The following is a 121,896-nucleotide window of genomic DNA, read 5'->3' as shown; positions in this document are numbered from 1 at the left end:
TGGAATAAATAAATTCAGTAATAATGCCAACATCATCTTTTGTAGTCCTCAGGTATACAACCAAAGATGAAAGGATGAAGACAGAAAATTAGTCCGACTTTTTGGTAAAAAAATATTCCAATATAATGTTATACGCGGCCTCTCTTTTTCGCACATGCTTAGAATAGGACATTTTCAAAAATTCTTTTGATATTCGAAGGTTAATAACTTAATCCGATAACCTACAATCATTATGCAACTTTCAACAAAGTTGTTCTTAATTAAAACTGTTACACGGTCTTAAGTTTTCAGGTATGCAGAGTAACTGTGGGAGTTTTCATTGAATTTAGATTTTTTCTAATTTTCCATATATAAAAACTTCTAAACCTTGTAAGTGAACTAGATATATAAGCAAAAACTCATATTTGGCAAATAGTTTGTGGAGCTAAAATTAGCATTTGATTTAGCTAATTTTACCATTTTATTTACCAGTGTTCCGCCATAAAAGTCTGAGCAATAGAAACCTAAGGGGTAATGGGGGAGGGCTTTGCCGCACAAGATTAGGATTGTCGCTGGTGCACCATGGTGTTCCCATTGTTTTCGCCTCGGAACATGTTTGTTTTTCATCCGGTATATATCTGTCAGTATCTCTACTAGATACTAGAGATTCTCTAGTAAAAAGTCTTTGGTCCGCACTTTTGGTACACGCAGAAAAATATGGCCTGCTTGTAACCTCAAATCGTTAAGTTGAACTTCAAATCAGTAAAATGCAAAGTTTGCCTATTTTTCATTTCAGTCTCGTTTATTCTGCTGTGATTTTTATGCATTCAAGACCGTAAACGTCCAATGCATAAAATTTGCAGCAAAATAAACGAGGGGCAAACAGAGAAATGATGTGATATCTGCTATGAAACAAATTTCTATGTCGCAGACTTTTATAATTTCATTAATTTTCACATGATATCTATACGTGACAGGTAATTTTTGTGTGCTACTACAAATTGCAAAATATTATGTGTGAAATCAATATATTCAATATAACGAATTTTCTTGGTGTAAATTTTCGACTGTTATTGTTATGAAATGAAAGAGTTTGTATATACCGCACAAGGAAATGAAATTTTATCAAAATTCAGTACAGGTTTAGACAATTTGTGCATACTAATTAGTAAAAATACATTAGCCAAGAATGGCCATTGTTTTACTGGCCAAAAAAAACAAAAATGATTAGTCGCTGTGAAACGACGATAGAGGATTATTTTTTTACTTTTTTTATTTGGACCATTTGACAGGTATATCCCGGAATCAAAACAATGATGTTCCTACCACTGATGCCCGGTCAAACCATTCGGAATTTGATTCGGAATCCTGAATGGAGTCAGTATGGATTCCAAATCAAATGCAACAACCGATTTTGAGTCGGAATCGGTTGTTGCATTTAATTTGGAATCCATAATGGCTCCATTTAGAAATCCGAACCGGTTCCGGAATGAGTTTAACTGGGTGCCAGTGACAATCCTAATCTAGTGTTCTGTAACTACTGCTAGTACGCAGCAGCTTTACATAACGATGGTCTTGTGCGGCGAATGACACATTCGGAATATATCCTCGACGTCATGATGGCAAACATACCTTCTCAATTCCTAGTCGGCATTACTCTGTCCTGGATGGCTCTCATGTCAGACTCGATCACTAAAGAGTGTTTACCTCGCTTGAGCCACAGGTTCGATGCAGCCTTGTCGACATACGGCTGCTCCAACTGGTGGGGGTGGGCACTAGACTGCCCAGTTTCAAATTCTTGAAAACTCAGTCGGCCCATCCTGAGTCGATTTCTAGTCCTATCAAGAGTCTCTGGTCCTACTAGACTAACGTATTCGAAGTTTGTATGGAATTTTTCAACAGTTAGCATGGAAACAGCGTACAAAGTTGCATTTTCACCGCTATGTGGCGCTGTAAAAATCATTTTATCACTGCTAGTAAAAATTAGAAAGATAATTTTTTTACCTACAACTTTGCCGAAGACTGCAAATCAATTTAAATTCCTTAGGAGAAATTATAAAACTTTTAATTAAATGTTGTCGGAGTCAGTTTTGAATGGGGCCTAAGAGCACATGGTGGTGAATCATTAGTTGATTCCCACGCATTTTCTTTGGGAAATAATAGTTGGTACACAACTTATCAATAAATAGATGTAGACAAGTTTTTTACATAAAAGCACTGCCGGTCAGTGGGAAATGGATTGTAAAACACACACACACATGATAATAGTCATCATTTGACTACACAATTTCTGTTGCATATTTCACCGCATAGAGGGCGCCAACACTAAATTTTAAAAGAAGAGAAATATAATATGGACATGTTAACAAGAATTACTGGAAAAGATTTGTTCTACAACTTTAAAGAAGACACCTAATTTCTATCTCTTTCCGCTTAGTAGTTAGCGTTGGCGCCCTTTAGGTGGTGAAATGTGGAACTAACATTTGCTAGTTAAAAGATGACGCATAATATGTTCTCAAATTCTTTCAAATTTACTGTTTAGCTAAACCCAACCATTATTTCGCAATAAAAAGTTCGTGAAAATCGACTACTGATACCATGTGCTGTTAAGTCTCATGCAAAACTGACTCAGACATAAATTCATTAAAAATTTAATAACTTCTGCTAATAAAGTTGGATTGATTTGCAGTTTTCGATAAAGTTGTAAACAATAAAGTTATCTTTCATATTATCATTTTCAATGATAAACTGATTCCTACAGTGCCACCTAGCGATGGAAACGCAAGTTGGTGGGCTTCCTCCGATTTGGCTCAAATTTGGAGCAGACGCTCCCAGTGGGACTAGGAATCGACTCAGAGGTGGCCCGAAGGGGGTTATTTTTTTCTTGTCACTCTAATGGGGATCGTGCTTCTGCTTCTCCTCCGCAGTCTCCAGATTGCAGTTAAGGTTGTGGTTCGCTTACGCTAGCTGAAGTGCGCTGTAGTTGCGGTCCGTTGCGTTGTGACGATGATTTTGGCGGATTGCACACTGAACTCATCATGTTTGGCTGCTGATTATCTAATAAGAGTTGCTTAGGAAATGGTAAGTAGGAATTCATACCAATCCGACCCATATTAAAACCTCAACAGCATGATAGCCATCATTGCCGACCACCCCCATCTCCATCGTTCAAGGGGAAGGATAAAGGATAAGGTAGACAGGAAGTGTTGATGCTCCACCTACTTAACGGAAGAACGACGATTCATCAGACTCTTTTATAGGTGTCGCGGAGTTGGTAGTTAGGAAGGGTATCAGGTCTAGGATTCGCTCCAAGCAAGCGATGCGACCTGTAAAGCATATTTTATTAGGTAGTTGTTTAATTAGTCTTCGAGTGCACGATCACTCGAAAAAGAGATCTTGTTTAGTTTTTGGTTCTTTTTAAACTCACGGCAGCCGGCTACCGAGAGTATACTATGTTCCCTAAACAAACGCAATTTGAACTCCACACGGCCGACCGTGGGAGTATTGCCTAGAAACGCTAATCTTATCTGCGCAATGGGCCGGATCACTATTTATTGCAACAGTATTTTGACATAATTCGCTACTTTTTCTCTACGATATATTTATTGGCTTGAAAACTACCGTGTGATAACACATTATACAGGCAAAAATAGCGCGAGATGTTATAAATCAAGGAAAGTATTTCTTATTTTCCATATCGGATTGTTTGTGGAATACAAGTATACAAGCGATAATAACGAACACTGAAGGGAAATATAAAGGACTGTTAACCTGATGCACGGGCTTGTTAGCAATAACGGAGCTTGAAATTAGGTTCATAAAAACAGACGCGGCGAATTTTCAATACGTATTGACTCGTGATCATAGATACTAGTCAGATTAGTCGTATTGGGGCTAATTTCCGATCAACTATTCATTTTTACGGCAATGTTTTCTCGGCTAGATCTGTTGGCACCCTCTCATTCTGCTACAAGTATACAAGCGATAATAACGAACACTGAAGGGAAATATAAAGGACTGTTAACCTGATGCACGGGCTTGTTAGCAATAACGGAGCTTGAAATTAGGTTCATAAAAACAGACGCGGCGAATTTTCAATACGTATTGACTCGTGATCATAGATACTAGTCAGATTAGTCGTATTGGGGCTAATTTCCGATCAACTATTCATTTTTACGGCAATGTTTTCTCGGCTAGATCTGTTGGCACCCTCTCATTCTGCTACTATCAGCAGAAGGCTGATAGCACCCAGTCGTCGCCGGTCTACGGACCAAATATCATCAATAGACTTAGACTCGCGTGGAGGCATGAGATAGGAAACTTGTGAGAATTTTGTTACCCACCGTTTGACGACCATGTGCGCTGTAGTTGCGGTCCGCAGCACAAACTGCTTGATATAGTCCATGTCGGTTTGCATTTTCCGCAAAGTATTCTCGCAATCGTAGCACCTGCGCTACGCATAGTGCCTGGATGTCGACTATTCCTTGTCCCTTGGCAATGTGAATCTCTCCAGCCCCCAATACGGATGACGCATTCCCGCTTGTCTAAACGTTTTCCTTAATTTTCTCTCAAGATATTACAGGTCCGTCCGGCTCCATTTGATGATACCGAAACTGTAGGTCAACATGGGACAGTAAACGCGTTGATCGCTCTGATCTTATTTCCCGCGTTCAGAAAAGAACCATGTTCCGAGTCATCACGCCTTCGTCGATCTCGCAGCCTCCAGTGTCGACTAATTGCCCTAACAGTAGCTGATCAGATCGAAATTTCTCTAGGCCAAACGCCATGCCGATGTCGTCACTAATCCTTCCGACTAGTTTGATGCCTACACAGATACAGTGATTTGAAGCAAAAAACTGACAACTTTGTAGAGATTTTTCAGACAAGTAATGTGGCATATCTAACTCAGTTAACCCCAAAATGGCGTTTGTCATAAGATATCACAACAGCGACGATTTGTAAAAACCTTGGAAAAGTCGATAGAAATCGGGGATAATTTCAATTGAACTAGAAGACATAGTGCATGGACATAGCATTTTAAACCGGCAAAAATGCCAACACGATGAGGAGAAAAAACAGTAATAAACTTGTCATAAAACTTGCTAGAAATTTCACCTCGTTAAGCGTAAAAAGGTAGCTCCGAATAAGATTATGCAGCGGAATTCGTTTCCAAGTTGAAGATTTGGCAAGACATCTGCAGTTGTAGAAAGAAAAGAAAGATGCTTATCACTACAAAGAAAAAATGTTCCCTAAATTATGATTAAAGTGCAATGAATTCTGGAACAATAACGTTTTTACATTACAAAAACAGAACCATGAACAAAAGTCATGTGTGTTATAATTATATTTAATTTCCCCTCCGTAACGCTTGCGTTAGGCTTTTATTAGTAGAGGTATTTGATTTTATGAACTTCAGTCACAGTTTCCGCCATGTCATTACCAAATCGATTTTCTGTACTTGAACTAGGTCACAACTTTATGAACATTATTCATTAAACCAAAGGTTGATTCGTGATTTAATTCATAGTTCTAGGAACATTATTCTGAGTTCGCTTATACAACGTAAACTGATTCACGATTTATTACATCTTGAGCATGACACGAAAATCAAAACATATTTTCTCGGTAAATATTTCACGAAACTCGTAATATTTTTTATGATTTTTTTTAACCATCGTGAACTAGTTCATTATTTCTAATACATTAGTCACGAGTCAATATCCGTGCTCGTTAAATAGTTCACAAAATTGGAAATATTCATGTATACATGAACTGATTCATGATTTCTAGCGAATAATAAAATATTCATGTATTTATGAAATGGTTCATGATCTATATTGGTCACAACTCACAATTCGTGCTCATAAAATCTTATTCATGAAAACGTGGACAGGTTCATGATTCCTAGTATAATATTCATGATTGACTATTCGTGTACGAGAAAAATTTCATAAAATCATAAAATATTATTCATGGGTTCGTGAACTGGTCCATGATCCCTAGTACATGATTCACGATCTATCTTGAGTACTGGTGATATTTAGAAGATATCCCTAATTATTTTCAATTTCATGCAAATCTGCACATGGTTATGAAATTTTCAAGTGAACTATTTTAGGTTTTGTCATAAAATATATAATAGTTATGTTCCGCTACTAGCAACTAATAATAGGTGCGAGCAGCAGACATAAAAAACCAACCGGACAGGAAACAACAACTTCGCTGAGCCCCAAAAATAATTATAGAAATAAAATCGTGTTCGTGATATAGTTCACCAAATAAGATACACTTTTATGATCCAGTTCACATCGTCACATTAATACGAACAAAAAATCCGATAATAATCAAAAAATAGCATATCACGATAAGACGAAGAGAAGTATCGAATAAGTTGATAAAACTGCAGTTATCATGAACATGAGTTAATTTACTCCACGTGTCAAATTTGAAAGTGAGCTCAAGAATAAAATATCATTATAACGTGCATATAAATTATGAAAATCATCGCTTAGCATCCTGAAAATATGAACATAAATCACACTACTCGTGACTAAAATATCAAAAATCGTGACTTAGATCCTGGGGATTATTTTAAAGAAGGTAAAAATAAATATATCCAATAACAAATGCCTTACGACAATAACGTAGCTTTACAATAACCCTCCTCGAAGTTTTGTATGATAAGAGTTATTTACGAGAATTTGTAAAATGAAAAAAAATTTTAACATAGGGTTTCCAAATTGGCTCAAGGACATCTTGAATCTCGACCGAGACAAGTTGGAATGATGCAATATCAATGCTGAATAAAAATAACGTGCAATGGTTTAAACTTCATATTGAGTTATTTAACAAATACTAAAGCCTGTTGCACTTAGAATCCGAACACTTTGTTAATTCTGTAGCAGTACCTTTAGTGGTTGCATTTGGAAAATTGTGAGAGTTCTTTATTTGGAAAATATACACGTTTCAGTGAAAAAAATGTTGTTTGCATACATCGTATACGATCAGTAAAAATTGCACTAGATGGAGGAAAACAAAAAATTGATGCCAAATCTGGCAAGGTATTTGCAGCTGCGGGCACACAACCAAGCTTTTCTCCCTAAAAAAAACGATGATCTCGAGGCTGTATAAGCACGAGTGCCTGGAGAAAGTATACTACATATCTTTCATCAAGACTCACAAAGGCTCCATAAAGTTCGAACATGATTTGGCATGTTTTCACTAAAGCCGGGAGGTGTTACAGTAGTACTGTGGCAATAAAGTGGATTTCGTCCAAGAGTATATTAATCCATCCAACTGTGTGTAGTTCCGTATAATCTTAACGTACAGGGCAATTATCAAGCAAAAGTTAAAGAAAACTGGAAGGACGACTGGACTAGCTGGACGGCTTCTCTGAAGAATCAGTTAACGTTTCGACAAGCTTCGATATTAGCAAAAGTAGTGAGTAGACAGCAGATGTCGGTCAGTGGGCTAACAACGACAAGGAGGAATAACACGAAGTTGGAGAAAATCGGGATATCGTTGTCTAGAGAAATTTTACCGCCGATGATTATTCCGTTAGAGTGGCAGCGAAGTGGATCGCGAAAATGGGCATCGGTATAGGGTGAAATACTGCCGCCAAGAAGTTCTCAGCACCAGCTAGCAGATAAATAGGAACGACTAGCACCAAGAAGGATAAGAGACCCGGCGAAGGTGGTTGTAAACAGATCTAAATCCTTATGGTCGACACCCCCGGATCGGTTCATGTACCAACAGGGTACGATATTTGCAGCAGACCTGATCAGGTGAGATATATCGCGAAGGTTTGACAGCAAGTAAAGAAATGTAGCTATGGATAAAAACAACTAGTTCAACAAAATTCTTTATTACGAGCATTTCTAAAACTTTGTCGAAGACACTGACTTTCTACCTCGTCAGCATAAAAAGTTTTTTTTTTTAATTTGATCGTAGTAAGCCATACCTAATTTTAATTTTTATCAAGTTCTGGGGAATATTCTTACGAACAGTTCGTCCAAAGATATCCTGTGAATATATTCGATGGCTTGGCCTCTAGTGAATTAAGTTCACGTTTTTGGGGTTTCCGACCACTATGCAGCGGGCGTCTTTTGATGACTCCTTCTCGATAACAAACATTTACCCAATTTGTTGAGCAGAGTCGTTTGGTTCACAAGACTAGGTCCAGGCCTCTGAAAAAATCTTCAAAGTTTGAGGATTTCTGTACGTTTCTTTTAAAAGAAACTTCAAGGTTTGAGGGTTTCTGTACGTTTCATTTAAAATAAACGTTAAAAAATCAATCCCCCCCCTCCCCCGTAGAGAATTTTCTGCGCACGGGCCTGATTCTGTACTTAGAAGTGTAGTTCTGCGTTAAAAGTTGGTACAACCAAAGTGCACTTTCTCCTCCCCTGGTTGTGAATAGCAGAAAGAATATATTATCGCTTGGGAATTTTCACTGTTCATCCTTCTCATCATCAAATCACCTTCAAAGAAGGAATGTAAACATTAAACATGTTGACATCTCAGAGGACATTTCTGGAGAAAATTTAGAATAGGACGTAAGTAACATTGTGAGCCTCTGTTTGTATACTTTCTCTTTCGATTATTGCGGCGTCACTATAACACCTTGCACTAATTTTCCAGTACATATCGAAAGCCTATAGTTTTTACTAGAATATTATGTAAAGAATTAAGTACTAAATGTCTAAATGACCGAGTAATGAACAGAAGAGAAAGAGATCAAAGAAAATCTCTCATTGTTACTGACGTCTTGTTCTATTTTTTCTCCAGATTTATACATTAAACCATAGGAAAAAAATAAATGAAAAAGATGGGTGGGTAATGTTTAGGACATAACCGGAGTGTCGTGACTACTCGTTTGACTTGTAATTCAAATCGAATGATACTCAACGAAATATGTGGGAATGTTTTAAGTTATTCTTTATAATAATTATGGTGGTTCTGAAAAGAATGCGCTGGATTCTAAACTAATTGAGACATTCATTCATGAATTGAACAATTTTCTTGCTTTGAAATATCAATGTTAAAATCTCTCGAAACAACCATCGGAATCTTTTCCGTACAGAAATGAACACGCTTAGCGAAAAACTAGGGGCGGGTAATGTCCGGGACATAACCGCGATGCTCATATTCTTAAAATTCTGCTTGTATCTCTTTCAAATGGCTAAATTTTACGCATTAAGTTCGATTCACCGGGCTCAGCGAAATTTTCCTGGGGATCCCGTTCGTCAGTATATTCAGCAAAACAATTTTATTACCGAGTTCTCCGCGTTGAATACAGGTCAATAATTTCATATAATGATTTCAACATGCAGACAATGTACATGTATGACAGTGCTCTGAAGTGGTTTTAGTGGAGGTAACAACATAAAATCATGTATTGGACATTTTACAATGATTCTCCTTAACCCTGCAAAACCACGTGGTTGGCAGCAGAGGGTTAAGTTATTTGGAAGAGATGACAGTTAATATATGATAACTAAAAATATAAAATTGTTCTATAAATTGCAAAGTTATTGCCGCGTTGACCTGAAAATTTGTCATTTCATTCATAAAGGAACAATCATTGAAATTATGTCAATTTATGCTTTGCAAGATTTGAAATAACTTCGAAGTGTGGTCACGACACCCCTGTTATGTCATATACATTACCAACCCATCTTTTTCCATTTTGCATTCGTCCTAATAAGGACGGTTTGTAGATAACTATGTTGACACAAGACGGGAACCTTTTGAAACAATTCAAACCTTGCCGACGATTGTTTTTACTGCGTACATCCATACGATCTTTCCCCTTTCGCAGCTCACACCGAATGAGCACACTTTTCATCAAACTGTTCCTATTTATTGACTTTACAATGCAGATGGAAGGCCGTCCTTTTGTTCGATAAATGAAAATATTTTCATCATTCGTTTTGGTGTAGCTTGCCACTAAGCGGCAGAGTTACTGATTTTCTTGGAAGGATTTGCAAAAACCTTCGGGTTTGTAGATTAGAAATACATTTTCTTATGATTCACTGGTAAAAGTACAGAATTACCAAGCGCAACTTAATACTAGTTAATAAAAGAAACTTTCTAATTAAATTCTTTTTTCATTTTGCATTCGTCCTAATAAGGACGGTTTGTAGATAACTATGTTGACACAAGACGGGAATCTTTTGAAACAATTCAAATCTTGCCGACGATTGTTTTTACTGCGTACATCCATACGATCTTTCCCCTTTCGCAGCTCACACCGAATGAGTACGCTTTGCAGCCTTCGATGTTTTGGTGGCATTTTTAGTGGCAGTTACTACCGCCTTTTCAGTGACTGCATTTCTTAGCCTTTGGCTTTTTGGCCTTCTCACCACCACCACCTCCACCAACGTTTTTCTTCTCTACGGTGGTAGCCGATTTGATTGGTCGTCCGATGCAGCTTCTCACGACCACGCACGTCTCTTATGCGCTACGTCTTACACACGTCTGGCTTTGAGAAAAGCTGCGACACCCCTATTTATAGGTTTTATCATTAATGTTGATTCTCATTTAAAGTAGTTTTTGAACTATTTAAACAAATTCTATATAGCAAACAACGTATCGGTAGCAAGCGTTGAACATTTTCCTTCCGATTTATGAAACAAGATTGGCAATCCGTTTAGTAGAAGAAAAGTTATTAAGGTTCAAAATGTACGTAACGCTTTCGCTAATATTCACTACTATCGCTTTCTCGCTCGTTCTCGTGGCGTGCATGAGCCTTTCCTTTCCGTCCGGCTTCTAATGGCATAACAAAAACTAATATGCTGGCTTTCCCCCACCAACTGCTCTCGTCAAGCAAACCAATACGAATAATCAAAGGAACAAACATGTAGTGGACCTATATATAAACTTTTCATTATTTTATTGTTCATTTGCTGCACCATTTTGACGGCTCTGTGCGGGATGGGCTGAAAATTTTCACTTTTCCGAGTCGTTTTCGAAAGATTTGTGAAAACACTATTTTTCCGTTGATAATGAATGTCCTACATATTCCAAAATTTAATACAACATTGGTACAAATATTTTCGACGAAATGCCGAAGAAATTAATAAAATCCATTCAGTACAACAAAAGATATAAGCGTTCAAAATCTTACATCATTTTTCTTCCGAAATTTTGAAAAGGGGCCCCTATATTGAAAGGTAAGTCGTTAGTCACGAGTCACGACAAAAAATCCAGAAATCCAATCCAAAAAAATTTTCCAGGTACGACAATTTTGAGCATTCATTAGTCAATCCAATTTTGACCAATTTTTTTCAAACCATGTTCCTTGGTACCAGCGTGTAACGTAATCAAAACAAATGCGAATTTATGCTAATCTCTCGATTAGCATATTTTACTCGAAAAAATCACTACAGCGCTTCAGGTGCGGGGGTTAAATAAGCGTGTATGCACATATTTGCAAACTCCTGATATACGATCTAAACCTGGTCCATTCGCACTTTGCCGTCGGAATTCAGGAATGGGGGAATGATGAGGGGATATGAGCTCAAACAACTTTGCAGAAAGTATTAATAAAACTAAAAGGACAGACGTGAAAACAACTTCAACATGTTCATGCGGCTTGTGCGGTTTACAGTTCCTGAAGATGGAAAACTCATTTTCTGCCAATGCAATGCTACAAAAGTGCACACATGAGGTGCCAGCCAGCATGGAAACCATGTTATTCATGATGTATGCAGGGCGCGTGCAAATCAGCCCGTTTCTGCCTGCCTCTCCCATACTGCTGAGAGAAGGTTACAACTCCCGGACCATCAGAACCGTGTAACGGGAGGATGGTTACGAAATGACAGAATGACTCATCGAAACGTACGGCCACAAGAAAAGTTTATTATGAGTAACAGTGTGAGACCATCATATTGACGCTATGCGCCTGGAAAACGAATCCAGACCGAGGGAGCTACTGCATGGATCCTAAGCCTACACATTACAGTCGTGTCCGTCTTCAGTATCGAGGCGAGTGAATGAATAAAGTGAATGAAACGCTTATGTTCAGGATAATTTAGCATCAATGAGCACAAGTATGCGTCATCAAATTGAGCTGAGTGGAATTTCAGTAAATTGATGATGCCGGACTGATGATGGTTGTTGCAGTGGTGGAGTCCATCCATCGTCGATAAGGCCTTTATTAAGGCAGAAATTTTATTTTTAAGTCCTAGCATAATATTATTGGTTCGGCAATACTTAAAACTATAATTTTAAGTATTGCCGAACCAGGTAGTGAATAATACTATCTTTCTTTCTTACATAATAAATGTATGATACACATATAAATCCTGATCAATGTAAGGTTGATAATACATAGCAACATAGCTCACCACTGATCGACCAACTACGCTACGCCCGTCCCGTAAAATATAGTGTTTTATGCATTTGTTAAAGTATATGTATTATTTCAAAACTCGAATCTTTTTCCAAAGTGCTTTGAAAATTGTAAAACGTGAAATGCTTTGAGCATGTGATGTTATGTATTTTTTACATTTCTCACAAAAGAAATGTATAGCATTCGCTCAAACTTTTAAAACTTTTTCCAAGACTCAGAGGGCCGAGTCCAATATACCAATCGTCTCAGCTCGACAAATTGAGATAGTTCAGGTGTTTGCCCCTAGCATAAGCCATTGCGATCAATCCACAATATGATGTTTGATAGTATATGAATACACAGATCTTCATATAAGCCTCCTAGTAGTGACATAAAACCTTTTTCATATAGTTCACATTCATATGACGCTCGTGGCATCACCGAGAGTCTTTTTGAACCCATGACTTCTAATTAAAAACTGAAACACACATAATACTCCTTAGGGTAATGATCCTATTTTCTCTCTGTTTCTAACAATACCATATTTACACGATGGCATTGTTTGGAGCAGCATCTGCCATCTTCGTTTAACGCATTGGCTCAAATAGTAGTGTGATAATTGGGGCATTCGATTCGAATTACACGCAAAGAGAAGAATTTCACCATTCTCAGACCGTTTTATATTTCTTGCAATTGATTTTTGCCTTTCTCAATAGAAAGGTATTGCAATTACTCTGAAAACCGACTTTTTAACGGAGACCCGAAGGGCCGAGTGACATATCCCATTCGATTCAGTTCGTCGAGTTCGGCAAATCTCTGTGTGTGTTTATGTATGTGTGTATGTGCATCTGTGTGTGTATGTGACCAAAAATGTCACTCATTTTTCTCAGAGATGGCGTAACCGATTTTGACAAACTTAGTCTCAATTGAAAGGTACAACGTTCCCATAGGCTGCTATTGAATTTCTAATGGATCCGACTCCCGGTTCCGGAATTACAGTACGATCACGTAGAAAATGTCGATTTTAATTAATTCTGCAATGAATGTATAAAGGTGAAAATTTTTCCAAAATGTAACCACAACTACTTAGATTTGTAGTATTAGGTAATTAACAGCCATTCAAAGTCTCTTTGGCCACCATAATCGGTTCCGGAAGTCCCGGCGGAAGTATCTAAATTCAGAATAACAGTCACATCGGTTTCTCGGAGATGGCTAGACCGATTCAACTAAACTTAGCCTCAAATGAAATGTGTTGCGCCCCCGTAAATGGCTATCAAATTTCATCCCGATCCGACTTCCGGTTCTGGAGTTACGGGTTGTGGCGTGCGATCACATAGCAAATTGCGATTCAAACCGATACTCTGATGAAAGCAAAAAAGGTAAAAATTTAGCTAAAATGTCTCTCAAACAACTTAAATTTCCAGTTCTAGGTCACCGACGGCCAACCGTCGTTCGTTGACTACATTGAGATTAAATATTTCTAGCCACCTAGGGTAGACGAGCCCTTATTCATCTCATTAGTCAGTATGTCACACTATTTCGTTGATAACTCGACTTAGAGTGACTGGATTGCGGTTAAATAGGTGTCATCATCTTTGCTACGTTCCTAAGAAGCAGAACAGTTAAAAATTTTGCCTGGAAAATGTGAAATGCTCGTGTTTGAGCGAAGTGAAAAGTCGAGTACAACGTACCCTTATTCATCCTACCATTTGAGCTAATGCGTTGAATAGAGATAGCAGATACTGTTCTAACTAATGTGTTCAAATGGGTGAGATGAATAGAGGAGCTAAGATGAATTAGGGAGCAGTTACCCTATTTGTATTAAGCCTTCCCATAGCGCGTTGGCCCTTTAAAGCATTTTTTCAGAAATCTGTGACCAAAATAACATCTTTGACTTCCAAAACAAGTTGAACGTTCCAGAATCCTGATAACTGATTGCGGTCCATCAGTAAAGTAGCAACACCAGATAATATTAAAGGCCGAAGAACGATAACGAAAAGGTGAAAACAGCAATAGAGACACTAGAAATAAGCGCTTCGTGTATTAAAGGGTGCTCCTCATAAAATTACATCACGGAAAAAACGCTATCGAAAATTATCTAGTGGACCCATCCTTTTCAAACTTTCAGACAATAAAATATAACCCATACAACCCTTCCTCAAAACTCCACTTATTAACGACAGTCAAAACATCGTAGGGCCCTCGTGTTGCTTCAACGGAGGAAGCAGACGCTTCTGTAGACTCCTTGAGGTAGATCTCCACGTTTACAGTTCCGGAACTCCGCTTGCCGTATGAGCAGATCGCTTACCAAATCATGTATTTATTGACACACTTTGAAAGTTTCTGCTTCTTTTCTTCCTCTGAAAACATCAAACTTGAGCTGAGCGGTGAAGAACAGTATCGGAATCCCGATCAGAAAGAAATAACAAAATTATTACAGACTGTGTTACTTTGTTATGACAACAAGTTGTGTTATAACTGGTCTCGTTAGTTGGTAAAATAACAGAAAACATAACAGAAACTCTTCTAGTATATATCAAAAATGTGACAACCTGTGATAGGCTTCTATTAGAATTATAACAAATTTTGTTAGATTCTCCCACGGCAAATACAGCTTGTATTCGTTTAGAAGCAAAAAGCTTCAAGCAGCAAAAGCGTTTTATAGTTTTGTCATGTGATTGCATACATGCTGGATGATTGTTATTGTGAATAGATGATATAATATGTAGGTTCTGATCACTAATAGAGCATCCATTCTGACTGTATTTCTTTTTCCGTTCGATGCTCAGAGTTCAGTAGTAACGTTTGATCACATGACTTACCGTTGACTGCACGATTGCGAGTTGTTTCATTTATTTATTTATTTATTTTCCTCAAGCATATGTAGACTACATAGAATGGTATTACAATATTCACTTCAGATTATTTCTACGGTTAAGTTCAAATTTAATTTGTTTTCTAGACATAAAATATAAATTATTTTACAATTTTCATTATAATGACGCATCATTCTGTTGACGAGGCTATTTTTAGCAGTTTACTCTAATGGCGATTTCGCTTGAACCTGAAACTGAGTCAGGTTCTAACCCCAACCGCTGTCAGTTCATACATTTGGACAGCAGTTGGGGTTAGGAACTGACTCAGTTTCGCCTCAAACAAAAATCACATAAAAGATTGTTCTTGAAATAAGTTACACAAAATTTTATTTGCGAAAATAATGATGCGGATTGTACACGTTAAGAAATAATGTCAGTGATAAAGCAAAGCAGGGCAAATTCGCAGCGTTCACTGAGTGTTTGTATACTAATAAGCGTGCAACGTGCTTTATACGATGGAAGAGGAAATGTGCAGTTTGGTGCATACAAAAGAAATTGTTTTTGGACTGATTCGATGCGTTCTTCGTACAGGACAGTGTACGTACGGTTCCATTTGACCTGACGTATGTATTGTATAATGATTTTATTGTGTAAGGATCTTCAAAATTATAGCTGAAACGTTTAATAAAACCCAGCATACTATTGCTTTATTTATTATTGTATTGTAATGTTCCACAAATGTGATTTTGGAGTCTTAGATTACGCCTAGATCTCGAACAAATTTTGCGTTTTTCTTAAAGTTGGTTGCCTAAGTGTATGTCTATGGGAATATTTGAAGTTTTTCTGCTGAAGGTTATTGCGAGGGTCTGCCCCAAAGGGAAGAAGAGCGTGTCCGGATAAGAATAAGAAGAGTGGCAGATTTGACAAGCGCAAAACAGATTCAAGATAATCTGCATAAGGTACATGCAAGTGCGTACAATAATATTATTGGTGGCAAACGCCTTGAGAACCTCAAAAAGACTGAAAGCACTAGTTTCTATATTCAAAACATTGTTTTAATTAATTTCGATTTGAACAACTTTTTTTTCTGGACGTAAAGCAGTATTTACGCAATATAGATGTTGCCGATTGTAAAACCAAAACTCTCGCTTTACGTATGCCTATACCTTATCTGATACCATCTTGGGTTTTCACGTCATTTGCAGTTTGACAAGACCAAAATTTGACAAGACCATAATTTGATGCTGGAACGGTCTATCTCTGAGAATCATCATAGGAAGGGCAATCCCTCGGGTTATTGAGTTACATTTCTTTACGTTAAGTTGGAGTAGACGCTTGTGTGGAATAGACTGAATTCGTTTTGGAATGCTTCAGCGTCTTTGAAATTTCTTATTTCCATCACCAGTTTCATGTCGTCTGCATATACATGCACTTTAATATGTTTGAATATACAGCTAATGTCATTTACGTACAAAATAAAAAGAAGAGGGCCTAAGTGGGAACCCTGGGATATGCCAGAGGCAACACGAATTGGATCAGAGAGTATATTCTGAAAGCGAATTGTTTGTTCGCGTTTCGTTAAATATGATTCGAACCATTTCAATATTTTCTATGAAACATGTTTGCAGTTTGAAGAGTATTAAAGGTATGTCAATACGGTCGAATGCCTTACTAATGTCTGTGTAGAAAGTATCCACATGGTTCAAGATGAGAGAGTTGAGGTTTTCACAGGTGCTTGGGCTAAATCAATTCTCTACTTTTTAATGTCTTTAAAATGTAAAAAAGAAAATGTGACTAACATAGTCAAAATAAAAAAGGAAAAAAGAAAAAGGAACTCATGGGAATCCATCAGCAGCGGTGGGTAGCCGCTCTAGACACAGCCACCACCTTACACAATGTAGCAAACCCGCTACGACTGTAAGCACCGTGACAATAGTCTAATAAAAATCTATCCCGGAATTCGAAAGGCAAACAGAGATGAATAGCAGCAATCATCATTGATTGATGCTAATCGTAGACAGGTTTTCAGTGGTGATCTTGCGTGGCTTTTCTTTTGTCGGTTCCCACGGTAAAAGTGGACAAGTCTGTCTATGCCAAGGGACATGCTGATGAGCTCGAGTGATTCGTAGTTATTCTGCCTAAGCTCGACCCTCATCAGCAGAAGACAAAAGTTAAGCCCGTAAGATATTAAACCTGTTCTAATGACCCTGCCACTTCTAGTTTTCCGATCTCTATACTTCACATCCTTGCTCTCACTTGAGTACTATGGCTCTAATTTTCATAACTTTCCAAACCCAGTAATGCCTAGCTAATTGAATGTCGTTAAAATGTAAAAAAAATAATTCTCTACTTTTCGAGTGACACCATTTTTTCCGATTTTCGAAAACCTGACAGCGATAAAAAATAATTCGTAGTAATACTACCCAAGCTCGACCCCTACTTGCAGGAGACAAAATATTGGTCCGTAAGATTTGCAGTCTGTTTCTAATGACCCTGCCACTTCTAGTTTACTGATCTGTATATTTCACATCCTTGATCTCACTATTCATTTCGTTTCCGTCATTCTATTTATTTTATTGATTTTATTAATTTTATCCATATTATTCAATTCATTTCAATTATTTTATCCATTTTATTATTTAAACAAATTTTATAATTTTAATGTTTTTATTAATTTTATTCATGTTATTCATTTTTTATTTTTTTATTGAATGGGCTGGACCAGTTTGATTTATTTATTTTATTAATTAGATGTATATTAATCATTCTGCACATTTTACTGCTAGGTGGATTTATTTTTCGAAAATGCACAGATTTCTGGTTTCTACCAAAAATAGTTTATTTTTTTCATTTTTCACATCTTTGACCACATAAGCAGAAAAGCTCCAAAAATTAGGCTAGCAATAAATTACCCTGCGAAGACTAACAACTGATAATATGCCTGGAACGGGACTCGCGGATAGATGCTTTCTTTTCCATTTTTCGTTTTTCATTCCCTATACTACTCACATACACTCTCATTCTGGTTCACATATCGCTCACATACCATCTCATTCTGTCCCACGCTGATTCAATCATTCCAGAATAGCACTATTCGCAAGTAGCAATATTTTTTATTAACTATACATTGTTAAGCATTGGATCCTTAGCAACAAAATTCAAGCAAAACAGTAAAATTTAGAATCATTTATATTTTTTGACATTTTGTCCCGAAAACACATTTTTTGTGATTAGTCATACCACAACCCACGGAACCATACCAGTTCTCAGAATAAGCTAAGATAATTTCTATACCAATTCTACGTATCGAAGGCCATTGTAAATATTTCCGCTCGATCTACAATCGGATTTCCGGAGATCCAACCTGTTTTCAAATAAAAAAAGCGAAACATGATGTTTCAGTCCCAACTATCGCTTAGCCAAAAGCGGTAAAGAATGGATATTTACGAACTGATAACATACCCTGAAAAATAAACGACACATTACCGGACACAAAACTGAAAACAAACACAGGGCCCAAAAGAACGATACTGTGAAAGGAAATGATACAAAAAGGTAGACCCAAAAATGCATCCCGAACATGTTCCTTTACTTTATCAACCACTCTAAGGTGAGGTACGTGCCATTAACGAGATCCAATTACACACTGCACACACCTCCAATAGACACAATTAGACAGTGTCGCCGGAATAACATCGTAAAATAACAAGAATTTCGGATAAGTTACTGGAAACACTTAGTTGCGAAATCATGATTATTTGCTTATTTTTATACATTTTTGTGGTGAGTAAATAGGTACGTTATATATTATACGAATGCCGCACAGTTCTACTGCATCTATGTATTTTTGTTCACGTTATTGTGACTTTCCATCTCGCCACCATATTGGTATTCAATCGCTTTTTACTATAATAATCTAAACTAGAGCAAGCCATAAGCAATAATAGGGTAGTCTTATCCTTTTTATGTTTGGATCAACTATTTGTTCAGTTTATTATTTACCAAATAAAAATTCAATTGAATACAAATCCAGTGAATAGATTTAAAATCTGTTTTGAAAATGAAATAATATTGTTTGTTAAACGACCCAAAATAATAGTTATAAGCGATTAAATATCAATGAAAATAACAATAATATAATATGTAAGGAAATACCGTGCGCGTCACCGATTTTGGAGCGGATCACATTCTGCCCATATTCGATAAAAATTATAAAAACGTACACGGAAAAAATTGGAATTCGTGCCAATTATTAGTTTGCAAGTATTAGGGCATTTTCTTCATGCTTCATTGAATCATCACGTTTGCCAGCGCTGTGTTCTGTATGCAACCCTATATGTTGGGAAAGTATCTATCTCACACGATTCTAAAAACATATTTTTTTGTGTTGAGCTATCATACTTTTACGATGCCTAAATGATATTAGTTTATTGCACGATTATTTTGATATGGCGCGAGCTGGAGAGGAAAACTTTCCAAATGTACCGAATATGGGTCTCGCACGGTACCGTGAGATTCAAATTTCAAACACTCGTGGGTTTGCTGGAAAAATATGGATATGATAATTTATGGCCGGAATTCCCCGGCTCTGTTTTCGTATTTCTACAGCGAAACATACGAGTGTCAGTAATTTTAACCATTCCGGTTTAGGTTTAGTCAACAAATTTAAACGCGATCACAAGGCTGAAATTTGGCGAAGGTATAACTGGGACTGGTCTGGTTTTTTATAGGAAGAAATCAAATATTCTTTTTGTTTGACAGTTCGACATACAACCCAATCACACCCGATGTACTATTGAATTAATAAAAATTTTCAAAGGATAGGCTCTCACGAGCGAATGTGGGAAATGTTTGATGGTCCGCATAGAATATTTCAGCAACGACAGCAGCAATGCGGGCTCTCCGCAATGCACAAGGTACTGTTTGGGTGCTGGCTGACATCGTAAACAAGTTTTCAAATAAAATAATTTAACTAAAAAAATCGGTCTTATTTTCTGTTCAATAAATAAAAGATTACGATAATTAAATAAAATGACTCGATTTTGAGATCAATGAAACTTGTAACTTTGGAAAACTATTATCACATCGAGTGTAATCAGGCGAGAAAGGTTTATCAATCCGTTATAATGGTACACATAATTTTGATCCAGTAGAATCTAATGCATCTTACTTAAAAAGTGTAGGCCTAATCGTATTAGCATTATTCAATTTCATAACATTCAAAAAATACAATTAAAATGGTCAAAGTTCTACACGATTGAACTTATTCTTCGTCCACTGTCAGGTAACGAATCTACACTTGTCAATTTGAAAAAAACCACAATTCTATACGTCGTTTACCGTCGTAATCTAAGCCGAATGCGATCGCAAACATAATCCAGCTTACTTTGCGTAATCGTTAAAAAGTTACTTAGCATTATTATTAGTCTCCTGTTGTTGCCGATCGGAAATAAGTTTGTCCCATTTGGTGCATTTGCGCGTTTTGGGCAAACCGGTAGGGTCGTACGAGTCAGGATCACTCAGGCTGCGCTTGCAACTGCCAATGCCGCTACTTCTCACGATACGATTGATTTCTTCTAGATCCTGGAGGTCGATAATGAAGTAACGCAAAAAATATTAGAATTAACACTACTGGAACGATTTCTGGTAGCCTTTAAGAAGCCTGCTTATAATCGTAAGTCAGACTTATGTAGATAGAGGATCCCATAGAACTGACTTGCGGTTATGGGCAGTGAATGTATAAGTCGCATCGCAATTCTTACCTTTGCCGGACTGCGATGAAAATTGAACGTAAACGAGTTGGGCGAATCCTTCAGATCAATCTTCCGTTCCATTGGGGTGACGTACAGTGATATTCGTCCATCGATCTGCTTCGGAGAGAGCAACACACTTCGGTTAGGTGTCTTCGGAGGCGGTGACAACAGAAGATCATGCTATAAAAGAAAAGTGATGTTTAAATCAGCTGCATCCTATCTAGCTATCGGAGCTCTTACTTCATCCACATTGCCAAACTTTAAGGCAAAGTCCTTCATTACAACCGCATACACCGTGTTGTAGAACATAATAAGGTCACCGCGTTCCTCGCCGTCGTGCTGCACGGAAACACCGGCCAATTCAGCCGGTGCCACCCGGTTTCCTTCGACTTCGCCATTGCCACTAGTCCCATGTTGTTGCTGTCGAAGCTTTTCCATTTCCTCCGGCGTACGTCGCGTTATGAAAACACTACGATACATATCACTGTTAGCTTGGGGCTGGTTGAGGTAATTTCTCATGATATCGGCAAATGTTTTGTTCAACTTTTGAACTCGAACAAGTACGTATATCGCGCACATCAGTATCTGATCCAGATGCCGATCGCACATTAGTTCCTTCGTACAGTGCACAATCGAATGCTCAAATATGGTCCATATTTGCTTTTGGATGTCTGGCAAAGTCAAATTCAATCTACTACATAAATCTCTCATACGAACGGCGGCCAGCGCATAAAACTGAAAAATAGAAATAAAATAGTTTTTAAGTTCTTCAAATACACCTGATATACAATCGTCAAATACCTTTCTGAAGAAAAGATTAAGAGATTTACAATTCGAAAGGGAACCATTCGGGACGGAAAGCTTCTGCGGTGAATTGAATCCAAGGGTGGATTGGAATGTCTGAGATAAATTCATGCGGAGTCCATTGGTTTCTGGAATAAAATAAAATATAATAGAGAACATGGCAGATGTTGAGTAGAATAGAAATGTAAGCAAATTTTTCGAAGCAGAATGATTAGATGCGTCAAAGAAAAACCGTTATGTTAGATGCAATGAGTAACCACATATTGGAACGTAGTACCAATACGTTAATGAACGAAACTATGCCCGTTCCTCTGATTTGTTAGTTCAATCAACATGAAGCTTTATCGAATAACCCAATGAAAACACCCAGGCGCAGCTTGCAGATGAAGATATTGATGAAAGTGCGCGTATTGCACCAACCTGTCGATTGATTTCTCTTTTCCGCCGAACCCTCACTGGACGAGACAGGTTCCGCTTCGTCATCGTTCATTTTGAACAGGCGCTTCTTGGCAGAATCTGGATTGGGAATCTTTCGTTGAGATGTACCAGCAACTGCGGTGGCCGTCGATGCCAACGGTGTCGACTCTAACGGGTTGATTATACATTCAACGATCAGCTCTGGTTTTTTAGACATCTAAGAGATTGCAAAAACGAAAATTTCCGTACCAGACGGTGTGATTACTCACCCAGTTTTGCATGACCGTTTATCATAATTGCCCCGTCGCCAGGTTTGTGGGGTGTAATACCGGACAAGTCCGTCGACGATTCCACATCCTGGCTGGTGGGAACTTTGTAGCTGATGGCTTCCATTTTCGTCCATAGTGGAGACGATCGTGCCCAGCAGAACGATCCCAGGCATTGTTCCTCGATCTATGAAGAATAGTTCATGTTTAATAATTGTTGCACATTGAAAAGACAATTCGACGGTTCGTAATTTGTTAATCACCATTGCAGAGTAGGGATTGAGCAGCGCAAACAAGCAAACGGATTCACGTTTTTCATAATAAACATAGAAAACAAATGATTAAAACATAATTTGCATCATGGTGAAGCTATCGAACAAAAAGTTATTATTTTTATTTATAGGGCTTTAACCGCTACAGGTCATTCGCCATGAAAGGAAATATAGTTATAAGGCATTTAACAAAGTTTGGCTTATCTTCTTTGAGTTCGGTTGTTTATTAGGTCATCGTCGAGATGTTGAGCTCCGAGATGAAAGCACCTAGTCGGGGCAGCGGGAGAGCCTCCCCAGTACCCAGCGATGATTGATGGACTGGCATATGGCGGCAATCGAACGTTCGCGGGAAAACTTCTCCAGCACCCGGGTCTGGGTGTGACATACAGGTCGCTCGCTGGGCGATAGTTGCGGATTGTAGCAGTCGAAGGGCCGTGGGAAGGCTTCCTCAGCACCCGGTCCGAGCGTGGCGGAGGGTCCCCCCGCTGGGCGGAGGGTCCCCCCGCTGGGCGGAGGGTCCCCGCTGGGCAGAGTGGTATTTACCTGATAGTGTGGGGTTAACCCGTTCGCAGTCTACCTTAGATGGATTCGACAAGATTAGCATCTTTCAAGAAAGCGAGAAGTGCCTCTTCATTCATTGGGTCGTTCGCTAGTGTGTCCCGAATCGAGTAAGGCAGATTGTAGTGTCGTCGCAAGTTTTCAGACTCCCAGCAGTTTAAGAGTAAGTGCCCCAGTGAGTCTTGTATTGAAATTCGTGCATACTAGACGGTCGACGCGGGTGATAGTGTGAGTATGCTGCCGTTCTACGCTTAATTGTCCCATGTATATAGGGAATCCCATAGAACATGGGACAAATATGCTTGTAACGGCAGTATGGGTGAACTTCGTATGACGCACGCGGAGACGGGAAAGCGCTCGTTGTTCTATTCGGTTTTCGCGGTCTGTCCTCTTTTCGAGATCGCCTTTTGCTTCCTGAGAGTGGCTTCGAAAGTACATCCAGTGAGTGATGAAGTGCTCGACCATCTTTGCCTTGAATGCCTCAATGATGTCGGATGATGAGACCTCATTAGAAAAGAGGGCGCGAGAGTGGCGGCCAAGCAGTCAGATGTGTCCGGGAACCCAGCATATGGTTGTCAACGGGTCACAGCATAGCTCTATGTTTTAGACGTACGGGTGCTTGGACTCCCCCGATTCCAGCGCCTTGATTACCGAGAAGAAATCGGAGAAAATCACTATTGGGTATCATCAGGTTTGTTGGTAACGGCAACGGCGATGGAGGCGGCTTTTGTGTATCGGTTTCAACGCAGGCTTCTTCGTCTGGGGTGCCGGGCAGCAGACTCGAGGCCGACCTGACTGCCTCGTGATACAGCTGTGCGAGGATGTCAAGCAAATCCTACCAAATGCGACTGGTTATCTTGAGACCGTAGAACAAACGGCTGCGGATGAGAACCTGGTGGCTATTAAGAGCGGTTTACCTCCCGGGTTTGCCTATTCCACCTCGAGTGTTGCGAGCTTATGGTGCGAACAAGTCGTTTTTTGTTTTCACAGTCCTTTTTCACCTGTCGAAAGTGCGGAAGGAAAGTCCTCTTCCGGTTGCCAAGGATTTTTGGCTCCTTGCGGAATGGAATTACGGTTCCAGCAAGTTTGACCGGCCTACCGGTGGCTATGTGGTGGGAGTTGCAAGAGTGTGAAATGGCGTATTTTGGAGATAAGATGCAGAAACCGACTCAGTCGGCCTATCGGCCAACAGCTGCTGGCAGCTTCAGTCTAGTGTGAACATTCGTCTATCCGTTAGCTACAAGGATCACATCGTCGGCGTAAATAAACAGGTCTATGCCGTTTGGGGAGCGTACTGAAGAGGTAGTTTATGCTGATCAGGAATAGTGTGACTGCCAGCGCCGAGCCCTGGGGGAGCACTTTTGCCAAAACAGGTCACTAAGGTATTGCTCGATGAAGCAGCTAACGTTTCCGTGGATATCTCATTGGTGCAGCTGACGGAGCACTCCTTCACGCCATGTTATGTTTGGCCATATAGGCTTTGGCGAGATCTAGATTGACAATGTCCTCATACAATTCGTTGGCCATGGCGTTGCTTAATACTTCTCCGAGGCAGCCTAGGTGTCAAGAAGATCCTGATTCTCGAGAAGGGTTGCCAGGCGTCTGTTTACCATTCTTACCATTCTATGAATTAGCACGCGACCTGAAACGATGTGGTGTAGCCACATTACGTGTAAATGAAATTTACTAATTTGTTAAGAAGAATAATGTCTCGTACAGTCTAAAATTATGTCCGTTTCCCTGTAGATAAAAAATGGCAAATGAGTGTGATCACTTCTCAAATTTATGCCAAATGTCCGTTATGTCAAATGACCCTCAATTTACGCTAAATTAGAAATTATGCCAAATGACCGTTATGCCTAACGACCGTTATGCCAAATTCCCGTTATCCTGGAGGTGAAGTATGCCAAACAATCTTCATTGTGATCACTTCTCAAAATTATTTTTAATTTTAATGGAGGTATGAGAGTTAGGAAAGGGTGGTGTGTAATGTGGGGTGTCAACCCCTCACCGCATACCCCTACGCCTACACCTGCTAAAACACAGAAAACTTATCTATGTAAAAAAATTATCTTGGTAAAAAAAATCCCGACTCAGGATTAGGTTGACCATGTTCACAGTGATTTCATAACCTTTCTATATGAACGTCCTTTTTTAAACGAGATAGAATATCTAGCATACTGTGTGTAATCGGAACTGTAGTCAAGGCAGTTTTCTGGCGTAAATTTTTCAAAATAGTGCTGATGCTCTTCTTTCCAATTAAATTTTGTATTATTGCAAAGCAAAGGTGCTGTAATCGGTCCAAGATCTGGAAGAAATTTTCCCACACAATTTACAAGACCCAGAAAACAATATCGTATCGTGGTCGTTTGTGAGAATGGTTGTATTGTGAATCGTTAGGTCGATTGAACTTCCGTTTCGGCATAGAACGGCACACTTTAGCAAAATGACCCTACTTACCACATTTCTCACAATTTTTCTCTCGAGCCGAACACTGCTGGTCATTTCCGTAGTGATTCTTCTGTCCACATCGGTAGCAACTTCGTAATCTTTGAATGTGGTTAGTAGCTATCGACCCACTATTATCAGCTATTGCTTAAGCTTGATTTTAAATAGACTCAATCGAATTTACCATTCTTGTTCCAGCGTCAGTGTATCTTCTTGCAGCAGTTTTTCTTTCAGCTCAGCCGGTGCGTAATATATAATTTTATCGATTATTCGAGAAAATCTCGACTTTCTGCTTGTGTCTTTCCAAAGTCGCATTTCTTAGTTTGTTTGGTGCAACGCAACAGGAACTTTACAAGCGGCTCACGTGGTGATCCTGTGCCGAGTACGGCAATTACTTTCAGAATTCATTACGCTAATACGAGTCGTGTGGCTTGGGTGAAAAAATGATTGTCGAGTTTATTTATTGCTGTATTGTAAGGGTGAACTGCATTCTCCTTATCTTCCTCTACATCAGCACCCTCGCTGGAATAGACTAAGTCTTGTAACTCGAGCAGGCCCGATCATAGGGGGAGGCAGCCAGGGCAATTGCCCTAGGGCCCAGGTCGTATTTGAGGGCCCGCGTTTTTACCCGAAAGATAAGCGGACACACCCGTATTAAGACCAATAAAAATAGCAATAGTAATTTCTTTGGAATCATTCGCCTTATTAAATTGTTATATGAAAAAAGCGTAAATTAAAACTTTATTTGATAGTTAACATTTGTTAAAGCAAACGTTCTTAAGCGAGTTGTCTACTTTGTGTACAAGTTTAAAAAACGAGTTTTATTGCTTGAATCGACGAAATTTGCAGTGTATATTGAGAAGCCAATTCAAAGTATTTTCAAAGAAAGCAGTAGAGCGCACGGGCAAATGCATTCGTCCTCTTCTACGTTCGCTTCTTTGCTGGTGGTGCCGGTTGTTGGCTTGGAGACACTGGGCGTGATTGTTGTTAAGTGAATATTTGTTCCTGTCAGATCCTTAGGGGAGAGTGAGGACACTTGATCCTTGGAGATATTTGATTCCCTGGCCATATCTCCTAATCTATACGCATAAAGTTATCACAATATAAAAAAAAAATGAAGTATTTGGTCGTTTATGACGTATAAACAACAGATCGGATGTATTACATTTGGTTTCGAAAAGTTGCATAATATTTTAGAAAATATGTGTTTAAATCCATCTCGAAGATCTTGTCACAAATTTTTTGAACGGTTGTATGAGATCGTCGAACTAATTATTTATGCACATTTTCAAGTTTGATGACTTTCTAAGGGCAGTTGCCTAGAAAAACACGTTTTTCGAATTAAAAGTGTCACTACACATGCAAAAAAAAAATAAATTTTGTGCACCTCATACAACAGGTACCTTTGATCCCTGTAACAATGGGTATTCTTGATCCCTATCATTAGTTCTCTCAAACACTTCCGAAATGTATAGAATTAGAAAAACTTCATTTTCATAACGTACCTGGCATTATTAATTGATCTAAAATGTTCTTTCCATGAACAAATGATGGTATAAGTAAATGTAGGTTGAAAAAGCCAGTTGAACAGCATTGATTTACCGCAAATACTTGTCTGGACTTTCTACTGTGATTAAAGCTTGTCGTGCATCTAAAAAGGTAGTCTTATTATTTAATTTGTCAGGATAGGTGGTTAGCTGAACTTTCGTATCTATAGGTCTTAGTGGGCTTTGTTTCTTTAGTCCTAGTAGGCGGGGGATCAAGTTACCACACGTTTTTACAAAAACCTCGTTTTGGCATGATTTTCAAAATTGGTCATATTACGGGATATAGTTTTCCAATTTACACAATATTCACAGCTCTTACAATTTGAATTGACTACAAGATGACAAATTTTGCAATTGAAATTTTTATTTCATTGAAAAGTTATGAGTAAAAAACAAACGTGGGATCAAGCGCACCCACTCTCCCCTAGATATTCGTTTTGTAGCCGTTTGTGGCTTGGCATAAGATAACGGTGTGCTGTTTACGGTTATAGTACGTGAGATTTTCTTAGCTGCTTTTGCACAAAGGTTTCCGAGCTGCAGTATCTTTTTGCAGAATTCGCGCATAGGAATCTACCATGGTTGCATAACCAGTGTTGTCTGATGAAAGTCCCATTTTCGGTAGATCCGCATAAAATGGTTACGTATGAAAAAGTTGGTTCGTACACAAAAGCCCGGGAAAATGTGAAGTTACAGCTCTTATGGAAGCCACTTCTGCGTATCATGACATAAATTTGTTAATCGCGATGTCAGGGGCGTGTGGAGATAATTCGTGTGAGCACGTCTCTCTAGAGCCCTTGCCTATATATATGGGGATGATGTTGTTAACGTGACAGCTTTCGTAAGTGTGCTGAACGACTGTGCTTCTTAATTTTTGATATGGAGGATTTTCAGAGCGTTAGCTTCTCCCGGACTGAGTACAATCTGCACATTTAGTGATTATTTCACTTTACGAGTAGCTGGTTTTACAAGACATTTCCAAAAATCGAAAGCAACATAATTCGTCTGCTGTCGTTTTTGCCGTGTACAGACGTGATTCACTGGTTGGACACTTTTTAACTGGACCGCTTTTTAGTTGGACCTCCGCTAGTTGGACCATTGTCCAACTAAAAAGCATCTGAACGTCAAAATCTCATGTCAAATTGACTTTGACAATCTATCTAACAATCTTTTACACTACTAATGTCTTGTTTGGAGAGTTTTTGACATTTGTCAGTCGATCCAACTAGCGAATTAAATTCGTCAGTTGGACATAGGCTGTGGCCCAACCAACGAATCACGACTGTATCTATAGCGGAACGATTTTTAGTTTCTATTCTAGGCGAGATGAGAAGGTAGACCTTAATAAACTGGTAATTAAAATGGATAAATGTTGTGTTTTTATAGCACGTTCAAGGGATTTTTCTTCCAAAAGTGGATTGTGTTGAGATAGAACGGTGATTTTGGACCTCGCCCAAGTAACCACGAAACATTATTTAATGACTTTAGACATGTTCTATATTTGCCTACAAAACATATGCTTTACGGCTTCATAGTTCTATAGAGATCATTAAAGCACGCTTAGTGCCGGAAGAGACGAAATAGTGTGCCAGAATAGAGCTAGTTCAGAAGCACCTTAATGGCTGTCAGCAATGTTAATATAGAGCCGTTTAAAAATAACTTCCCTTCTTTATCGATACTGCAAATAGAGGTGTGCGCCACGCCGCCGCCGCGCCGCGCCTGCGATTGCATGTAAAAGCAGCAAGCACATCGGCGTGACGCCGGCGCGCCGCCTATTTTTAACTGAAATCGGCGGCGCGGCGCATACCTCTAACTGCAAAAGAAAAAATAAACTTTCGATAACACACTCACCCTTCCGCTCTTCTTTTTTGATGTGCCACCTGTTTAAATTTAGTGTCTATAGAAATGGGGTTCAATCCGCTATTGAAAAGCTCGTCCCAATGTGGTATACGCGTTTGATCGCTGATCTGTGAGAAGATTTGCTTGTATATTCGGTTTAATCCAAACTCTACCTAGACGTTTAGTTGAAATTACGCAAATGTGGATTATATTTGCAATTGGATTTTTTTTTTCGAAGAATCGTGCAGAATTTGCATTTTGATTTTAAGTGTTTTTTTATTGCATCATCATTTATTACAGGAAGGCATACGAGTTTAGGGGATTATTGGAACGCATAGGTACATTTGTTATTGTTCGGTGTCTCAAAGCACTGTAACAAGATTCTATTTTTGCATTTAGAGTTTTCTATAAAAACTTCATAGCATTTAACTTCAAAAGCTTTTTAGCACGATGTCTATGTTCTGTATGTCGATATAGTGCTAGATTGAATGTTTCAAATTTTAGGAGCGTTGAAGCATTAAAAATACTTGTATACGGCTAGTTAGCTATAGGAATGCTAACTTATAGTCAATCTCGAGTTTTAAATTACTGCTTATGGTTACTTAGGTGATCAAACGCGTATAATAAATTGAGACGAGGTTCGGCTGCGGATCGAATTCCATTTATATAGGCACTAAATCGTCAATTTAAACTGTCGGCATGTCAAACAAAAGAAGAGAGGAAGGGTGGGTACGTTATCGAAAGGTAATTTTTTCATTTGCTGTGTCGATAAAGAAGGGAAGTTATTTAAAAAACACACAGTGCTCCTGAACTTGCACATTCTTTCGTCTTTTCCGATACTAAGTGTGCTTTAATGATCTCTATAGAACTATTAAGTCGTAAAGCATATGTTTTGTATGCGAATATAGTACATATCTAAAGCCATTAAAGCTTCGTGATCTCTTGGGTATATTCCTTACCCCTAACTTTACCACTTCCTTCCCCAATCCTTCCATCATCAGGAAAACCATGAGAAGACGATTCATTCGTATCATTTGAGATAGACGCTACTGATTCCTGAATTCCTGGCAATTTTACCCTATTTGGTTACCATGGAATAAGAAGCTGTCGAACTTCACTTGTCTGGTACGCTATCTGTGGATGTGACAATATGAGTCAACCGGAGACTAATAGAAACCACGGACTCATGAGTTTGTCATGATTGAAGAGGTACTAACTCATACTAAACTAGAGGGCTTAGGTTTAAAAGGGCCCGGCAGTAATACAAGCCTTGGGTCGACTCTCGACGGCCCTGAACTCGAGTATTCCTTTCGCTAACAAGATATTATTTAGTTTCGTATGATTTTTCTCTTCACTAGCCGCTTCGAAATTTCTCGTTCTTCGAAATTTCTCGTTCATTCCCTTCTGCGTTTCAGGTTAATGACAGAAATTTAAGGGGTTTATGTTCGAGGCTTCCGTATTTCGAACAATAATAACTGAAACGAATGCTTGTTGACGCAGCTTACTGCTGCGAGATCGTCTTCTTTGGTGGTGAAACACTAACGGCCAAGAGCATAAGAGAATTATGATTGTAAGTAGGTAAAAATAAAATAAAACCGGTTTTCATCCAAATGAAGAATCATTTGGATGAAAACCGGTTTTATTTTATTTTTACCTACTTGCAATCATAATTCTCTTCGTTGCCAGATGTGGTAACAACAACTGCACAATTTCATTCTGAGCTTTATAACTTGATATTTGATGGACTACAGCTGCTCCTCGATCCGCCTACGCCGGATGGAGTATCCTCCTCCAATGGACTCGATCCTGGGCCTATCGCTTACAGTCGCCCTGAAGGTTGAGCGCCCCCAGGTCTTCCTTAACCACACAAAACTATCATGTACGGGGCCTGCCACGAAGCCGACGGCCTCTTCCGGGTTCCCTGTTGAATATTGTCTCCGCTTGACGCTCATCCGGCATTCGGAGCACATGTCCAGCCTACTGCAGTCTGCCGTGTTGTAACAGCTTCACTATATCCATCCCTTTATATACTTGGTATAACTCATGGTTCATGCGACGCCGCCAGATTCCATTATCCTGTTTTATGTCGAGTATTGCTCGCAGCACCTTACGCTCGAATACTCCGAACGCTCTTCGGTCGGCTTCCTTTAACGTCCATGCTTCACGGCCGTATAAAGCCACCGGGAGTATCAGGGTCGTATATAGAGCGAATTTCGTCTTCGTTCGTAGACTGCGGGACTTAAGCTGGTTACGAAGTCCATAATAAGCCCTATTTGCAGTTGCAATACGCCTTTTCATCTCGCGGGTAACATCGTTAGCGCACATCACTAGAGTTCCAAGGTACACAAATTAATCTACAATTTCAAATATTTCACCATCTAGTACCACCAACACTACTGGACCCATGTTGCGACAATGTACTTTGTTTTGCTGGCATTAATAATAACTAAGCCTATTTATATTCTTTCATGCCCGATAGCACACCGATAGAAGCTTGCGTGCGCCGTTCAGCTCCCTGCTTGGTCACAATAATATTCTCCACGTTAAGCAAAGGACTACTGAGAATCTAGGACACGTACTACAGTGTTTTCCTAATTTTTCAGACTCTTCTCAGAAGAGTGGATAAGTATTTTTGAACTAATAAGGATACTGTCTGAAGTAAGCATTACTAGAAAAGAACTGCGTCAGCTAAAAGGCAACGATGAGTGTGGACATAACCAGAGTGAAGTAAAATACATTTTAGACTGGTAATCTTAATTCTGCAATTATTATTATTATCGGAAAGATCTATTAAAAGCAGATACATTTAAACATACCCCACTGAATAATAATTTTGTCTGCTTCTCATACCTAAACAGTCGCTACTTCGATGCAGTTGTTTACGCGAACTTGACAATATCCCATTTAACTTTGTTAATTTGTGTACACACAACCGCCTTAGCCTCAATGGTGGCTCTTTGGGACTACTTACAGGTAGGTAAATACTAAATAATGTTTTCGTTGTGAAACATTAACATCTATTTCTGCGAACTTCCTATTCAATTCTTGAAGTATTGAATATTTCCAGGATCGATGTTACTGGCCTTATTAACCCCTACTTGACGGAGTTTGAACATACGATTGGCTTATGACACCAACGTCGTACCCTCTGTACCGTCACATCAATATAGAAAGGTCAAAACTTTTACCTTCATTTTCAAAGCCACCGAAACAATATTCAATTACTCCCAATGACGCGCCGGGCTAATTTATGAAATCGGTGCTGCGATAGTGACCTCGCTGAAGAATAGTACTGATCGATTATATCTCAACGGGTGTTGGGATTTTCAAAACCAACCTATTTGGTCGCTTGTCTTGCTCACCTCTGATTAGTAACATACGTCATACTTACACTATTCAAATGTTTTATAACATCTCTCGACAGCAAGTCGTTGTGATTCAAAATCACCACCTCGATGATCCGGTAGAAGTAAGAGGGCGACATGTCGAAAACATTCAAAATCCATGGGAAGTTTTGCTGCAAATTGTGAGCATAGATGACAATTTCGGCACAGCACACCAGAAGCGTCTTGTTAACCATGTCTTCGTTGCAAAAAGCCTTCACAGCGCTGCTGGGGCGACGTTTCAACTCTGCACGTATAATATTCTCAAGTAGTTTGTAGTACAATGCTTCAATCATGTGAAACTTTGCTACCATAGAGGTCTGACTCCAATTTTGTCCTCGCATTTTGGCGAAAAAATTCTCCCTTTCCGCTGCAATTCTAGTCTTCACTATAGCAGTGGGGTCCGGTGTACAGCTATTAAACAGCTCTCTCAGAGAGCTTTGTGGCTCGCCCTCGTAGCCCATCAGTTTTGAGCGCAGTTTGGTAACCGAGGCATTTGCGGTAGATATTGGTGTGAACTGATTGGACTCATTACTACTGATGCGACTACGACCACTAAGCGGTGTTTGTTGGCACAAGGGAATTTTCACGGACGATGTTGAGGACACCGAAGGTTCGTATTTGACACGTGAATCGAGTGTGTTCTCTACTATGGGATGTGTCAGAACGATCCGTTCATCGATTTCGCCACAACTGAGAATAAACGTGTCGTAGCGATTGTTGAGGGATTTCATGTTTTCGTCGAAGCTAGTCAACGAGATGAGGTTCATGAAACTGTTTGGATCGCCTCGCAAAACTTTTCTCTGGAATAACTGTTCAATAAGATCCTTCCAACAGGTGTTCATTGTGTGCATAACATCCGGCGCGGAACCTTCCTCACATATTGCATCCACTATGCAAACCGGTTCCTCAGTGACGGCTGATTTGCTGAAAAAGCCATCCGGCAATCCTTGGAATTTAGGATTTACTAAATCCCTTCTGCCATCGGCTATCGCATTGGCGTAGACAAGATTCAAGCAACACAGCAGCATGTTGTAGGACGTGACCAGGTCTACACTTTGCTCTGGATATTCCGCCTTAGCGCAGATGAATAGTGTCCAGCAGAACTCGTACAGCTGATAGGAACTACACGGTTGGGGTTTTGATTTTTTGCTACGCTTTTGCTCATCCGCGTTTGGAGGCAGAAACATGTTGGCATACACCTCGCGGAACTTGCCATGGATAGACATCGATACAGCGAAGCTATGCTCCAGGTGACCAACAGCATCGCGATATTTTTCCGGTAAAGATGCCATCCCTATCCATTGATTGATTTTGCTGAAGAACTCGTATAAGCTGAAAAGAACAATTTGATTAGAGATATTGTTTCTGAATTAAGTACGAAAAGACTTACTTTATGTTGCACAATCGGAGAAGTCTCGTCAACGAAATACAATTCCCTTGCAGCAAGGAATTTGTGTTACCTACGGTGGGGGTAACGGCCTGTCGACACGTGACATAGAGAGAACAGCACATCCAATGAAGCTGGTCGCCCTGGAATCGAAGCAATAAAGTTATCATTGAAACTAGACATTGCTCACACAATTTAAAAGGACTGTCTTCGTGGCGGGAGATTTTCTTTCCACCATTCGTTTGCCATTGTATCGTCTAGCTCAGTGGCATTTAAAGGGAAGGAAGAAATACCGAATAAAAAGGATCAGCTGTCTGCCATCTGACTTGTTCGTATTCATATGATCCCTACACCTAGCATAAGTTCGTAAAGAACGTAGAAAGAAAAAGAAAAGGGAAAACGCAGTAATAGGTCGGTAAATAAAAAAAATCAGCTCGTCTTCTATAATAGCAGTCGGTAGCACCAGAGCAGGTATCAAAGAACCTGAGCATGTAGGAAGGATATAAAAATCGTATTGCTGGAGACATCTGGTTCGACGCACAGGATGGCATATATGAACGTAGCTAAGCATCCATGTCGGTGCAGTGTTCGAACTGCAACCGTCTGACTGAATGTGCTAATCTATTGTATTACCTGTATTAGGGCCGATTTCTTCACCCTCGCTTAACTTTCAAACCAGGTTCACCGGTACGTTTAAACTTCGCTTAAGCGCTAAACGAGGGTGAAGAAATCGGCCCTTTATCATATATAGCTGTAACTGTAAGTTATTAAAGCAAAGTTTAAAGAATACCAAAATAAAGAACACTGATTATTTCTTTGTCGTAACTCAGCGAAGAAAATTACATCAGCAAAACGTGATTTTACTTTCACAGATTTACATGCCTGATCTAGATTGTAATGTATCTACTACACCAGGCTACAGACGGCGTATATATTAACGCGCAGCAAGTTGCATCACGGAGCGCATCCTGTACATACGTAGTGTGTCGTTGCAGTTTCCTTCAATTTTTCTTCGTAGTAAGACAATTTTCTTCGTAGTAAGACAATTTCTCGCAAAAGAGCATGGATATTTCAGCTCTCCGAATGATACGATAGAAGGAATCATTTTAAGCTCCGAATGGAGAAAGATCCACTTATTTGGCTCTTAGCAACAGAGGTGATTTTGTTTATTTTTTAATAGTGTCTTTTATAGAGTAAAGATAGCAATGATAATTTTCCTATTAACCTTCCAACTAATTACGCGCTCATTTACCAAAGCATGCCACACAACAAAACAATAACACTGATAACAGAATGCTCTAACGCGATGTGACGTTGTAAACAAAATCGAAGCTTTCCGAAAACATTTTGCATTTAAACTCACATCTAGATTGTACGTTTTGGAAACATCAAGGAAATAGTTCCAGGACCGTTCCTCCGTTTGGGCATCTATGTTTAGCTGCTCACAGATAGCTCGGTGTTCCGCTCGCAAGCCTTCCATTTTCTTCTGGTTCGTCATCTTCGCACGGTAGTTTGTCCCCACACAAGCAGAACAACCTCAGTTCACGATTGCACCTTTGCGGTGGGGCAGGAGACAGATTGATACCGGAATGGCACTGGCGTTTCTGCGATACACTACACTTGGGCACTACGGAACTATACAGCAGGTTTCTAGAATAAAATCTTTCAAATCCAAACTACAGATAAAACTTGAAATCCCGATAAAAAGAACTAAAATCACGGAACCGACTCCATCCGACGACGGACGACAGACGAATAATTTACAGTATGCGTGTGTAGAAAACGAAGAAAACAAGTTTGACAGCGCGATCTCGCCAAGCACCGTTCAACGGTGAATCTTTCCATCAACTTCGCAGAAATAAATACCCTTTCTTCGGAAATGCAAACCAGTATAAATTAAAACGCTTTGCCTAGAAACAAATATAATAACGCTAAAAACTCGTTCAAGTTTTAAACAAATCTTTTTAAATCGTTCATGAACATTGTGAACATGAAAGGCTGTACTATAATAGTTACATAACATACCATAATCTTAAAATAAGTTTAAAAAACAATGGTACATAATCCAAATTTTGGAACCATTATGCTTTAATATAAACTTTGCCAAACCTCATCACCTATTATTTTATTAAACTATTGCTCCAGTTTCAAGTTCGGGCACACCGTCGAGCAGAAAAATAAAATAACACCGGCAAAGTGTTGGAAGGGGCGGGAATGGGCAAAACGTCATTCCTGGACTGGGCGCGGCTGAAAACGCGCGAAAAACTCACCTTTTCTGGCGGGAAAATCACGCGTCCTCAAGTTTTTGGCCAAATGCGAGTGATTTCAAATTGGATGGTATTATTTCAAGTACCACGTACCTTTAGCGAACCTTAAAACTAACGAAAAATGGCGTCAAAGGCAGGAATCATCTTATCGGGGGCTGGAAATTAGACGAGTTAAATTGCGTAGGCGTGAAAGAAGTATGGGTTCATCGGTCATTACAGGGGAGGTTTTGCGAGTGGGTGGGGAGTTTGTCTTCGGCGCGGAACCGAACCCGTGCTGTCAAAAACTGTTTCAGGGTTGTGCGCCGATGAGAAAGTGCTCTAACGCTAACGCTACGGGTTTGCCCGCCATGCTGTCATTTCGAGAGCGAGGGGTTTCAAACATTGGTAAATATTAGAAATACCTCTCGTTTCTTCTGCTGTAAATTTTATGCTCTGGACATATTCGGTCTATCCACTCATTGAATGCTTACTAGAAGTATATGTATGAAAATGCATAAAAATCATAGCAGAAGAAAAGAGACGGGAATAGAAAGTATGCTAACTATGCATATTTTTGTTTTTCAGTGGAGAATCCATTTTTGGATTATAGTTAAAACCATTTGTGACATAGTCCGAACAATAAACAATATATTATGGCATATAGTAACCATTAGAGGTAATGCTTTTGTATTGTTCCTACAATATGAACTTAGATTTTATTCTATGAATATACAGCGCAAATTCGTTAGTTGAGTCACGACTGCGCCCCAACTAGCGAATCGTATCCGTTAATGGGGCAACTGACAGCTGACAAAAATTACTCAAGGGAAACGCTGATTTTTTGTTTTCTTTCATAAAAAACAAACAGAAATATTTTACAATTCACAAAAGTTGACTGTTTCCTTCCAGTTTAAAGTTGTTTTTTGTGACAAAGTATGTCATTAGTGTTCTTTTTGCCATCAATTATTTTTTGATAAATTCCTTCACATAAAACAGGAAATGGATACACCGTCGGGAAAAAAGCCGATAAAGCACAAACATACTACGTTGCCACTAGCTAAAAAAGATTGGATAATGTGATTGAATACATCAGAGATGACCTTCAAAAGTTACTAAACTAACGTCTCTGCGACACAAACTAGTTGATGCTGAATGGAAGAAGCGAAATATTTAACACATTTATTTCACTAAAATCATTCCGAAATATGAATTCAAAAAATAAAATTCCATTGAATTTCAAAGTATGATTTTTTCTGGATCGCCACAGAAATCAACCAATGAACCCCTTGAAATCAATGACATTCAATCGTCAATCAGTTTTTGACTTTCAGTTTTGACATAAGAGTGTCTTTTAGTTGGGGCATGCCCCAACTAGCGAACACCCAACTAACGAACAGCCCAACTAGCGAACACCCAACTAACGAATTTGCGCTGTAACAAGAGTCGTACATTATCCCACTGAGAACTGACATACAAGTAAAGTTTTCAACTTGTGTAAGAAATAAAACTGTCGCTTTGAAATGACAACAGCGAGTAGCAACTTGCCACTGGTCGGCGCTTCGATCGGCTAGCAATCGCTATACGGGACTTGTGTGCAAACTTAGATACAATGGTGATTCACTTGTGTAAAATCTCTAACTTGTGTAAAATCTCTAACGGTTTCGAAGGTAGTTTGGATGTCTAAACCAGGTGCGCTACTGTCGTCATATTTTTTTGTGGCTGAGTGCGACAGAATTGACAACGGTTATTCCTCTACCCAGTCAAACTAGTCCGGAACCGATTCGGACTTCCAGCATGAATTCCAGCTTAAATGCGTCAACCGATAGAGACGTAATCGGTTGTTTTCTTTGAGCTAGATTCCATGCTGAACCCATCCATAATTTCGAACCGGTTCCGGAATCGATTTGACGGATAGTTGGGATAGGTTAGTGTGGCGGCGCTAGTGTTTTTCGTATATTAATTCAACTGTTTTCACACGTTTTTTACATATTTTTGTTCGATCATGGATGTCTGTTCTCTGTGATGCGATGGTGATTTTCAACGTATTTTCATTTAAATGGTTTTTCGGGAAAGTTTGTTCTAGCTTATATGTCTGTTCTCTCTGCTGTGAGGTCACTTTGAAAAAAAAGTCGATATCAAAATAATCGCGTTGAGGTAGCGTGTTACCAAGGGTTGCAATTACAGTTCTACAGTGAATATTTTATGCACAAAGCATTAGTAATAACACAGAGAACAGACATATAAGCTGGAACAAACTTTCCCGAAAAACCTGTGTAAACATTTAAATGAAAATACGTTGAAAATCACCATCGCATACAGGTTCGCATGCGTGAGTTACCATTGTATCCAAGTTTGCATACAAGTCCCATATAGCGATTGCTGGCCGATCGAAGCGCCGACCAGTGGCAAGTTGCTACTACTTGCTGTTGCCATTTCAAAGCGACTGTTTATTTTCTTACACAAGTTGAAAGCTTTACTTGTGTGTCAGTTCTCAGTGGTAATAAGTAATAGTAATAAGATTGACCGCCTATGTTAAAGGGCATTTTTTCACTTTACGTTTGAATTGATTTGACTTTCGAAATTTCTCGCAATGATATTGTCTCACGCTGATTTAATCGATATAATATCCGAAGAGGGAGTTCTAAGAGTTATAATAAATGTCTCATCACACTGTTAGTTGGGTACCTATTCCGGTTTTGTCGTTATAACTCTTCGGAGGATATATTTTTACCATTTTTTTGTTAACCATTTTTGTTAACGACCTATTGAGTCAATTTGTCAACAGTTTTTTCGGCATTTAATTAGCAAGGAACTGGAAGGTGAAGTATATTTTTCAATATTTAGAGCCATAGTACTCAAGGTGTTGAAAGGAGAGTTTAGAAAAGCGTGGAAGGATCATATATGCAAGCTTAGAGCTCACCGGCGACTTAACCTTTTGTCTGCTACCGTAGGGGTCAGGGTCTTTTGGCATCTTCGGAGAATTCGGTCTTGTGATGATAAACGGTAAATAGATGCCAAATGTATGATTAGTAGCAATATAAATCGGTAAGATCGTACATACACAAGGGTCCAGCCCGGAATACTGCGGAATGTGAATATTTAAGATAATTGAAACATTTATTTGGTGTATGTACCTGATGCACATACCTTCCGAATTATCACTTGGTGAGGTTGGTCAAAATAAAAAAGCCTGTATTTGTAGATTTATCAGTAAATCTGGGAGCGAAGTGATGAATCGAACTCTTCTATAATCAACCTATTTTTTGTTGTCAAATTTCTTTTCCCTGCGTAACCAAGGGTTGCAAAGGTAAATATATAGTTTGTTTGGAAAAAATAACAGATTTCTCAGTGTTGCTGGTTTCATGAATTTTCTAACCAAATGTCATACTTGACATTACCAGTTACCTGAGTCACTGAGGGGTAGTCATATTTGAGATACAGTTTTGGAATGCAAGTGTCTAGTCGTGTCGTTGGTTAGATGGATAAAAAGCGTTTTTATTGCTAAAATACATGATTTTAGTTGTTCACTATGTTGTATTAGGTTCTTTACTGACACAGTTAACCTCACTTTTCTTGACAGTTCGCTTGTACTGTTTACATGGACGACTAGATTCGCTCGAAGCAAATCGTAAAGAATTTTTCTAAGACCATGTAAACAGTACAAGCGAACTGGCAAAAATGAACAGTCAGTTCATTTGTGACGTCACCGTAAAGTATTAAATAGAAAAAATTAGATCATTACATGAACTACCTTTTAATTCACGAACCTTTTCTTGTTCGAGGGGGTGTAATCCCGGGGGCACCTAGCGTCCAAAAGGGTGTATTTCACAATTCACGCGTCCTTCCATTATCTTTCGTTTTAGAGTTATGGTGTTTTTGACAAAGTTTTTGCATGGCTAGATGCCATGCGCTTTATTTGATAATTTTGTATTAGGTCGGAATTTAGTCGCTAGGGCAGCTCTGTTATCAACTTATAAGTATATCTTCTGGAGATAACTTTGTAGGTCTTACAAGTTTTGAAATATGGCGCATTTTTGGAAACATAACCTGTAAGTAAATTATTTAACCAAAAATGCAATTTCTCGAAACATACAGGACCTACAAAGTTTATATCTTCAGAAGATATATTTAAAATGATAGGACCTACAACTTTCTCGAAGATACCACATATTTATCTAGCTTTATTGAAAAGTTGGTAACAGCGCCGCCCTAGCGACTGAATTCCGAACTACTATGCTTCAACCAAATAAAACGCTAAGTACCATACAGTAACCTTTCCGAAGACTTCATAACTATATAACGAAAGATAATAATTGATTCCACTTTTTTGTATCTTCCGACCACAATGTACCGTTTATCTATTGATCCCTTATTCCTCGGTCAATAAGAGTAGAGTTATGTAGAGACATGACACTTTCACTGCAATTTTCAAAAAATGCCCTCAACAATATACCTTCGTGCAAGAAATATATATCTGATAGAAAATAGCCATACATAGCAAGTATATGAGCGGCACTCGCGTTCAGGAACGACTTTTTGGGCCGAAACGTCAACGTACAATCAAATACAAATTATTTGATTTAATATAATAATTTGATATTTTAACATATTTGTATTTGCATTGTACATGCAACTAAAACAGTACTATATCGAGTTCATCGATATGTGAGCTACAACATAACATTTACTGATGGCGAATCACGTGACTACTTTTTCTTAAAACCTTAAGTAACTGGTGGACTTGAGTAATTCGTAGTTGTGCTGCCTAAGCTCGACCCCCATCAGCAGAAGACAAAAGGTCCGTAAGGTATTAAGCCTGTTCTAATGACCCTGCCACTTCTAGTATTCCGATCTGTACTATAGCTCTAAATTTTCATAACTTTTCCTACCCAGTAATCTATAGCTAATTAAATTCCGTAAAATGTAAAAAAAAGCTTAAAATCTCAGAAAACGAACGAGAAAACTCGAATTACCACAAGACACTATGTGGGGTTAGTCCATTTTCTCATTGTAAATATGCAAAAGACGCTCTGACTCCAAGCTCAACTCTGACTATTCAAGATTATCTAGAGTCAACGTCAAATGAACGAATCACAAAAAAAGAATGCATCCTAATTGACGCAAGGGAAATAGCCCCTCATTCGTAACAAAAAGCATTCTTTAACATGGGGCCTTTAAGCTAGCCGTAGGTATTCGGATACAAGGATAAAATATTAAACATACATTTCCAAATTTAATCCCGTAAAGAAATTAAAATACTTAACATAAATTTCATTGTCTTATCGCTAATAAATGTGATTAGTGTGTGTTTAGCCGAAATTCCAACAATCGCGCAAAACTCGATTGTACAAAATTCCTAACCTAGCATAAGCAAATTTCACCCGCAATAAATGCCTGATTTAAGCTCACTCGAAATAATTTTACCTTATTTTTTTATTTCTCAAAGTAAAAGAATGATGATGTATGAGTTTCTATTCAACACGTGCTCCTTGTATCTAATCTTGCATTCAATATCCTATCGTAGAGGCATGCGTCCGGTTACCATTAGAAACGAAATGTGACCAAACAAGTCCGCAGTTTTGGAAAAATGAAAGAAACTTCCACCGTCGGAGACAGTGAAAGCTACTTCCATTTGGCCGTAACAGGACAACTGGAGTCTGCTTACTTCCCGATGGGCCCAGATGGTAGCAGTTTGTTTTGCCGTTACGATATCGTTGCAGGACCTGACTGGGAGCTGGTATCCGGCATGCGATCGGGAGTTACGCAAAGTGCCAGGGCCGAGAGGGACTATCGGATGGTGGTGTTCAATATGCCTCTAGAATTTACGATGAAATCCACCAACCCGCACGGTTGGCCACAGATTGTGTTCAGTTTGTATGGAAACAATGTTTGGAACGTGGAAACAAACAGGGGTTACGCGAGAATACATTGCCCGCTTGGCGGAACGAAACGCACACTGCGGGCACCGCTGTTGGTGCCTAAATTTAGCAACATATGGTCAGCTGCAATGAGCTGGATCACTGGAGTTAACCCGGAGATGCGGGATCCGAAAATATTGGCTGATAGCTCGAAACATAAAGGTCTAGCGTCCGAAGCTTATGGTGAGTTGGTAGTCAGTTTGCAAACGATTTCACGTGGCTGCAGCAAAATGGCCCTTGACTGGGGACAATCGTACGATTAATTATACGTTTCCATTGATTATATTCATATCATTTTATGAAATAAAGTTTTCGAGTGTTGTGTTCGACAAGAATATAGACGTAAAAAAGCAAAACAAACAAATCCTTGGGTTAAAAGATGGTCGAGTGGAATCAAAATCATGCTTCCTATAAAAAGGCACGTTGTCCGGCTTCTGGGTAGAGTGGAAGCGACACTCTAGATGTGCTGCGGAACAAATTCCTCACCGTTTTTAATCGGATCAGTCTTATAGTGCCTAACTATAATCGGGGTCTCGTCGGTCATGAGCTCCATCGCGGGTTGGCAGTTCGCTGGCTTAAAATAATCACTCTTACCGCCAGTTTTCTCTACTAGCATGATATTTTTGATAAGGATATCATGCGAAACAGATTTACACATATCGTACACGGTAAGTGCCGCAATGGAAGCGGCAGTGAGTGCCTCCATCTCCACACCCGTTTTCCCGTCGCATTTCACCTTGGTCAGGATGTGTACCTCATGGGTGGAAGCATTTAGACTGGTTTCCACCTTGATCGATGACAGTGGAATATTGTGACACAGCGGGACCAAGTCGGAAGTCTTTTTCGCAGCAACTATTCCAGCCATTTGGGAAATCGAGAGTACGTCACCCTTTTTCAGTTCGTTACTTTCGATCAGCGCAGAAATCTTCGGTCCCACATAGATGGTGGCTTGGGCTTTAGCTTCCCGCTTTGAAGACACCTTGTCGTCCACGTCGACCATGGTTGCCTTTCCGGTGTGCTCGTCCACGTGGCTGAGAGAGGCATAGTGGCGCACCCCCATCGTGTGCGTGTATCTGGTCGATGAGATGAATGATGATGAAGCTGCAAGTACAAATTGATAGTTGTTATTCCTTTTTTGGAAGTAAATATACACACGCTGGGGTGTGTTGAATAATGTAATCAAGATCAAACAACTTATTTGGTTGGGCATAGCGGTTTGACATCGACAGTGTAGTGTAATCACGATTGAAAATATTATATTCGTTTTTGGATGGCATCCGAGAAAAAAAGACTCACTCAAATGAACTGATTAAAAAGTCAAAAATTGGCTTTGAAAGACGTAATTATAATGTGGAAATTCCTAGCAAACAACTTTGGAATAACATTAAAAAACTCGGAATTTCCAAAAAAAGGAGCTGTCAAAAACAATTTTAATCATTTTGCAAATGATATATACTGCCCATAACAGCATAAGAGTCCCATGTTGAAAAACAGCAAGCCGAGAAAAACGCTGTTCAAGATTGTCCCATCCATTGAGCCAAATGGATGGGACAACCATGTTTTGGTATTTTTTTTTTGATATTTTCTGAACAAACCCGGTAATCTTATTTGTACAGTGTGTTTCAGTGGTGATACAGAATACAATGCAACGGATAACTCATTTTCGATAAAAATCCACATGGGACTCTTATGCGTTTATGGGCAGTATACGATTATTTCTTCTTACTGCCGACAACTCTTCGATTCCTACCTTCCCCAAATAATAATGGTTTCGGTCAGTAATTTAAGGGCAACGTTTCGTTCACATTAGCCACATGGTTAACCTGCTTAATCCATTTCGTCCTGCAGGTCAAGCATGGCAGGTATTCAGAAACCCAGCGTCGCCAGAATCTGTCAGCATAGACTGACGGCATCTTCCAGGTGCGTCTCAGAACATAGCTGCGATCGGGAGCTTACAACCATCGGATGATCTGAGCTGAAAATGATGTGTGGCCAGATCGATGTCTTGCGGCAATTCTGTCAGTAGTACAGAGCTGACGATTAGTTCGACCTCGGGTAGCATATTTGTCAGTAGCTCATCGGTGGGTGTGCGTGTGAGTTGTGTGTGTTTGAGGGTCTTCTTTATAGTCCGAACCAAGCTCCACCGACATGTAGGGGGGCGGATTGGATGATCATTTGGGCTCGGAGTGAAGAAATGTTTCATAATCCTTTTCTGATTCACTAGCAACACTTCCTTCAGTTCAGCTGGCACCGATAAAATTGGTTCCGCGATCGCTGACAACCTATTCTTGTGATGAAGTATTTGATGGCGAGAATGCACGTGTCCGTTGTGAGGTTGTAAGCTACCTCGATATGTATTGCTCGCACGGCGAGGCAGCTGATTAACTACCTCAGCGTTTCTAAGTCTTTCGGTCCACAACCATCGGCATTGGCGACAGAAGGCATTTGATCGCGAAGGCGAAAGCGCCGACATTTCTGTTGAGGCCGGGATCGCCTGAACGTTCTTGTAGAGTTGACAACGGGCTCGCATAAAACGCTAAACAGAACGGAGCTGAGGTACGTAGAATCGACGACGAACTTCTTTGAGCACGGTCCAATGGTTCATGTGACAGTACTGCTGGTTGCTGATCGTGACGGTAAGATCTGTTACTGGATAACATTTCGGAAACAGCACCGGGCGCTTCATACATTCCTCTTCAACATCTTTTTCCCACTTAACATGGTTTGATTTCTTCAGTCGGACTATGTCTGCAGCAAACTCAGCATTTTGCACTTGTTTCACAATAAACAGCTCTGCCTGCCATTAAGCTCCAGTTGATTCAACGGACCAGCGGCCATGGGTTTTTCTACCAGCTTCCTGCGGATATTTGCTGGATATCTTTTGACAAACGCGACGTATCATCTCCGAATTTTAAATTTGTGACTGGTTTCTCACTTCCCACCAAAATTTAAGACCGCGGAATTATCGGCCTGCAGGGGCATATCTGGAAACTTCTGTCATTTTGTGGCATCATTCGCCACGTTCAATTTTTATAGAATCCAGTCCGTGGCGTCGTTCACCACCCGGTCTGCAATTGGCGCTGCTTGATGTTCTAATCTTGGAATCGATACAAACCGCAATGGGACTACCCGTGCCGTGTCTTTGCGCCAATCAGCGCAAGCTCCACTTCGCCATTCTTTTCAACTCGCAGATACGCAACAGCAGCAAATCCCTTCTTCGATGCATCCAAGAACACATGAAGTTGCATGAAGTTTTGCTCTCCTATGCCTGTCTTTATTCGATAGTACCTTCGCACGCTGACATTTTCCACTTGTGGGAGAACGAACATGCAACCATATTTGCACTTTTCGTACTGCTCGGACGTAACCTGGTCATCCTGTTAACGCCACTCCGCCAGATCTCCTGAAGTAATATTTTCAGGAACATTAGTTCCAAGACCTGTCTTTTTCTTGGAATTATACGAGCCTGGAGTAACTCGGCCTTAATTGTCGGCTATACTGTGAAAGTATACGTGTCGGAATTTTCTCCGTTCCCATCTCGTTCTGCAGGTTCAAGTTTTTCTCATCTGGCTTCTAGCTCTTGGAGCACTCTTTTTGAGTTCGATAGCCGGTTGCGTATTTCAAACCCGGCCTCTGCGTGAATGTAGCGGACATCCTTCGACAGTCCCACCGCATCTTTTTCCGACTTCTCACTGGACAGTATGTCTTCGACATAATGTTCTATGATAATCGCCTCTGCAGCACTCGCAAATTTTAGCTGGAATCAATTTGATTCTTCACGTACCGTGCGCAACTTGACAAACAGCTAACCCCGAACGTCATAACTTTCATGGCATAGGCAGTTGGACTTCGATTTTGTTCGTCATCACGCCCCTGGAACCTCTTAAATTGTTGGTCGTTCTTGTTAACCTTAACTTGGTGGAACATTCCCTGGATGTCGCCCGTAATGGTAACTCGTATTTCTCGAAAACGGTGCAGTACAGATGGGAAGAGCTGATCCGGACCGGTAAGCAAGAAAGAATTGGGAGATGTTCCCGCCACTTTTTTTCAACTGCATCCCATACGATGCGAAGCTTCCCAGGCTTGTTAGGACTCACGACACGGAATATGGGAAGATACCAGACTCGTGGAAACGTTTCCGACAGTTGGCCTTTCGTCAGCTTCTTAATATATCCGCTGCTTTCGTAGTCTCAGATCTTTTGCTTCAACACTTCAGCCAGATCTGGATCGTGCTGCATCATTTTCTCCAAACACAACAATCGTCGCACGATTTACTGTTCGGCAGTCAGACATAGACCAAAGCAACCCTGTTTCGTATCGCTTTCCCTCAGAGTCAGAGATTCTAGCAGATGCTTAGCTCGCTCATCGTCTCTCGACAACAATGGTTTGATAGGGGTCATTACTCTAAGGCTGTCCAGCGAGAAGTAAGCTTTCATCGCTCTATGTAGTTAGGCATCGTTCCGTTCGCAGTACGGACACATATGAAAGTGTGGTGTCACACCTGTATGATGAACTACATTGCGACTAAAACGATAAAAAGGCAGCGAAGTGAAAACGATAAATATAATTGCGTATCAGAGAAATAAAAAGTACAGTACTAGTAAATGATTGAATCCGATTGGACGCGTTTTCATTTCCGCTCGATTGTTCCGTCCCCAAATTGGTGCCCCCATGTGATACCGGAAAATTCGATATTTTTCAAACGGAAACCAACAAAAAAAAAGTTTTTCTCAACGTTATCATAAAATGGAGCACGGTAACGCAAATCTGCCAGCCGCAGGTGCTGCTGCTGTTGCGGTGAAACTTCTAGAATTTTGGAAATCGGATCCTCTGATGTGGTTCGCCCAAGCCGAGGCCCAATTCGCCCTCGCTGGGATTCAGAACGATCAGAAAAAGTTCTTCCACATACTGGCCAAAGTGGACCAATCGGTGCTCCGCCATATTTCCGATCTTGTCGCACAACCTCCAGAGGAAAACAAATACAAAGCAATTAAGGACCGACTAATCTCCCGTTTTGAGCTATCAGCGCAGGAAAAATTGGAAAAACTTTTGAGTTCTTGTGATTTGGGCGACATGCATCCTACCCATCTCCTTGCTAAAATGCAAGAGCTTTCTGCTGGCTTAAATGTAAACGAGGAACTCCTTAAAATGCTGTTTTTGCAACGAATGCCGAGTTTCAAAGCTGTGCTATCCATCAGCGACGGTAGTTTAGCTAAACTTGCGGAGATGGCGGATAAAATGGGTGATTCCTCTAGTCCACATCAGGTAGCTGCCGCATCGTACCCAGCGACTCCAGGAAGTCTCCAGGATCTCGAAGCTCAGATCGCCGCACTCTCAGCAGAAGTTCGCCGGTTGAAAACCAACCCGGCCGGTAGCCGAAACCGAAGCCGTTCATCTTCTCGCCAGCAAGATGTCATCTGCTGGTACCACATAAAGTTCGGTGCTAATGCTCAGCAATGCCGCTCGCCGTGTCGTTTTTCAAATACAAAAAACTAGACACACTCTCACCTCAGACGGCGGAGGTGGGAGCCCTTGCATCAAGCAGCCGTCTAATAGTTTTCGATAGGTTAGCAAATAGGCGTTTCCTGATCGACACCGGCTCAGATCTTTCGATTATTCCTGCTACATCAAAGGAAAAAATTCAGTCGACTGCACCCTGGACACTTCATGCTGCAAACGGAAGTACTATCAAAACATATGGCAACCGTTTTATAACTACCGATCTAGGACTTCGTCGAAAGTTCACCTGAAATTTTATTATTGCTGATGTTACTACGCCCATCATCGGGGCCGACTTCCTGGCCGCCTTCGGAGTTATTGTCGACCTTAAGCATCATCGGTTGATCGACTCGAAGACTAATCTGCATTTGCTTGGGGGACTAACAACTACTGCTGTGCATAGTGTGACGACAATTAATATCGATCATCCTTTTCGCGAAATGCTAGCGGATTTCCGAGAAATTACTCTACCCAACACTATGCACTCCGGATTGCATCATGATGTTACTCACCACATTCAAACAAAAGGACCTCCACAATCATGTAATAGTCGACGATTAGCTCCGGACAAGTTGCAAGCCGCTAAGAAGGAGTTCGAATTGATGTGTGAACTTGGAATCTGCCGCCGCTCTAGTAGCTGTTGGGCAAGCCCTTTGCATTGCGTCCCTAAAAACGGTCAATGGAGGTTCGTGGGCGACTACAGGAAACTTAATGCCGTAACCATTCCTGATCGGTATCCGGTACCGCATATTCACGACTTGTTGAACGCCCTACATGGTAAGTCGATCTTTACTACTCTAGATCTCGAGCGCGCATACCACCAAATCCCAGTAGAGGTATGTGATATACCGAAAACGGCGGTAATCACCCCTTTCGGGTTATTTGAATTTACGAGGATGCAATTTGGTTTGTGCAACGCTTCGCAAACATTTCAACGTTTTATGCACAAAATATTCAGCGATTTGGATTTTGTTGTAGTTTTTGTGGATGACATCTGCATCGCCTCGACGTCCCCAGATAAACATCGAAGTCACGTACGAGCAGTTCTGGAGAGGCTTCAGAAAAACGGACTGGTTATCAATCTCACAAAAAGTTGTTTTGCACAGGAAGAAGCCGAGTTTCTGGGCTATACCGTAAATAGAGATGGTATTCGACCCCTGCCGGAGCGAGTTGCAGCATTGCAAAATTTCAAGCTACCAACGACAGTCAAGGAGTTACGTCGTTTCCTAGCGTTGATCAACGGATATAAGCGTTTTTTTCCGCATGCCACGGACCAGCAATCTGCCCTGCGAGATTTGATACCTGGGAATCGAAAAAATGACACAAGAAAACTGAAATGGAATGAGCTAGCTTTGTCGGCATTCGAGAACTGTAAAAGAAGCATAGCAAACGCAACGCTGCTGCACTACCCAAATCCGACCAAGCGATTAGGAATGATGGTAGATGCTTCAAATACATCGGCCGGAGCAGTGCTACAGCAGTATGCAAACGGATTTTGGCAGCCGTTAGGTTCTTTCTCGGAAAAGTTCTCTCCAGCACAAATGAAATACTCCACGTTTGGGAGAGAGCTAACCGCGATAAAAATGTCCGTGAAATACTTTCGCTATTTCATCGAGGGTCGAAAGTTTACTATATTTACCGACCACCGCCCTTTAACTCACGCACTTGCTTCTACCAGCAACAATTATCTACCGCATGAAGAACGTTACTTGCAGTACATATCCCAATTTACGTCCGATATTCGGCACATTTGTGGGACGAACAACGAAGTTGCTGACGCTCTCTCTCGTGTGGATTCTATCGATGTTCCTGGTCTTCTCGACTGTCGCACGATTGCCACCGACCAGGCAAACGACGAAGAGCTACTAAAACTCTTGCAAAAGCCGTCTTCACTTCGTCTCGAACAACGAACACTTCAAGGCACATCGATACCAGTATACTGTGATGTTTCGATAGGAAATCGTATCCGTCCATTCATACCGAAAGGACATCGCCAGCTAGTAATGAAGAAACTACACGAACTTTCGCATCCCGGTATTCGAGGCACCCGGAAACTTATTACTGATCGGTTTGTATGGCCGTCAATTAACACAGATATAAAGAACTTCGTTAAAGGTTGTGAAAGTTGCCAACGTTCAAAAATCCATCGGCATACATGGGCGCCGCTACAGAAATTCAACCTTCCAGGCTCTCGATTTCAACATGTGCATATAGACATAGTGGGGCCATTACCAGTATCGAATGGAAATCGATACCTTCTCACGATGATCGACCGCTTTACACGTTGGCCTGAAGCTGTACCATTGTCCAACATAACAGCAGAGACAGTAGCCCGCGCGCTTTGCTCAGGATGGATTTCTCGTTTCGGGGTTCCGGAAAATGTGACAACCGATCAGGGACGACAATTCGAGTCTGAACTTTTCAGTGAATTAACAGTGCTTCTCGGGATAAATAGAATTCGCACAACAGCTTACCACCCTCAAGCAAACGGAATGATTGAGAGGTTTCACCGAACAATGAAGGCTTCCATCATGTGCGTCGATCCATTACACTGGAGTGATAAACTGCTTATTATTCTATTGGGATTACGAACAGTGTATAGAGACGAAATGCATAGTTCTTCCGCCGAGATGGTGTACGGCCAACCATTGAAGCTTCCTGGCGAATTTTTCGAAACACATACAAAAGGAAATGATGATCGTACGGATTTCGTGCGTTTCCTCCGTCGTACGATACAAGAAATTAATCCAGCCGATGTATCGAACCACACTAAACAAAAGATCTTTGTTCCCAAAGACCTGACAACATGCGGTTATGTTTTTGTCCGAATAGATGGTGTCAAGCGCTCGCTTCAACATCCATACGAAGGTCCCTTCAAAGTCGTGCATCGAACAGAAAAATTCTTCAATGTCATCATCAACGGTAGAAAACAAACAATATCTGTTGATAGGATTAAGCCGGCATACATACTGAAAGAAGAAAATCAACAGCCCAGTGATGATGTCAAGACAAAAATTACACCTTCGGGACATCGTGTCCGCTTCTTGGTGTAACTAAGGGGGGCCCTGTGGTGTCACACCTGTATGATGAACTACATTGCGACTAAAACGATAAAAAGGCAGCGAAGTGAAAACGATAAATATAATTGCGTATCAGAGAAATAAAAAGTACAGTACTAGTAAATGATTGAATCCGATTGGACGCGTTTTCATTTCCGCTCGATTATTCCGTCCCCAAAAAAGCAATGGTGTGCTGTGAGGTTCGTCATTGATGGTAGTGCTATCGAGCAGGACCCGAATACTATTCAGCTTAAACGTGTTCTGATGGCGATCGGTTCGTTGGTTTCTCATTTGCTGTCTATCACGTGACCTAATTGGCAGTTGTTCAGGTAGGAGTCAGCTGGCAAATTTTCCAAGTAGTGATAATGTCGTTCTAATTCTAGAGGGTTTGTCGAGGTTTCTAGGCGTTGATGATCTGCCGTCAAACCCAGGCATAAGGAATGCGGTTGGCCTTAAAGGTTCAGTTCCTTCAGAAAGCTATGTTTCATCAGCATGACTGATGAACCTTCGTCCAAAAAGGCAACGATACACAGTTTTTCCTAACCCATGAAGAAGTACTGAAACATATCAGAGAAGGCTATTGTTAACTTTGCTGACATGTGCGTTATAAGTTGCGTTACGACTCAGTACCGGTTCGTGGAATCCATGCAAAATCTCATTTTGCTGATATCTGGAATCATCGAGTTCGTGATGCATGTACGAACCGCAGTTTTTTCCACAAGGCTCCGAAATGGTTCAATAGGTATTTTCGACAGGCAATAACTAGCTATATGTCTTCAGATGCTCAATTGAGCTCGATGCTGGCCTAAAAGTGGTTTCGAGATGAAGGAGTTCCTTTCGACGGTGACTATGAGAGCGGTTATCATTTTCATAAAAAACAAGGCTTGAAATCACGCCCGAAATCCGATTAAATGCACGGTGACTGGTGACTTGACGGTACTTGAAGACGGACCCGTAATTGCCGTAACTGATTCCTTGTAGTGATTGCCGATATTTCGCCCACGCTTAAAAGTTAGTAGTAGCCTTTCAACAAGTTCTTGAAGGAGTGCAGCATTGCACAGATGCTCGTTTAATCCACAAGCGACGGTCGTATTACACATGTTTCCAGTTTCTCCGCCTTTGACGCATGCGTCCGAATGTGTATGAATAACGGCTCCGAGCCCTGCTGGATACGGCTCCTTAACTACCCCTTTAAAAATCGCGGATATCTGAGCGGATTTTCTAAAACCGCGCATCTTCGTAGTGCATTCATATGTTGCGATAAACATGGGCCACTTCTCGGGGCGCCGGTGAAGTTGGGCATCTCCTTTGTCACTGTATGCCTCGCTGCCAGCTGACTTCTACTCAGCTCGTGAAAGTGCTTCTTATGAAGCGTCAGAAATAACATTCTGCTCGTTCAAACCACTGCTATTCTTTTACACTTAGTCACGAGTGCTGATTTCTATCGCTTTCTTCCATACGTTTCATCTTGAGATTCTGGTTTTCCGTCATCTCCTGATGACGCCTTTCCATTCGCTAGATCTCTTGACATGTATCCGTTGCTGCACGGTTCTCATTTCTTAACGTAGTAGAATTCGCACTAGGTGATGGCTTAGCCAGTGGGGCAGCCCAAGGTGCTTAGAGTTCTAGAATAAAAGCTCCTTGGGGCAGCCAGCTCAGCTCAAATTTGCTGCTCCCTCTTCGCCAAGCGACTTTGAAGCTGGTGCTGCAAATCATTCACTGCATTCTTCAACTTCGCGATCCTTCTCCTTGAGCATTTTCGTGTATATCCGATGATGTCCCAAGAACCTATGTTCCATCTGATTCGGAACTCCATGACTGTTTTACTGCTGATTTTAGTTGGGAACAGTTAGCTAAAGGAATTAATCGATTTTAATTATACTTGTTTATTAAACTAGAATGTACTGTACTAGGTATTGGCTATAATACCTAATTTACTGCACTGTACTTATAGTATTTAGCCCTAACGCATGCGAAATGAAATTTTGACAATCCTTCCAGCATTAAAACAAAAATGACGAATTTCGCGCTAAATCGTATTCAAAGTTGGCAGCACCCTCTCAGATTTTAATGAAACTTTCTGTACATGAGGACTTTGTCACAAAAAACCACTTTGCATATTTTGTTTTTCCAAAAATGTTCTAGACTGTCTTTTGAAAAGGGTCCAACTTTTTTACCATTTTTTTTGTCAAATGGTTATAGTCTAAAAATGAGAAATTCTGTAAAAAAAAGTTGTAAGACTGATTTTCACAAAATTAGTCAAATTTTTGAATGAAAATATTGAAAAAATTCGTCATCGACTCCTACACTGAAAAAATCCATTTTAAAAATTTAATGTCGATTTACTAAAAAAAAACCCGATTTTTGATTTGGATGAAATTTTGTTCCAAAATAGGTGACTATGTTCCCCATCTACCGTCAAAAATTCATGTTGGGCACTTTCAAAGTTATTTTAATAAAACTTTTCTTTGTCGAAACTGAATTTTTGCCAGTGTATTTTTATCGAAAACTAAACCAATGAAAGTCATAATTATTTCAGTATCCAATAAAAACTCAATTTTCAATAAAAACTCAGAAGATATCTAATTTAGCAACTAAGTATATTTTTATTAATAAAATATCTCATTGAAAAGAGTTTGTTATTAAACAAATATTCCATTATTACTTGTTTATTTTCTTATTTAGTTCTGAGGAAGGATCACGTGACAAACCCTTCAACGAACAAATGCTTGAGTCCTTCGCGACCATCCACGGCACCTACACGCGCGATCTCTCAAATATGATAACATCCCGATGATCAGGTGAACATTTCAGCGCTTATAAATTTTCACTGCCTGAAATTTCTATCTTTGGTAACAGCAGACTAGGTCCATGCCTTCAATTAAACCAATTATAAAATAAAAGCTCTCATATCCACTGGACAATGACATGACCGGGAACTTCAGTGATATGGAAGATCTTACTTTCTTCTAGCATCTAAACCATACACCGAAAATTAATGATCCACAGCTCGCGCGCGATCATCCAAGAACACACGCGAATATGCGAAAGGCACATGGTTATAAAATCGAATTTATACATGCGAAGTCACATGCACGTTAGCACACGCAACATACAAACGCACACGCGATTAAACACTTTAGCGTACAAATGCTTGAGCTTTTCGCGATGATACACGCGATCGCAAAATCTTTACGCCCGTACATATCTGAACCGTACAATGAATATCACATTCAGAATCACGGCCCGCTGCAACTAGCCTTAAGCAGTGTTTTAGTGGGCAACGTTGCCTGTCTCGTCTGCAATTCTCGACAAACATATGATTACGGCGTAAAAGCCAACTGTCAAGATTCTCTTTAAAGGGAAATTCCGGACAAACCGTTTCTGACTGAACACAGTTCACGGCACTAAATGGAAGAGAAAACTTTTCTCTTTGGTGTACTACCAACATTTCTATACCGTTTATTCAAAATGTAATATCTAACAAATGTAAACAAACTGAGTTTATTATGCCAAATAAAAGCTAAGCATTGACTCTTTATCGTCCACAAACAATAGAGAAAAATGATAACTCTTTATATGTTAATTTAATCTTAAGTCAAAATGTCACATATAGTATACCAAAACTTTGCTAATATTTTGTATATGTGATGTTTCTCCAAGTCGACTGTAGTTAGTACGTTTTTCCAATGCCAAAACTCATATCTACACTCTCGGTTGCAATACAGCACATGAAATATATCACAACTACAAACCCGTCTCTCTAAACGTCACAGTAAAATGTACCATCTACAAACGGAGTAGCCAAGACCACATATGTAAAAGAGCATAATAGCAAAAGTGATCGGCAAAATGTAATAAAATAATAGTTATCAATTATCTCTCTATTATCTTCGCGAAAAACATGTAATATGCTTATAAGATCCTGCAATGAGTACATGCAGAGGTGATAGTAGAATTAATAGCCTTCTGTGTGCTTTAATTGTTAAATAAATTTGAAAGTTGCAAGGAAATTTTTGCACGCGATTTTCTCCGTTTGACGTTTCTGTTAGATATGATGTAATGAAAAAACGCTCTAGATTTGTGGTTGGCGAGTGACCATTTGTCCGGAATTTTTATTCAAAGTGAATTTTGACAGTTGGTTTTTACGCTGTTATCTTATGTTTATCGAAAATTGTAGTGTGTGATTCTGACAAGGAGCCCTTCCGAGAATCTACAACTACCTACCTGACTCTACAACTCAGTAGGCCAACTCTCGAAAAAAAAATTTCAAACATTTCAGTTCCACAAAATTGAGATATTCTCATTTTTTGTTTTAAAAAAGGTCTACCTTGTATTCCCCCCTACACAGTAAACTGGATGTACCTAGAGAATTGGTACTAGCACTGTACCCAAACAGAAGGTACGATTTACCCACTAATAGGTGGAAATCTCTATAATATTTATTCTTTTTCATGTACAAGGTATTTATAATTGATTCGTAATCACCTAGTTTAGGTAGAGTGAATATACCCACTTCTAAGTTCGTGCACTTTTCTGGATGCCTAAGTAAATAGTACCTAAATTCCACAAAACTGCACATACTCACCAGTAGGTAACTTGAAACCACCCAAAATTAGGTAATTGGTAATCAAATCTAAGCGGATATTACCTAGAAATAGGTAAATATTATAGGGATTGGAACCTATTAGCAGGTAATTTGTACCCCTTTTTTGGGTACTACGCCACTACTAATTTTCTAGGTATATCCAGTTTACCGTGTAGGGTGAGGGGTTTGACGGTATTGCAAACATCATCAAGAATATTGCGTGCATCAGTGCTAAAGAACGTCTGACAGACAATTATTTCAAGATGGCTATTCCATTACGCCTCGATAGTAATGCATCGAGGAGACCGTGAGAGCTTATGGGCCTTTTTTAAGTGTGCAGTTTTTTCATACTCCGCACCTTCTCAAACAAACGACCACTGGTCTGTGTTGTTAGACATGACTCGCAGTGTAGGTCATTTTGTGTCGATTTATCGGTCGACTTCGTCATCGTGCTAATTATTTAAAAAATTGTAAAATTACAAGCCTATTAGTGCTAATTAATTTTTGTGCTCATTTGAAAGTTTACAATCAAGTTTGTTATGAATATATACCAAATTCGTTACTGATACTTTTTGCATGTATCAGGCAACTAGCTGTTGGGAAATTGGATTCTGAGATGATTATGACTTTCATTGGTTTAGTTTTCGATACAAATACACTGAAAAAAATCAGTTTGGACAAAGGAAAGTTTTTTTTTTTTTCAAATAACTTTTTTTCCTTGAAAATGCCGTGAATTTTTGATGGTAGGTAGGCAATATTTGCCTATCTTGGAACAAAATTTCATCCAAATCAAAGATGGTTTTTTTTTAGTAAATCGACTTTAAATTTTTAAAATCGATTTTTTTCAGTGTAGGAGTCGATGAAGATTATTTTAAATATTTTTTTATTCAAAAATTTTAATAATTTTGTAAAAATCACTCCTAAAACATTTTTGATAGGATTTGTCTTTTTTACACTACTAGCTAATCCCCGTCGCGCGTTGCTGCGACTTTCAACGAAATAGGAGTAAAACACAATTTGTTCCGAAGTGCCATCTGGTGGGCAGATAATCCCCAACCACACAAACACGCTCCATAACACATGCCTACTACATAGAAATTTTGACGGCAATCGGTTAAACCGTTTGGGAAGTCCATAAACCATATACATACAAATATTGACTTTTATATAGATAGATAGATAGATTGATAGATAGATAGCCATTTGAAAAAAAATGGTGAAAAAAGTTTGACCCTTTTCAAAAGACAGTCTAGATCATTTTTGGAAAAACAAAGTATGCAAAGTGGTTTTCTGTGACAAAGTCTCCATGTAGAGAAAGTTTCATTAAAATCTGAGAGGGTGCTGCCAACATTTGTTCGATTTGGCGCGAAATTCGTCAAATGCAATTCTCATGGCATACCTTTTGTACAAAAAGCTGGTAACCCTTCAAATGTACCACAACTGTGTCCAATTGATGATTTCTGGGCTAAATTGAAGCAAAGAGATATGCCAATAATTTTCCACCTAAAACTATCAAACATCTGATAATCAAAATTAAAAAATTAAGAAAATGTCAACATCAACTTTTTCACCTGCTTTGTAAAAAGTTGCTGTAAATTGTCGCGTCTTCTCAAATGGGTTCAATTTTTTTCTACATTAAGTTAATAAGTTAAGCTGACAGAAGTTTTTATATAGAGAGAACATTTAATAAAGATTTTTTTACAAAAAATTGCCTTTTGCGCGCGTTAAAATTTCAAATGACAAAACATTTTAGTAAGGCGCAACTTTTCCTCACTGACTTGCATAATCTTTTAACGTTTCTGTCTCGATTATATCGTAACGCCCGCGGCGCCCAATTTGTAGGGATGACCACACGGAAAATATGGCATAGGGGAACGCGGGGCAAGTCCGACACCTTAAGCGCAATAATTTTTCTAGAATTCCACAAAGTTCCTAAAATTGTATATTCTGTGCATAATCCTTGTTTAGGTGGTTCTTAACAAAATATAATTTTTTCAGCGTTTCAAAAAATTGAATTCATTAAAAATTATTGGTTGCCAAAAAATGGAGAAAAATGTCATTTTAAAAACGCTGCGGGTAAGACCGACACCCCAAAGGGGCAAGAGCGACCCCCTTTTGAACTTTCTTTTTGTCCAATTTTTTCCATTAAAAATGTATTGTGAAAGTGTGATAACGTGCAATTATGTGTATATGAGTATGTGTGATGCAAACGCATACTTTCTGTAGTTTCATCGCGTAGCAGCAGGAAGAGCATTCGAATGCGTGGTGTTATGAATAAATAATGTTTAACGCATGGTTTATATTATGGTACAGGTTTTCTCAAGTAATTCTTTCGAGCTTTATTGCCACTTGTATAGCCATTCTAACGAGGAAGAGCTGTTCTGCAAGCAGATTATATACGCTGTTACTAGGACTCATTCACTTAGAAGTGACGCACGCTTCGTAGTAAGCTATCCGGTTCGTGTTGTGATTTTTCGGAACATTGCGATCAACAATCCGACGGTCAATGAAATTTTTTCATCAATATCATTTCAAAATCTCATATTAGATTATACTTTTAGTTTCTTTTTGTAATATTATTATGAATCACGTTCAATTAATTTTTAATTTTTTTGGTCGGCTTGAGACAATACTGATAAATAAATGCAAAAAACATAGTTTCCGTGTATTTCAATTATTAACATGACGTAATTATAGTATAATGGAACACAACAAATATACCCAGTCGTTTGTATCGAATCAAAAACGAACCCAATTATCTAAACAGCGTGTCGGTCTTACCCCACCCAAAAACTGTCGGTCTTGCCCCAACAGCGCCCATTTTTGTTAAATGCTCAATTAACAGTATTGAAATATTCAAACTTATCTTCAATACATACAAATAACGATATGGAGAGTAGAATAGAATGTGTGACAAAAAAACTGTTCATTTTCAAAGCTTTTGTGTTATTAAAACCTTAAAATGTATCAACTAAAAATAACATCCAAAAGCGCATCAACTTTGCTTTCGCTTGTTTTGTTTATTTTGTTGACGTTTATGAACCCATATGACATCGATATGTATCGAAATGCCAAAAATAATCGTACTAATAATATCCTGTCATTATTGTATGATTTAAAATTTGATATCTGGGAAAAGTCGTGGGGTGTCGGGCTTACCCAGGGTGTCGGGCTTCCCCCCAGTTCCCCTATAGGCGTGGATTATTCATTTATTTTTATGAATGTGCACCGAGCAATTGCAACAGCAGGTTTTCACCAAAACGTATTTTCTCATCTAGCGGAGAATTTGATAAAATCTTATCTGTGTAATCGAAGCTAGACAGTTTTCTTCAGCGGGATTATATCTTCTTTTCAGGACATTACGTCAGGAGTTCCACAAGAGTCCGTACTTGGACCTATTGCATTTTAAAATTTTATCGCATTCTACAACATGAATTAGTATGCGATAATAGAAAATATTTAAATTTTGATTAATTTAGAATATGATTTGATACTTTTTCAGTTAATTTCTAAAACAAAGCACAGAATTTCATAAAGTTGTACCAACAATCTCAGTTTTCGATTTCAAAATTCGATATAGGCATAGTAGAACTACAGATAACAGACATTTAGACTAGAACAAAATTTATGTAAAAACCTGCGTAAATCTAGACGTCAGAAATAATGTCTCACTATCGTCATCTTCTCAACTGTTTGCTTCCTTTTCGTTATTTGTCTTAGTTGTATAGTGTATTTAATCGTGGGTGGTATTAGGAATGATTTTACGCGGTATCCGAAATCATACCTTGGATATACGCGGTATTAGGCCTTATTGATATATCTTTCGTCAATTTTCAAGATTTTGCAGCAATATGTAGCACAATTATTTTTTTCATACAAATTTACTTTAAATACATTTAACGCAATAAGCATGAAAGCATGAACATTTATCCTAAATTGTTGTAACAGTTTTGCACTTGAAACGTTCTTAACCTCACGGTATTCGAACATGTTATGGTACCAATAGTGAAAAATACATCGACCAACAATCGACAGTCATCTAACGACAAATTTTAAGAAAACAGCAGAGAGTTGTGATTTAACCAAATACTGAATTGCATATTCGAAGTTACGGAAATTTATTAACGAAAATATAATTTAAACAGAAAGATTGGAGAATTGATTCTATAATCAGTAACACATTAAATGTGTTGACGCATCTCCGAATAACATTTTCAGCAAACAAGCAGCCGACAATCAACAGTCAAATTTACATAACATTTAGTCAGCTGCCGCTAGATCGGTTTAATGCGCATGATTGTCTTTTTAAATTTTTTGATAATTCCTGCACCCGAAATTTTCCTACCCATTGATTGTGCTTCTCAACCGATTCCGCTCCCCCACAAACATGCCATCCACCGAAGATCAGGGACAGACAGATTAAATCATCACATTGGGGAAAACAAATAGACCACAGTGCAGTCTGCACGGGCTGGTGACTAACCAAATGTTCTACTGCTTACCTATTCTATTAGCACCTATCCTACATTGTTATCACGGCCCTGTTTGTCTTTGCTAGCTCTCTAATGGGCAAGGCAGGAGGACATTTGCACATGTTATCCCCCAATCAGAATCATGGGCCGGTTCTCCATTTGCGACAGGTTCAGCATACCTACGGACGAGCAATAAATTCATCACTGAGTGGAAAAAAAGAACACAGACACAATAAGACTTATCCACACACCACCTCACTAACCTGCGTGCTGTTTCTTTTTTCGCTTGACCGCTGTAGAAATCAAACAGCGTAAATCGTCCTCCGAACACCCGGCTCGCAGCGCATCTCGTAACGAGACTTCCGTGTTGCCAAAAAGGCACACTTTCAAATTACCATCGGCTGTTATTCGTAGCCGGTTGCAAGTGCCACAGAAGTGCTCCGTCATGGAGGTGATAAAGCCAATTTGGCCCCGAAAACCTGGGACACGGTATGCTTTTGAGGTGTCGTTTGGACCATTTTCCAGTGGCTCGAAATCTGGGTAGCGAGCTCGGATCGTGGCTAGAGCCTCGCGGAATGGAACCATCGTACTGGTGTCCCATCGATTTCCGGTGAATGGCATATACTCAATAAAACGGATATCAATGTCGCGATCTTCGGTCATCGCAACAAAGTCACACAGTTCACCATCGTTAAAACCTAGCACAGAAGCACGCATACACACAGAGAAACACTAAGGTCATCATATGTTTTGGAGAGCGTGTTGACCGATAGATACACTTACCCTTCATTAATACGCAGTTCACCTTGGGTTTGTAGCCCAGTTGGATGGCCAAATCTATTCCAGCGATTACTCGTTCCCATCCTTTGCGCCGAGTTATCTGTTCGTACTTGGCCGCTTTCAACGTGTCCAAACTAATATTTAGTGCATCGAGGCCGGCTCGCTGCAGGCCTACTAGCTGACGGGTCAACATGAGTCCGTTTGTCGTAATACCAACACTTTCCAGCAAAGGAATAAGTTTCAATCGTTGCACAATTTCGGTTAAATCTTTTCGCACCGTCGGTTCTCCACCGGTTAGACGGATTTTTCGAACACCTTGCTGCACAAATAAACCGGCTAGTCGAAGCACTTCTTCCGTTGTGAGTAAGTTGTCTTTTTGCGTGAGCTGTACTCCCTCGGCGGGCATACAATACTTGCAGCGTAGATTACACCTTTCCGTGAGCGAGATTCTCAGATAACTGTGAAATCGGCCAAACAGGTCGGTCAGAGGAGAGCTAGAAATACTGCTTGTGTTGTTGTTGTTGTTGCTGCTGCTGCTACTTCTACTGGTGTTGTTTTTATTTTTGCCGATTTTTTCTTGCTGCTGCGTCCCACTGCTGCTGACTGCGCGCACGTCGTCTCCGCTCGACAGGGTCTGGAAATGGAGAATGCACAACAACATGTAACATTACTTTGAATGGGTCTGTTTTGTATAGTAGAACGGAACAGGGATGGGTGAATGATTTACACTACAACGCAATCCCAGTACTCGATGAGGTTCGAATTTCAAAATCACTTGCTAACAGCTAGAAAAAAAGAGCACGCCAGTAATCTTTTCACATGTGTACTTTGGATTTTTGGACTTAAAAATGTTTACCATAAAGAAATACGATATGTGCCCACAAACGTATCAATCAAGGTGATATCAGTCTTATCGGCGTATAGAAATATGCAACGCACAGGGCCAGTACTCCCAGGGCGGAGTAATATTTACAAACAAAACTGCCATCTATCGATATGTATATTGTAGGTATATAGGTTGCGCTCGCACGCTATTCTCAACGTACCGATGAACCACTACGCGTGCGAGCGCTTGGTAGGTACGTGTGTTTTATCACGCTGCTGATTCAGATTTTACGCGCCTGTCTGTGGTGGTACGCATGGCTTCTTTTTACCATCGTTTATGTTTACTGTTGGGTTTATATTTATGCCCAGCGTTGCCAATAGTCCAGATTTACCTGGAATCTTCCAGATTTTTCGCAGCTGAACAGAGACCCGGTCAAGGCAGACAGTTTTCCAAAAAAAAAATTCATTCTAGATATTTTGAATTCTAAGTTTCACCCGAGGATAACGATTATTAAGATCCATTCGACTCTCTGATTATCTTTTCTAGAATATTCAATATTCGTCGCTATGATAGGAATGAAGTAGACTGAGTTTCCCTTTAAAGAAATTATTTCTCTTGAACTTGACCTCTGTTTTGCACCTGGACTGAAGGAATGTCACGGAATAATTTTTTTTCTAGAATCGTGAATAAAAATATAAAATACAATGAATGCTGGAACAAACATGTTTTTACGTTATGAAAACAGGACAATGAACAAAAATCATGCGATTTTTAATTATATTCAATTTTCCTTCAGTAACGCCCACATAACGCTTATATTAGTGGAAAAAAAATTTAATCTTTGTTTTTGTTTAGTGAACTTTATTCAATCACGGTTACCGCCACATCGATTTTCTGTACCAAGATGGACTAGTGAATTTATTCATAGATTTAGGAACATTATTCAGAGAGCGACTATATGACGTGACCTGATTCACGATTTATTTCAATTTGAACATGATCTAGTTTAAGTGGTTGTGAAATAGTTCACAAAATCAAAATATTTTTACGTGAACTATTTCACGAAACTCGGAATATTATTCATGAACTCTTTCAATCATCGTGATGTCGTTCAGTTTTGGTCACGATTCAATATTCGTACTAGTGAAATAGTTCACAAAATTCTAAGATTATTTAGGGAGAAGTGGGGAAATTCGGACCGCTGACCATTGCTGAGAACCATAGCTGTTTCTCAGCTATGGTAATATTATGAAAAGCGTACACTGCAAATAATCTACACATATTTTCAAAGAGATTTCACACATAAGTTTCAAGTTTCAAGCCACACTGAGAGTTCAAGAACTTTCCCTTTGCCCTTTAATAGAATTACACTTATATTTTAAATGTGCCGCGCAATGATATGATTGACTGTCATCACATTTAAATGTTAAGTGTCAGGGTATTAAATCATAAATGTTTTGCCCACGGAATCCATGGTTTTGACAAATGCGGCAACATTAAGTGTTATCACAATTAAATTTTAAAAGTCAACGTATTGAATCAGAAATGTTTTGCTCATCACTATAAATAAGGTACACTTTCTTTCGAAGAGATTCGACACATAAGTTTTAAGTTTAAAATCACACTGAAGACTCAATAATTTATCTTTTGGTCTTTAACAGAATAGTACACTTAAAATATAAGTGTGCCACCCGATGACTTGTTCGACTGTCATCACATTTAAATTTTAAGTGTTGGCATATTAAATCATAAATGTTGTGCCCATGAAAACCACGTTTTTGACAACTTTGGAAACATTAAGTGTGAAGTCCATTATAATTTCACTGTTCCACAATCAGTCTCAAAACATGCGGAAATATCTAATTGTAAGTTTTATAAACATATTCGGAAGATTTTGGATGGTAAGTAAATGCTGAAAACGTTTGCTTGCATTATTTATATATAAGCTTGTATTTACAGGAAACGAAATCGATGGTCCATGACTTTACAGAAGATGATTTTTTAACTTGGAGGAAGCGGCGGGTTAGGTGTTAATAATATTCGTTAATTGTAGTATATGTAAGATTAGTATAATATTAACATACGCATTCTTTCTTTTTTACATAATGTATTTAGTTAAATTCAAATAAAAAAAATATGAATGAACCAAAAAAATCTTTATATCATTTAGATACCCATGTTCTCCCATTTAAAAATCAACATATTTTTGCATGACTTTTATACGAAATAAGATAATATTCAAGTTGATGCAAACTTAAATTCTATATGAATTATATTCAACAACCGTTTGTCAGACACTTAACTTGAATGAACCATGCATATGAAACTTAAGTGTGGCATCTATTGGAATTATCATGTTTTCAAAGAAGTGTGTTATTAAGTGTCTGACACATGAGATCTAAGTGTCAAAACAGATGCGGCAACATTAAGTGTTAAAAACTTGAATTCAATGTGCGGATTATTTGCAGTGTATATATCATTTTCATGGATGTCATGTAGATCTGTTCTGTCTCACAAAATATTGCGGTTCTCAGTTTTCGTGTGCGTGTGCTAGGAGCGAATGTTGCTTCTGCCCGGTTAAACCATTCGGAATTTGATTCGGAATCCTGAATGGAGTTAGTGTGGAATCCAAATCAAATTGTTGCATTTGATTTGGAATCCATACTGACTCCATTCAGGATTCCGAACCGGTTCCGGAATGAGTTTAACTGGGTGAGCGCTTTTTTTGTTGAAAAATGTGTAAGCCAAAAACAAGATTTTTGTTGCCAACAACAATTAATTAAATCAAGTGCATTATCGTGATTTTGGATCAGCCGGATAATATCTTTTATTTATACCCTGTTTTGGGGGAGACTATCAACGGTTACTTAGGCCAAAATAGAAACTCATTTCTATTGCAAGAAATCGAAAAGAAATGGGTGGTCCGTATTGGAACAGGGTTGGGGTAATGCGGACTTTTCATGTACTTTTGCGCAGAACCGTTTGTACACAATAGGGGAAAGTGAGGCAATATCGCCATGTGGGGAGAGTTGAGCACCCCTGTTTTCCAAAAATTTATGAACAATTTTCGATTTTTTTGTTTGCATGAATACTCCGTCAATCACCATTAGATAAATTAATACTTCAATTGCGACATAAAACAAATCTTAAATCACAAAAAATACAAATATCTGACGGGATGTCAAAGAAATGAAAATGTTATAAGATTCAAGCTATATGAAATAAGCATTCGCATGATGTATGTGTGCGATAATTTAAAAATGCATACATCTCCGTAATATTTGACGTCTTTCTAACTATTTCAAACATAAAAATAAGTACGATGAATAATAATATTTGCTCGAGAAAATTACTCGCAAAGGTATTATTAAAACAAGATGGAAATTTGATTCTAATAGTTACGAAAAAGCTGTTAAAAAACTATAAAATGAATTTCATAGGCAACTAAATGTCACTAAATCGATTGAAAATATGATTCTTAATAATTATAATTGAAATAAATTTGAAATTTTGTAATAAAATATAATATTTTGCGACATAATCATATGCCTCTTAAGATTGCTCATATTGCCCCACAAGGTTTTTACCAAGCCAAAAATCGATCATTACAAAAAACGATTATTTACAAAGATTTTGAATTTTCTTCAGCATGTATAGTAACTGCATGTGAAGAATGTTTTATTCTACCATAGAGGAAAATTTGGGATTATTTGTATGTTTTGCTGCAGAGATATTTGCCTTCAACCTTAGGGTGCTCATATTGCCTCACTTTCCCCTACGGTAAAAGATCGGAAAAAGTCGCCTTAGAAAAAAATGTGCGCAAGATGTGATCAGGCTTTTAGGAAAAAATATTTATTTGTAATTCGGTTGACACGTTTCAGTTCTATAGCTCATAAACCCTTACTAGGTCCGAATTGACCCAGTTCTCGCTATGTATTCTTGAACTGGTGCACGATTTCACATCTCACCATTCGTGCTCGCTCACAAAATCATGAAAGTTTATTAACGGAAACGTGAACTGGGTCATTATTCGACTGTCCGTTAAATAGTTCACAAAATTGAAAAAAATATTATTCATGTATACGTGAACTAATTCATAATTCCTAGCGAATTAGTCACGACGGACCATTCGTACTCATGAAATAGTTCACAAAATCATAAAATATTATTCATGGATTCGTGAACTGGTTCATGATTCCTAGTACTTGATTCACAATCCATCTTGAGCGCTTGTGACATCAAAAAGATATCATTAATTATTTTCATTTTCATGCAATTCTCCATATGGTCATGAAATTTTAACGTGAGCTATTTCACAATATTTAGGTTTTTCTTGAAATATCATATAGCTATCTGCAGCTTCTAGCGACCAGTATTAGTATTAGGAGTCATGGACCTCGCACATCGTTATTCATTTGATAAGGTTCAATGTGATGTCCGGACAGAAAATGAAAACTGCACTAAGGACCAAAAATACCACAAATCGTATTCGTGATATAGTTCACAAAACAAGATACCGCGGATCAGTCACACCTTTATGATCGAGTTCATATTGACACGTTGTTCGGTGTAAGAAATCCGATAGTTTTTTTTCGAGGTGTCCTACTGGAGCTGTATAGCTAGGTTCTCGGAAGGGCTCCACGTCAGTACCACGCACTACACTTGCATACGAGACGGGAAATGCACTGCTTAAGGCCAATTGCAGCGGGCCGTGATTTTGAATGTGATATTCGTTGTACTGTTCAGATATGTGCAGGCGTAGGTATTTCGCGATCGCGTGTATCGCCGTGAAGGGCTCGAGCGTTTGTACGTTAACGTGTTCGATCGCGTGTACGTTTGTATGTCGCGTGTTCCAGCGTGTATAAATTCTAACTGTGTGTCCTTTCCAGAGCTTAAAAAAATGATATCCCTGTGTGAACTTGAAAGAAAACGAAATTCAATTCATGCCCACTGCAATGAATGAAATTTTCGGTTCGTTTCCCTTGCCATTCGTTCTCCCGACGCAGCGCATTCAGGTTCGGACAACTGTCACAAACTGTTGATGAGGGAATTTATGTTTTCTCTGCACTCCAGCATTCGATTCGGCATGAAATTTTAGTCACTTGGAAAGTGAATGAATGAGGGAGGCGTTGAATCTAAATATCGGTTTCGGTAAATGCAAGCATAAATAGGTAAATGATTTTGAAATTTCGTAGCACTGGTCCTTTCGCATATTCGCGCGTGTTACTTGTGTTCAGGGATGCCAAAGGTACTGGTAAACTACATTTCTTTCGGTATATTTACATTTGCACAAGCCGTACAGCCCGCTACAGCGACGCATTACTACAGCTCTTGCCAGAACGGTAGCCAAACCGAGTACATTTTCCCGTGGAGCAGTAGAATACATTTTTGTTTTGCTGCTGTACTCCGACTGCTCGGTGAGAGTGTGGCGTAGTAAAGTTTGTTCTCTCGCTTTGTACACTTTTCTCTGCGTAGTCAAAGGGAGATGCCCGCACACGATAGCGATGATGCCGGTCGTGGCGTAAACGAAGCGCATTTATTGCCGTCCTTTGTGATTAAAAATATTGAATAGATTAAAAATATTAAAAAGTGTAAAATAAGGAAAGAGAAGCTATACCGCTCGCGTCTGGTGGCAGTACTGGGGGCAGTATTTCTTTGTCATGTTACTGCTTTGCTTACAGACTGCCGTACAGCGCTGGGCGTCCTGCAATAGCGAACGACAGCAGCGTCGAAAGAGAAATGAGAATGTAGGCAGAAAAATTACAGCCGTAGAAAAGGTAGGCATTTTGCATCCTTGCTTGTGTTACCTAATTTTCGGTGTACGGTTCAGATACTAGAAGAAAGTAAGTTTGCGTGATGTCTAGATGTCTAGTGGTTATGAGCTTTAGTTTTGATTGGTCAAATTGAATGTATGGCCCTAAGATGCTAGGACGGAGAGTAAAGATTCTTGACCGATTCATGATCGCGCGAACACGGGTGTTCGTGGGTTCGCGTTCGATACAGCGTTTGTAACTCCGTATGTACTAAAACGTGCATTTTTTTTTACTTCGTATGTACTAAAACGTTCTTTTTATTATTTTAGTGCTATCAAGTTTGCGCGATCGCGGCCGTATGTGTGCGTGGATGATCGCAAAGGACTTAAGCGTTCGTATGTTAACGTATTTGTCACGTATGCTCGCGTGTGTGACTACGGGTGAATAAATTTGATTTTTAACCCATGTGACCATGCACATATTCACGCGTGTTCTTAGGTGATCACGCGGACCGTCATTCTGATATTTAGTTTTCGGTGTACGGTTCAGATTCTGACAGGTAGTGAGTTACCCCATATCACCAGAGTTCCCACCCGGATAGAAATCTACAGTAGCGTTTACCCTATAAACAATCATAAAACAATAGATATTATGGTTGTTACTGTTTCAACATAGTTCGATGTAGAGTTCTCGCAGTAGATTTACAATAAAAGTTCTTGTAACAAGAAATTTTACTGTCCGGCGAAAAAATGATACAGTTAATTCACGTTAAATGTTACTGTTTCTGAGCAAAACATGTATGGAGAAAAGCAGATTTTTTTTAAAATTAATATGCATAACCACCCCCCTTTTTACTGTAAAAATCGATTTTACATTAAAATTTACTGTAGAAACGTTGAAGTATATTGTTTGTGTATTATAGCAATACATTAGAAGGACCAAAGGAGTGACATTAACCTTCTTAGCAAAGTCACTCCCAACGTTTTACCCTAACCCCCTATACACTGAAACGGTCGGTACGGTTGTCCTCGTTTCTTCATCATTCAAGTTTCAAAACGTTGGTTGAATTGTTCATTAAATGAATAATTCAATTGCCGTATAATATTGAAACATCTTCAAACCCAACTCTGCACAGTAGGCCTGGCCGTTTTAATATTTGCGACATATTGTAATATGCTTCAAATATTAATGTTGACAAGAAAAACGCTAAAGAATATCTGCAGTGTTTTCTAGGATGCTTTTCAATACTGGCTGTGTAAGGGTTAGAATAGAATAGAATAGAATATAGCAATACATTAGACTTTATTGTAAATTATTATAAAATTACTGTAAAGGGCGAACACGAAATTATTGCGACACATTCAACAGGGCATAACTTTTTTACCATTGGGTAAAAATCAACCAAATTTTGCACTCTTTTTCATTGATGTGTATTGTTTACATGCTGTCAAAGTCGAAGTCGTGTTTTTCGATTCAACGAAAATGGAGGTGAACCAACGCGAGTCGAGAGAACAAATTCTTTCCAAACACCTGGAATTTCCTGACCTGTCGCACCGGCAGTTGGGAAAAATGTTGAACATTCACCATTCAACCGTCTCCAGAGTGTTGAAGCGGTTTCAGGAGCGATTGACGTTGGACCTCGGCAAAGGAGCCTGGAAGAAAACCGGAACCGGAGAACAAAAAGACGGAGGGAAAGGTGAAGCGGATGATTAAAGCAAATCCCAACGTCTCAAGCCGTGATTTGGCTAAAAAGATCGGCATGTCGCAGAGCTACGTCCAGAATGCAAAGAAGAGAGCTGGACTACATACATACAAGGTACAGAACTTCCCAAACCGCGATGAGCGGCAACAATCGACGGCTAAAACTCGGGCACGGAAGCTCTACGAGAAGATGCTGACAAAATATGGCTGCTGTGTGATGGACGACGAAACGTATATAAAAGCCGATTTTAAGCAAATTCCGGGGTTGGAGATTTTAATCGGCAAGAGCAAGTTCTATGTGGACGACAAATTTAAGAAGAAGAAAATGTCGAAGTTCGCCTCCAAATATCTCATTTGGCAGGCCATCTGCTATTGCGGATTGAGGAGTGAGCCTTTCGTGACAAAGGGCACAGTAAATGGCGAGATCTACAAATCTGAGTGCCTCGAGAAGCGCCTTTTGCCGTTCTTGCAGTAGCACGACGAAGCTCCGCTATTTTGGCCAGATTTGGCATCATGCCACTATTCTAAAAGTGTCCTGGAGTGGTATGAGGCCAATTGTGTTCACTTTGTTCCAAAGGACATGAATCTGCCAAACTGTCCGGAGCTGCGTCCGGTGGAGCAGTACTGGGCAATGATGAAGCGGGAACTTCGGAAGAGCAAGAAGACAGTCAAAGACAAGAAGGACATGATAAGAAAATGGAAAAAACTGAGAAACTGGTACTGGATGACACTGTAAAGACTTTGATGGAAGGCATCAAGCGACAATGCGTTCAACTTTACACTCAAGGCTCCATCGATTAACTTTTCTTTTGATTTTTGAAGTAAATATATGTATAAAACTACCCTAAAATTTTGGTTTGATTTTAAACATTATAAGAAAATTGGCATGACATTTTCGGTGTCGCAATAATTTCGTGTTCGCCCTTTACTATCACATTAAAAATTATGGTTTTGTTACAGTACATTTCTATTCGGGCAGTCATGTCGTGTGTAGTGGATATGATTTCCTTTGTTAGATGGTCCAATTGAAGACGCAGACCTAGACTGCTAGTACCGAGGATAGAGACTTCCGGAAGTGACTGATTTATGATCGCGCGAGCGCTGCGGATTGTAGGTTCATGCTTGGCACCGCGTTTGAAAATTTATAAGCGCTGAGATGTTTACCTTATCACCAGGATGTTATCATGTTTGCGAGATCGCAAGTGTAGGTTGCGTGGATAATCGCGAAGGGCTCAAGAATTTGTATTAATATGTGTGTCGCGCGTATGTGACTTCGCGTGAATAAATTCGATTTTATAACCGTGCGTCCTTTCACATGTGTTTTTAGATGATTGCGCGAAGCGTGAATCTGATACTTAATTTTTAGTGCACGATTCATATGCTAGAAGAGAGTGAGTTCTGCCATATCACTAGCGTTCCCGGTCATGTCGCCATGGAACGTGTTGTTTAGTGGATATGAGCATCATTTTTTGTTTGGCCCACCTGAAGGCATTGGACCCGAGTAAAGGGACTTCCGGACGTAACCGATTCATGATCGCGCGAACACGGGGATTTGTAGGTTCACTCCTGAGACGCCTTTGTGAATTTTTAAGTAGGGGAATTATGGTTAAAACCGACACCTTAAGCTTAACAATTTTTCTAAGTTGCCACCAAACCAATAAAATTATAGTTTTTATGCAGAATTCTTCTTCAGAAAATTCTTAACAAGACTAAATTTTTTCAGCGCTTCAAAAAATTAATTTCATTAAAAATTATTGGTTGTAAAACTTGGAAAACAAAGTGACTTTTTGTAGGCACTGCGGGTAAAACCGACACCCTATAGGGGTAAGATCGACACCCCCTTTAATTTATTTTCTCTCCACTTTATTAAAATCTTTATGTTTATTAAACATGAGATATATGCGTGAATAATTAAGTGTGAGTATGTATGATGCTAATATGTGCTTTTTATTGCTTCATCATGTAGTGAGGGGAAGAAAGTTCGAAAGCGTAGTACTATAAATAAGAGTATTTTATGCTATAGGATTATTTATTGATGAGTATTTCCAAATAATCCTTGCGCACATCGTTGCAACCTCCAGTTTCATATTATTTCGTAAGAGAAGATTTGCAAGCGTTCTACGTTCTTCTAATTGGATTCATTCACTTATAAGTGACACACACACTTCTTAGTAAAACTATCTTTTTCAGATTTGATTTTTCGGACTCTGATCATCAACGATCTATTGGGGTATACATAAGATCACTGTCTCATTGTGATAAATTTCGTCTATGACAAACCAAGAGAACACTAGAAATTCGGTTTGATGAGCTTTTTGCAGAAATAGCAACAGCTTCGATAGAATCAGATAAGCAAAAATTCCAATTTTCGATTTTTAAAGAGACTTACAAGAAATAAACACAATAAGAGTATTTCAGTGCATTTCTGTTGATACTATAGTGTTCTAATAGGCTAATTGAAGTGTCACAAAGATCCCCAGTATTTTGAAATGAATCGCAAATATACACAACCATCTTAACAGCGTGTCGGTTTTACCCTAACCATAGGGTGTCGGTTTTACCCCAACAGCGCACATTTTTTTTATAAAAGCGATTAAAAATATTGAATTTCTCAAACTCGTCTTCAATGCACCTAGTTGATCATAGGACAGGCCGATAATAATAGGTAGTGAAAAATGTGGTGATTTGAAAAGCTTTTGTTCGGTTAAAACCTTAAAATCTACCAACGAAATTTAAGATCCAGACGAGTATGAACGCTGCTGTCGTATGTTTTGTTTATTTTTATTACATTCGGCGTACTAACATGAATCCAATTTTTCTTCAAATGCTCTAAATAAACGTACTAATAATAATGTATCATTATGAAATGAATAAAAATTTGATTTCTAGGAAATGTTGTGGGGTGTCGGTTTTACCCACAGTGTCGGGTTTTCCCACAATTCCCCTACTAAAACGTTTACTTTGTCGCCGGGGTGTTATCCTGTTTGCGAGATCGCGGACATAGGTGTGCGTAGATTATCGCGAAGTTTGTATGTTAACTTTTTTTTCGCATGTGCTAGCGTGTATGACTTCCGGACGTGACAGATTCATGATCGCGCGAGCGATGGGTTAATGCTTGACACCGCGTTTGTAAATTTATATGTACCAAAACCAGGCTTGCTGGAGCATCACTCATGATGCAAAAATGAGGTGAGGTATCAATATTCTGAGGAGGACTTCACACACCTCTCCAATAGCAGAAAAAAAACTCTTCTCCCACTCAACAAGCAAACTCATCATCAGAGGTGATGACTTGTTCAATGATTAGAGGATGTTATGTGCATCACACAGGAGAGGCGAGAGCGCAAAACTGATTGAAGATGGGTTGGAATCCCTCTTCCAAAATGCTGAGAGTGTGGAGCGCGAGAGTGATTGTTTCCCTCTCTTGTTTTAATGGAATTTTGTCTGCTGCGTAGGATGGGGATATAAGTATAATTTTCGTGGTGTAGATCAGTGCTTCGTGGAATATGGATATCATCATGTGGTGGGAATGTAAGAGGCTGGAGGACCCAGTTTTGACTCCACTGTGGCAAACGGCCTTGAGCACAGGTTTCAATTGAGCGAGGATTCAGTGGCCTAACTAAAATACTAACGATCAGACAACACTAAGCTCGGAAAATTTAAAATCAATTAATTCGTCAAACTCAATAACACCATAATAGAAGATAAATATTTTGAATTTGAAATCTAATACAACATGAAATCGCTTCCAAGTAAAATGGGTGCAAAATATTCGATTCTATTCTAGCGTTCTTTCTCAATAAAATTTAAAAAAAATGTTTTTATCAAATAGTTTCGTTTTTATCTCTATTATATATTGTTTTGGCCGGTTAGTTTCCAAGTAATGAAGTTTTAAAAAATAGTTGTTTGTGTTTATTTATTACTAAATGTCAAAGTAGAAAGTTTGTGCGGATTAATTTCCAATGGGCAATACATTTTTAAAATGAGATATTTATCGACAGCAATATTTAAAATTATATATACACTCAAGTTTTTTTTTACGCGGTTTTTTTTTGCGCGGTATTTTTTACGCGGTTTTTTTTACGCGGGTTTTGAAATTTACGCGGTTTTCATTTACGCGGATTTTGAAATTTACGCGGTTTTCATTTACGCGGTTTTTGAAATTTACGCGGTTTTCATTTACGCGGTTTTTGAAATTTACGCGGTTTTCATTTACGCGGATTTTGAAATTTACGCGGTATCAATCAATGAGGTTCCCTTTATCGCGGATTCTTAAATTTAAGTGGTCTTCATTTACGCGGATTTTGAAATTTACGCGGTTTTCATTTACGCGGATTTTGAAATTTACGCGGTTTTCATTTACGCGGATTTTGAAATTTACGCGGTTTTCATTTACGAGGATTTTGAAATTTACGCGGTTTTCATTTACGCGGATTTTGAAATTTACGCGGTTTTCATTTACGCGGCTCGTATCCCCCGCGTAAAAAAAAACCTGAGTGTAGTCGAAAATTTTATGCTATTCTGATTATCTTTCAACGCTAGGGTAATGAGCCTATTTTCGGCCTGTTTCTATTATCACCCTACTAATTTGTAGCCGTTGGTTAGAGCAGTTTTTCCCATCTTTGTTCAACGTATTGGATTAAAAGGTAAGGCAATAATTGGAATACTCGATTCGAGTTTTCGTTGCGCTTAAATACGAACATTTTACAGCTTTCATACCAATTCAATCAGATTCACAAATTTTGTTTTCGTACTCGAAACGCTTCTCCATAAATAGTTTAGTTATAGGTTTGTAAGAGGTTTACCTCTTTTCCCTATATTCGGAGCAGAAGACGAAGCTTCTTATTTTGATACTGATTTCACTAAATAATCCCCCTAGAAGAGAAATAATGTTTTAAACAGATTGATTGACATTTGTAAATTTTCATTGCAAAGTATTAAAAATTGGGTGAGTGGCATTGAATTTTCAGGAGGAAACTCGAAAAAATGCGGTGTACACACTAACTTAAAACCTCCTATACTAATCGTTTAGAAATTTCGCAGAGTTCTTTCTCACATCATTGCCCAGGTACCTACGGGAGTGCTTTACAACATCATTATTATTTTTTTAAATAACATGTTAACCGATTTCTTTTTCTTTTTCTTGCCTTCAAAGTGCAATGAAAAATTTGAAAAAATAAAGGCTGCTCTCATTACTCCTTATCATCTTCACTTATAGCAAAAAACATTTTCTGAGACCTTTGGCACCAAAACATTAGTTACGTTGTCCAGACTTAGCCGATTTCTAGAAAGTTCTAAAGAGAACAATTGCACCTTTCCAAAGGTATGCTGTATTATTCTGTTATGCAAGAAATATTGTGCTAAATTGCGACAATAATAAGAAAATTGTCATGTTTTGCATTTTTTTCATGACAAATATGCAAATGGTTCAACATTCTTCCAAAGGCACTTTATGGTTCTAATAAGAATCCGGAAGAACATTTAATTCTGTTATAAATCAATTTGGGGGCATGCAACATTTTTCAAAACATTTTGTGTTGCGCTATAACCTATGCTAGTTCACTTGAAAAGTTAAAAAATCACTATAGCACCATGAAATGAGTTATGATGAAGTTTTGGTAACAAATGCTTAATCCACCTGGACAGTGCGTAACGAATAAACGGTTTGCTTCAATAGAAACATGTGTGTCACGTTTTAGCTTAGCTATGGGTGCCATTAGGATTCGTCGCGGTGCGGATGTGGGCGGTAAATGGATAGTCTGCACCACAACCGCAAAAAAAAAAATAATAAAACCGCACCGCTTACCGCAACCGCATTGCATTTACCGCACCGCACCGCGCGGTAATGCGGTAAAAATCATGTATTTTAAAAATTGTGCTGAAAAATTATTCATTTGTTTTGAGTAGCCATATATAGTAAAATGTTATTCTTATTTACACGAAAATTATCTTTGACGGACTCCTCAGAATGTAACTTTTATGAAAATATTCAACTTTGCAAGTTTTATTAAGAGGGGTGAGGGTTTTGGCGTGAAAAAACACTTTTTCTCGATTTTTTAAACTTTGAGTGAAGTGAACTGATCAAAACTATTGTACATTATAGTGTATGATTTCAATAACATGCTGTAATTTTTCCATGCAAAAATATCGACAAACGACTCGGTGACGAAGCTTTTTGTAGAACGTCTCTGAAAAAACATGATTTGCGGTGTTACCTGCCATTCAAAAACTACTTAACCGATTTCTTTCAAACTTTGTATACAGATTCTACGTAAAAACCCCTATGTTAAAGTTTCGAGATAAATTTTCAATTAAGACAAAAACTGTCCAAACTATGCAAAATTTGGCATCTGGGCTAACTTTGACTTGTCACAATATGAAGGAAGACCTTGAGGGAGACTTTGAGAAACACAAAAAAAATCGCAATACCCTACACTAACTTCGAAAGCTTTACTTTCAAAATGTTACAAAATACTCCTAACTGAAAAATATTATTTGTTAATTTGGTAGAAAATGTTCCCAGTTGGACAAACAATGGACGCACGCGAAAAAAATTCCTTTGAATTCGTTTGGTTTGATGATGATAATTACATTCTTTGGATTGTTTTTATCATTAGTCCATCTCTAAATTCTCCAAATTAACCAAAATTCACAGTTGAGACAATGTCATCGAAAACGATTCATAATTCCACGATTTCTAAGAGGAATCCGGAGAAATGATGCATTTTGTAATTGGATTTGACAGTAAAATTCAATTGTTTTTCAGTGATTGGATTTTGCGTTTTATGTATTTGAAAAGGTTTATTTGTAATTTTTTTCTTTGAAGTATAAAATAAATAGTTTTCAAAATATGTCGTTAAAATAATGGTGCCAAATTATATTGGACACAGCTTATAGATTTTATTTCTTAGTATGTTTTATCATGTTTGAATGACCAAAATGTAAAAAATCAAGTAGCGATGGGTCGAATACAGATTATATTCAGATTTCTTTTCAAATCATTGTCAAGTCTATGGAAATTAGAGCAATTAAATGTTTATCATGTTTCTCTATTGTAGGGTAATAAATAAAACTCCAACGTTCTGAGATAGAGATGTTCCTAATAATGACATTGCTAAGTATTCGTTCAGAAAATCAATCTAGTTGCGTCCTTCTTAAATGGTAAAAGTCATAGCTTTAATCCACTTTTGAATGCAGACTTTATCAATTATTTTTTGAAGTGCGGTTGCGGTAATACCGCGCGGTAAAAGCTCATTTCCCGGACCGCATCCGCGAGAAAAAATGTCTCACCGCACCGCTGTTTCTGCGGTGCGGGTGCGGTAAACACCGCGGTAATTACCGCAACCGCGACGAACCCTAGGTGCCATACGTCAAAAAACGTAGCAATTTTTGATACCTAACTACTTCTTCCTAAACGAGTATTATATTTTAATAATATATCGCTTGGCAAATTATGGCCCCTTAAGGAGGGTATTGTACTATTTTATCACTTACGAAGCCTACAATCGATGAAATTTCTATAAATTGGCACCAACACGTTGGCTTCGTTCCTAAGAAGCACTAGTAAAATAATAAATGGCCCGAGAATGGTGGAATACTTCTGTTTGAGTGCAACGAAAACTCTAATCTGGTGCCCAAAATATCGCACTACCATTTAAGTCAAAAGATAGTACAAATATATGGCAAACGCTACTCTAACCAATGGTTTCAAATGGGTTAAGAGCTAATTGTAATAGGGCGAAAAGAGGCTCATGACCCTATACATATTTGAGAACTATGTATATATTTAAACAGTTGAATTGCTTCATGCAACGCTTAACTATACATTCATTTCAAAAACAAAAATATATATCAGAAATAAACTTTGCACACGCATCAAACCCATATAACAAAACCTCATAGCAACTAATCATTACCTCCTCACAAGGCGTGTGAGGACATCACAAACTCCTCTTGAATCATCATGAGGTGTAGCCCACTCTCCTCCACGGAGCAAATATCCCATGCGTAATAAAATATTTTTCCACATCATTTCGTTGAGCAAGAGAGGAACTCTCTCATTTTTCGGGTCCTCACACACAACGGTAGAGATGCTCCCGTTGCATCATTCTTTTCTACCTCATCCTGAGGGAGGGATAGCAGCCCTCATTGTGTGTTGAAGTGTTTATAACAAGTCTGACCAAAACGTTCACTTAATTGCCCGGGTGTTTTAATATTGGCGGGATCGCGGGCGTAAGTATGTGTGGATAATTGCAATTGCATGTTCACGTTTATGACCACCAGGTTTGTGTTATCGCGAAGGCCACTTTTGGATGAGAGAGATTGTGAGTGTATATGAGAGAATATGTAAGTTATTGTGGTTGTAACTGTTAGTGTGAATCTAATTTAAAAAAATAACAACTAATGGAAAAATAATGTCAAATACAGAAAAAAGAAAATAAATTAAGTAGAAGGGTATAAATTGACGGATATTATTTTTGGTATACATGAGTAGTTGAAAAGCAAACTAATAGAAGTGCCACAAAATAAGACTAATAAAGTAGAAGAAAAGAACACATCTAACATGCAATCGAACTACATGAACTCGTCTGAATGCCAGCACATGAGGTTTATTTACCATGACCGTCGTGAGTTAAGGACAATCAGATCTGACAATTTAATTTTGCTAGTAAATTTTTTCAAGACAACGAGATTGCTGCCAGGAACGTACTTTATGGATCTGGGATCGATGATCCAATTACAAATAACTTTAATTTCTCTACATTTAAAAAAAAATTGCTAAATGCGTTTTTCTGAACACAATCCTGCAAAATCTACGTGGCTGATTCTTTTGAAACTTAGAACACATTTGGTATAAAATGCCTTCCCCTACTTTGCCAGATTCAAAATACTTGGCAACGCTGTTTGGGCCATTCACACTGCCCGAGCCGACTCCGGTTCAATAAAAAAAGCCACGCAAGCTGTATCTCCATAGCGTAGTCAAAATGGTGATTTAAAATATGCAAGACATCGTGAAACGACGTTTTACTAATCCACAATGTGGTGTTGTTGCGCCTTTCTCATGTCCCGCTATATTTGAAAAGGCGCTTTGCTGCCGTTCTATGCATAGCTGTCCTATATTTTAAGGGACACTTATGCATGAAACGGCAGTAAGGGTGGGCGAAAAGCGACTCTGGTCTATTATGCTGTGCACTCTGATGAAGTCGACTTAAAAATGACTTTTACTGTGAGCCGTGTTTACAATCATTGCTTCACAGTTTAATGGCAGTGTTGGCAAACACGGCTCACAGTAAAAGTCATTATTTATGTCGACTTGGTTTGCGTGCACAGCCTAATGCGGTACGAAACGAAACGAATAACTGTCCCATACGAAAAAAAACGAAATTTCAGTAGTAGATCGTCGCTATCGTGCTATCTTATGACAAACGCCACGGGATAAGCCAAGATAGATATGTGAAAAATCTTTACGAAGTGGTGTTTATAGAATCCTGAAAAAATCTGCTAGGTTAATGAGATATAGCGAAAAAGATGTAGAGAAATTGTGAGTGTTTTGCCTCAAATCACTGTATCTTGGGATCAACCGAAGTTATATTGAAGTTTTCGATGTTTTTTTTTGTGTTCAAATTTCGGTGGAATGACAAAAATTTTAAAAATGAAAATACATGTATTGTGAGAAATATGCAGTTTTAGTTTTAGCCCCTAAATGCACAATTTTGTTTGAAAACAACATTGCGAAAATCATCTCAAAATTATCACAGTAACGTATTGAGACAATTTATACAAATTTTAAAAAAAGTTGATTTGCGCCTTTAAGAGTTAAACTGGATATATTGCATATTTGGCAACAGCGTAAGCAAAAATTGCAATTTTTCTAGATTTCTTGACCTATTTCCTTTAAAATACATCTTTTCTGCAGGTAATATTTTGATCTGCACATTTTTGAAGTCGTTATTAATATATTTACAATTTTTTTATTGTTGACGAGACTTACAGTAATATGTGGTACACTCAAGTTTTTTTTGCGCGGTATTTTTACGAGGATTTTGCAATTTACGCGGTTTTCATTTAAGCGGTTTCTGAAATTTACGCGGTTTTCATTTACGCGGATTTTTGAATTTACGCGGTATCCATTAACGAAGTTCCCTTTAACACGGATTCTTAAATTTAAGTGGTCTTCATTTACGCGGATTTTGAAATTTACGCGGTTTTCATTTACGCAGTTTTCATTTACGCGGCCTGTATTGCCGCTAGAAGTATTATTGCCCCATGTGCTATCTTATACACATGGGACAATTATGCTTCTAGCGATACACTGCCGCGTAAAAAAACTTGAGTGTACATTGGTCGGTTTAGTGTTATTCTTAACATATAATGTGTTTTCACATTTTTTCTGTGATTAAACTAAACTATTTCGGAATACATATTGAATACAGCTTAAATGTATTCTACGGTATCAATTTCATTGGCTATTTACGGCAAATTTAAGACTAAGTGAAAAGAATGCAATGGAATTAAAGGACGGATAGGTATTCTAGAACGAATCTTCTACAAACTTAGAACGAAAAAAAAGAACTAGGCAGGCCCATATGGACATGATCGAAAGGAAATATGAAGAATCCTTTGCCTTCTTATGTATTCTAGTTTAGTTTGGCCATTGAACGATTAAGAAATACTTAACCTGAAGATTGTTTACCTAAGTTGAATGTCATAGGTATATTGGTGAAAATTTAAATTACAAATTAAATTTAATTTTTCGTAAAAGAACTGAATATTTCCTTTGGCGAGCGTGGGCTTTCTCATCACTGTTCTTAATATGGAGCTTATCGTTTTTCATATTTTGCTAATTTACCGATCCATGCCAAGGGATAATTGATTGATTGAAATAATCGATTTGATTAACAGTATAGCAAAGAGCATACCAACCAGTGAGGTTTTAGAATTTTAGTAGAAACCATTAATAAATTAAATGTGTATAACAAACTGTTACATCTAGGAACAGGAAAGTGATCTAGCACTTGACGTAGCATGGTGGTCGTGTCCTGTACACCCTTTATTTGGTTTACGGCATACGTTAATTAGTTATCTTATTTCTTTATTTTTATTACTTTCTAAGTAGCTCTACAAACCACGAAACGTTTTTGAGTATTCAAAAAAATGCATCAAGTTTCTTTTCGGGACAAAGAAACAACTTTATTTTAAACGATTGAATGTCCCTTCTTATTCGCCATTTCGCGTTTTCTAATTGTGTATATGTGAGATTACAGCTAAAACATTCCTTTAATTTTAATTACCTCCACGCATCGCTCAACACTCAGATAACAGTTTTGCGTAAACGCTCTATCAGCAAACGGCGGAAAGAACTAAGCATACAAATCAGAAACGTTGAAATGTATTTAAACTCAATATTTACAATTGCGGGTCGTTAATTAGCCGAGCAACGTTTCAACTCGAAAGCTAAAACAGATTGAATCGAATAGATCTAACTGTGGTTCCTACGATTGTTCTGGAAATCGCAGCATCGGATCATTGGTTTTCGGCAAGCAGCCGAGGCAAATCAGTTGTTTTCGGACTCAGTCGACTGTTCAATCTAACTCGGCAATAGCACTTAAGGACTCGAAGGTGTGAAAAGATCGATGAGCTAATGCCAGATTGTTGTTTCAGTCAATTGGTACCAGTCGGAGATAATGAACCAAAAGTTTACCTAGACTTGATAAATTGTGTGTACGCCACCATTGGACATAATATTCGAATTGTGTCCATGCTTGGTAAACAAAACGCGAAGCTATATATTCATTGAACTTGATTAGGTGTATGTCAGGTTTATCAGACATAAAAATAACTGCGCTGAATAGAATGATAAGTTATATTGAAGCTTAAGATATAATTCAAATAAACAGTTCCAAAGAAATGAAAACCTAATGGTGATTTAAAGCGATTAGAATCAATTATATTCGAATATTGCTAATAACAATTTTCCACTATAACTACAAAGGGGAGCTTCCTTAACCATTGATGTATTTGAAATTATACTTAGACGGCAAACCTAGTACGCAAGATGTGTTTGATAGTGATATTTTATAGTAAATGTGTGTAGTTTAAGTGAATTGTAGTCTTGTGACATTAATAATTTCGTGAAAAATAAATAACACGAAATAATACAGCATGGTACAGTCTGCGTATGCAATAAAGTTTGCTACACTAGATTCTTTAGTCATATTCGGAAAATACAAAGCAGGGCCTCGTGCTATTGAACTGATTACCCAACCCTGTAACGATGAATTGCGGATCTATTGCTGTCATTATCTACTATTCGCATTCAAGAAATAAACAATTAAAGGCAAACAATTTGTACGCCAATTTATTGGCATCTATTATTTAATAGTCAGTCCTATCGAAAGCAGCAGAGATTGTAGAGTCTAACTGCGTGGAACATTAGTTGGAAGTTGAACGGTTAGACATCTAGCTGTATCGATTCTCAGAACGTTATGTAGTTAGACCAAAGAAGAAATTTCGAGCGATTATTTCAAACATCTTAGTATTTTAACTACTGTGAGGATATGATTACTTCCACGGGAAAGTCCCAGAGTTCGTAAACACGTGATCCTCCTCCAAATTTTAAGAATCCATTTAAACAGCTTTGTATTGCACTAATTATTTTTGAAATATACATTAAAACTATAAGATGCTCCCTCTAAAAATAGAGTTGAAAGAGTTTGGTAAATTTGCTCGAAATAGATTTTTTTTCTATTTGGTACACTGTTGATCATAAAGTTTGCTCATTCAGACGTTATCGTATTTTGGTACGAGAACGTTGATCCGTACATCAGCCTTTTGTAATTGTAATTTGTTTTATTGGTTACGAAAATCTGTCGGTACAGGACTGTATAACAGGTCAAGGATATAAGTTTAGGAAATCACATCAAGATTCAAAATATAACACAATAAACTAACCTAAGCAAATGAAAGGTAGAGTAAAATTTTTTAAGCAGATCTTTGAAAAAATTGAATATGTACACTGGTCCGCGGTTTTTGAATTGCCTCTTTCCAATGAATGCTAACTAGAAACACTAAAGTTAATAAATTAACAGACCGGTTTTCATAATTTGTAGTTTTATTGCGTAGGAAAATCTGTTAGTTTACACTGTACATCAGGTCAAGGAAAGGAAGCTTTGGTTAGAGTTACCATTTGGTAAACATTTCCTCTGAGCTTCAAAAGACCTTGTTTTTTAAGTCGAATATAGGAATAAGCACATTATTATTATTCCTTGACCTGATTTGTAGTATTAAACCGACGGGCTATTGTGTAATTAATAATAATTAACAATACATACCTTTCTGTCGATATTAGTTTCGATTGTGCAGTAATTCCGGCTGAGAATAATTTGTTTAATCACATCGGTCTTCTGTATCTTCCTCAAACTTGGCGATGAATTTGCGCACGTTAAATGTGAGTAGAATCTTGCTATTTCCGGCAAACGGTCGATCGTTCGTGCCGCTACCACTGTGTTGAGCGGAATCCGTAACATTATACAGCCTGTTCACATAAGTAAATCGACGGGAATTATGATTATGCTGACGATGTTTTGATTTTCTGCTGTACAGAATCCAGCTACAGTTCGTTGGTGAGTGTCACCTGTTGAATATGAATGTCAAAATTGAGTGCTCTTCATATTTTTCATGGCTGCCAAACTAGCGTTATTTTCTTAAATTTTTCGTCTCAAGATTTAGGCCAACCAAATTTGAGAAACGTAGGCACACATCGCCCGAATAGAAATGTACAGTAACAAAACCATGAATTTCACTATGACAGTACAGTAATTTTACAATAATTTACAGTAAGTTTTAGTGTTATGCTACAATACAAAAACAATAAACTTTAACGTTTTTACAGTAAATTTCAATGTAAAATAGACTTTTACAGTGAAAAAGGGGGGTGGTTATGTATCTTAACATTAAAAAAATCAATTTTTCTCCATACATTTTTTTCCCGAAAACAATAATATTTAATGTGAATGCACTGTATCAGTTTTTGGCTGAACAGTGAAATTTATTGTTACATAAAATTTTATTGTAAATCTACTGTGAGAACTTGGCATCGAACTATGTTGAAACAGTAATAACTATAATATTTATTGTTTTATGATTGTTTGTAGGGTAAATGCTATTGTAAAATTCTATCCGGGCGTATCACAAATAAAGTGATGTTGAGTCTTTCGACATTTCGCATGCAGTTTATTTTACAATAAATTTTTATTTTTTCGTTAAAATGATCTATTCTCGACAAACATATGTTTAGCGCTCAAAAGGCACCTGGTAAAATTCACTTCGGGGGGAAGTTCCGGACGATCCGGAAATCGCCCAGCACAGCCGTCGAGAGCATATAAAAGAAAAATGGTTTTCTCTTTTGTTGACTGCAATACACCTTGCTTGGGTAATAACGGTTTCTCCAGAAATTCTCGTCAAAGTGGATTTTGACATTTCGCTTTTGAGCCCCAATCATATGTCTGTCGAGTATTGTATTAAAATACGAGGAATGCGTAGTGACATCAACAATGTGTAAGTTCCAAGTTCGACTTGGGCATCCATCTGATACAATCTTAACAATAGGGTCATTAAGGAGATCTTCTGGATTCGGCGGAAAATCATAGCAATATTTCAGATTTATTTGTGGAAAAATGAAAAGACATACAAACTTCTGCTTTTGATATTTTATTCGTTATTTATCGATAATCAGAAAATGATTCCTTTTTTTCGAAAATTTAAAATGGCGGCTTCAAAATGGCGTTTTTTGAAAACATATTTTTTCTTCTAATGTCAACAAAAGGGCTAGTTCTATTGATCTGATTTCCTTTATTCAAAAAATATTTGGAATTATATACCTTTATGTCTAACTTATACCCAACATATTAATTATATCCTTTTCTCATTTCAGTTAACTACGAGAGGCGCTGCACTTGACAAAGTAAGACGATGTTTCATGTGAAGATGCCGACGAGATCCGCCATTTTGTAACTATCGATAAACAACGAATAAAAGATCAAAAGCAGAAGTTCATATACCTTTTCATTTTCCACAAAAAAATCTCAAATATTGCTTGATTTTCCGCCGAATCCAGGAGGTCACCTTAAATGAAGAATAAAATTATTCTTTTATTAGATACATGAATAACGATACATATGTCAAAGCTTCGGAACGATATTTCTAATTAATTTTCTACGAAAATGTAAACACGTCCTTGTTTGACACTCTCTGTCTTACTTGGCAATGATTTTAGTCACGTGGGTTAGCATCTTTGATCCAACAAAAGAATGCAAGTTTATGAATTTCTCTTTATCGTGCTTCGTATAAAAAAGAGAAGAAAAAACTATCTTCAACGGCATCGGCAAAACATTAGAGTCAAACCGAAATTACAACTCCTGGACTATCTAGTGATCTAGAGCCAACATTTTTTTTTCTCAAAGCTACCCAAATTTCTCCCTATTGGGGCCAAAGAGAATAGGGAAAGAGACGAATAGTGTGAAGCCAAAAATACCTTATTGAGCAGACCAATCGTGCAATGTAAATAAACATTACTCATGCCTGAGTTGGAGGAGATAAGTATTGTACTTCTATCAAAAAAGAAATTTGAATTTTCGTCAGAATTTAGTTCAATCGTGATTGTAAGGTGCATTCTAGAGTATATGTATGAGTAAAAATATGCTTTAGAATTATTTCATCTCTTTGTTTCGAAATGCACATCGTTTGATAAACAAATCCATCGATCGACATACGGTTTGTTTTCAAAATATAATAGGAGTCATTTAAAGTGCTGCCTGTAGAAGCGGTTGCCAAAATTCTAGTGTTGAAATCATCATAAAGGGAGTGTTGCCGTTTTGACTGATTTTCACTCTTCGTCTCTTTCACTATTCTCTTTGATTGGGGCCATCTACCAGCACCTTAAAACTTTGAGAGGTAGGGTGGTCTACCAATTTTGTAACGAAAAGAAGGGTGGTGTTAGCTGTTGCGCGACGTAGAATTGGGTCATTAAATGAAGAATAAAATTGTCCGTACTTTTCCAAAGGAGACGCGAAGATTATTTTTCGTCGCAGCTAGATTCGTAGCGCTATTCGGCGCACGATTCGTTGCAATGTATTTCTTATGGGATTCATGACACTTTAATAAAAGGTGGTGCAATTTTGTGTAAAAACCTTACTGTAAATAAAACATACGATAGCATGAAACTTTAGAAGCACAGTTTTCAGTCAGTTTTATTGATAAATTCAGTTACAGTAAATAATTAGCATACATTAAACTTGGGTAATACATATTTTTCGACGTTTTTGAGCATTTATTATCAAATGCGCCAATTCAATTCGTCGCATCAAAATGATTGAATGGCTCGTTTCCAATGAAACGTATAATATTTCATAAATCGATAGAGCCCATCTTTTTAAACATAACAATGTTTATGTTTAACCTTTAAAACTTCAGAATGATTTTTAATTGATTTTCTAAAAAAAATGTGAACACGTCCTCTTTTGACACTATCGATCTTCCAAGACAGTGATTTTAGCTACATGCATTAGCATATTTGACATTTTTCGTTTACTGTTATGGTTTGCGTTCCATACACTTTTCTACGGCTCATGTACGTACACGTCACATGACACAAATACTACATCACTAGCTGGTGGAAAATAATAAACAAAGACGGCAAAAGCAAATGGGTTTGTTTTCAACCAAGAAACTGTGTTAGTGTTCGTGAGACTGAACGACAAGAACTCAACTAGAGACGGTTTGTCCCAAAATAACTTCTTGAAGAAAATTATAATAGTTCGCTTAAACGACCATAACCTAAATTGTGCGACATATGTTCCTTTCAAAAACTAAATGCAATATGAATGTAAGTAAACCCTTGCAGCTAATCAGTACCCCGATGAATGGAACTTCCCTCGAATCTATCGGAAAGGTTTACAAACTTGAACCAGAAGCATAAATATTTTTTTGTCTCTGTCAAAGAACCTTTTTTGCAGAAGGTCAATTAGAATTGTCGAAGAAAAAGTTGCAACGAATCTCGTCAAATATTTTAATGACCAAAGTATCTGATGGAGCTCATTGAATCCGAAATGTTAAAATTTTAATTTGCTTAAAGGGGCGATGGGGAACAGATTCATTCAAGAATACATTAGTTATCCTCCTCGAGACAAAGATGTTATTGGAAAGCTATATCTGCATGAAAAATCACCCAGCATCTTGAAAGAGAGCGTCAGTATCGTACAAATTTGGTCAACACTGTCATCCAAAGATATCAATAGTGCCCTATTCCAGGTGGAGTTTGGAATTATAATTTTGGCTAAAAGATGCGACTTTTCTTGCACTCAAATCTAAATACACGATTTTTAGTTAATATAACAAAGTTATAGACAATTAAATTAACTATCAGATTCTGACTTTGAGTTCAAACAACATGTCTAAAGCACCATCTAGTAGCAGAAAATGATTTTGAATGCTAAGTTTTGTACAGTTATACTACGTTCACACTACGAGTTAAAACGTGTTTTAACGCTATCTTGATGACATTTGTCTTGTTGCTAATTATTATAACATGTTTTAACTCTGTAGTGTGAACGTAGTATTACCAAGGACTTCAAAAGGAATCAACAGAGTTTATTAGAACCGGGATTCAGCGTGAAAACATAACCGTAAAATGAAGTCTCTTCGCTCACCGGGGTAAGCTTAATCAAATGACTTTTTCACTAACGTGCAATAAGATGATTTCCTCTAACAAAATCATCGAAACAAGATACAAACCATATTCTAAACATGTTCAGCACCTGTCGGCAACGATTATTTCGTCATTTAATGTACGTGTTATAAACACAAATTCAAATAAAAATGGTACAAAGTACAACCCATGCATCGTTTCAATATGTTCAAACAATTTCTTGTATATTAATGAAATCAATCAACTTCTACTGAACTGATCACTTTTTTTGGGAACCGTTAAAATTTTTGACCAATAATTCATTTTAAAAATCCGAGATTTTTGTTGTTAACTATTTAATTTCGACTATTTTGCTGAAAAAGTACGATAAAAGTCAGCTGCATCATACTAAGCAATTTTGTTTTCCTTCGAGACGTCACAATATCAGGCCATGAAATTGCCTACGGATATGCAATTTACACAACATTTCGAGCGTTATCTCTCATTTCGATGCATATTATATTTTGCTGATCAATGTTACCCCGAAAACAACGAATGAAAATTTACAACAAAGTAATTCTTGATCGTTTTTTCAAAAAGACATATCTGCAATGAGTTACTCTCTTCGTTTACTTTCTCTTCTGTTAATAATTCGGCCACTTTAACATTTATCCCTCAACTCTTTGCATAATATGCTAGTTAAAACCACCGTCTTTCGATCTGTAGTGTAAAATAAGTGAAAAGTGTTATAGAGACGCCGTAAAAATCGAAAGAGAAAGTAAATAGAGTAACTCATTGCAGATGTCTTTTTGATAAAACGCTCAATAATTTTGTTTTCATAGTAAAACGAAATAAAATACCTTACAATTTAAATATTTTCAATTTATGGGTATCAGTACTTGTTTTAGAAACGCAAACAGTTTCATATACTTGAATTGAAGATTGATTCGAAAAACTTTTGAAAAAATGATCAAGGTTCCCCCATTTTACGGTATCTTTATATAAATTTTAACCAGTATGTTGCAGATGTACCCATTTGGTACCCTATGCACACTTTACTTAAATTTTCATCATCACGATTTTGCTCTTTTAATATCTTTATTAATTAATCACTTAATAATTGCATTTTGGAAAACCACAATAATGAAAAAATAACTCGCTCCTAATGAGTATAAAAGGAATAAACTAAACGGTGAAAATGCTACGTCGTACCAATGTTTTTTACACATCGGCGAAACATATCCCGTAGCAAATCATATGATTTATTTGATCCCTAAGTCTACACCAGCTCAATCGCGCGGTTTGTTTTAATTGTTGGATAACTGCGATATACAAAAATATTCAAAACAAAGCACATATATTATGGCATTAAAAAGGCGAGAATTTGTCGGTGTCAAGCGTGATCGCGACGACGCCTTCGATAAATATATGTCAATAAATAGTATACTTATGTAGAAAACTAACACTACTAAAACTCGTAGCACAGCTGCACAGCACATTTCAGTAGAATGACTAGTCTAAAATGTATACTACAAACTCGAACGTTATTTCACCGATGGATGACAACAATAATCTCACCTGTAATTACGTTCGATTACGCAGTTGCTTTACTTATTTTTACTGATGGACACATTTTCTTATCTGCTCTCTAGCACATTGTGAATAAATAAACAAAAATACTTGTGAACAAATGGTTCATTTGTTGGGGGACTGATTATTGAAAATGATCTGATCTAACGACGCAACAAATATTGATAGGAACTTTACTATGCGAGGTAACGCACTGCACTGCTAGATCACACATTTAGCTACAGCGATATGTAGTGCCTATAGAATCACAGCAGGGTGATGTGTCTATCTGAACCCAGTAGACATCCATACTGGGTCGTTTATTATCCCGTCCATAATCGATACATTTTACATTCATCGGTATGACTTGGATTCGTTGTTGAGAAGCAGTATAACAAAAGAAACATGAAAATGTAAATTTGCGGGAGAAGCGAAATTTTTATTTTTACTTCCCTTTAAACAATTTGAGTACTGCGTTAATGGCTCTAACTCTTATGTTTCATTTGGTAGGGTAATGATGTAGGGTAACAATACGAATAAACTGAAATTGGGTTTAATACACTATTTGTATAAATGGCGTTGCGCAATGGAATTGAAAATGATAACGGATACATTGGATAGGAATATCGTTATACTCCTTTGGGTATGCTATAAACTAACGAGACTTTACGCCTAAAGGTATGCTATTTGTATGAAAGCTTCTTTCCAATGCATTGGAGTTTCACTAACTGTAGTAGGGTAACCAGATGTACGACTGTTTTGTTTGTCCGAGCGATTTAGAACCGATTAACAGACGACCGGGGAAAAACTTTTGGCGTTTCGCTATTCTTAAAGAAAACAAGATTCGTATTAATCTATGCAACTATACACCAGTATTAATTTTTCCTTGAGGTTCGGTTTAAAATTCTACGAGTGGTAGGTTGGGCTGTGAGATAACCCGTATAAATGAATACCATTTAAGAAATCATTGAAACTTGGGATGGGATTATATACAAATTTCGCGCCAACTAGAACAAATGTTGGCAGCACCCTGTCAAATTTAATGAAACTTTCTGTACATGAGAACTTTGTCACAAAAAGCCTCTTTTCATACGTTGTTTTTCCAAAAATTCTTTTGAAAAGGGTTAAACTTTTTTTTACCTTTTTATAGTCTAAAAATGACAAATCCTACAAAAAATGTTATAGGAGTTTTTTTTTACAAAATTAGTCAAATTTTTGAATAAAATGTTGAAAAAATTCTTCATCGACTCCTACACTGAAAAAATCGATTTTAAAAATTTAAAGTCGAACAAAAAACATCTTTGATTTGGATGAAATTTTGTTCCAAGATAGGTAATTATGTTCCTTAACTACCATCAAAAGTTCAAGTTGGGCACTACCAAGGACAAAAAGTTATTGAAAAAAAGCTTTTCCTTGTCCAAACGAATTTTTTTTTCAGTGTATTTTTATCGAAAACTAAACCAATGAAAGTCATAATCTATCTTCATGTACAGTAAGTTTCATTAAAATCGGCGAAGGTGTTGCCAACTCTGAATACGCTTTGGTGCCAAACTCGTCTATAGCGGATAAGAATCGGTTTAAAATATGCGAGGCAAAAGAAGAGGCTGTGCGAGATAAAAATATCAGAAAATAGAAGGAAGAAAAAGGAAACATCTAACCGCGAGTCCCGTACCAGATTGTAACTATTTCCAAGCTGTTCATATAAAAGTTATAAAAGTTACTACCATATCAGTGTAGCCAGAAATTTGGTCCGGAATGTGAATTTAGCGGGAATTTTAACTTTTTGCTAAAATTAGATGACTTATTCTTACAATATGTTTTTTTTTTCTTTTTTACAATTTAAACATATTACTAATAGTCAATTCATGAAAAACCAAATTTTTAATATAACTTAGCAAGTTTTCATTTTATTCCAACCTATCCTTCAGATGTTTTTTAGAGTTTTTGAAGGTAAACATTTTCTTCTAACACATCAAAACTCTAGCTTCTATTGTTCGAAAGATATAAGCACTTAATATGTCAAAAATTGATTTTTTCAAATCAATTTCATGAAATTTAAAAAAAAAACATCGTTTCTGCCATTTTTTGCTCAATTTTAACTCTAACTATGACCTTATATATACAGTGAAGACCCGTTTTATCAGCCCCTTGGTGAATTTTAGGCTGATAAAATGGGGACATTGATAAAATCGGGATGTATATTTTTCTTTCCCTTTATGAAACTGAAGCTCTTAAAATATTCTTTCTTGGTCCCTAGATATAGCCTCACAACCTTTCCTGATTATTTAGCTTAAACTTCGTTTAAGGGGGTCTGATAGTGCAAAATTTAATTTTTTTTTTCATATTTCGGATCTCTAAGATAAGAAAAATATGCTCAAGAAAGGATTTACTGGAATTCAACTTGGTTCGTCTGCTAGAGCCCATCAAACTACCAACTATCAATTTTCATATGAAGCTGATAAAATCAGGTCAAGAAGCTGATAAAATTGGGGGTAGATGAAATCAAGGGCTGATAAAATCGGGTGTCAATGACTTGGGCCACTTTGGAATCCAAAATGACAAATTCCGGTTTAGATAAATTCCCTATAACCTCAACAATATGGGTAGTTTTGGAATCGGAATGACGAGTGTATAACGGTAATCGATGTCTTGGGCCATTTTGCAATCCAAGATGGCGACTTCCGATTTAGAAAAATTCTCTGTAACCTCAACAATACGGGTATATTTGGAATCGGATTGACGAGTACATGACAGGAATCGATGTCTTGAGCTATTTTTTATTCCAAATAGGCAACTTCCGGTTTAGAAAAAATCTCTATAACCTCAACAATATGGGTATTTTTGGAATCGGAATGACGAGTGCATGTGGCGACTTCCGGTTTAGAAAAATTCCTTATAACCTCATAAATATGGGTATTTTTGGAATCGGAATGACGAGTGCATGACAGGAATCGATGTCTTGATCCATTTTGCAATCCAAGAAGACGACTTACGTTTTCGATAAATTATCTATAACCTCGCCTCTATCTTGATCATCTACTTGTCAAGCCCGTTCCAAAAATATCAATGTTGTTAAAGTTATCGTGAATATTGCTCAACCAACGAATTTTAATAAGAATGCGAAGAAAACTTTTTTTTACGAACTAGGTAAATCCCAAATAACGAACACTTTTTACAAACTAATTCATTTTACGAACCACCGGTTCGATTCGTACATGGAGGTTACAGTGTATAGAGTCACTTTTATACGATAATAAGATATTGCGAGTTTGCTTTTCGAAGAATTACAGTACTGGAGATGTAAAATAATTCTCATTATTAACTCACAAAATTTTTATTAATGGTTATGTACGTCCAGTTGCATCGCGAAGTACAGAAAATTTTCTGAATCACATTTAAATTGTTTTTTTTTTTTAAATTGTTCGTTTTTTGGTAAATCATGTATTACTTGAATGGTTGGGAAGGCATTCTGATCATGAATACGGTCATCTATAATTTCAGAGGAAAACGCCGTCGTGCGGCATTTCTCCCCTACATTGGGAGAGATACCGCATCAAAATTGCGGGTGAGATGCCGCAAACCATGGCAGAGGATGCGTAGCTATAATGTATTTTTTTCACGTCAGAATGCCATTAAATGAACATTTGCTTCAGATATAGGTTAAAGGTATAACACAAACTAACAGATTTAACACCGTGACATATACGATCATTAGTCTATTTATCTATATATTGAAACGGGCTAAATGAATCTAAGTATTGGTTACTTTGCTTTGAAGCTTCAGGTACTAACTTTCGTGAACGCATGAATTGGTATTCATATAAAAACGAAAATTGCCATGAAATATTGCTTTTTTTCAAAATAAGTGATGCAAATTCATATATATCGCACGAACAAACATAAAGATAAACAGTACACTTAATAGTAAAGTTACTCTTACATAACTATTACACAAGGTTGCGAAAGAAAAACATTGTTGGAGGAAGGCAAAAGGTATATAGCCCCTCAATTTAAACAGAGCCGCAGCCATCCTGCTTTGCGTCATAACAGTTTTTGCAACCGACCGAGACGGTTGTGCCTCCAGGTGGAAGGATTTGTTCTCGAGAGAGTGACGGAGTGCGAGACGCTGTATGCGTTATTGTGGGAGAGAGAGAGAGACCAGTTTGTTAAGTGTGAGTCGACAGTTGATACGTCGGAGGCGTGGTCAACGGCATCCTCGACAAGTGGTGTTTTGACAGCAAACCGCGGGTAGACGAATTTGCCTACCGCGGTGGCAGAGATCGACAGTGATCGTGCCTGTACACACAGAAAAAAATATAGTGTATTGGTGTCGTCGGGCAATTCTAATCGACGAGAGGGAAGCGTCACAGGTAGACCCATTTGCTCTATTTGTCTACCGCAGAAGTGGTACGACGAATAAGGAAAACAAGTGGCACTGAAAAGTGCCGCATCGACAGTGGGATTTTCGCAGCAAGCCACAGGTAGCCACATTTGTCTACCGAGGTGGTGGAAACGGAGAGAGCGCGCTTGTGGTGGTGATACCGACGAGCAGCTTGATCGGAGAGAGTTTTGAAGTGTTGCAGGTAGGACTGTTTCTCTACTGAAGAAGCAACGCGACGAAGAAGAACAGCAGGTGTCACATTGTCAAACAACGGGCACCGAGTTTACAACGTAACACATGAGGTGTGTTCTACAGGTATAACAGGTATATTTTTCATTCCTTTTTGTGATAGTTTTTCTTGCTAGGTAAAATGGATGAAGAGATGGGAGAACGAGTAACAGACCCTCCCCCTAAGCCTTATGCTGAAAATGTAAATCCGACTAGAATTAAAATTTACCCAGAGTCGTCAACGGGACCATGGATTGTATTTATTAGGCGTAAAGTAAAGGCGCTAAATATTATTCAAATTTCTAAAGATTTGACTTCGCGATTCTCGGATGTAAAAGAGATCGTCAAAGTCAATAAAGATAAAATACGCATTGTCGTTGGTAGTTTCAAACAAGCCAATGCAATTGCTTCTTGCGAGCTTTTTACGCGTGAGTATAGAGCGTATATTCCTTCAAAGGAAATTGAAATTGATGGGGTCATCACAGAATCGAGTTTGACTGTTGATGACTTAGTTAAGCATGGGGTTGGTCGTTTCAAAGACACCATACTTAAAGACGTAAAAATACTTGAATGCAAGCAATTGCATTCAGTATCACACGAAGGAGATAAAAAAGTTTATCGACTGTCTGACTCATTTCGAGTGACTTTCGCTGGGTCTGCGCTGCCCAACTATGTCATTATCGATAAGATTCGTCTCCCTGTTCGCCTTTTTATCCCTCGTGTAATGAATTGCCTTAATTGCAAACAGCTTGGCCACACAGCCACTTACTGTTCCAATAAGGCACGGTGTGGCAAATGTGGGGGTTCTCATCAAGAGGATACATGTAATGAAAATTCAGAAAAATGTTTAATGTGCGGAGAAAACTCACATGAGGTCCCTGCATGCCCCATTTATAAATTGCGTGAGGATAAAATTAAACGATCCTTGAAGGAGAGGTCTAAGCGCTCCTATGCAGAAATGTTGAAAAATGCTACCCCTAAACCCATCTTCTTAGAAAACACTTACACATCTCTATTTTCGGAACAGTTTGACTCTGACGGAGCGTGCGAAGGTACATCATTTGTTTTACCCGGAAATTCCAGAAAAAGAAAACAGTCTTCTTTTCCCAAGCTGCCAAGCAAGGGCCTTAAAATTTCTCCACCAATAGATAAACTGCGCCCAAAACCGAAAAATTCCGATTCAAAACCGAAATCAATTCCGCCCGGTTTTGGGAACGTACAATCCAAACAGAACACCATTACTGGAAATAATAAAATTTCGACTTCCTCTGAGCCTCAGCCGGGGGTAGGATTATTGAAATTTTCTGAAATTGTTGATTGGATTTTTAAAGCATTCAATATTTCTGAACCACTAAAGAGTATACTTTCAGCTTTCCTCCCAACAATTAGAACATTTTTAGAGCAGCTGATTGCTCAATGGCCCATCCTTGCAGCGATTGTATCTTTCAATGGGTAATTCACCTCCTCCAATGAAAGATTCCATCACTGTTTTACAGTGGAATTGCAGAAGTATCATACCTAAAATTGATTCCTTAAAAATTTTACTGCATAATTTAAAATGCGATGCTTTTGCTCTATGTGAAACATGGCTTACCTCAAACATTAATTTCAACTTAAATGATTTCAACATTATTCGCCTAGACCGAGACACCCCGTATGGAGGAGTGCTTCTAGGAATTAAAAAGTGCTATTCTTTCTATAGAATTAACATCCCCTTGTTTGCGGGCATTGAGGCTGTAGCTGTCCAAACGAACATTAAAGGCAAAGACATGTCTATCGCTTCTATATATATACCTCCCAAAGTTCAAATTGGACAACGTCAAATTTTTGAGGTAGTGGAATCCATGGCTGCTCCGCGTCTGATACTGGGAGACTTCAACTCGCACGGAGTATTGTGGGGTTCCCTCTACAATGATAATCGATCCTCTTTGATTTACAATGTTTGTGACGAATTTAATATGACAGTTTTAAATACTGGCGAAACAACACGCATCCCCAGACCTCCTGCACGTCCAAGTGCATTAGATCTATCTCTGTGCTCGACATCACTTCGGTTAGACTGCACGTGGAAGGTTGTACCTGATCCTCACGGTAGCGATCATTTGCCAATCGTTGTTTCAATTAACAGTGAATTAGGCCTTACGAATTCAATCAATGTTCCTTATGACTTAACACGAAATATTGATTGGAAAACATACGAAACATTAATTTCCACTTCTCTTGCTTCGACAGAAGAGCTACCCCCTACCGAAGAATATGAATTCCTAGCGGGTTTAATTATTGAAGCAGCAGAACAAGCCCAAACGAAATGCAATCCTGGAATGACAATAAATAGACGGCCCCCTAATCCTTGGTGGGACAAAGAGTGCTCTGATGCATATGAAGCTAAACAAGTTGCCTACAAAGAAATTATGAAACAGAAAGGGGGTATACGTGAGAACTTTGAAAATTATTTCATTTTGCAAAACAAATTTGACAGTATACGTCGTGCCAAAAAATCTAGTTATTGGAGACACTTCGTTAATGGCTTGTCAAGAGAAACATCAATGAGTACTCTTTGGAACACAGAAAGCGAAGATTTTTCGAATCGTTGGATATTTAATTTTGCCAAGAAAATTTGTCCCGATTCTGCTCCTGCGCAGAAAATCACTCGCGATGCTCCCACAAGTAACGATTTCATAGATTCGCCTTTGACAATGATGGAATTCTCAATTGCACTCCTCTCATGCAACAATAATGCTCCGGGACTAGACAGAATTAAATTCAACTTGGTGAAGAATCTGCCTGACCTAGCAAAAAGACGCTTGTTGAATTTATTCAATAAGCTTCTTGAGCAGAACATTGTCCCGCACGACTGGAGACAAGTGAGAGTTATCGCTATTCCAAAACCGGGAAAACCAGCCTCCGATCATAACTCGTATCGACCGATTGCAATGTTATCCTGCATCAGGAAATTGTTGGAAAAAATTATCCTACGACGTCTCGACAATTGGGTTGAGGCGAACGGCTTGCTATCAGATACCCAGTTTGGTTTTCGGAGGGGAAAGGGAACGAATGATTGTCTGGCGCTACTTTCGTCAGAAATCCAACTAGCTTATGCAAAAAAAGAACAAATGGCGTCTGTGTTCTTAGACATAAAAGGAGCATTCGACTCTGTTTCCATTGATGTTCTCTCAGAGAAACTACATCAATGTGGTCTTTCACCAATATTAAATAATTATTTATACAACTTATTGTCAGAAAAGCACATGCATTTTTCATATGGCGATTTGGCAACATTCAGAATAAGTTACATGGGCCTCCCACAAGGTTCTTGTTTAAGCCCCCTTCTCTACAATTTTTACGTGAATGATATTGATAATTGTATTGTCAGCCCATGCACTCTAAGACAACTTGCAGATGATGGCGTGGTTTCTGTTACAGGACCAAAAGCCTTAAATTTACAACAACCACTGCAAGATAGTTTGGATAATTTATCAAGTTGGGCTTTGAATTTAGGCATCGATTTCTCTACGGAGAAAACAGAGTTGGTTGTTTTTTCAAGGAAGCGTGATCCAGCTCAGCTTCAGCTTCAGTTGGTTGGTAGAACGATAGCCCAAGTCCTGACTTTTAAATACCTTGGAATTTGGTTCGATTCTAAAGGCACATGGGGAGGCCACATTAGGTATCTAATAACGAAATGCCAACAAAGGATAAATTTTCTGCGAACAATAACTGGATCATGGTGGGATTCTCATCCAAGTGACATGATAAGATTGTATCAAACAACAATACTTTCAGTAATGGAATATGGGTGCATCTGTTTCCGTTCAGCTGCGAACACTCACATTATTAAACTGGAACGGATACAGTATCGCTGTTTACGAATTGCCTTAGGTTGCATGCAGTCGACCCATACGATGAGTCTTGAAGTACTAGCGGGAGTTCTTCCTTTAAAAGACCGATTCTGGGATCTTTCTTCTCGTTTACTTATTCGATGTGAGGTTATGAACCCACTGGTAATTGAAAATTTTGAAAGACTTGTCGAGCTTCAACCCCAAACCAGATTCATGACAGTGTATTTCAATCACATGTCACAAGAAATAACGCCTGCTAGGTATGTTCCCACATACGTCAATATACTAGATATTCCTGAATCCACTTTATTCTTCGACACGTCCATGCAAGCAGAGATTCGTGGAATTCCGGATCATCTACGCTCGCGGGAGATCCCTAAAATATTCACAAGTAAATATCAACACATAGACTGCCTTAAAATGTTTTACACTGATGGGTCACGAATCAGTGAGGCCACTGGTTTCGGTATTTTCAACAATAATTTTTCAATTTCTCTCAAACTTGCAGAACCCGCCTCTGTTTATATAGCGGAACTAGCAGCAGTTCACTATAGTTTGCAAATAATTAATACTTTACCCCCGAACCATTACTTTATCCTCACTGATAGTCTCAGCACAATTGCAGCTCTACGCTCAAAGAGGATTGATAATCACGATCCATTCTTTTTGGGGAAGATACGAGAATCTCTGAGTAACCTGACAAGAAAATGTTATAAATTTACCCTAGTGTGGCTCCCCGCCCATTGCTCTATTGCGGGCAATGAGAAAGCTGATAATTTAGCCAAGATTGGTGCACTAGATGGTGAAATATATGAAAGACCCATCGCTTACAATGAATTTTATAGCGCTTCTCGACAGAGGACACTTGCTAGTTGGCAAACATCTTGGGACAATGGAGATATGGGACGATGGCTACACTCAATTACCCCTAAAGTATCAACGAAGGCATGGTTCAAAGGATTGGATGTAAGTCGGGACTTCATCCGTGTGATGTCTAGGCTCATGTCCAATCATTATACTTTAGATGCGCATCTCCGTCGTATTGGGCTCGCTGAGGGTAATCATTGTGCTTGTGGAGAAGGTTACCATGACATTGAGCATGTTGTTTGGTCCTGCACTGAATATCGTGAAGCCAGATCACAATTAGTAGATTCTTTACAAGTCCGAGGAAGACCAATCCATGTTCCTGTTAGAGACATCCTGGCGTATCGCGATCCTCTATACATGGAACTTATCTATCATTTTCTAAAAACAGCGTCTGTCAAAATTTAATTAAATTCATCTCCTCATACTCTCATCCAAGGCTAATCATTCACCAATTAAAGGAACCTAGAATATTTAGTTTTTAAATTTAGACAATAACAGAAAAAAAAGTAAATAAATACACCCGAAAATACTAGATCAGTATGAAATACAACAATGTAAGGAAAAAAGCAAACAATAAAGTGATTTCAGTGTTAGTTTTAGACAAAGTACTAGTATAGTTAAAATTAGTCTTAAGGATTTTTGTAACGTGCTATGTAAAAAAAGAAACTGGCGTAAAAAGCTATTGCAAATGCCGTGTCAAATAAACGTATGAAAAAAAAAAAATCCTGCTTTGCGTGAGTAGGCGCAATTTTTTTTTTCCTAAAATTTACGTCTATTTAAACTTTTTATGTTGCAATGACATTCATTTAGCAAGGGACTGGATGACAAGAAATTTTTTTTTTAATATTAAGAGCCATATTAGTTAAGGAAAAGCGAAACGGTCTTGACTCCTGCAGTGGAAGACAAAGGGTTAAGTCTTTATGAAATTCTGATCTTGCTCATATTACCCTATTCCACGCTTTTCTAAACATTATTCCTTCATCGTTTCGCTCGTTACAGCAAAAAAATGAATCATTCGTAGTCGTTTATAAAAAGGAACAGAAAGAGAATCATTGCAAGAAGAACCACCCCTTGATCAGCATCTACTCCGCAAATTGGTCTTCAAGTATCGGGGCATGGACCCAATGTCGCACCCCAGGATCCCGAAGCTGCAGTATTGTTTTAAGTTTACCTGTGAAGTTCAGATCATGAATGCTAACCTTCTTCCGATGTACTTGGAATTTATGCAGAGTCTGGAAGCTCTGCAGCCCATAGTATTCTGTGCTTCATGTGGTGTCCGGAAGATGTTTAGGACTTACACGTAGAGGTGACCCGCTTCAATACCACCGGGATCTCGAACACACGTGCCGCTATTGAAAGGCTATTGGCGTACAGAGGCGGCAAAAGATCGGCTAAATTATGTCGTCATGTGGCTGTGAGCATTGCACTTACTGAACTTCGCGTGTGGAGAGCTCACCAGCTGACGGAAAAACTAGACACACTAGAACATCAATAGAGTGTCTTATCAAAATGGCCGAGGCGATACACTATGACCAGTTAAGCCATGAGAAGCCCGAAGCGAAGGTCTACCGGATATCGGCGATGTCACTAGCTTTTGGGCCACTATTTGGGAGACCCCCGTTCAACGTCGCGAAGGGCAACCGCGGCTAATGTGCGAGGAGGAATGAGCAGGTTAAGATATTTACGAGATGACGACTTTTGGTACATAAAGCTGACCGTTGTACATCCCACGATGGCTGTACTTTCAACAAGGCGCTGAACACACTAAATTCGGTTCAGCAATTTCCCATCAGCCGTATAGCCAATAAATTTAGAAACTGATGTCTCATTAAAGTGAGATTTGTTTGCTGATTTTCAGTAAAATATTTTCCTAGTCTCAGCTATGAAACGTCACTTTTACTGAGATCTCAACAAAAAAATTGTTGACTGAGATCTCAGTTGTTGAGATTTCGTCAAAAGATGCGAAAAAATCTGAGATTCAGCAGAAAAAAATAAGTGTATACGCTAACCATGCTTATTACCCGATTCAATCACCCGTGGTACTACAATCCATCTCCCCAAGGACAGCAACACGTCCAACCCATCAAAGTACAGACCAAGTCCGTCCGCATTAAATTATGAGCACCTTCATCACTACATACCTATGGGCCCACTGTAAGCAGAATACCATCCTGACAGAGGAGCACAAGGGATACAAAAAAACACACATGACTTCAAAGATCAAGCCATCATCGATCCAATCATTGTTGAATAAGTAGTGTGTAACCAACGGAACCTTAGTATGGCCTAAATCGATTACAAGAAAGTATACGACTCCATACCGCACTCGTTCCTCATCAAGGTATTGGAGGTATATAAAGTTAATCTTGTAACCGTGAGGTTCCTGCGGCAGGCGATAGAGAGGAAGACAATGCAGTTCAGAAGTAGGGAAGACGTTTTGCAGTCTACAACGTTCAGTAAGAAACTCAATCGAATCGGGCACGGCTATCAGATACTGTATGAAGAAAACTCGCCGGAAGAGATTACCCATACCTTCCACATGGACGATTTTAAGATCTATGATGACTCGACAGAACGACTGGGTGTAGTCATCAAACGATGACTACACCCAGTTGTTCTGTCGAGTCATCATGACGTTTGGCCTAGATAAATTTCGATCTGATTAGATACTACCATCGCGATTAGTCCAAACTGGAGGCTGCGAGATCGACGAAAGCGTGATGATTCGGGACATAGTTCTCTTCTGAACGCGGGAAATAAGGTCAGAGCAATTACCGCATTTGCTGTTCCCGCGTTGACCTACAGCTTCGGCATCATACAATGGAGCCGGACTGACCTGGAATATCTTGAGAGAAAATTGAGGAAGGCGTTTAACAAGCGGAAATGCGTCATCCGAGACTCACATTACCAAACGACAAGGAATAGTCGACATCCAGACACTATGCGTAGCGCAGGTTCTACGATTGCGAGAATACTTTGTGGAAAGTGCAAACCGACATGGACTACATCAATTAGTTCGTGCTGCGGACTGCAACTACAGCGCTTTTCACGTAGCGTAAGCGAACCACAACCTTAACTGCAATTTACAGACTGCGGAGGAGAAGACTGCAGAGTGGAAGCAGAAAGCGCGGTGACCACTAGAGTGACAAGAAAAAAACCCTTCGGGCCACCGCTGAGTCAATTCCTAGTCCCACTGGGAGTGTCTGCTCCAAATTTTGGCCAAATCGGATAAATTTACATGGAGGAAGCCCACTAACTGCCGTTTCCATCGCTAGGTAGCACTGTAGGAATCAGTGTACCACTGAAAATGATAATAAGAAAGATAATTTTATTGTCTACAACACAAGTTATGTCTGAGTTAGTTTTGCATGAGACCTATCAGCACATGGTATCAGTAGTCGATTTCCACTTTTATTGCGAAATACTGGTTGGGTTTAGCTAAATAGTATATTTGAAAGTATTTGAGAACATACTATGCGTCATCTTTTAACTAGCATTTTTTAGTTCTACATTTCACCACCTAGAGGGCACCAACGCTAACTGCTTAGCGGAAAGAGATAGAAATTAGGTGTCTTCTTTAAAGTTGTATCGATTTTGTTGGCTATTTTCGGCAAATTTGAGACTAAGAGAAACGAAACCAATGAAATTGAAAGACGGATAGGTATTCTAGAGCGAATCAGTTATAAACTTAGAACGGAAAACTAGAACTAGGCAGGCTCATATGGGCATGATCGAAAGGAAAATGTGAAGAATTTTTTGCCTTCTGCAGAGTAGGAGTTGGGCGTTTCACCCAAGTCTACCGCATGGTCTATGGTAGAACATAACTCATCATCATGTTTTACCGCCGACGCCGGCTAACTGCCGCGGGTGCAGCGAGGGGTGATCTAAGGGAAATTTAAATTGGTGGTGACCGGTGAAGGAGAGGGGGTGTAAATCTGTTAAAACCCAGAAACCTTATGTCCATGTCGGGATCAGGTTGACGATTTTTAGAGTGATTGCATATCCTTTCTATATGAGAAAGGCAAAAAGCTACGTTATTTGTGCATGATCTCCTAGCAGGGTGCAGCGAGGGGTGATCTAAGGGAAATTTAAATTGGTGGTGACCGGTGAAGGAGAGGGGGTGTAAATCTGTTAAAACCCAGAAACCTTATGTCCATGTCGGGATCAGGTTGACGATTTTTAGAGTGATTGCATATCCTTTCTATATGAGAAAGGCAAAAAGCTACGTTATTTGTGCATGATCTCCTAGCAGACAATTAGTTAAATATAAATTTTCGAAATCTGGACGGATCTGATTTTTTCAGATTTGGATGAATCTGATGCTGATAAGTCCATACAAGTTACAAATAGCGTTATAACTAGTGTATTAGGAAAAGATTGCAAATTTAAAACAACTCACTTGCTCCTTTTATAAACTGGCTGTCCAGAAATGGACGAAAGCAAACAGAACAAAATCTAATATAATTTTTATTTATTCGAGTTGTTTGAAACACCCAAGGAACATAAATTGAAAGAACAATGTGAACAATGGACTAGTTCGCTATGGACGTGTGTGTCAAAGATCTATCTTGCGGAGAATACAGTCGCAATGAGACGAGACGGTATTTATGGAACATTGTTGTCATGTTGTTGTACCATTACATTGTACGATTGATAGATTATAGTGAAGACCCGATTTTATCAGCCCACGATTTTGTCAGCCTCATATGAAAATTGATAGTTGGTAGTTTGATGAACTCTAGCAGACGAACCAAGTCGAATTCGAGTAAATTTTTTCTTGAGCATATATTTCTTATCTTAGAGATTCTTAATATGAAAAAATTAAAATTTTAATTTTATTTTCCATTTTGCGCTGTCTGACCCTACTAAGCGAAATTTAAACTAAATAATTGGAAAGGGTTATGAAGGGACTAAAGAAGAATATTTTAAGGACTTCGGTTGTTAAAAAGAAAGAAAAATATATGTCCCGATCTTGTCAATATCCCCGTTTTAACAGCCTAAAACTCACCAAACGGATCTTCACTGTATTAGAATTGTTTAAAATTGATGCAAGTTATTATGAAAATTCTGCTAGTTAACTTGAGTGCTTATGCTACAGAATTTGCGAAGTTAAAGGCTGATGAAGTACTATCTCTGATAGTCGACACTAAGCTAACGAGGCATCAATACTTATTAATTTGCGCATAAGTAGTAGAAAGGTGCCTTTTAATATTTGGCTAAATTATAACAGAAGCGCTTTTTCTAAAGATACTTCGAGTTTTGCGATTTGTATACTTCACATCCTTGCTCTCATTTGAGTACTATGGCTCTAAATTGTCACAACTTTCCCTACCCAACCCAATAATCTTAAACTAATTAAATGTCGTTAAAATGTAAAAAAGTGTTATACCTTAATCGAAAATACAGCTAAGAAATCAATCAATTCCTGAGAACACCATATATTTCTAAAGATATTCTTCTGCTGAACACATTCGTGGAACATTGTCAGTTTGTAAAAATTCGCTGAGAAAGTTATTAACTAAAGAAGTAGCATGACTTCAAAACAAGTTGATTTTGTTGTTAATTGAACCTTTGAATGAATTGAACCTTATGATGATTTTAGTAGATAAGATTTATTGATAACGTTGACTCATATATCAATTGTTGCGCGAAGTAATAATCCATAACCTTATAGGACATTCTTCATATTAAATCAGCTTATGATGCTAATTTCTGATTTTATTGTTTGCAAGTAGAATTGCTTATCCGTTTGGAAATGAATGTCGTTTACATTGAATCAAAGTTGACAGATTCAGACACTGTCAGCTGCCCAATGTGTTAGATGCTAACTCAATAAATTAAATTTGAAACAAATCACACTCTCCAGACAGTGACTGCAGGAAATCTTTGAAGATCTAAGCAGTGCCGATTCCTTGGATTTCAAATTGCGTGAGGTCCAGGTCCGACGGCAACCAACTTTTGGATAGAGTCATAAATAATGACATCGTCAGTGTTCTCCAGAAGAAATAATATAATAAAAGAAACGCAGCATGGTTCCAAAACACCTACCGCTTCATCCTAAGTTACACGATCACAATATTTGCTTAGAGGGGTTGCTTCGCATTGGCGTAAAGGTTTCCAACAAGGATGATGTACCTCCAAGCCGACAGATGAAGTTTCGATAATGATCAATTTGATTCGGAGAATTCGTTCGGTTTAACAAGACCCGATGCCGAGCTTCGTGTGCGGCAAGTCGGCGTGGTAGAGGATTTTGAATTTCCTGTGCCCAACGTACTAAGGAAACTGACAAAATATTTAGTTGGAACATAAGATCAATGATAGAACGTATTGTAGAATTCGAAGAATGAATTGCGGACACGGTCTCGGCAATAGACGGGGCTTTCAGACGGATCCTGCCGCGAACGTAAACGTATGTCGGGACTTTGAGGATTAGCCGCCCCGGTGGGAGGTTTGTTTGCTTAGTTTGAAATAAATGGGAAATAATCGATCACGCTTAGCGGGTAGTTCGGTTGATCGTGTCTGTAGTTTTTCAACATGAAATATTTAGGCTCATTACTGGAAGTGAGACGAGTGCATTTTGTATGGCCACACATTGTGTATTCCAATATTGAAACTGATAGAATAAGGCAGATTCCAAAATATCTTAAAGCATGAGAGGTGAATTTATTGCTGTCTGTTGCACTCATCAACACGGGTATACAGCATAGCTTTTGCAATCCCCAAGTTCACGAGGGGGAAGCTTCAAACGGCTTTAGATGTTGCGCAGTGGCACCTCTTCATACAAAGTTGTGACAAAATTATCAAAATTGGTATATGTGGCTAAAAATTGTGGTTTTAGCTAATTTTGGGTCGCTGAATCCATTTCTGCTATCAGTTTTGAAATTTCATATTTCTTTTTTTCGACTACTTTTATGTAAACCCATTTAAAGGCGTTGGTTGTTAAAAGGTTAATATACGCATTAATCATAGTAGCCAATCACATCGGATAGCAAAAATGGTTGACAAAACTACTGAAAATCACAATTTTTTTCGTTATATGTTGTTCTTTAGGCAACTAATTTGTAAGGAGATTTATAAGCTACAGGGCATCTCCATAGGGGTATTTTCAAAAACATAGATATAATAACTTAGGCGCAAGATAAGGCTTGTGTATCTTGAAACTACACTAAATTTTAAGTCAGATTCATGATAAGTGACCCATGGGAGACCATTTCAAAAATTGGAAGTATAAAAATATAATATTGATATGACATTGAATTTCTCAATTGCTTTTTCTTGATGCAGAACAAAAGTAAATCATTTATGCACGAAAAGCTCACATCTACAGTATAGCATATCCTTTCCAACGAACTAAAAATTACTCCAATCGGCCGCGTAGTTCTTGAGATATCGCCATTTGAAATTTTAAGGTACTAACAATTCTAATGAATTGAATTGAACAGAAATTCTCGACATCGCTTGCTTCAACGACATGTTAAAAATTCCTTTTTCATCCGATTATAGTAAAATTTTGAGATACTTTTATTCAAATTGACATTGACTTTTGAGGTTTTATCACTCGTGCCACTGTGTTGATTTTCTATCTATGTCATTATTTGTCATAGCTCTTCCCACTAATAACGTGGCAGAATTTATAAATGGTCCTTTAAAGGTATTATTACAAGCATATTGAGATCCCGTAACGTGTGATTTTCCACCTCGTTCGAGTAAACTTTGCGATATTACAATGAAGACGCGAAACAGAAAAAAATATCGATGCTGCGTTCCTAATGGGTGTTCAATAAAAAATGAGAGTGATACAATACCTTTCTGTAATTGAAGTAAATTTATTTTTTTTTCTTTCCGAGAGAATTGCTCTCTGGACACGTTTCTTTTCGCTAGGGTGCTGTCAGTTCCATCGAAGATGGCGTCGAAACAGCAAGCACTCCTCGAGCGTATTGTACGGTTTTACGAAACGCATGGTCATCGTGGAAAAAATTTACGGTAGACCATTTTCAAGATGACGAAAATGTGACCGTGAGTACAGTTTACCAGATTCTGGCATCCCTGAGCGTGGAGCGGAAGGCCGGTAGCGGTCGTCCGGCGAAGATAATGACGAAGAAGAAGATGCAGGAAGCGTTGAAAAATCCGTTCGACAACAAGGACGGAACGATTTTGCGTGACGCCGGCCGAAAATATCAATGCTCCCATACTTTGATTCACCGAACCCTCAAGATGGAGGATATCATCTGTAGGAAGAAGACTCGGTTCCCCGAGTAGACGGACGAGCAGATAGCGATCGTTAAATCGCAATGCCTGTGGATGACGAAGAACTACCGCGGGAGATCTTTCGTGCTGTATGGCGAAAGTTACTTTCCGCTCTCGAAGACCCACATTCCAGGAAATGACAGCTACTATTCCAACGACAAGTCAGCCACACTCCCCGAAGTAGAATATAAGATTACTGGGTAGGGAAAGTTATGAAAATTAGAGCCATAGTACTCTAGTGAGAGCAAGTATGTGAAGTAAACAGATCGGAAAACTAGAAGTGGCACGGTCATTAGAACAGGCTTAATATCGTACGGGCTTAACTTTTGTCTTCTGCTAATGAGGGTCGAGCTTAGGCAGATAGGAGCATTGCTCATTTTTAAGTGCGGTGACCAGTGTGGTAATTAGCACGGTCTTAGCTAATGGAAGTGAACCATTCCAATGAACTACTCATAAATGAATATGAATAAACACTCACTGACGTGAAAATAACTCCGACCAAGATAATAAATACATACAGAGTAAAGACTATGATAAGACGAGGCAACTCAAGACGGATACAGGTAGGAACATTTTTTCTCTGTATGAGTGAGGTTGTCGTTTTTTTCGATGAAGCTGATAAATCAGGAGGATATGAAAAAGAAAAGAATAAACAAATGACGTAGTGGTTTTTTTCTGTTAATATAAGTTTTGTTCTGGTTTGGTAATAATTATTTTTCATTATTAGTAGTTTCGAGATAAAAAGTGTCCCTAAGTAATCGAAACGGAAGATCCGAGATGAAACCCGGCCTTTTCTCTATTTTCATCGTGCGCCAAAGAATCGGGATGCTCATCCGGATGTTTATGTTTACTACCAGGGGCCCGGCGGCCATGCTTAATTTTACAAGTATAAAACCAATACACTCAAAAATGGTGACTACTGTCAAAGTCTGTATATCTCCATAGTGGATGGCAGAAGTGACACTCCCCTGATTTCTTCCTTTCTTGTACCCTGCTGAGTGCTGAATAATTGTTGACATATGACTGTATGCAGCTAGCGAGGTTGACAGTGCAGCCAATTTCTTTGTCAGATTTAGATATGTTGCTATAATACATATAATAAGGACCGTTTTATTTACTCACATTTCACCAAAATGTATCTGGAACTAATCAATCCAACATTTTTATCACATACTACATATTTCTATCAAATTTGACCACCATAGCAGCATATTCATCAGAATCAAATTTGCCACAAAAATTGAAATAGAGATGGACGTACTACCAAAAAACAGAAATATACAGAAATCGTATTACTAGTTGCCTTGTCTTGTCTTAGGAGTCGAAGTCGTTAAAGGTCCAAGATGATAGATAACGGAAATCGGTTAAAGTCATTTTAAATGAAGGCGCAGTTGGTTGAGTGGTAAGCGTGACAGCCACCCATCCCAGTTGGTCTGGGTTCAATCCCAGCCGAGGTCGTTGAGATTTTTTTGAGGTGAAAAATCTTCCTTCGAAAGGAAAGTGACGGCGTTGGTTCCCGGTCCATGAGTTGATGGGTCGATATCTAGTTACTACCAAATATCCTCCTCCCGTGATACTTGTTGAGTGCGCAGTAGTATATGCGGCCTCTAGTAAAAGCAAGTATCGGACTAACGTTCCTTCCGCGATGTACGTTCGGGCCTGGCCGGCGCCGGTTTTGATCAATAAATACTTTAGGATTACCAGGAGTTGCACATTGAAAGATGTTTTTCTAATCCCAAGCATAATTATCTACTGATTCTCTATGCAACTTAAGCTAGTCCAGATCGATAACGGAGTAGCAGCCAAGGGTGGTCGCACAAGGTCAAGCTCAAGCTCGAGCACGATGCTTAAAGTCATTTTAAAATCAGAGATGAGGGCAACATGGATACCATTTAAAAGGAGGTGAGGCCATTTTGAAATCCAAGATGGCGGCCCTTAGTTACCAAGAAACAGTGAAAAAACTATCAATATGATTATCATTTAAAGTAGTCATAAAATACCGGAATTTATTAATTTAGGCCATTTTGAAAACAAAGATGGCGGTTTCCGGTAACCACCAAAGTGAAAACAATAATCTATATATATATATATATATATATATATATATATATATATATATATATATATATATATATATATATATATATATATATATATATATATATATATATATATATATATATATATATATATATATATATATATATATATATATATATATATATATATATATATATATATATATATATATATATATATATATATATATATATATATATATATATATATATATATCGCTTTTGCAAGGCTGGTTAGTAGATGACGGAAACGGATGATTTGCCATCAATCATCAATTTTGCAATCAATTCAATATGGTGACTATTGGTTACCTCAAATCAATAAACCCACCTTTGATATGATCTGTTTATAGCATTCATTTCGAGCAAAATCTTTTCGAATTCTTTCTGACAGATAACATCGACAATTCTCATGTCTGTAGACTGGGCTCGTAATGTGTTCCTATTGAACCAGTGCGGAAGTGTTTTACCCCTTTACCATGTCATCGGAATTGTGTACAGGAAAATATTGGTAAAAATGCAAAGAAAATGGCTGAATTACATATTTGATTTTAGCAATGAATTTGACAGCTTCGTACAATTATGATAGCATACTGCAGCTATCATATTTCTTTTTCAAAATTTCTTAAATTCACAGATTTCAGACGAAAAATAATGAATCTAGTAATTTGAGTCTTTGGATAGCGGTGCTACCTGTTACTCTTTCGCCAAAATGTTAGTGTCAAAAAATGTAGGAGTAGAAATGCCAACCTCAAAATATAAGCCTGCTGGAAAATGATTTAAGATCTCGATATGTGGGCTCCGGTTACCGATCCAACATCCCCGGTAAACGACTGGGCCAGTTTGGCTAGATGCTGACAATCTGCGGACTAATGGAACTTTCCATCAGGCACTTTAATGGATTTCCATATAAAATTCAAAGGAAAATCATTTGTCTTACTTACTGGGCATGAGGGTGATGTCTGGTTTCATGTGGATTTACCGTGTGAATTATTTTCATTGTGAAGCAGATTTTCAACACATCTGGCAGCTCTGCATTGCTGGTTATTAAGATTTCTGACAGCTGATCGACAACCTCAGATGCAGGATCAAGTCAGGGAGGTTTTTGCCCTGACAACCAGGGATGCCAAGTGTTTTTCCAGAAAATCTGTAATATTTTTTGAAAAAGTCTGGAATTGTCTGGATGAACTATTTTTTTTAGGAAGCTCCATCTACGAGCTGTATTTGTACATTTTATTGATGAAATATGCTTGGTTGTCAAACAAATATGTCTCGACATACTGAAAATTCTATAGTTGCGCTCCCTTTTATATTTCAAATGCTTAATTTTCAGCATAGAGAATCCGTGAAATAGATTAAATTTTAATTTCTGGGGATTCAGCATTTTGGATTGCCGGAACTTCTAGCTGTCGAAAATTCGGAAAATTTAGGTGACTTTCAGCGAAAAAACTTTGATATGTGGTGTTCCCAACTATTTTCAAATAGTGGTTTAACAATCAATTAATTAGTTATTTTTCATATTGTCTGGATAAATCTGGACAAAATCTCTGAAATCTGGATCAGACAAAAATAAATCTGTATGTCTGGACGACGCTTAAAAATCTGGAGGAATCCAGAGAAATCTGGAAGGTTGGCATCCCTGCTGACAACAATAAAAAATGGCACCTGAGATCAGTTACTTAGATGCGGTATTCGATCCATATGTTCATCTGAGACGAAAGTAATATAGCTGTCTGTCCTAAGGTTTATATTGCTATCACGGTACTTACTCTTTGAATATTCTTTCTGCTACGATTACAATCTGTAGACATAATATGACAGTCTATAGCGCGAGTGCATTGAAATTTTACCACGTTCAAATCAAACGTCGCGTTTTACTTATTGCGAATCTTTTCTAAAATCCACGTCGTGACATATCAGTCATGCGCCGCCAAGCCGTGCGCCGAATCATGCGCCTATTTACTTTGCAATAGTCCAAGCGTAAAAACGATTTGACGTTTATTTTTGTTTCGTTCGCACTCATGTGTGAAAAATATAGCAACAAATTGACGAAATGCTAGTTTATCTCGGGATAGACAATATAACCACATCAGATAATCTAGCGTTCTATTAAAACAAAAACATGTACATTTATTCAGTCGGTAGCATGACAAGTCAAATAATCTACACGCAGTCCTTCCGATACCCGGCTATAGAACTAATAGAACATCCAATAAATCTCTTAAACAACTTCGGTAGCTGGCTGCCCAGAGCAAAAAGTACACGATAATGCTAACACTCTTACCAACAATCTTCCTCTTCCCGTGATACATGTGGAGATGCAGAGGATTCCTCGGTCTCCAGCAGAGACATGTATCGGACTAACATTCCTTCCTCTCCCAGCAGATCAGCATTCAGACGTGGTCGGCATCAGCATGCAGAGATCAGGACAGATTGCATAATGTGGATCAGCATGGTATTCCCAAGCATGCTATTCCAAAGGACGTTTTGCAATCTCAATCGGTCCTGGTCAATAACGGAGTAGCAACACACGGGCGATCTCATATGCTTATTAGAGTGGGACAAAAATTACATTCCAGCTCCGACCAACTTTTTAGGTACCATTTGGGTCCTAGAACGACTGCGAAAATTCTTAGTTCGATCCCTGAAACTATATTTTTGCGCCCGCTGTTTAAAGTTTACATGGGATTTTGCATGGGAAAATGAACTTTCACAAAGCAATTCCTCCAGGAGTCGCCCATTGCTTCCTAAAAATAAACCGTTATGAGGCTTTTATAGGAAATTTAACAAAGAAACAAAGTCTCGGAAACCACGAAGCGATCAGACGTTTGAGAAAAAAGTTATTAAGCTTAATTCGATTGATGCTCTGACGATTGATAAAATATTCATTTTTTCTAGCACCACTGCTGTTGGTTGTCCAATTATATGAAATTTTGATTTGATCTTCTCCAAATGTGTCTAAATCAATTATCTGTAATGTTTGGCAACTTCACAAGAGTTTTAAGGGATAAATTGAGGCTTCTTTTGTACATAATAAGAGAAAATTAAAGATTTTGTATATATTTCGACTGTTAGCAGCAGTGATGCTATGAAAAGTAAAATTTTCATTAATCTTCAGGGCATCAATTGGGTTTTGCTTAATAACTTTTTCCACAAGCATCAGATCGTTTCGTGGTCTTCTAGACTTTGTTTCCTTGACAAATTTCCTATAAAAATCAGACCTCTATTTATTTTTAGGAAGTAACGGGCGACTCTTGGAAGAATTAATTTGCAAAAGACGTTTTCCCCATACGAAATCCCATGTAAACTTTAAACCGTGAGTGCAAAAATATAGTTTCACCGATCGAACTAAAAATTTGCAGAGTTATTCTGGGAGCTAAATGGGACCCAAAAAGTTACTCGGAGCGAAATTTTATTTTTTTCGTATAACCATGTTCCACTATAATGCTTATGCTTCTTTAGGATTTGGCGTAACCAGTAGCGATCATAACAATAAATAAATCGTGCGCGGAAGTGATTGCTTGGAATCGGCATTCTATTATTAACATGGAATCGGCATTCTGTTATACTAATGCTACGGAAAGAACTCAATTTCCATTCTTGTTTTTATACTTTTTAATACAGTTGAGTATTAATAAAAGCCTCTCTTACTCCGAAATCATTATACATTTCAACTATCTACGAGAATAGTACTTGACACAAGAAAAATAAAAATAAAGAAGCATACAAATACCTTCTGTATAAGATTTCGCATTTTATTCAAACCGGGTAAAATCAGCACCAACACGATAGAAACCACGAAAAAATTCGTCGCGTGATTGAAAAATGAGCGTTACCGATTTATTGAAATATAAGCAATGCTCCTCACGGTCGGGTATCTGGAGTTAAAGTTGCTTATTTTGTTAATCGTATTAATACAACAAATGACTAATTCCCCAAATTCGCGGCAGTTGGCTGCCCAGAGCAATTATTACATGATAACGCTATTGGCACACTTACTAACAACTCTTCCGTTCCCGTGATATATGTGGAGCTGCTGAGGATTCCTCGGTCTCTAGCAGCGACATGTATCGGACTAACATTCGTTCCTTTCCCAGAAGATCTGCATTCAGACGTGGCTGGTATCTGTATTGATCAGCATGCAGGGATCAATATTTTTTTTTTTTTACAATGGAGAAGACCTTTATGTCCTAGCCCAGTACACGTGCTAACGGTAGGGTCCAATCTACCACACTGGGTGCACTGGGGGCGTGTCGGACTCGAATGGTGACCAGCCATTAATACCGACTAAACTCCATTGGGCTCCGCCATCATTCCTCCCAGGAACTACCTCTCGGTATTACTTCGACGCCATTCAGTACAGCCATCCCCCGTGCAGTCGACGCTCTCTTGCACGGGGGATGGCTGTACTGAATGTACTCATTCACTCTCACTCACGCGATCATACATCCTGTATGAGGCTTACTTGGGTGCTCTCTCAATCACACTTTGATTCACTCTCAAACACTCCCACATGAGGCTGACTTTTGTGCTCACCTTTTACGTTCCATGCGAGGCTGACTTGTGTGCTCACCTTACTCATTCCTTGCTAGGCTTACTTTTGTGCTCGCCCTACCCATCCATGTGAGGCTGACTTGGGTGCTCACCCTATCACCTGATTCACTCTCAATCGTGCCACTCTATTGTACCTTTGTCACTCCCTCTGGCATATCATGTGGGACATTTTTCTTAGGCCCACTTCTGACATACCATGCGAGGCTGACTTTTGTGCTCACCTTTTTCATTCCTTGCTAGGCTGACTTTTGTGCTAGCCTCTACCAACCTGTGAGGCTGACTTTTATGTTCACCCTTAACATGCAGTGTGAGACTGACTTGGATGCTCACCCTTTCACTCCTCTGCCACGCCATGAGGCATCGATAGCTTAGTTCCAACATACTACGCTACGACCCTCCCGTCTTGGCATGAGGCAGTCCACTTATACGCCTATACACTCACTCTTCTGTCTTGCTTCGGGGTGGCTGGGTTTACCCCTTACGCGGTTGCCATTCGCTGCGCCAACCTACCTCGGCATGAACAGACCATTCACTCTCTTATTTTGCGCTTGGCCTTTTTCGCTCCAGCTAACCAATCACTAGTTAGCCGTGCCCGCCGTCTGTTGCTCGGTTCGCCAGATTACCTGTAGCCTACTGGCAATCTGGATGGTAGCAGCCGAGACTGCGTTCCACTTCTCCACCGTTTGACACATCCGCTGAATAAGGGTATCCGGGGTTGTGTCCCAGCCACAGACGTCAAGCATTGCTCTTCTTTCGACGTCGAACCGTTGACATACGAACAGTATGTGTTCGGCAGTTTCATCTACACCTGGGCAGTCCGGGCAGACTGGGACATCCGCGTGCCCGAACCTGTGGAGGTACTGACGGAAACAGCCATGGCCTGACAGGAATTGTGTCAGGTGGAAGTGAACTTCCCCATGGGGTCTTCCCACCCAGCTCGATATGCTAGGTATCAGCCGGTGGGTCCACCTACCTTTCGAGGAGTTGTCCCACTCACGCTGCCATCTGGCGACCGAGGTCACCCTGGTGCGCTCGCGGGCTCCCCTATTTCCACGTAGCTCAAAGCACTCCTCATCTTCCCGAATGACCAGCCCGACTGGCATCATGCTCGCTATCACGCAGGATGCATCGTGTGATACCGTGCGGTAGGCAGATATCACTTTGAGGCACATCACGCGGTAGGTGCTCTCCAGTTTCTGTAGGTAACTGGTTACCCTCAGTGCTCTTGACCATGACGGGCCGCCGTACCTGAGGATAGATACGGCAACGCCTGCCAGTAACCTACGTCTACTGGCGCACACCTTTGAGCTGTTGGACATCATTCTCGATAGTGCCGCAACAGCAGTCGACGCTCTCTTGCACGTATAGTCGACATGGCTGCCGAAGGTCAGCTTGTCGTCTATAATGACTCCGAGAGACTTCAGACTTCGCTGTGAAGTGATCGCGACTTCTCCCACATGGATAACTGCATGTTGTGCCGACTTGCGGTTGTTGACGATAACTACCTCCGTCTTATGATGAGCGAGCTCCAGGCCTCTCGCGCTCATCCATTCCTCCACCGTGCTAATCGCGTGTTCTGCGGTTAGTTCTACCTCAGGAATTGACTCCCCGTAGACCTCCAAGGTTACGTCGTCGGCAAAGCCGACGATCTTGACCCCAGGAGGGAACTTCAGTCTCAGAACCCCGTCATACATGAGGTTCCATAGCACCGGGCCTAGGATCGAGCCCTGCGGGACTCCGGCGGTAATCGGAACCCTTTTCTGACCGGCATCGGTCTCGTATATCAGTACGCGGTTTTGAAAGTAACTTTCCAGGATCTGGTACAGACCCACCGGTAGGCTAAGCCGGTGTAACGAGAGCGCGATGGCATCCCAGCTTGCGCTGTTAAATGCGTTCTTCACGTCAAGTGTCACTAACGCACAGTATCGAATACCTCGCCTTTTTCGTTGGATCGCTATCTCGGCAGTATTTATCACTGAGTTGAGAGCGTCCACTGTGGACTTACCCTTCCGAAAGCCAAACTGGTTGCTTGACAGACCGTCCGTACCTTCCGCGTACGGGGTGAGCCTGTTGAGGATGATCCTCTCAAGCAGTTTGCCAGTCGTGTCTATCAGACAGATTGGTCTGTACGCCGATGGGTCGCCTGGCGGCTTCCCGGGCTTCGGCAACAGCACCAGTTTCTGCCTTTTCCATCTATCGGGGAAACGGCACTCGTCAAGGCATCTCTGCATAGCTAGCCTGAACATGTTCGGGTACGCTATGATCGCTGCCTTGAGAGCGTTGTTTGGAACTCCATCCGGCCCTGGAGCTTTGTTCATTGCTAGGGATTTAGCCACTGCGAGTAGTTCTTCGTTCGTCACTGGAGCCACCATTTCGACCGTGCCCGCACTGTCTCGTAGTGCAGGTGGCCAGGGGCTTGTGGCTCGAGACGGGAAGAGTACTTCGATAATCGTTGCCAATCGGTCCGGAGACCGTTCTGGGGGTGAGGAGCCCCCTTTGGTCTTGGCCATCACAATCCGGTAGGCGTCACCCCACGGATTCGCGTTGGCACTCTCACACAGGTTGTCGAAACACGCTCTCTTGCTGCTTTTAATAGCCTTGCTAAGGGCTAATTTCGCAGCTCGAAACACTTCACGGCGGTTCTCTCTTGCATCCTCGGTGCGAGCTCTTTGCATCCTACGTCTAGCTCTGAGACAGGCTGACCGTAGAGCTGCAATCTCGGCACTCCACCAGTATACCGGGCATCTACCGTTTCTTGGCAGTGTTTTTCTCGGCATAGTGGCGTCGCACGCGCGTGATAGAACAGCTACCAGCGCATCCCCGCTTAGACTGTCGGTGTTGGCCTCCAGTCCCAGGGCCGCGGTGAAAGCTTCGCTGTCGAAGTGATTGGACTTCCACCCGCGTACCTGACAGGGATCTCCCGCCCTCGGATGCTGCACACCATAGTTGATCTTAAAGCGGATTGCTAAATGATCGCTATGGGTGTAGCCTTCGTCTACCCTCCATTCCATGCCTGGAGCCAGACTCGGGCTGGCAAAGGTCAAATCAATCCACGCCTCCACTCCGTTTCTACGGAATGTACTAGCGGAGCCATCATTAGCTAGCACAGTATCGAGTTTCGCAAATGCATCCATTAGCATGCAGGGATCAATATAGATTGTACAATGTGGCTCATCATGTTATTCTCAAGAATGTTGTTCCAAGGAACATTTTGCAATCTCATTTGGTTCTGGTCAATAACGGAGTAGTAACTACGGGCGATCTCTTATGCTTATGCTTATGCTAATTTTTTCGAATGATTAATGATATACGAATTCAGTTAGGTTTACTGATTTGAACTGCATACAATTGTTCAAATTTCTCCGGCTCACTATTGCCGAAAGGCTTTATAACCAAAATAAAACTTAAGGAAAGGTGTTTTATGAACCATTTTCGAGTTGTATTTTCGATCGCTCGTATGTATGTTTTCCCAATACAATATATATCCGTGAATCATTGTGGTTAAACATCTTTAAAAGAACGCGGAAGATAAATCCGTAGATTTCCGTAGAAAAAGTGCACTCCCGTAGATTTTATCTACGGATCCGTAGATCTTTAGAAAACTTTAAAATTCGTAGATATACGGAGATTTCTGACATCGTTGATCTTCTGGGTCTAACGTGGTGTTTCGGCGTTCTTTAGCACGCGTTATCATGTGACATTACATTTTACGCGCCTACCCCCCGCTATTCGTTCCTGCGAAAAACGTGTTGTCCAGTCAATATAAGGCCACAGACATTTAGATTAGGACGTTTTTTTGCGTTTCTTATTAGGAATGCTCAATAGCCTACTTTGTTTACCTTCGGTTTGAAACCTTTGATAAAGTTTATCGCCAATAATCGGAATAGATATGCTAGTATTTAAAGTGATCAAACACTAGGTTGATAATATGCCCAGCTCGAAAGATCAAAATCATGTTCCGCAAAAGTCAGGTGCCCACTCGCACTTACATACTGAGACAGAGTTGTCGTTAACTAGCAATAACAGTGTGGGATCAAATTTCTATCGACTAACGAGCAGAGCCGATCGCATTTCGTAAATCACTTTGCATAGTCATCGCATAGATATGCTCGCGTGAGAAATCGATGAGGAACCTGGCCGTACGGATTGCTTCTACCGCCGACAAAGGGATTTTTTTTCATGTTGAGGACAATCAAGTATCAGATTTATAGCCACAATAAAGATGCTTATGATGACAGAGTCGCTTTCGGTTCTGTAGAGGTTGTGATCATTTAATCAAGATATAGCTGCGAAGATAAATTTCCACCGTGTGATACTGATCTTGGAACGAAATTTATTTTTTTAACTGAACATTTCCACGTTAGTTCGATGTAGCCATTCCGTAGAATTCATGCCGAATCCGGTCGTGAGTGGTTCTCAGGCGATTGCTCGCGGTTGATTAAACTATTTCGAATTTTTGATAAATGTTTGAATTTTTCCGCCTCTGATGCTGCCTTAATCATAATCATGTTTCGACCACAAAACAAAAGACCTCACCGCCTGATCAAGCGACAAACCGACGCGCGTCCCTCCTAGTTCTGCATGACGGGGCGGCCCTGAACCTGAGACTCTTCATCTAGTGGCGCGTTGCGCCAAGACAGCAAATGGTAACGCAGCTCATCAAATTTGTAAAACCTGTCCCGGGGCTGTGGAGGGAAACTCTAAACCGCTTTCAGTCTATGAAAAAGCCGCCGCCGACAGCGGGAGAGAAAGAGCTTGATGCGTATATACAGCAGACGCACATTTAAGCAGCTAACCTTTTTATGCGTACCGTGGCGAATCGAGACTGTCTCACACGTTCCTCCTAGTGGCGGCGGTGGCCTTTCTAGTTTACGGTTACCCTATAAAATACGCAATCTGTCACAGGGCGGCAGAAGATCAAAGGAAAATCATGCGTAGAGAGCCATCGTTATAACCGTGTCGCTCTCCCACCGTCCACTTACTTCACCGGAGAACGATGCCGAATCGCTACACTTTGAAACGATCGCCCTTCTGCGGCTTTCCCCCTTTTCGTCTTGCTGCGTTCCGATGCGGTAGCAGTTTTTCCATTCAATAGTGGTTGTCATATTTTCCGGTTAAAGTTTATCTAGATCGCGGGCGGTTCCAAACAATTAGTGCGATTGTTGAATCACGCATTAGGTGTGAACTGAAAATCTTGTTTCTCTTATTCGGCCAGAAAGTGTTTCAGTAGACAAGCATTGATATACAATGTTTCTTTCATTTCTTGTCTATGGTTATCTTCTGGAATTATTTTTTTAGGATTTGTTGTTTGTTGAGAAAAGGCGATTTCTATGTTTAAGTCAGATACATTTCAGATCAACGATACACTAATTTAAAAGAACTGACGAAATATTATTCGATTGTGACCAATATTTCGAGGGTTAGCAAAATTTTGAATATGAGTGACTCGTCATATTGATTAACTTACAATATTTAAAAAGTGGACAAAATGAGACGCTTCCCTGTGTCAGACGTGAATAATGGTAGGTCACATGAGATTCGCCGCATTTTTTTACATTAGATAAGTTTATTTTGTTAGCGGGAGGATCTGGATAGTTGATCGGAGATCAGTCCCTATTCTGATTATTGTTGACGAACAATATAAATACAATACTGAAAATTTGCTGCATCTGGCCAATTTGTATCCAATTTAAAATTCTGTAAATTATAAATTCATGTACAGTAGGATTCCGTTTTTGGCAACAATTTTTTTTTATTTCAGTTGCCAAAACTGGAACCGTGCCAAAAATGGAACCTAATTTTTAAATTGTTAGTTCAAAAATGTTACGGTGTAAAACATCTTGTTGCAGTCGGCTTTACTATGAAAGATACATGGGATCACTAGCGGATGTATCTGATCCGGGATTCCACGAATCTCGTCCTTCATGGATGTGTCGAAGAATACAGTTGAATCAGAAGCATGGGGGAGATTGATACGGTTGGGATAATATGAAGGAGGATTGACATTTTGTGTCACGTAATCGAAGTACAAGGACATAAATCGGGTTTGAGAATCGAGCTCGACTTGCCTCTCGAAATTTATAATTACTAACGGGTTCAAGATATCGTATCGGATGAGCAATCGATATGAGAGGTCCCAAAAATTTTCAACGGAAGGATGCCGGCCAGCACGTACAAATTCATCCTATGAGTCAAGTGCGTGCAACCCAAAGCAAATCGGTGAAAGATCATGCTGCTGCAGCTTCTCAGAAAGAATTTTGATACAAACTGAATCAAAAACCCCCTTTATATCTAGGAAAACTGTCGCCATCTGCTCTTTGCTACTATAGGCCATTTGAATTTTTATTGAGAGCAACGCAAGACAATCGTTCGTCTCTTTGCCTTTGCGGAAACCAAATTGTGTATCTCACAGTAAGCCATTTGCTTCAACCCAATTGTCGAGGCGAAACAAGATCATTTTCTCGAGCAACTTGCGGATACAGGACTGCATTGCAATTAGTCGATACAAGTTGTGGTCGGAGGCTGGTTTTTGTGATGGCGATGATCTTCACTTGCATCCAATCATGAGGGACAAGAATCTTATTAAATAAATTCAACAAACGTCTCTTGGCAGATTTATTAACAAGTTAAATTCTGTCTGGCGGTTTCCTTCGCGTTATCGTGAGGGGACGCGGCGCGGTAAATCTTCTGTGCCGGGGCGCAATCCGGACAAACCTTCTTGGCAAAATCGAATATCCAACGGTTTGAATATTCCACTCTCTCGTTAGTACTGTTTCGGTTTCGTATGCCCAGAGCCGAGCCTCAAAGAGTGCTCATCGATGTCTCTCGCTAGCCCGTCGACGAACCGGCGCCAGTAGCTTCGTTTTTTGGCTTTCATCAAACTCTTGGAGGACGGGTTTGGAGGACGCCCGCGAGAGTTCGCGTCTGGTACGCGTTTAGTCTAAACTTGAAGCGCGGTATCGAGAATCAAGTCAGTCAGGAACCCGTATTTTTCCCCCGGAGGAAGCTATTGTATCGACTATTCTTTTCCGGATATCGCGGACGCGTAGCTCTTTCAATCATTATTTCGTGTGAGGTCATACGAAACATTGATTGCTTTCGGTGGCCCTGAAGATGGTCGCTGCCGTGGGGATCAGAGACTACCTTCCACATGCAATCTAACCGCAGCGATGTCGAGCAGGTCTAACGCGCTCGGATGCGCTGGAGGGGCCGGAATCCGTGTTATTTCACCCGTACTCATAATGAAGTATTGAAGTTGTCGCAAAGCTCATAGAGTGAGGTAGATCGATTATCGTCATGAAGGCAACCCCATGCCGTACCGTGGGAGTTGAAATCACCTAAAACTAGCCTCGGTGCGGGGAGGAGTTCCGCAATATTACAAAGCCGCCGTTGCGCAGAGGAGTAACTAGAACAAATTCCTGGCCAATAACCAAATTTTTTTTGATTCGTTATATTTTTTACATGCCTAGAAGCCTACTGTGTGGAAAAAATATGAATATGTCGAAAATTGTTAAAGAATTTTTGCATTGATACAAAATGGTGATATGGGTTTTTTTTAATCATTTTCATTATATATCCAGCAATATCGCTTTCTAGTGATGATGACTGTATTAAATAAGACAAAATTGTTACAAACATAGTTGAACACAACCATTTGTATAACTTTAGCCTAAAACTAACTGAAAATAGTAGTGTTGCTGTGCACTGCACCAACTTTAAAAAATATTTTTTTTAAACATTTTATTCCAAACTTAAATGATAAAAAAGTTATATTAAACGGTTAGATCCGGCAAAGTTGCTGAAGCAGTATTACAAAACAAGATTCCAGCTATCCAAAAAACATAAGAACTCTTCCGGACTTGACCGATCCACAAATTCCAAGCGATTTGAAAATTTTGATATTTTTACTAATTTGGGGTACACTGAAATGCTGTAGGGCCAAATACTATGTTTAGAAAAATGTATCTCTATGAATATGTGCACAGACGTCCCTTCCCCTCTTCCTTTTCCACCGATCATTTGTTTATGCAACTAGAAAAACAAATGTATTCACAAAGATCTCCTCGAGATTACTAGTATTCGAAAGGATATAGAAAATTGACCTCTGCACTGATAGGTGGATGTCAAATTGTTCGAAAAACTAGTTATTGTCTATTTTTTGTTCATATTTAGGCACAATAACAGCAATAGCAGCAGTAAATAATTTTGGCCAGGATTCGACCTTAGTTACTCCTCTATGCGTTGGGGGGATGTAGGTGGAAGCAATGCAATGGTCTATGCCCTTAATTATGGTTTGGTAAGCAGCAACTTCAATGCCTGGTGTCGAGGGCAGGTCGATTCGATTGAAAGAATAGCACTTTTTGATCCCCAAAAGTACTCCTCCGTAAGAGTATTCTAGATCCAAGCGAATAATATTAAAATCGTGGAAGTGTAGGTCCAAGGTGCTTAGAGTTCTAAGGGTATTCGTCTTTGCCAGTAGCTAGGTGAGAAGTGAGGTAATCGTGCAGCAGACTGCGGGGAAGAAAAATGACAGCGACCAACTTTGTTACCCACAGAAATCCAAGCAAACATGGAGAGAACTAGTAAACAATGTTATTAGCTGTCGTTTCTAAAACCATTATGGCTGATCGGCGTTTTTGCCTTTCTCATATAAAGAAAGGCTATGCAATCACTGTAAAAATCGACTTTTTAACCAAGGCCCGGAGGGCCGAGTGTCATACACCATTCGATTCAGTTCGTCGAGATCGGCAAATGTCTGTGTGTGTGTGTATGTATGTATGTGTGTGTGTGTGTGTATGTGTGTGTGTGTCATTTAAACTCACACAATTTTCTCAGAGATGGCTGAACCGATTTTCGCAAACTTAGTTTCATCTGAAAGGTATAACGCTCCCATAAGCTGCTATTGAATTTTTAGTTGATCCGACTTCCGGTTCCGGAGTTACGGGTTGAAGAGTGCGGTCACACAGCAAATTCCCATATAAACTGGTACCACCGTGATGTCCAAATGATGTATAACATATTAAAATTGATGTAACATTACTCTAGTTTGCGGGTCTGGATCACTAATGATCAATTAAAGCAGCTTTGACCACATTGGCCACCTATGACGGTTCATAACGCCCCCGGGGAACTCGCCAAGTTCCTAAACTAATATCACACCCATTCCACAACGAATTCTCTACCGATTTTTACAAACTTGATTTCAAATGAAAGATACAGTAATGCCATTGACTGCTGCTGAATTTCATTCGGTTCTGACTCTTGCTTCCGGAGTTACAGGAGTGTTGGTAAGGATACACTGGAATTTTCCATATAAATCGGTACAATCGTAATACCTCAGAGGCTAAAAACTATTGAAATGGTCACCAAATTACTTCTAATCGCAGATCTAGATCACTGATTGCCAATCAAACATTCTTTGAATATATTGTCCAATATCGACGATTCCGGAAGTCCGGAATTCCGGGCATATTCCACAATTAAAGTCACATCGGTTCTTCGGTGATGACTGAACCGATTTTCTCAAACCAAGTCTCAAATGGAAGGCAAAATATGCAGTTGAGTATTGCGTCACCACCCCTCCCCCCGCCTTGCCCTTACACCTCCCTCCTTCATCACTCCCCTTCCCTTGGACCACCCTCACGCCTGCATTTCCTTCATCCACCCCGTATACCGGAATAAGACGAAGGATTTCTCACGAATCCTCCACTCCCACTCTACTAACCCCCCATTCCCTACACGTTCAAACCCATTCCACCAACCTTTCCAAATTATAATCACATGAAGATAACATTGAACTCATGCTTAATAA

The 121,896-nt window shown here is 39.0% G+C and overlaps 3 protein-coding genes across 9 annotated transcripts; 1 reads left to right on the top strand and 2 right to left on the bottom strand.

Moving 5' to 3' along the window:
- Positions 1-18,862: 18,862 nt before the first annotated feature.
- Positions 18,863-36,251, bottom strand: LOC131691224 (retinoblastoma-like protein 1). 4 transcript variants are annotated; one of them, XM_058977455.1, is made up of 9 exons: positions 36,161-36,251; positions 33,804-33,943; positions 32,419-33,745; positions 22,370-22,553; positions 22,104-22,268; positions 21,681-21,811; positions 21,120-21,614; positions 20,889-21,059; positions 18,863-20,709 (listed from the first exon to the last, which is right to left on the bottom strand). In XM_058977455.1, exons 2-9 carry the CDS (start codon positions 33,923-33,925, stop codon positions 20,533-20,535), a joined length of 2,772 nt encoding a protein of 923 aa, XP_058833438.1. In that variant the 5' UTR covers positions 33,926-33,943; positions 36,161-36,251; the 3' UTR covers positions 18,863-20,532. The 4 variants fall into 4 exon arrangements, with proteins under 4 accessions (XP_058833438.1, XP_058833439.1, XP_058833437.1 ...); XM_058977456.1 differs by lacking the exon at positions 36,161-36,251 and adding an exon at positions 36,071-36,089; XM_058977454.1 differs by lacking the exon at positions 36,161-36,251 and adding an exon at positions 35,164-35,596.
- Positions 36,252-41,266: 5,015 nt separating this feature from the next.
- LOC131691227 (molybdenum cofactor biosynthesis protein 1) lies at positions 41,267-88,125 on the bottom strand. 4 transcript variants are annotated; one of them, XM_058977467.1, is made up of 7 exons: positions 87,904-88,124; positions 81,974-82,275; positions 60,366-60,996; positions 59,846-60,280; positions 57,289-57,330; positions 44,851-44,866; positions 41,267-43,037 (listed from the first exon to the last, which is right to left on the bottom strand). In XM_058977467.1, the coding sequence occupies exons 2-7, from the start codon at positions 82,166-82,168 to the stop codon at positions 42,422-42,424; spliced, it is 1,935 nt and encodes a 644-aa protein (XP_058833450.1). In that variant the 5' UTR covers positions 82,169-82,275; positions 87,904-88,124; the 3' UTR covers positions 41,267-42,421. The 4 variants fall into 4 exon arrangements, 3 of the variants coding, with proteins under 3 accessions (XP_058833450.1, XP_058833447.1, XP_058833449.1); XR_009305739.1 differs by lacking the exons at positions 44,851-44,866; positions 57,289-57,330 and adding an exon at positions 59,613-59,761 and having other exon boundaries at positions 42,928-43,065; positions 87,904-88,125; XM_058977464.1 differs by lacking the exons at positions 44,851-44,866; positions 57,289-57,330; positions 59,846-60,280 and having other exon boundaries at positions 41,267-43,065; positions 87,904-88,122.
- Positions 41,634-42,227, top strand: LOC131691228 (B9 domain-containing protein 1). Its single transcript, XM_058977468.1, has one exon. The coding sequence runs from the start codon at positions 41,634-41,636 to the stop codon at positions 42,225-42,227; it is 594 nt and encodes a 197-aa protein (XP_058833451.1).
- Positions 88,126-121,896: the final 33,771 nt, after the last annotated feature.

The sequence above is a fragment of the Topomyia yanbarensis genome, chromosome 3 (assembly GCF_030247195.1).
Source record: "Topomyia yanbarensis strain Yona2022 chromosome 3, ASM3024719v1, whole genome shotgun sequence".
Taxonomy (NCBI): Eukaryota; Metazoa; Arthropoda; class Insecta; order Diptera; family Culicidae; genus Topomyia; species Topomyia yanbarensis.
Note: the sequence above shows the minus strand (reverse complement) of the source record. Positions and strands in the feature narration are given on the sequence as shown.

Bases quoted from the DNA above. Each gene is read 5' to 3' on its own strand.
- LOC131691224 (XM_058977454.1), bottom strand. From the start codon at position 35,298: ATGACGAACCAGAAGAAAATGGAAGGCTTGCGAGCGGAACACCGAGCT. The intron at 21,812-22,103 runs GTTGGTGCAATA...ATTTTATTCCAG, and splicing joins AAAGAGAAATCAATCGACAG to AAACCAATGGACTCCGCATG. The intron at 21,060-21,119 runs GTAAGAGCTCCG...TTTCTTTTATAG, and splicing joins AGTTTGGCAATGTGGATGAA to CATGATCTTCTGTTGTCACC.
- LOC131691228 (XM_058977468.1), top strand. From the start codon at position 41,634: ATGAAAGAAACTTCCACCGTCGGAGACAGTGAAAGCTACTTCCATTTG.
- LOC131691227 (XM_058977467.1), bottom strand. From the start codon at position 82,168: ATGTTACGGATTCCGCTCAACACAGTGGTAGCGGCACGAACGATCGAC. The intron at 60,997-81,973 runs GTATGTATTGTT...CTCCATTTCCAG, and splicing joins AAACTAATATCGACAGAAAG to ACCCTGTCGAGCGGAGACGA. The intron at 57,331-59,845 runs GTTAGTGAGGTG...ATGAAACTACAG, and splicing joins AAAAAAGAAACAGCACGCAG to AAAGTATGCGTTTGCATCAC.